General features: G+C 53.9%; 4 protein-coding genes and 1 long non-coding RNA gene across 6 annotated transcripts in view; 1 reads left to right on the forward strand and 4 right to left on the reverse strand.

The window, feature by feature from the left end:
* Positions 1–999: 999 nt before the first annotated feature.
* Positions 1000–2960, forward strand: LOC311197502. The gene is made up of 2 exons (XR_014617640.1): positions 1000–2039; positions 2254–2960. It is a non-coding gene; the product is annotated as an uncharacterized lncRNA (long non-coding RNA).
* Positions 2961–3072: 112 nt separating this feature from the next.
* RAB11FIP3 (RAB11 family interacting protein 3) lies at positions 3073–82305 on the reverse strand (the record flags this gene model as incomplete). Its single annotated transcript, XM_084271264.1, has 15 exons — positions 3073–3634; positions 4392–4532; positions 4889–5044; positions 6368–6505; positions 8682–8763; positions 10502–10642; positions 12372–12475; positions 14024–14117; positions 16801–16836; positions 19821–19955; positions 24625–24798; positions 29195–29382; positions 43053–43144; positions 61527–61620; positions 81988–82305. 15 exons carry the CDS (start codon positions 82303–82305, stop codon positions 3521–3523), a joined length of 2007 nt encoding a protein of 668 aa, XP_084127390.1. The 3' UTR covers positions 3073–3520.
* Positions 82306–85328: 3023 nt separating this feature from the next.
* DECR2 (2,4-dienoyl-CoA reductase 2) lies at positions 85329–91768 on the reverse strand (the record flags this gene model as incomplete). Of its 2 annotated transcripts, none has more annotated exons than XM_084271160.1 (9): positions 85329–86436; positions 87220–87408; positions 87960–88064; positions 88331–88424; positions 88986–89110; positions 89527–89662; positions 91167–91218; positions 91496–91564; positions 91671–91768. In XM_084271160.1, 9 exons carry the CDS (start codon positions 91766–91768, stop codon positions 86402–86404), a joined length of 903 nt encoding a protein of 300 aa, XP_084127286.1. In that variant the 3' UTR covers positions 85329–86401. The 2 variants fall into 2 exon arrangements, with proteins under 2 accessions (XP_084127286.1, XP_084127287.1); XM_084271161.1 differs by having other exon boundaries at positions 87191–87408.
* Positions 91769–92969: 1201 nt separating this feature from the next.
* On the reverse strand, positions 92970–95202 carry NME4 (NME/NM23 nucleoside diphosphate kinase 4). The gene is made up of 5 exons (XM_084271018.1): positions 95045–95202; positions 93597–93727; positions 93388–93489; positions 93203–93315; positions 92970–93127 (listed from the first exon to the last, which is right to left on the reverse strand). The coding sequence occupies exons 1-5, from the start codon at positions 95133–95135 to the stop codon at positions 93007–93009; spliced, it is 558 nt and encodes a 185-aa protein (XP_084127144.1). The 5' UTR covers positions 95136–95202; the 3' UTR covers positions 92970–93006.
* A 1965-nt stretch (positions 95203–97167) lies between these two features.
* Positions 97168–140861, reverse strand: part of XPO6 (exportin 6) — a 43713-nt gene continuing 19 nt past the window's right edge. The window contains exons 1-23 of the mRNA XM_084270988.1: positions 140796–140861; positions 139433–139545; positions 136316–136513; positions 133614–133773; positions 133175–133252; positions 125821–126274; positions 122294–122420; positions 121166–121275; positions 118443–118551; positions 117636–117728; positions 114580–114649; positions 112765–112924; positions 112000–112092; positions 108861–109005; positions 107860–108006; positions 106718–106907; positions 105201–105356; positions 103851–103965; positions 102643–102814; positions 102037–102198; positions 99349–99447; positions 98456–98686; positions 97168–97910 (exon numbers count right to left, since the gene is read on the reverse strand). The exon at positions 140796–140861 is cut by the window's right edge and continues 19 nt beyond it. Of these exons, the coding sequence (XP_084127114.1) occupies positions 97809–97910; positions 98456–98686; positions 99349–99447; positions 102037–102198; positions 102643–102814; positions 103851–103965; positions 105201–105356; positions 106718–106907; positions 107860–108006; positions 108861–109005; positions 112000–112092; positions 112765–112924; positions 114580–114649; positions 117636–117728; positions 118443–118551; positions 121166–121275; positions 122294–122420; positions 125821–126274; positions 133175–133252; positions 133614–133773; positions 136316–136513; positions 139433–139545; positions 140796–140847 (3336 nt within the window). The 5' untranslated portion in view covers positions 140848–140861 and the 3' untranslated portion in view covers positions 97168–97808. The remainder of the gene's footprint in view (positions 97911–98455; positions 98687–99348; positions 99448–102036; positions 102199–102642; positions 102815–103850; positions 103966–105200; positions 105357–106717; positions 106908–107859; positions 108007–108860; positions 109006–111999; positions 112093–112764; positions 112925–114579; positions 114650–117635; positions 117729–118442; positions 118552–121165; positions 121276–122293; positions 122421–125820; positions 126275–133174; positions 133253–133613; positions 133774–136315; positions 136514–139432; positions 139546–140795) is intronic.

A 140861-nucleotide genomic window follows, 5' to 3' on the forward strand; every position in this document is an offset into this window, starting at 1 on the left:
AGGGCTGGTTTGAGAAGCCTGAGAGCTGTTTGTGCAATTCAAGTGCTGCCCAAAGGTCCGTCCTTCCAGAGCTCTGAGCTCTTGGAAGGCGGTTTAGACCTCCTTGAAGCAACACAGTGCCACACCAGCTACCCTGGAGATGGCTACACACCTGATTTCTAGAGCAGCTTTTGCACTGTTGGTGGTCAAGCTTTGGTGAGACATTTTTAGGGGTGCTTTAGAGAAGTTTTGGTGTAGGCTGGAGCAGCTTTGAGGGGTGAAGAGCAGCTTGGAGCCCCCGCAGAGGTGGTTCAGAGCAGCTCAGGGCTGCCCAGAGGAGTGTGGAGCAGTTGGGAATCGGTTGGGGTGTTGTAGGGGGGGAGGTCAGAGCTGTTTTGCAGCAGCCCTGGGTGCTGTGGGGCTGCTCGAGGAGTTCAGAGCTGCAGTCTGGAGTGATCCAGAGGTGCTGCGGGAGCTCAGGGGGTCTTTGGGAGGTTGGGAGCCCTTTGGGGCAGCGTGCAGAGGCTGGGAGGAGGCAGAGGGAAGCTGAGGCGTGCAGAGCAGCTTAGCAGGGTGGTTCAGAGCCTTTAAGGGATTTTTTGGAGTGGCTTCGCATGGTGGAGTTCTCAGAGGGGTTTAGAAGATACCAAAAAGGTACAGGCACCACGTCCTCACTTGGAGCAGCCCCCAGTGCCAAGCCACAGCCCATGCCAGGCTCCCCAAACTCTCCAGAGCAGCAGGACACCCAGGGGAGCACATGCAGGGTCATGTCCCAATGTCCCAATGTCCCAACCAAGGCAGCTCCCCCACCCCACATTCCCAACCACAGGGCTGCCAGGGGGGAGGTTCTGGCTCCCTTTGGCCTCTGGATCTAGCCAGGTCCAGCTTCCCCCATCCTCACCCACCCCAAAATCAGGGCAAGAACCTTTCCCCTCCCACTCAGCCCCACCAGGAGCCAGCGCTTGGATGCCTGGGGATGCTCAGAGACACCCAGGCAGAAAGAAGGGCTCCGGGCAGGAATAGTAACAGCTTTTAATCTGACAAGAATTGATACATCATTTCAGACAATACTGGTTTTGCCTCTTTTTTTTTGGGGAGGGGGGGAACTTCCTTCACATACCGGGGGGGCAAGAGGAACATTTGGAGCAGTACAGTTTGTGGTGTTTCCTTTCTTTTTTCTCCCCTCCAAAGGGACTTTAAAGCATGGTGAATGTGCAAGTCAGTGCTTTGTTTGCTTAAAACTTTTTCCCGGTGCTTATTTACAGTTACAGTACCTCTGTGTGAGCGGCAGGGGAAAAAGAAAAAGAGAGAGACGATTGTTTGAACTGGGGATCCAGGATCCCAAGTCGAGAAAGGCAGATCTCCGATATTTATATATTTATACATATATATATATATGCTTTTGTGTATACACAGATACATTTCTCTCTTCTTTAAAGTATTAAAAAAATGATCAACCTTCATTCTATAAAAATACCTACTCTACAAGATAGAAAAATTTTCCCTCTCCAAGTATACACTGATTTACACCCAAAGCTTCTCTGGAAATGTACATTACGTGGCTTCTTCCCGCGGACTCGGGGCAGGGAGGGGAGTGGGTGCTGGGAGGGCTGGGTGTACGGGAGGGGGTGCAGGAGCGCTGGCTGATCCCCCCTTCCCCACTCATCCTCCTCACTCAAGGTTTTTGAGGCTCGCCCCCAGCACAAGGCCACGGGGAGGGGGGTCGAGCACCCAGAGGCGATGTGGGGGTGGGAGAAGGAAGGGGGTGGCGGCAGCTCAGGGGCTCAGCCCGTTTGCCCCAAGGACACCCACCCTCCCCTCCAAGCAGGGGGACTAAGGCCGTGGCAGCTGCCACCTCTCCGGGGAGGTTGGGCGAGCCGGCCGCTCTGCCGCCGCGCCAGCGTGGGAAGGGATGTGCCGTGTGCGTGGAAGCGTTTTGGGGAGGAGCAGGCACCCCCCCTCACCCCCCCAGCTCCGCCGGCAGCCAAGGGATCGCTGTGGCTTCTGCTTTCGGGCCGCTCTGGTGTTCCTGAAACCTGACGAGCAGGAAGAGGAGCCGTGTTTTGGGGCCCGGCCCAGTAAGGGAAGCTGGATGCTCGGGAGTCCGCTGGCTCTCTCCTCCCGGCTGAAGCGGCTGCTCCCCAGGGTCACGCTACGCCACGGCCGCTTGTACCAGCAAGCCAGAAGCTGTCTGATGTAAACATGGCTTTTGTTTTCCCAAGGAGCTGCTCTTGTATTCTCTGGGCTCCTCTCCCCACGGTATAGAGATTTCAGCCCGGGCTGATGGCCAGGGGGTGGAAAATGAGAGCGGCTGCTCCATCCCCTGCCACAGTGCAGGGAGGCAGCGAGGAAAGGCGGCCGGAGCAGGCTCTCCCTCCAGGACCGCAGCTATCACCAGCAGAGCCCTGCTCCGAGGTGGGAACGGACGAGGCCACTGTCCCCAGGGACCCTGGGAAGCAACATGGAGAGCTCAGCCCTCATGTAGCAGCTCCCTGACTGCCCTCGACCGCTGTGTGCCCCGGTGCTGGGCGAGCCAAGCCGAGCCGGGCTGGGAAGAAGCGGCCAAGCTCCGGGCTCCAGTGCAAGTTAAGAGTCGCAGCCTTTTCCCCGGTGCCTGCAGGCTGGACAGACAGCACCCATGTGTCCGGGAGGGGACCTCTCCTCCCAGAGCCCAGCCGGGCTGCATGGACACCCAGAGACCCCTGCAAGCAGACAAGGAGGGCGGCAGCGCCCTGAACGCCGACGGGAGCCACGGGCAGCAGAAATAAATAAGGAGGCAGGTGACAGAGAAAGTGCGTTACGCCCTGTCCCAACAGCGGCCGCTCCCCTGCCTCTTCCTGCCACCAGCAAGCGGGAGAGGAGCCAGCCAGCTCTCCCTCCGCACGCAACCCCTTCCCAAGCAGGAGCGGCAGGGCCGGGATTAACTGCGCCAGCTGAACGGGGACATTTGCATTAAGTTAATTAAAAAAAAAGAAACAACCCCAAAACCCCAAATGAAACAACCAAAACAACAAACCCCAAAGACACCTCAACGAGTCCGAGACACGTTTTTCCCTCTTTCCCAGATCTGCCCCAGTGAGCGAGTGTGTCGGGGACACTTTGGCAAAGCAGATGCTTGGGCTGGGCAGGGCAGCAAGGGAAAAGGTCAGCTGCGTCCTGCTGTGTCTGTCAGTGCCCGCTCCTCACAGCTCCTGCTCTCACCCCAGAGGCTCTGACGCCGCTGTCGGGACAGTTCCCAGCTTCCCGGGTGGCGGGGCTGATACAGGTCCTTCCTCCAGCTGTCCGCTGCCTCTGTATCTTCTCCAGGTTCCCTTTCACCCCTCAGAACCAGAAGGGTTTCAAACTAACGGAGTCAGAGAACGAAGCCTTGCTGCTGGTTTTTCTTTTTCCCTGGTCCGCTGGCGAATTGCCCCAGCGATGCGACGCGATGCTTCCTTGTGCCTTCATCAAGAGCAAAGACGTTTCCAGTCCCTCTTTATCCTCTCAGAGCACCAAATCCACACCCATCGACAAGTGCACAGCTGGCAGCTCTGGGCCGCCCTTACTTCACTTCCAGGATGGAGGGATTCGTCTCCATGATGGCCACGATGATCCTGTCGATGTAATCCTGCAAGCGGAAGTTGATCTCCTCTTGCTTCTGAATTGCTTCCATGAGCTGCAAGGGAGGGAGAGAGGGAGTGAGCAGCCATTGCCTGCTGCTGCCCAAGGACATCAGTGGGGCTTCCCATGGCTCTGTGCACCCATGAAAGTTCCCCCCCACACACACACACCCCATCCTGGGATGCTCCTGGCTGAGTGTAAGTGGCCAGGGAAAACTCCCTCTGCTGCTGGCTCTGCTCGCTTCTGTCTGCTCTTCCTCGAGTGAGACGGGACCCTGGAGAAAGGGGGGAGCACTGCATCTCCCTTTGGCCCCCAAAGTCCGTGCATTTCTCCCCACTTCTTGGGCCCTGGAAGATTTAACCCAGATTTATGTGGGCCCACACACTGGTATCTGGGGCGCAGCCACAGAGCAGGGAGAAACGTGCCAGAGGAGCCAGGATCTCTGGGGTAGATGCCCTGGCTGCCCTGGCGTTTTCAGACAGCAACAAACAGACAGACAGACTGACCCTGTGCTCACTGCTCTGTCCTGGGAGGAGGAAGGCAGGGACAGGGCAGGCAAAGCAGAGCCGCTTCCCCTGTTCCCAGGAAGGGGGCAGGCAGGCAGGCAGGGGAAGTCCTGCAAGCTCTTCAAATGGTCACATGGGTATTTCTTTGGTCACGACAGCTTTGAAGGGAATTTGGGGAGTGAGTGGTGCTGCAGCCAGGGTGGCATCAGCTCCTCCCACACCCTGGGTGGGCAGAGAGGGGAGGAGATGCACTAACCCCCCTGGCAAGATGCAGTTTAAGGGATGCAGGTACCCTGTGGCACGTACCTCGTCTCTGGAGACCGAGCTGATCTCCGCTGCCAGGGATTCGGAGAAGGAAGCTGAGAAGAGGTTCTTGGCTCCCTGGATGCTCAAGTTAATGATCTGCCCGTTGAGTTCATCGTTCTGCTCCTTCAGGTTCCTGTTATCCTGTTCACAGCAGACACGTGTCAGGCACTACAAAGCGCAGGGTGCCCGCAGCACAGACCTGGCTGGGGGGCAGAGGCTTCCACAGCACCGGGAGCTGCACCCCGACCGGTGCAGCAGAGCCAGGAGAACCCCTGGAAACAGGGTGGGGAGATGCAGGGGGTGCAGCAGAGAGAGGGACGCTTGCATGTCCCAGGAGCCAACCTCTGCTGTCCCTGGGAAGTGGTGGGATCCATGGTGGGTTCCTTGGGCGGGATGGGAGCCCCCTGGCCCCCAGTGACCACTCAGGGAACTGACACCCCCTTTTGCAGAGCGAGCAGCCTAGACACTTCCTCCCCTCCCTGCCCAGCCCCACGTACCTGCTTGAGCTGCTTGATCTCTTGCTCCAGCTCTGTCTCCCGCGTCCTGCTGTTGTACTCCTGGAGCCCCATGCTGCTGCTTCTGCCTCGTCGCTGCTCTGCTTCCAGTTTGAAGAGCTGCAAGTGCTCGAGCTGCTTCCTGAGGTCCTCGATGAGCTGCAGCACAAGGGCAGGGGACAGCTGAGTGACGCATCCCCTGAGAGTCTGACAGCCCATGCTGGTTGGGGGGGGGTGAGGTGGGGGTGATGGATGGGCAGGGAGCAACCCCACCGACTGCAGGACTAACAGAGCCCTTCTGGGGATGCACACAGCTTCCCCTCCCTCCCCCATGCCTCCGATGACCAGGAGAGGGGGAGCTACTTGGAGACATGAGAGCAGCCTGGGAAGGACTTTGCTGGAGCACCACTGCTCTGGGTCTGCAGCAGCAGAGGGACCCCCCCACAATGCAGCCACCACCAGCTCCCTCCTGCCACAGCGCTGGGACTCCTCAGCCTGCCCGAGTGCTTTGAGCATCACTAAAAGGAGAACAATTTCCTCTCTGAGACCCGAAGATCCTTTCCTACCACAGCAGTGAGCCCTGCTGGAGCCTCTGGCTGGAGTTATGAACCATGCAGAGACAGAGAAGGGGTTGAGGGAGGGTGGGGAGGGGCTGCATTTCAACCCCTGAGCACCCAGGAGTGTGCAGCTCTCGCCCAAGCAGCCTTGCAGCCTTCTCCTCCCGCCTGCAAGTGCTTGCTGACTCCACATGCCATCACTGGCATCATTCCAGCACCGCTCCTTCCATGCAGGAGAGCAGAGCCCCACGGGAGAGGGCAGGGGTGGCACAGCCCCACGGGAGCAGGCAGGGGTGGTGCAGCCCCGTGGGAGCGGGCAGGGCTGGCACAGCCCCACGGGAGTGGGCACGGGTGGCACAGCCCCAGGGGAGCAGACAGGGCTGGCACAGCCCCACGGGAGAGGGCAGGGGTTGCACAGCCCCAGGGGAGAGGGCAGGGGTGGCACAGCCCCACAGGAGCAGGCAGGGGTGGCACAGCCCCACAGGAGCGGGCAGGGGTGGCAAAGCCCCACAGGAGCAGACAGGGGTGGCACAGCCCCACGGGAGAGGGCAGGGGTGGCACAGCCCCATGGGAGCAGACAGGGGTGGCACAGCCCCATGGGAGCGGGCAGGGGTGGCACAGCCCCACAGTGGGCAGGGGTGGCACAGCCCCACGGGAGAGGGCAGGGGTGGCACAGCTCCATAGGAGCGGGCAGGGGTGGCAAAGCCCCACGGGAGCAGGCAGGGGTGGCACACAAACCCACAGGGTTTGCAGACACGGACACGCTCGGATGAATGTGAACGCAGGGTGGAGTGACAGAAGTTACCCAGCTACACTGACTGCTGCACTCCCTGTCTCTGCCCAGGCAGGACTAAACTCTCCAGTTCCATCTGGTTTCGGAGCCAAGATGTGGGGGACTGTGGCAGGCAGCCCCGACTCTCCTTACCTCCTGCGTCGACTCCTTCTCCTTCTGAAACTGGTGCCTCTCCTGACTCAGCTTGTCCCCCATCTTCCTCTTTTTCTCCTGTTCCTCCGTGAGCTGCACCGTGAGGTCTTCGATCTCATCCAGCAGCTTCTGCTTCTCCTGTAAGGACACGAAAGGCGATGGTCACAGGGCTCCTCTGGCGCTGCCAGGGCTCTTCCCACCCTCTCAAGGGCACGGTGCACGCTGAGCACCGCGGGGAAGGCTCTTCTCGCTGACGCATGCGGATGCTCTGCCTGCTGGGATTTCATTCGCTGTCTGAGGGCTTCAGAGCTTTGGCAGCAGCAAGAAGAGACAAAATAGCACTGCTAAGAGAGAGGAGGTGGTAAGAGGTGACTGGAGAATAAACCGAGTGTCTGCACTCGTGATGCTTTCTGAGCAGCGTGGTGCTGGTGTGGGACACGGCTCGGGCAGGACCGGGGCCAGCGCAGAGGCTACAGGCCCAGGGGAGACATTCAGTCAGCAGGCTGGGTTTCAGAAAATCCAGGCACCCGCCACCTTAAGCCCCCGTGGGGATGTTCATCCCAGCTTCAGGTATGAGAGTGACCGAGGACTAATTGCAGTGTGAAACAGGATGTAAAGCAGAGCCCAGCTCTCCCGCTCTGTCCCCTTCTTATCCTCAAAGCCCTGACTGAACATTTACAGCAGGTAAAGCTCATCACAGTGATGACAACGTCCCTGCACAGGACACAACCCTGCACAGCTGCACCCTTCTGCCTACGAGCAGCTTGAGTCCTCCCAGGCTCAGAGTTTCCAGCATGAGGAAGGTTTTGGCTTTCAGAAAGCCCAAAATGCCACAAAACCACCAGCCAGTGCTGGGGTGAGGAACAGCTCTGAGAGGGAGCTCCATCTGCTGGGTCACAGAATCCCAGACTGGTCTGGGTTGGAAGGGCCCCAAGGATCACAGAGCTCCAACCCCCTGCCACAGGCAGGGACACCAACCTCCAGACCTGGAGCTACACAAGGTTGCCCAGGGCCCCATCCAACCTGGCCTTGAACACCCCCAGGGATGGGGCACCCACCCCCTCTCTGGGCAGCCTGTTCCAGCGCCTCACCACTCTCTCTGGAAAGAAGTTCCCCCTAATATCCAGTTTAAACCTTCCTTCCTGTAGTTTCACTCCATCCCCCTTGTCCTGCCAGTCTCTGCCCTTTGAACAAGCTGATTCCCTCCTGTTCCTCTGCTCCCTTCAGGGACTGGAAGGCTGCAATGAGGTCCCCCCACAGCCTTCTCTTCTCCAGGCTGAACCAGCCCAGCTCCCTCAGCCTCTCTCTGTAGGGGAGCTGCTCCAGCCCTCTGATCATCTTTTTGGCCTCTGAACCCTCTCCAACAGTTCTACATCTTTCCATGGGATCCATGGGGCAAAAACCACCATGCCAGCAGGACGCACCTGGCTGACAACCCCCTCCCCCCCCCCATCATCATCACCAGGGCTTCTCTCCTCTGCAGGGAGTGGCAGTGATGGCACCTTTTGCTCCTTGTTAATCCCATTAACTGCAGGGAAAAACCCCACCCCAGCGCTGCTCTGCAGAGAGATTAAGGATCAAACCTTTTTGTGGCTGAACAGAGCCAGGCAGGAACCTTATCCTCAGCCCCGCTGTGGGGTGCCTGGGCCCAGCCTCAAGGCACTGTGCTAACCAGGGCTTGGCAAGTGAAGGCCCCGTGGCCACGGGTTAGGGAGGGATGGAGCTGGGAGCAGATGAAATGCTCAAGGGCCTTCAGCTGGGCACAGAGGTCTGATTTCACTGAAATTTAAACCTCACGCCTGCCACAAGCTTGAGCAGAAACAAGCTGCACACTCCCTATCCAAAACCAAGGGTCTAATCCTCCAGCCCCATGGAGATGGTGGTGTCTGGGCACACCTCCCGCCCTGGCCCTGCCAGCAGCTGCACGGCCCCAAATCCTGAGCAGGGCAAGAGGAGAGAGGATCTGGGAGATAACCCTGTGCTTCTGAAGACTCAACAGGCAAATCTGCACAGATGAGACGTGGAGATGAAGCTTGCCCACTCCTCTGACCTGCCACAGGCATGGGGACCAGCTCCCACAAAAGGGCACGTGTCCCATCCCAAGCAGCCAGGACAGGGCAGCCACCCCCGCACGCTGCGGCTCTGCACTGCCATGGAGGGAGACTCCTGAGGGGTTTTGTTAATCCCATCTTCCAAATTGGAAATCTGGAGGAGCTGGGACTGGAAGGAGCTGATCTGGTTGTTAAGTTAAACCCATCTTGTCCCTCGTGAAACGCAGCCCTGGCTTGGGCACTCCAAGCACCACGTTCCTCACCTCCTCGAGTCTCTCAATGTTGGCTTTTAAACAAGGGACACAGGATCTCAGCTCGCTGTTCTCATCATCCAGTTGCTGCAGCCTGCAAGGGCAAGGAGACATGTCAGACACTCACCCAAGCACCCCACATGTGGGGGGTCTCAGTTGAAACGTCACCAGGAATATGAAACCAGGCCCTGCTGCAGGGGAGCCCACAGGGATTTGTAATTTCAAAGCAAATCCTGAGATTCCCACTATTTCTGTGCCCAGAGGGGGGAAAAAGAGGGGGTTGGGGGAGGAATCTACATGACTTCTGGCGTGCCCACAGTCCAGTGCCATGCTCAGGTCTGTTCCTGACACCAGGACCTCTGTCGTGGGTCAGCTCTGGCAGCAGGCACCACGAAAGCAGATCCACTGCAGGGGCAGGCAGAGTGGGGCTTCAGACAGAGCTGCAGCTCTGCCTTCTCCAGGTGGTATCTGCCCTGCTACCAGCCTGGTAAAACACCCCACTGCCTTCACCTCTCATCTACAGCAAGGGCTGAGCCACAGGGAAATACATGCTGGGAAAGCAGCAAGAAATGTCCCATCAAAACCCCACCAAATCAATGAGACCTCTCCCACATCACTTCCACCCTCGGAAGCTAACAAGTGGCATGAAGCATCCTGGACACTGCTGGTCTGACAACACATCCTTCCCAAGGTGGGAAATGTCTCAGCACCCAAAACTTCCTCTAACACACGTGGGAGTGAGTGTGACAAACCCCAGTGTGGTTCCTGTGCTGTGGGGCAGCCTGGGGATGGACAACGAGAGTGCTGGGGAAATTCAGAGTAAAAGGATCAGGTCAAGGAGGGGCTTGAGTTTGGAACCAAGGTGGGAGAAGCAGCTGAATCTCAGGGTTTATGACAACTTTAGTCACACCTTTAACTGGGTTTAACTCGCTGCCTACTGCCCCCTGTGTCCCCAAAGGCTGCAGCTGGAAAGCGCCAGCCTGTACAGAATCGCAGAACCACGGACTGATGGGGTTGGCAGGGACCTCTGGAGATCACCCAGTCCCATCCCTGCCACAGCAGGGTCCCCTCAACCTGGCTGCACAGGGCAGTGTCCAGGATCACAGGGTGTGAATGTCTCCAGAGATGGAGGACCCCCCCCCCCCACCAAACCTCTCTGTGCAGCCTGGCCCAGGGCTCTGCCACCCTCCCAGCAAAGTTGTTCCTCCTCATGGTTAGGTGGAACTTCCTCTGCTCCAGTTTGTGCCCATCACCTCTCATCCTGTTCCTGGGCACCACTGAACACAGACTGACTTGTCTTCCTGACCTCACCCCTCAAGGATTTATCAGCACTGATAAGATCCTCCCCATTCTTCTCCAGGGTAAAGAGTCCCGGGTCCCTCAGCTTCTCTCCCCAAGAGAGATGTTCCAGTCCCTTCAGCACCTCTGTAGCCCTTTGTTGTCCCCTCTCCAGGAGCTCACTCTGTCCTTCCTGACCTGGGGAGCCCAGCATCACACACTATATTCCAGATGAGGCCTCCTCAGGACAGAGCAGAGGGGCAGAGGAACCTCCCCTAACCTGCTGGCCACGCTTTTCTTGTTATACCTCAGGATGCTGTTGGCTCTTCTGGCCATGAGGGCACAATGCTGGTCATGGTCAGCCTGGTATCCACCAACACTCCCAGGCCTTTTTCCACAGTCCTGCTTCCCAGCAGGTCATCCCTGACCTGTACTGGTGCCTGGGGTTATCCCTCCCAAGGGGCAGGACCCCGCACTTGCCCTTGCTGAATGTCCTAAGACCTGTGGGTCCAGGAGACATGGTTCAGCCACCAACCAGCCCTGCTCAGCCCCACCTGGCCTGCAGGTTCTCAATCTCAATGCTCTTCTCCCGTTCCATCTTGCTCAGCAGCTCCCTCTGCTTCTTGATCTCCTCCAGCAGTGTCTGGTCAGCTCTCAGCTCCTGTTCCTTCAGCTGTTCCTCGAGAGCGTTGGCTCTGCGGAGAGGAGAGAGAGAGGATGGCTCAGCCCTGGCACACTGCTGTCCTGAGGGAGGGATGAGTCTCTTTTCCCAGCCTTCCTCCTGCCTCACAGAATAACTGGGGGAAGGAGACTGCTGGGGCAGGTGCAGGTGTATGGGGGCTTCACTCTGCCCCAGCAGATGCAAGCTGGCCCATGAAATCCCTGAGGACACGACTGCTGACCAACATGATGGATAAAATCAGCTGGGTGGTACGTGGTGGGATCATCTCTGTCCAGTTTAAGTCTCTGAGCTGCATCTAAAGCCCTCTGAGACTGAGCCCAGCCAGGGGGTGAGGATGCAAGCTCAGCACTCACTGTATAACCCCCAGCCCGTGGGTCACGGTCCAGCACCACACAAGTCCTTCCATGGGAATCCCACCCCGAGCTGCTTCCTCTTCACCCTCCCACTTCCCCCAGCAGAGATCAGTGGATCTGCAGGTCAGTCTTCCCCACGTGCCAGCCTCAGCAGCAACGTCCACACGGCCCTGAGCCGGTGGTGGCAGCGGCCGTGTTTGCTCAGACAGGGCAGAGCCCAAAACCGTGGGCAGAGGTAGCTCAAACCCCTGCACCATGCTCAATCCCCTAAACCCAGCAGCCAGCCAGGAGCTGATGTTTGCCATGGGACCAATGTGCTGGAGCTCATGCCCCTGCTCTGCATGGGGAGGCAGGGAAGGCTTTAGCCAGGGGAACCCATTCCTGAAGCGGCAGCGCGGGCACTTGGGGTTTTATGTGATTAAAAGCTGACTGACGCTTCTGGGCCAAGCTGCTGAAGTGCAAACCTCTCCCTGCAAAGTTTATCAGGGCTTAGAGAAACCTTTGTTTGAATGTTCTGTGACACGACTGTTACTTAACAGTCTTACAGCCCTATAGATAAACTCCCGCTGGGTTTATCTGCCGAGGGTAAATACGCTGCTGGCAGAGAGAAGCCTGCCAGATCAGTAAAGGCAGTGATTACACCAAGTGAGATCCAAAGGGATACACCCCAGCCAGGATCCAAAAGCAGGAGGATCAGGGCTGGCTGTGTAGAGATGGGTAGTAGGGACCTGCCTGTACCGTCTACCCAGACTGAATGGGTGAAGGGTGGGCCAGAGACAGTCCAAGCCAGGGTGAAGCATGTATCCTTCCTGAATGGGAGGCTTTCTGAGAAGATTGAACCCCTGGGGTCCTCTGAGCTCCTGAATGGCACAGAGAACTTTCAGGATGGGGAGGCACATAAAGGGAAAAAAAAAAAAAGATATTAAATAAATAAAAGGACCTAGAACACCCTCTCCCAGCTCCATGCAGCTGAGCAGAGTATCACAGAGCAGAGAGGTGCAGGCTGACAGCATCGCCAGGACATGGGGCCCTCTTCCCAGCTGAGCTGCAAACTGTGTCCTGAGACCCAGAGAAGCTTGTGCAGGATGCCTGATCCCACACAGGAGAGAGCAGCCTGAACCCTGCTGGGTTTAACCATGGCTGCCCTCTGCCAGGGCGGAATCGGATGGGTGAAGGCAGCGCTGTGAAGCCTTCCTGCTATTTTCTGTCCATCTCCCTCCTCTCCTGCTGCCTTCCTTACCCCACACTCTCTGCCAGCTCCAGCCTGCTTGTGGGAAAGGCACAGGGTGCTGCAGCATGGGGGAGGGCAATGCAGAAGGAGGGGAAGGCAAGGCACCACAGGTGATGCTGAGCCACGTTTTGGCTGCAGTGCAAGGCAGGCTCCCTTACCTGTGCACGAGCTGCAGGTTTTCCTGCTTGAGGCGGCTGTGCTGCTCGCCGTTAGCAGCCGTGTCCTTCTCCAGCTCTGTCACCCGCTTCTCCAGAAAGACCACCTGTGTGATGGGAAAGGGGAGGGTCAGCCGCCTGCACCTAAATCCAACAGCAAAGGGGCACCGAGTGCTGGAGTGACTCCCACCCCACAGGTGCTCTCCGCTCGCTCTGAGGCTCCCTTGGTTTGTTGTACCCACTCAGAGCTGGTCACCACGACCAGCACCATCTGCATCCTGCTCTGCACTGCACTGCACAAGGCAGCCTGAGCTGCAGGAGCCATCACCGGGGCTCGCTACTTAAAGACGGATGCTGGAATCAGGCCCTTTTAAAACATCCCTTTGCACCCTCGTGTCTCAGTTTCATCTGTCTCTGATGTACCAGCACAGGGCCAAACACTTTGCTCTTTGGTTTCTTTGTACCCTTCAGGATATTCAATATAGAGGTTTAGAGAGAAGGTCCCAGATCCCCTCCGCGTACAAGTGCAGCCCTGAAACAGGACCCAAAGCATCAGAGCTACGTGTAAATCAACTCACAGAGGAGGAAATGATGCTAGCTGGCAGGGAAGGGTCAGAGCTGAGTGTTTTCTCATCCCAGATGGGGCTTATTTGAGCTGTTTGCATTTTTGCTCAGTTTACCTAAATTAGTGCACAACTCTGAGGAGCAAAAGGGGCTGGGGGTGGCTCTCTGCTTCCCCCCCAAGCAGGAGTGTGGCTGGGTGGGGGACCACAGAAGGACAGTGCATGTGGTCCCCAAAATCCCACTGATACCCACACAACCACCACCACGTAAGAGAGGCAACAAGAAGCACGTCTGCAAAACCCAAAGCATTGCTCCGGGCAGCAGGGCAAGTGCTGTGCAGGCGTGTTAAAACCAGAAACGTGCAGAGACCAAAGGCCTTTCCCATGGTCTCCCAAGCCAGGCGCCTTCAGGAACCCGGGTGTTTGATTCTACTTTCAGACTTGGGAAAACATTGATTTTCAAAATCTTTTAAAGGGCTTCTACGGGTGGTAATTACACCCGAGCGCAGCCGCGCACTTACGTGGCTCCAGGCAGCTCTCCACCAGCGAGCCCACAATTAAAAAGCCATTTTTTTGAGGAGTTTCAGGACTGCAGCAAACGCTTACACAAGCCTCAACTCACCCATCTTTAATTTCCCTGCCAGGGGGGCTCAAACAAAAGCTTTCTTGTGCTCCTGCCCCGCTCCCCTCTTGCCCTGTAATCTTTTTCTCCCGACACGCCGGTAAAACCCAACAGGACCAGCACAAAATCAGCTTCTCATCCTCACGGCACGAGCAGGGAACAGCAAAAACGTGCCAAAGAAAGGAAGTCCCTGGTTCACGTCAGGCGAGTTCGCTCGTCTCCCAAAAGCAGAACTTGAGAACATCTTATTAGGAGAAGTGAAAATGCAGCAGGCAAACAGCTAGATCCCCCTCCAGCTGAGCTGGGGGAAGCCACCCTCCCTGCAAGCAGTGTCTGGGGGAATCACAGGGCTTCCTCCATCCCACTGCGCTGACCCACCCCGTGCTGGCTGTGTGGGAAGGGAAGCTTCAGCCAACCCCCTGCCTGGGGATCCCGGAGTGTGACCAGCCTGTGGACTGCACCACTCTCACCTTGTCCGTGATGTCCTCCTCCGTGCACTCCAGCGTGTCGCGGTAAGACTCCTCCATCACCCCCACGGACAGCGCGCTCGTCTGATGCAGCTGCCTACAACAGAGACAAACCACCCCGACCCACAGCACCAGGCACATGAGAGCGAGCATGGCAGGACATGGCGAGTTGGGGTGACACCCGCCACCGCAGGACACGGTTCCCCTCCCTCTCCTTTTCCAAAGGGATCTAACAGCACTGCTCCTTCTCAGGCTGCGGGGTTTGCAGCGACGCGGGACGGGGCCCTTCCCTCCATGGCAAGCTCCGCTGGCTACCGAAGCTCACCGCCCCGGTGTGCCGGGCTAGCAGGGCTGAGCCGGGGGCTGGTACCCCTTGAACCGGGGCAGCCAGCCAGGGAAGCGCAGACGTGGACACGTGCTGCTGGGACTTCACACTATGATCGTTTTTGTGCTTGCTCTTTGGAATGGGAAGAGATAAGAGCTCACTCTTCACTTTCTCTCTTTATGAGCATAGGAAGGCCACGTGTCACCCAGCAAAGGACAGAGTACTCCCCTCTGGTTACCGATAAGATTAGGAAGTGGGGGGTAGCGGGTGTAAAGGGAGGGAAAAAGCCCCCAACCAACAACCCCAAACCAACTCTGAGCCTGTTGTGAAACACCCCAGCCCACCTCCCTGCACCACGAGCTAATCATTAGCGAGGGCTCGTGCCACTGGCACCCACAGCTCTGCATTGACCCAAAGCACTTAGCGCCTGCGGATCAGCTCCATCATCTCACAGCACAAGAAGCTGCTATGGCCATGGGGAGGGTTGGTGATGTTCCTCAGCTCCAGGCAGATGCTGCCTGGAGAATGGCCATGGGGAGGGCTAGTGATGTTCCTCAGCTCTGCTCTCCCACCACGACACCAACAAGGAGCAGCCCGATCGGCCTGTGGCACCAGTGCTGCTCAGAGCAGGAGGCGAATGAGAGAACCACAGAGGCATCATCTTTGAACCTCCGTTTTCCTATGAGCTTGTAACATGGGCTCTTGGGTTCACCCTGTAACTCAACATGCAGGCAATACGCCTGTGCAAATACTCAGGGGGCAGAGCTGGCATTTACCAACGAGACGGCGGCTGAGTACCAGCCTAATTTCGCATCCTCACCCTGAGTGAGGGTATATTTAGATTCTAAAGCCATTTAAATCATGCCAGGCACAGCAGGGCCCAAGCAGCTGAGATTTCTTGGCACAACGAGAGCCCAGATAACAAAAATCAGGAAAGAGCCCTTACCAAAATAAAATCCATTTCCTAAAATTAAATGTTTTGGTATTATTCAGTAATTACAGTATATGTAACAACGGGCTTTCTTTGGGTTGATCTTAAGGATCTGGCTGTATGCTGCAGCAAAACCTCATTACCTCTGTCATTACCACAAATTAAACTCGACTGCTCTTGAATTAACCTCAGCCCACATGTCCCAGTCTTGGAAAAGCATCTATCAGACACCCAGGGCCAGGAGGGCTCAATCCCCCATCAGCCAGGGCACCTCCACTCCCAAAAGCTGGACTCAAATCCTGCCCGAAGCTGCTCTGCCAGTGGCAAAACAGGAAACGTGGGGATGGGCTGCTCCCCTCACCCCTCTTTCCTGCCAGTGTTTTGAACAAAGATCTAGAAAGTAAGATGAGCGGAACTAGGAAATGTAATATCAAGGACCCGCTTCCGTGCCAGGAGGGGAAACTTGCTGACCACAGGAAAAATGGCCAAGGGAAAGGTGTGAGAGCACAGCAGGGAGGGAGAGGCGTGCCGAAACTGTGCAGCTCAGCACAGGCGGCAGATTGGGCTCCAGGGGACGAGCATCATCATGGAGCTCCTAGTTCCTTCCCCTGCAGCATCCCTGCCCTGCTCAGAAATGAGTAAAGAGAAAGCAACCACGGAGGACAACCCGCCTCCTTTGTGGGGCAGGGACAGGGGCAGAGACAGGGGCAGGCAGGACGGCTGCAAGAAGCCTCGGTATTTGCTGAAACACACAACAACAGGGGAGCAGGAGGCATGGGGAGGCTGGGAAAGGAAAGGTGAGCACCAGGTTTCATCAGGAAGGGATGGACCCGCTGCCCCAAGTGCTCAGAGAAGACTCTGGAGCTTTTCTGCACAGGCAGGGATAGAAATGGCCCCGAGGGAAGGGACGTTGGTGTTACATGAGACGGTCAGTCCCTGGGACAGAAGCAGCACGGTGTTACAACGCCACGGTGGGGCTACCTGCAGCGGCCCCCTGGGGACTCCCCAAAGCCCCTGAATGATGCTATCTGAATGGGAAAGGTGCTCCAAAGTCAAGCCCCAAGCAGAGTAAAACAGAACCCAGAGTTCACTGAGGCAGCTGGCTGGCTTTTTGGCGGGGCTGGAGGAACCCCTCTGAGGGGACGTGCTGACTGGTCCAGTCTAGTGAAGACCGGTAGCGAGGATTCAGCCTGGCCAAGCAGCCCAGAGGAAAATGCTCTTCCAGAGACTCCTTCCCCACTCCACATTTGGCACTCACAGAATGGAGGGGGGGGAAGCACCCCCTACTTCTGTCCTGGAAAAACGCTGGCTTGACGCCAGCCCCCAGCTACGTGCAGGAGTGAGAAATCCCAGTTTCAGAGAAAAATCTATTGCAAACTCTTATCAGAATCCACCCCCCTTCTCCCCAGCGCTGCAACTCCCTCCGTAACTACGACCCTGCAAACTGATTTTGGGAGCTTTCCCTCCGCGGCAGCTAGTCACAGGCACCCCTCTCATCAAGCAGCAACAGGAACATGAGCTTACCTTGCCACCTTCTTGCTCGAGAGTCTTTTATTTGGGCTGTGAAGTGAAGAACAGAACAGGAAAGAGTTAGGAAAGCTGACAGCAGAGAGCCAGGGAAACAGGAAACTCAAGCACTCCGGGGCACATCCTCCGCTATGGCAGGGGCACGTACCAGCCCGGCCACCCCCGGGGAAAGACCGGCCCAGGAAACTGCTCGTGTATTTAATGACCAAAGGGAATCACGCTGCAGAACACCTCCTCGCTTCCAGCACCCTCTCACCGGTTGATCCCTGTCCTGAAAGCTGATCCTCAAGGAACAGGCTAATAATAGCCGGGTCGGCAGCAGACTGCGTTCTATTTCCTGCACCCCGCAGCACCCCAGCCCTCCCTCCCCTGCCACCCCCCAGCTCCCTGCCTGGCAGTGGGGGGACAGGGGGCATCTCCTGCCTGCAAAGGGGCATTTCCATCCTTCTGCACGTTTCTCACAAAGGTTATGCCCACTGCCTGGCTACAGACCCCACAGAATCGCTGCCCACACGTGGCTCAGAGATGTGAGGAGCTGGTGATCACGTCCCTATCTGGATTTTAAGCACAGGCACCATTACAATCACTGGGGACGGGCATGAGCTCTCCTTTGCACAGTTAACCGATGGAGATCAAGCTCTACGTCTGCCCGAGCCAGCTGCCACCATACCAGAGCGGTCAGGGTTTAGCTAACGCTCAGCGTGACCCACAGTCTGCATTATCCTACCCCTCGGGATGGGGCTGCAAGTCCTCCCTGTTGAGGGGAGGAAATAAAAGCCTTTTTCAGCAATAGCTACTTGCTAATATGCTCCTTCGAGTCCTTCGGGCTCAGATCTCAATCCTCATCTTTCACCCAAACACACACTGTAGATGAGCAGGTGCCACCAGGACACATCACTGATGTGAACAACAGTGGCAAACCCAGCTCCAGCCTGAGGGGAGAAGCAGCAGTTGCATTCCTCAGTACTTGGTTCAGTTTAAGGGAAAAAATAACAAATAAAACCATCTGGGAGTCCGTTCCTGCCTCGAGCTGCAACAAGTGCGTTAGTTCTCAGGAGAAGGAATTAAAAATAGTTCAGGGCAAGTTTCTTTCCTTTTTTTTAAAAAAAAAAAAAAACCCAAGCCAAAACCCAGCAGTGACCAGCCAGGGGTTGTTGTCAGGGCTTCCAGTCCTTGTGTCAAAAGGGCATCCTCAAACCCCGCACGTCCAAGCTGGCTGGGCTTCAAGGACGCTCGGCAGCCGCCCCAGGGAGGAGGTCAGCCCCATGTGCTTGCCAGCACCTCTGAGGAGTCACGTACATCTCCAGCACCAGGGGCAGAGAAAATATTTGCCTCTGAGAATGGCCTGTTGGAAAGCAGTGCCGGCGCCTGGGGGTCTCTCTGGAGGGGATGAGACACACCAATGCTGCTTCAAGGGCACCAAAACAAAACGGACTTTACAAGTCCATTCACCCCAAGCTCCTTGGGGATTTCTTCCCTGCCTTCCCTGTGCCATGGCTCGGGCAGCAGCGCCCCAACGCAGGGACCAGGCTCCCTGCCTTATTCCCTGTGTAAAATGCTGTATATACAGCCAAAGACTGAAGCTCTTCCACAGCAGCTTGGGCATTATCACGCCCCTCTGGAGCAGGCATCTTCAAGGCTTCGCCTGCTGGGCACGGCATGAGGCTGCTCAGCCCAGGTTTTGGTCTGGTTCCTGCTGCTCTTCATCTTCTTGTCCCCAGCACCGAGGTCCTGCCACGTCCCGTGTGCTGCACGGGGACACCTCTGATGTCCTCACTGCAGGAAGGGTGGGTGATGCCTCTGCTGCTGGGTTGGTGTGCAGGAACACTTGGAAGAAGGTTCCAGTAAATGTGCGCCCAGGAAACCCTGAAGGTGATGGAGGAACCCTGAGCCCAATGGGATGACACCACGCTACAGGGAAGCCTCCTCCTGCATACCCATCCATCCCAGGGAGGCTCAGAGGTGTCAGCTCAGCTCTGCAGGTAAATTTGGGGGAAAAAGCCTGGAAGGGAGTGGGGCTACTGGTGCACCCAGGATTCTCCTCAATAGCTGCATACCCCGAGACTCCTCACTGACCCTCAAAGCCTCCAAACATAAAAGCCACTATTTGCCAGAGGAAGACACAGAGGAAGAGAGGTGCTTTTTCCACTAAAAAACCCCAAAAAGGTCCAGCTCCCATAGGTGTCCCAGTTCTCCTCCCACAGCTACGTAGCCCAGGAGAGCACCCACATCCTGCTGTCCCTGCAGAAGGCAGACAGAGACCAAGAGCATGACCAAAAAAACAGGTTCAAAATAGCACACAGGAAATAGTGAGCAGAACGACTTTCAGTAACGCTGGCATCCTATTGCCCAGCATCCTACTGTCCAGTGCAAACAGGTCTGGAAAACACCAGATCAAGCAGAAATCCCTTCCCTCTCACCAAACCAACAAGCCCAGCCACTGGCTGGCAGACCTTGGGCAAAGACCCGGTGTCAAGCACATCCACCTGGGTCGTGGCGGCACGAGGGGTTTATCCTGCTGAAACACAAATGCCTAAAGGAGAGGTCCCCAGCCCCGGAGAACAAGCAGGTGTTTTGGGGTTACTGCTGTAGCAGGAGGACAGGCTGTACCTGCCCTTCCAGGAAGCAGTAAGTCAGGTGTGTTTCCACACTGTGTGTTATCAGTAACTGAAATACTGTTCTCCATCAGCTTACAGCTACCCATCCCGGTGTGAGGAGCGCAGGGAGAAGCACCCTCCACTCAGCAGGACATGCAAAGCAGCTGCCCAGAGCAGAAGGGAAGACTCTCATTGTCCACCAGCCTCTATGGCTCTGATTAAAGCAAACTCCTGCTCACCCTCCTTATCACAGCCTCTGCCACCCGCAGAGGCTCAACCTCCTTCAGTGAAATCCACCCCCCTCCACAACCAGGAATCAACCAGCGCGCTGGGCGAAGGAACGCTGTGCGAGACAAAGAGAGCCTTCCCTTCCAGCCCACCATCCCCAACACTGACACAGCCACACACAAGCCCAATTACCTATTCATTTCAAGATCATTCAGGCGAGCAGAAAGATCCTCGAGGCGGTTGATTTGTTTGTGGCACTGGCTACAGTAAAACTCAAAAGCTTCATCTGCGATAATGCTGTGCAGTTTCGCAGCGAGCGGATTGGTGCTAGAGAAATCACAAGGGTCATTTTAGCAGGACAGAACAGACAGGGCTGATTTTTGTCCATGGCTTCCACAAGCTGAGTTTGGGCAGCAGAGCTTTTGGGGTGAGGTGGCGACAAAGTTTAGTTTCTGACATGATTTTCTAGACAACCTGTCTCAGGAGGCTCCAGCAACGGTCCTGGTTCACCTCAGTAAACAGGACTCGGACAGCACTGTATTGGGTGCCAGGAGCCCTCTGGTCAGCTGCAGCGTTTTCCAATGGGATGCTTTAAGAGCAAAGCGGCTGTGCTGCCATGGACCCCCCATTAGTAACGCACAGAGTCCATTTTTTATTGCAAAGAGCCCCAGAAAGGTGGCTGAGATTCCACTGCGCTCTCCTACGAAATGAAGGTTTGCCTCCTCACAGGGAATGTTGTTTGGATGGGGCACATGGGGACTCGAACAGTCCAAGGAGCTAATGGGTCCAATCAGCGCTTGGCTTTCAGCAGCTGATGTGAAAAACAAGCTGCTGAGGCATTCAGCGACACCAGGAAGCCATTCCCCTGCCTGGCATGACAGGGTAGTTTGGCCAAGGGTTTCTGAGCATTACTTTGGGGCCAAACAGATGCCACGAATCCTTTCTGTAGGAGAATGTGCTTCTGGAAGCCACGGGCTTTAATCAAAGAAAGGTTAATAGTGAAAAACCAAAGCAGTTCAATCAGAAAGACAGGTGAAGGCGTGAGCAAACACAAGCAAGCTTCAACCCAAGAGGTATCTGAAAGGGCTAGTCAAGCCCATGACATGGATCCATGTCAGCAAGTCCTGGCCTAGGAGATGCTGTGTGTCCCAGACACCCCAGGAGCGGTCCCCTGGCTCAGCACCTTTGCAAAACCCCTCACTGGCAGTTCTGGGTGGCAGCGGGGTGCGAGCAGCCCAGCCAGTCCCAGGGTCAGGCCTCCAAGTTTGTGCCATCTGTACAGTATTTCCGAGCCCCCGTAGAACAGGCAACCAGACAACAGTAAACACCAAATCACTCATCTCTTCCCATTCCTGGAAATAAACAACTTAAAAAATGTTCCCAAAAGGTTTGGGCCTTATCCTGGATCATTATCCACCAGCAGTCGGTTCAGTTGCTCGCCTTCGCAGGGCCTAAGAGGAGGCAGCAGCTTTGTGGTACCCCGGGGGAAGGACATGCCCTTCCCCGGGCTCTCCCTGCGCTCGACAGCACGTCAGCCCCATGGGGTGAGTCTCCCTCGCCCCAGCCGGGAGGCAGAAACAGCTCGCTGGGCTGGGCGCATCCCTGAGCGAGGTGTGAACCCAAAGCCAACGAGCATTAATCAAAACGAAGCGTAGAGGAGCAGGCACAGGGAGCCTGGCAGCTCTTCGGGTGCGCGCAGATAGACTTGGCCTCCGGCCACGTTGGGTGCTTGCCCGTGGAGTGGGTGAGAGCTCAACCGCACTGCGCCCTGGGGTGTCCCCGCCTACCCCCTTCGTGGCAAGCTGCCTCCCTCCGCGCCACTGCGGCCTTCCCACCTCCTCCCTCTGTCTCCATCCTCCCTGAGGTTCACCTTCCACAGGTCTTCTGCACTCCCTGACACAACCCCACGGCAGCCGACCCGGGGGAACACAAGAAGCTTTTCCCTTTCAGGTGCCACTCGCTTCCCAACAAGTGTCATGGACAGACTTCCCAAAACAGACAGACTTCCCAAAACGGACAGACTTCCCTTAGGGATGAATGTGCCAAGGAAGAGGTGGCAACCTCAGAAACCACAAATACACCTGTGGGGACTAAGTGGGGCAACATGATGCCCCAGAGCATACCCTGAAGGCTCCTGGCGGTTGCTGGAGTCCTCGGTGAAGGTCTGGAGCTCTGGCAGGGAGGTCTGTAGATGTTATTCCCACTCCGAGACACTTGTGACATGGAAAATGCACGGGGATGTGACCATTTACAAGTGATACTGTTCCTCACATCCAAGCCACAGCAAAAAAACACCAGCCAAACCTCCAACCTGAAGCAGACACATCCTGTAGTTTCATTTAAGGTTTCGCTCCATTTACAGGCACCGGGGAGGCCGGGCTGTGCTCAGAGAGCCAGCACAATCGCAGAGAGCGATCAGCTACAGGCCTTCCCACCTGCAATGATAACCCAAGGTAAGGGCTACACCCAAAAGGCACGAGGAAGTCCTCTGTTACAAACAGCCGTGTTCCTCGCTCCGGAGGTTTCAGGGGGTTTCTCTGCAGCCTGCCTCCCTGGCAAGCCCTGGCAGCGCGTCTCCAGAACAAACCTCCAAGAGCTGTGTGGCTCTGTGCCAAGCCAGCCCCTCCGGACAGAGCAAAGATGCTGCAGAACATGATCTTGTGGATGAGATCCAAAGGGCCAGAGCAGCGATGGGGAGAGGGTGCCCTGGCAGAGCAAGACGGGAACACTGCGGGCACAGGCAACCTGGCAGCTCCACACCAATACTAAAGAAAAACTTTAACCAACTCCAAAGTTCCTTTGGCACTTTTCTTGCCAGAAGCTGTCTGGACTAGGTTGGAGGTCCACCCTCAAGGAGAAACTCAGAGCAAACACCAAGGCTGGGTTTTTCTTTAATCTTTGGGTGCTTCCTGAGCTGCAGCAGCGCTGCCGACAGCCGTGCTCAGCCTCCTGCACAGCGGGATCACAGGACAGCCCGGGTAAGTCCCCTCCACTGCCACAGCAGACCACATCCCATCAAGTGCTGGGAGCACTGGTTTCCCACAGCAATGGGTCAGGCTTCACAGCATCACTCTCCCATGGTGAGCTGAGTCCACATCTTTAAAACTGCTGCTGCACCAGCAAAGAATGTTGGCCCTGAGCTGCAGCAGGAGATTTCACAGTTGTGTTTCCCTGCCAGCGACCAGAATCACACGAACTCTACCAGAAAATAGCCAAGGCAGCAAAAAAAGGTTACAACGGGTATATATTGCTGCAGAAACATCAAATATGTACAGTCCCAAAGGGAGAAAGTACGTCCTTGACTTCACCACCAGCATTTGGCTGGCTGGGACCACTCCTGCCTCATGCAGAGCCGCGCTGCCCGACAGAGGAACACGGCCTCCGTGGTGCTGGTCACAGAATCATAGAATCCCAGACTGGTCTGGGTTGGAAGGGACCCCAAGGATCACAGAGCTCCAACCCCCTCTGCAACAGGCAGGGACACCAACCTCCAGGCCTGGAGCTACACAAGGTTGCCCAGGGCCCCATCCAACCTGGCCTTCAACACCTCCAGGGACAGAGCACCCACCCCCCTCTCTGGGCAGCCTGTTCCAGCCCCTCACCACTCTCTCTATAAAAAACTTCCCCCTAATATCTAATCTAAACCTTCCCTCCTTCAGCTTCACTCCATCCCCCTTGTCCTGCCAGTCTCTGCCCTTTGAACAAGCTGATTCCCTCCTGTTCCTCTGCTCCCTTCAGGGACGGGAAGGCTGCAATGAGGTCCCCCCACAGCCTTCTCTTCTCCAGGCTGAACAAGCCCAGCTCCCTCAGCCTCCCTCCGTAGGGGAGCTGCTCCAGCCCTCTGATCATCTCCGTGGCTCCTCTGACCCCTCTCCAACAGTCCCACATCTTTCTTGTACTGGGGCCCCAGCTCTGGACACAGGACTCCAGCTGGGGCCTCCCGAGGGCAGAGCAGAGAGGGACAATCCCCTCCCTGTCCCTGCTGCCACCCCTCTGCTGATGGAGCCCAGGATCCCATCGCCCTTCCCAGCTGCCAGAGCCACTGCTGGCTCATGGGAAGCTTCTCATCCCCCATCACACCCAGGTCCTGCCCAGCAGGGCTGCTCTCCAGGGGCTCTTCTCCCAGTCTGTTTGTACGTCTGGGATTCCTCATCACTGAGACTTTGTGGGCTGTAGCGGGGATGATCATTCCAGCTTTTACTTCCCCCTCCCCAACTTCCTAAGCATTTCCAGGCTTTGTATCACTATACCAGCACCTCGGTTCACCCTGCCTGGGCTGGAAAACCAACACTTCCCTGGCTTCAGACCTTAAGGCAAGGAAGTGCAGGAAAACAATGCCACTGTCTGCTTCTTGCTCCACACATCCCTTTGGCTGCTAAGAGAAGGAAGGTGGCCGCAGCTTGTGCAAAGGCTGCCCAGGGGGTGTGGAGTCTCCATCTCTGGAAATATTCCAGCCCCATCTGGACGCTGCTCTGTGCAATATGAGCTGGGGAGCTGCTTTGGCAGGGGGTTGGACCCACTGGGCTCTCCAGGTCCCTTCCAACCCCTGGGATTCTGTGAGCCTGTGAAATCCAACCAAGGGTCACATCAAAGCCAAATTCCAAGCAAAGGAGAGAAAGAAGAAAAGAAAAAAAGTCATCCACCAGGAGCAGGTGGTTTTCTCTACAGGAAGGTTCTGTGAGGAGTCACATCCCTGACAGGAGTTGGAATGCGACGCTGTCCTGGGTGCTTGGGAAATGGAGATTGCTCTTCCATCTGCTGCTGGGAATTAGTGCCTCTGGGTGGGAGGGTGGGCACTGGTCAGGAGAAAGAAACACTGAGGGGGGCAACTACTTTTCCACTTCTGAGCCGATTATCCTGTTGTATCCAGAGTTTGCCAGGAAGCATTACTGTGTAAACCCAGAGGAAACAACACTCACACACACACAAAGCCCAGGCAGAGACACTAAGCAACCGAAGCCGGTTAAAACACCGCCAGCACCATGCTGAGCATTACCTGGGAGAGAGGAAGGAGGAGCTGCTGAAGCTGCTTTCCCCATTACACAAGCTGTCCGAGAACAGATCTGCTTCATTCCCTTCTCCATAATCCTCAAAATGCTCCTCTCTGCTAATGACTGTAACGATGGAGTGGCTGAGGTCCGAGCCCAGGGGCAGGTCGTGTGGATGGGATCTGTGGGAACAGAGGGGAAGGTGTTAGAGGGTGGCTGCAGCACCATCCAATGAATCTGCTTCCCAAGTCCTGTCCCCCGTTTTGGCAGCCCTTCCTTACAGCACAATTCACCCCATGCTTCAACATTGAAGGGGCACCCCCAGCACCCCTGGGGGAGTCTGCAGAAGTTTAAGTTTCTCCCACCAAAGCAATGCTTTTCCCCACAAGCTCCCGCTGCAGCTGCAACACAGGATCTGGGGGGATGTTCAGGTGGCCAAGACAGCACCCAGGGTTGGCAGCAAGCCCTCACACAGCACGGGTGCAACCAAAAGCACATCAGAGAAAGGGCTAAACGTGTCCCAAACACACCCTAAGTATGTTCTGAGTTACATCCTCAGCCTAGGGGCTGGGCTCAGGCTCACTGATTGCTGTATAATCCTATCAAGAGCCCAGCACCAGGATTTAACGCTGCAACCCCCCCCTGCTCCATCCTCAACACAAATCCCAGAGGTTTACAGGCAGCTGCCAAACCTGGTGGCAAAAGAGCCCAGCAAGGCAGAGGAGCCCCTTGCTGGGAAAGCACCACACATGCTCAGGACAACCATGGGGAGGGGGAATGCTCTGAACACCAACTGAGTGTTAAACCTCAGCACGTGTCCCGGGACGTCCCTTCCTGCAGAGGGACACATGGCACAGAAGCCATTGTCCCTCCAGGTGTGCAGAGCTCTGTGAAGCCACCACATTCACAGGACTTTCCTGCCCGGGACTAAGGAGGTTTTAACTGAAGGAAAAAGCTGCAGCAGGGAGGTTTGTAAGAGCTCTGTAAGCAGCCCATGTGTCTGTGAGCCACAGGTACGTGTTTGGGGGTGGGGGGTCCAGCACTTCCACCCTCACCAAAATCAATGCTAAGGGATAAAAGATGGCATTAGGATAAAAACTGGTATTTCAGGGCCCCCTCCTCCCTGTTCAACCATGTGCCAGGAGAGTGAAAATGGGATGTGACTAGATTGCTGTGCTAAGTCAGAATGAAAACAGATTACAGCTAAGCCATTTATGACACAAACCCATCCCATCTGAAGGATTTTCCCTGAACCTGCTAATAAAACCACATCAACTCTCCAGCCCAAACAGCAACAGATCTCTCATTAACCACAGACAAGTCCTGTCCAGCTTCTGGACATGTGCACATCTTCCTTGAGAAGCACTGGTATTCCCATGGTGGATCCATCAGGAACTGGTCCTCCTCGGCACTGAGTCAGCCGCTGCACCCAGCAGTCTGTTCCCGAAAGCATCGGAAATCTCTCCAGGAATAGAAGGCAGGGGGTGGAATTTTTTAGCTCTGTGTGTAAAACCCAACCCCAAATCTCTAAATTTGGGGCTGTGGTTTGACAAGCAGCATTACCAAGGCAGATCTGATGGGCACCTGGAAGACCCAGGGATGCTTCGGGCAGTATGTAGTACAAGGGTTTTGTGTACACCTATGGAGGGCTCTCAGCAGCATCCAGAGTCCAACTACACACAGCCTAAATATTCACTCAGGCTCAACCCAGCTAAGGCATGTTGAGCTTTAATAGCCACAGAAAATCAGTGTCGAAGCCCCTTAGCCAGCCCCTGAGCTGTGCTGGATGGACTGTACTCACTGGCTGTCTCCAGAAGACCTCTGGGCACCAAAACCTGGGGTTGGATGACACCAAAACCAGCCCTGAACAACTTGGGAATAGACTTCTGGAGGTTTCTATTTCAATCCTTCCGATTCTTTAAGCCAAATTATTTTTATCCCTTTTTTTTGGTGGGGTGGGGTGAGGGTGTTTTTTGGCTACCTGGAACTTGCATGCATTTAACATGCCTCATGACAGGCACCGCTGTGCTTGGCCAGAGCACCCAAAGGACACCCAACCTTCCCAAACCCACACTGGGACCAGCTGGGAAACCTCAACAACAACCTAATCATCTTAAAATAAAACCCCAATTCCCCAGCCAGGCATTTTGTACCTACAGGCAGGTGAATCCGAGGCACGTCACCTTCACCAGAGGACGAGCGCGCACGCAGGCTGCCATGGCCCCTCCAGGGACCCTCCGCTCCCTGGCCGGAGAGCTCAGCGACTGATTATGTCCCAATTTAACTCTCACTGAGCTGGACGTGCTGGGGTGAGGAGAGCCTAACCAGCTAATCCCATTTCTTCCCTAATCCACTGCACCCTTTCAGCCCTGGTGCCGAGTCCCTGGCAAGCACTGAGCGCTCCCTGCATCTCTGAGGTGATTTTTGGGGTGGGGGCCCCAATACAAGAAAGATGTGGGACTGTTGGAGAGGGGTCAGAGGAGCCTCAAAGATGATCAGAGGGCTGGAGCAGCTCCCCTACGGAGGGAGGCTGAGGAAGCTGGGCTGGTTCAGCCTGGAGAAGAGAAGAGAAGGCTGTGGGGGGACCTCATTGCAGCCTTCCCGTCCCTGAAGGGAGCAGAGGAACAGGAGGGAATCAGCTTGTTCAAAGGGCAGAGACTGGCAGGACAAGGGGGATGGAGTGAAGCTGAAGGAGGGAAGGTTTAAATTAGATATTAGGGGGAAGTTTTTTATAGAGAGAGTGGTGAGGGGCTGGAACAGGCTGCCCAGAGAGGGGGGTGGGTGCTCTGTCCCTGGGGGTGTTGAAGGCCAGGTTGGATGGGGCCCTGGGCAACCTTGTGTAGCTCCAGGCCTGGAGGTTGGTGGCCCTGCCTGTTGCAGAGGGGGTTGGAGCTCTGTGATCCTTGGGGTCCCTTCCAACCCAGACCAGTCTGGGATTCTATGATTAGCAGATCTTAAAAGATGATGGCTCCAAGAATTTCAGCACCAACCGGTGCTGTTGGGTCACCATTAAGGGAGTTTTTCCCTCCCCTCCTGCCTCACAGCATCCCAGTTTCACCCCAAACCCCACTTTTCCTGCAAACCCCAGGAAATGAGGAGGGCCCAGGAGTTTTTCCAGCTGTGGTTCAGTATGGGGAAGAAGATCTCAGCTCACACTTCTGCGCTTCAGGCACAGGTATCAAACTAGTTCTTACACGAGGCGGGTGCACATCAAAGGGCACATGCGTGTTTAGGTGAAACAAGACTACAACGAGTTCCCCTCCTGGCTTGAAAATTGCACGTTGTGTTTCTGGCTCAAGTGATAGATGAAAAACTCCCGAGTGTTTCAGGTGTTTGGATCACCTGAGAACTTATTTGAGAGGTTCAAGATGCTAATAATGAGGGTACAGAAGATCTCCCAAGGCAAGTAGCGATTAACTCAAAGAGATTGCCAGGCCCAGGTCCAAAACAGCCTACACATGGCACAGCCTAATTATCATCATTATTCTTAAAGAAGAGCTATTTTCGGTCTTGCATGAAGTTACAAATACAAAGAACAAACCAACCAGTTTCAGCAAGACAGACTCAGCCCACTTTATCTTAAATCCTCAGGCTGTGTCTCCCCCCTCCCCAAGTCCTCGTCTGCTCCCAGTTGGCCCGTTTCCTGTCCCAGAGGGTGAGCTTTCACAGAATCACAGGGCTGGAAAAGACCTTTAAGATCATCCAGTCCAACCATTCCCATCCTAAGCTAAACCAGATCCCTGAGCACCTCATCTCCCCATCTGTTAAACACACCCAGGGAAGGGGACTCAGCCCCTCCCTGGGCAGCCTGGGCCAGGCCCTGACAACTCTGCCAGGGAAGAACTTTTCCCTCCCAGCTGCTCTGACCCTGCCCTGGCACAGCTTGAGCCTATTGCCCCTTGTCCCAGCTCCTGTCCTCTGGCTGAAGAGACCATCACCCACCTCTCTGCACCCTCCTGGCAGGGCAGGGGAGGTGGGGAGAAGGTCTCCCCTCAGCCTCCTCTTCTCCAGGCTGAACACCCCCAGCTCCCTCAGCTGTTCCTCAGAGGATTTGCCCTCCAGCCCCTTCCCCAGCCTGGTTGCCCTTCTCTGGACTCACTCCAGGACCTCAATGTCCTTCTGATGGTGAGGAGCCCAGAACTGGACCCAGCACTCGAGGTGCAGCCTCACCAGTGCCCAGTCCAGGGGCACAATCCCCTCCCCAGACCTACTGGCCACACTATTTCTGACACAAGCCAGGATGCCATTGGCTTTCCTGGCCACCTGGGCACACTGCTGGCTCATATTCAGCCTGCAGCCACCCAACACCCCCAGGTCCTCCTCTGCCTGACAGCTCTCCAGCCAGTCTCCCCCAGCCTGTAGTGCTGCAGGGGGTTGTTCTGTCCCATGTGCAGCACTCTGCACTTGGCCTTGTTAAACCTCATCCCACTGGTCTCAGCCCATGGGTCCAGCCTGTTCAGATCCCTCTGAAGAGCCTCCCTACCCTCAGGCAGATCAGCACTTCCTCCCAGCTCAGTGTCCTCTGCAGACTGACTGAGGGAGCATCCAATCCCCTTGCCCCTCACCATTGCCACTCACCCGTGCTCGGGCTCCTCGATGGGGTCCGTGAGCTCCGAGTGCACGGTGGAGTCGATGGCACTGTCGGTCTCCACCTCGTCGTGCATCTCGTGATGTACCAGGGTGCTGGTGTCTTCATCCGTGAAGGTCTCGCACTCGCTGTAGGTGCTCTCCGAGCCCATGTAAGCACTGTCAGTCACCTCATTAGCCTGGGACAGAACACAGAGAGGAACAAAGTTGTGGGTATAGGGGGTTTCACGACACTGCAGGACACAACAGCCACGGGGCAGCTCGTTACCTGCTGCACTAAGCACAGAAATCCACCCTCCTAAAGCCGGTGTGAGCCGTACCCCATGTCCAGGTGCTGCTGGGTCTCAGGGTCCAAGGACCAAGTGGTATCCCAGGGTTGCCATGGCCTCTGGGCTGCACATGCTTTGCAGCAGCAGCATTTGGAAATCAGATTTTAGAATTAATTAAGAGTCTGAGGGAGATTTTGTTGTGAGTATGGGTTTGTTGGGTTGGGGGGAGTACCCTCTGCTCACTCACCGCTTCCCATCACAGTTGCTTTTGCCCACTCCATTTTAAGAGGCCACATTTTTAATCTGAATTCTCTGCAAAACCCACCAGTCAAAATCACCAGTTAGAGCCCTTAAAGCACTTCCCCCGCTTCCCATCAGGGATATGTGGACACCTTCCATTCCTGAACAGAAAACAAGCTGGTTTGTTCACCTTCACCTCAGCTGGAACAGCATCTCAGGGGGTGGACTTGATGATCTCTGGAAGTCCCTTCCAACCCTGACAATTCTGAGATTCTGTGATATTTTGCATGACTTCACCACACCCACTACCAGCACCAGGCTCTAGGAAAGAGGCACCACTTGTTCTTTAGGAGACCCTGCTTGAGCATGGAGGAATGGGTTCTTCACCTTCGGTCCTGCCTGTGTGCTCATGCACGTGGGCAGGGATGGTCCTCCCTGGACACACAGGGTACTGAGCACAGAGCCATCCCGACGTTCGGAGGAGAGCTGTGGGAGTGTGAGAAGAAACACCCACCTGAAGGAAAAGCTCTTGCTGCCCATCAACATGCCAGCTCATTTCCCAGCATTTATGGGATCTCCCCCATGCACCTCAGAGCAAATCAAATCACTGCTGGCTGCGGGACCTCAATCGTGGTGGGACCTGTCAGTGCTGGTGCTGAGCTCCAGCTGGTTTCCTATCACTGGAGGTGCTGGGCAGAGGGACAGGAGCCATCCTGCCTGGCTTTGACACAAAAAGATGCTCCTGAAAACCCATTTGCTCAGCTGCTGGCTGCTCCTCCCGCCTGCTCGCTGGTAGGGCAAGCAGCTGCCCCAATGCTGAAGCAAACCCCTCGTGCCAGAGAGCACGCAGAGCTGCTATCAGGGCTTCTCTCAAGAAGGTGAGACTCCTCAAAGCCCTCTGTTACAGCAACTGGAAAGAAAATGCACAGACATGCTGTCCTCACAAGAGAACCATGGAGTGACAGAAGGGACCTCTGGAGATCACCCAGCCCAACCCCTGCCAAAGCAGGGTCCCCTTGAGCTGGCTGCACAGGACACAGGGTTAAATGTCTCCAGAGATAGAGACTCCCCAACCTCTCTGGGCAGCCTGGCCCAGGGCTCTGCCACCCTCCTAGCAAAGTTGTTCCTCCTCATGGTTAGGTGGAACTTCCTCTATTCCAGTTTGTGCCCATCACCTCTCATCCTGTCCCTGGGCACCACTGAACACAGACCGATCCATCCTCCTGACCCCAGCCCTCAAGCATTTATCAGCATTGAGAAGATTCCCCTCAGTCTTTTCCAGGGTAAAGAGCCTCAAGTCCCTCGGCCTCACTTCCCAAGAGAGATGTTCTAGCCATCATCTCCACAGCCCTGTTGTCCCCTCTCCAGGAGCTCCCTGTCCTTCCTGACCTGAGGAGCCCAGCCTGAGTCCCACTCATTGCAGCAGACAGTGCCCTCTGGTAGAGGAGCAGCTTTCAGGGCACGTGCTGGATTTGCACAGCAGGAGAGGACCAGGCCACAAGACACACACATCCCTCTGCCATTGTGTGGGCTTTCACCAGCCTGATCCTGCTCTTTTGGGTACATCCTCCACACCCCAAAGAGCTTCTGCAGCTTCCTCTGGTGTGAAGTGGCTCAAAACCCAGCCCAACCGCAGTGCTTTCGCCCACCCATTCCCAGCCTGGCCCAACACATGCGAGGCCAGAAAGGCACAGCAAGAACTCAGAGGGGTGCTCTGAAAACCTTCAAGGGATGGATGGAGAGCTGCTCAACCACAGCTCTGACTCCTCACAGACACCCTTGCTGGGTGCTCTCCGCACTGCCCGTGCCAATGGAGCACGCTCAGCTGGGTGATGGAGACAGACAGACAGACAGACAGACAGACAGACAGACAGCCCTCTTGCAGCAAGCCTGGCTTGCACAGACCCATGCTGACCCAGAACAGCAGCACCTTGCAGGGGACAGTGCTGTGTTACAACCCTGGTTATGGGTTGCTTTGGGAGGAAAGAAAACCCCACACCCCAAACCCGTGTCCAGCCTGCGCCACACGTCCCCTGCCCTCGCAGCAGCAACGACCCTTCGTGCCAGACAGGGGGCAGGAAGCGATTGGGATGCAGCAGTGAGGGCCTGAGAGACAAGAGCAGCCACACACATCTGCAGACTGACCTGTGTGCTTCACTTCTTCACCTGCTTGAAAAAGATTTAATGGCAAACTGGGAATATTTCTGCTCGCAGAGCCCTCAGCAGGTGTCACTGTGTGCTCCTCTGGTGCTTAAATACAAAGAGAAACCTTCCCACGGGGAAAGGTTCAGCCTGGAGAAGAGGAGGCTGAGGGGAGACCTCCCCACCGCCACTGCCCTGCCAGGAGGGTGCAGAGAGCTGGGCGATGGTCTCTTCAGCCAGGGGACAGGAGCTGGGACAAGGGGCAATGGGCTCAAGCTGTGCCAGGGCAGGGTCAGAGCAGATGGGAGGGAAAAGTTCTTCCCTGGCAGAGTTGTCAGGGCCTGGCCCAGGCTGCCCAGGGAGGGGCTGAGTCCCTTCTTAAAGGTCTTTTCCAACCTGGTGATTCTGTGATTCTGTAAAGCTTAAGTACCCAGAGAAGCGTAACAGCAAGCACAAAGCAAAGACAACTACTAAGAAGACAATTTTTGCAAAGAAACAACTTTCCCCCCTCCGACAAAGCCAACCCCAGCCCCCCAACCCCCCAACCCATGAGTAGGGTGATTAAAACCCACCCAGCAGCAGTTATTGCTCCCGGCCCTCTCAGCATGGAGCAGGAACAGAAGCTGAACAGCTTGGTGCCCTTAGATGATTTCACAGAATCGTAGGGGTTGGAAGGGACCTGGAGAGCCCATGGGGTCCAACCCCCTGCCAAAGCAGCTCCCCAGCTCATATTGCACAGGGCGGCATCCAGACGGGGCTGGAATCTCTCCAGAGATGGAGACTCCACACCCCCTGGGCAGCCTGTCCCAGGGCTCCCTCACCCTCACTGGGGAAAAGTTCTTCCCCATGTTGCTGTGGAACTTCCTCTGCTCCAACTTGCAGCCATTGCCCCTTGTCCTGTCCCCACAGACACTGAAAAGGGGCTGCCCATTTCCCCCTGCATCCCATCCTTCAGATATTGATAAACATTAATAAGGTCCCCCCTTAGTCTTATTTTCTCCAGGCTGAACAGCCCCAGCTCACTCAGCCTTTCCTCACAGGGGAGATGCTCCAGGCCCTTCATCATCTCCACAGCCTCATCTGGACTCTCTCCAGGAGATCCCTGTCTTTTTTATCCCAGGAAGACCAGAACTGGACACAAGACTGTATCAAACAATTTATCTATCAAACTGTTCCAAAGCATTTTATAGAGGGGAAATACCAGTACAGAACAGACAGGCTGAATGAGGTAGCTGCTGTTTAGGGCTGGGGTACCCACCAGGACACCACATTCAGCATCCTCCTTCAGCCGTGTGCACAGTGAGTTATCAATTATTGTTTTTAAAAGCTGACCTGTAAGACAATGTGAGGAATTGCTTTGTATTTAGAAAAGGAGAACTTGTTTCCCCCTCCCATAATCCCAGCCAAGCTGGGATCCTGAACACAAGAGCCCTGTTAAAGTCTAACCCACATGGTCAATGAATTAAGAAGCAGCTGAAACTGTAAACAAAGTCCTTCTCCTGAGCACAAGCGTGGAGAACTTTGCTTTACATTTCATCACAGATTAAATAACTAAACCTTACTAAAGATGCAAGGAGGAGATAGGCAAAACAAGGGGACTTGGATAAAGTCTCACCAAATACCTGACAAGCAAAGCAAAGCCCCTGGGCAAAGGCACAGCTGCACAAAACTTTTTCATGGCCTAGCAAGTAGCTCGTTCATGCATCAACCCCTGTCACATCCCCTGCTTGGCCACATTTGCCTTTCTATGAGGTGGCAGAAAGGAAGTGCTTTTCCAGATTAAAATAAAAAACCCAAATCACAATACCCATAAAGTCATCTGTGGGCTTGGGACAGCCCAGCTACACTGCAAGTGTGCTGGGGCACTTGTCAGGAATGCCCCCATCACGTTGAGAGCGGGGTTGGTGTCACCATTATCAATGTATTTTAAGTTCTGATCAAATAAAACGTACCCTCAGAGACTTGGTATTGGCCTACTGATACTTAAAGGGGTCCTACAGGAATGGGGGAGAGGGGCTGTTCCCCAGGGAGTGCAGGGACGGGACAAGGGGTGATGGCTTCAAGCTGGAGGAGGGCAGGGGTAGGTTAGATGTTGGGAAGAAATTCTTTACTCTGAGGGGGGTGAGGCGCTGGCACAGGGTGCCCAGAGAGGCTGTGGGAGCCCCATCCCTGGCAGGGTTCAAGGCCAGGTTGGATGGGGCTTTGGGCAACCTGGTCTGGTGAGGGTGTCCCTGCCCATGGCAGGGGGTTGGAATGAGATGACCTTTGAGGTCCCTTCCAACCCAAAGCATCCTGTGATTCTATGACTCAGGTGAGCCTCGGACCTTAGAACTGGGACACATGCACACACCACCCTGAATTCAAACGGGATCACAGTTCGACTCCAGTTCCCACCCCCACCTCCAGTTTGCCCAGAAGGCATTTCCTCCTCTGGTGCCAGACCAGTTTGCCCAAAGCCCCAGGCTGAGCAGGACATTGGCCATCCAGGACATCTCTGCCTCCGCAAATGCCTTGGGCAAAATGTGGGGCGGGGTTTGGAAGCCAGGCAGTGAGCCCTCCTGCTTCTACAAGGAAATAAATGGATGAAATCAGCCTTGGGGTGACGTAATGTGGCCTGATCAAACAGGTGAGACAATGAAGCACCTTCAGGAGACTTCTACAACAGCAGTTCACCTGTTCCAGGGATTGGAATAAATACTGTAAAGTGCTATAAAACACTGATCAGGGGAAAACAATGCTGCTTGAGCATGGAAAAGGGAAACAAAACTATTTAGGAGTCACCTGCAAGGTCTAGGCAGGGGCAAGCTAAGTTTTGGTCTATGAGGGTCAAGCCCAAGCTTTGGTAAGGCTGCCTTGAAGAGAAGAGCCAAGTCTGGATCCCAGGGAAGGTCCTCCTAGGCACTTTCTGCAGGGCCTGTCCCCCACTCATGCCTGGCGCCATCCCAGCATCCTGAAGCTTTGCTGTCCTTGGCCACAAACACTTGGAAGGTCGGGAGGGGAAACAGAGGGGGAGGAAAAGGAAAAACAATTCTGTTTTCCCAGCAAGTGTGAGTCTGTTTGTGATGAACACCAGCTCGGACTGCACACAGGACAGACGGGGGGAGATGGATGAAAACCACACTCCAAGAGCACCCCTGCCTGCAGACCAGGACCCCAGTGCCAGTGCCAGGCTGGGAACGTTGCCCTGTCCAGAGCAGAGTCTACGCTGGTGCTGGGAGTGCCCTGAGACCCATACACTGCACCTGTGTCTGAAAGAAGGGGTGAAGAGCATCCAACCTGCTCGGTGCAGCAGCCCCCAACACAGAGGTAGCCTGGCCGGTGATGCCAAGCCCAGCACGGCTGTGGCATCAGCCTGCCAGGACACACAGGCCTGCCCAGTCTTGCAGCAGGCAACCTGCGCTTAAATTGGCTTTAAAGCCAGGGAGAGGGGAGGGTAAGGAGTGTTTATAGTCCCACCTGAGTCTGCATTAACACAACCACCCCAAAGCCCTGAAACACCCCACGGCAGCTCAGCCTCCGAGTGCTGGCAGCCAGGAGCCCACTGTGCCACCGAGTGATGCCAGAGCAGAGGCTGCCACAGCCACCATCTTCCCCTCTTCCCAGGTATCTGGGCAATCTCTGCTTGCCAGAGAAGGCAGGGAGCCTGCGCTCAAGCCCCGGGTGAAGGTAACTCCCCTCAAATCGGGTTTTGAGGTGCCTACACTCGATAGTATCCCTCCAGGCTGGGCAAGAGAACCACCCTGCATCTGTCAGAGCAAGCTGAAGACGCCCTCCCAAACCACCCAACTCCCAAAACACCAGCTCTCACAGCCCATCCCCAGCCCCCCAGCAGCCTGCAGCCACCATCCCTCCCGGCCCAGCTCCCCCCAAGAAGCAGAGAGGACTACAAAGGTACCTTCATGTGCACGCACGCACTACGTGGTGGCAGGACCGCTCCGAGTCGGGCAGACACCCAACCTGCCCCTTCTCAGCACCTCCGGGGGCCAGAGACCTCCCTCCTAGAAACCCAACCCTCCCCCGTTTCGGGCCAGCGCCCCAAACCCACCTGTGGACACATCCCCTCCTCGGCCAAGTCCAACCCGGCTCCCGAAGTGAAGCGTCAGCGGGAGCTGCGTCCGCAGAGCGGGAGGGAAGCAAAGTCCAGGAGCTGCCGGGCACAGGGCTTAGCGGCTCAGCACAGAGCGCCTTTTGTTCCCGGCCCTGTGATAAGGAGCAGGAGCTAATAAACGCTGAGCTTCCCTGCCGGGTGACTGCGGCCCTCCCGGCTCTGCCAATGCCAAAATAAAAGCACGCCTTCGGAGCCCCACGCAAGGGGCAGCCCCGCTCCGGGCACACGTGCTGCCTCTTCCCACGGAACCACCGCCCGCTGGAAAGGTTCATTTGGAGGAGGACCTGTGGGGACTTCCAGGACTTATCTCGTCCTTGCTGATAATCTGTGGTGAATGTTTAAGCACTAAACATCAGATTCCTTCCTTACAGCCACACACAGATGGAGCGAGCAGGCTTGCCTCGCTCGCCAGGGGAAGGAAGATCGAGTATCACTTTGCTGCTGCTGAGCGATGGCAGCCACTGTTTGGGTGACTCAGATGGCAATTTACGCCACGCCATGACAACAGTGCCCTCAAAGGAGGGCTGGCACTTCGGTCATGGGTGATAACTGAATTTACCAACAGCCCAGCCCCACCGCAGCCCCAGCCCTGCGCTCGAGTGGCTGCTTGCTGCAAACACAGGAGCCCCATCAGCGCCGGCACCGCACGGTGAGCAGACCTACCAGAGCCTCCCTTCCCTACCGCAGCCACCGGCGAACGGAGACAACAGTCCTGGAGAGCGCAGAGGATGTGCCACGCTGCTCCAACCCAGGCGTTTTGAGGGGTTTTGTGTGCTTTTCTGTTTCTGTACATCAAACCTCAAGCTCCCTCAGTCACCCCTGCTGAGCACAAACTTATTTCCTTCTGTCACCTCCACAAATCACGTTTGCTTGGGGTTATTCTTGCCTTCCTCTGGGCCACATCCTTCCTGACGCAGATCCCACAACTCAGCAACACCAACTGAAGCTTCTTGAACCCTGATAACCAGTTGACCTTCTGTGCCGAGTCCCAAAAACCCCAAGAACTTTTGCTAGCAAGCGTGGCAGCAGGGGTTATGCTTTAACCCAAGCTCCCCTCCTTGCTCTGCCCAGATCTGCTACTCCACTGAGCAGGTCGCAGCCCTTCTCCACCCCTGGCTCCTCAGTGCGTGCTGCAAGACACCGGGGAAGGTCCAGTGCCGCTGTGAGGAGCCCCAACTCGGACACCCCTATAGCAAAGCTGATTAGGAACCCCCCATCCCCGCCAGCTTTACTTTCCAAACTCTTACTGAGACGCCTTCACTTCCCCTGCTGCCAGGCCCACTGGCAGCCTCCTGCTGCTGCTGTCTCCCAGAGAGCGCTGCTGCCCCGCTCCCACGGTCCCGGGTCCCACGCACTGCAGCTTAAGATAAGGCTTCAAGGTCTTTGTTTGCCAAACTCCTTCCAACCTGTTCTGTGCCAGACAAACACTCTGGCTGGGACCTTTTCTGACCTCACAGCCCTGGTGCCAGCTTCAGACCCTTTCCTCAAAGCAGGACTAACTACAGAACATGCAAATTTAACCACGTGCTCTCAGGCTTTGTGTCACCAAGTTGGTGCCACAGTCTGATTCTGGGGTTCAGGCCGGCACCTTTAATGATTTGATGAAGCGATTTCCTTGTGCCTCATCAAAGATGATAGAGACTTTGCTGCCAAAGGATGCTCTGCACACATGAATGGGGCAGGCAGGGGAGCCGAAAGCCTTTGGGGACAATGGGGATGCACACTGGGGACAGACAAGTATATTCCTGGGAAGTGTGTAACAAGAAAGGAGGGCTCAAGAGTTCCACTGAGCTACCAGGAGCAGGCAGCAGGGGGGTTGGACCCGATGACCTCTTGAGTTGCCTTCCAACCCCTATGATTCTATGATTCTACAGCAGACCCTGCAAACCCACCAGGCAGGCTTGCCACAAAACACAAGCCACAAGAGGAATGACAGCCGATGATGCCTCTGGGGAGCTCCTGCACATCCAAACTGTGGTACCCAGCACGTTCCCAGCAACTGCTCCTGCCTCCCCAGTGTGCAGCTGGAACCCTCCGAGCAGCTGGAAAAGTCTAACAGTGTGGATGGCAACTGCCTCACTCAAATGGTTTTATAATTCTTTTCCATTTTTCTTCTTCCCTTCCAGAAGGGTTTATTTCAATTTCTCCTCCTGAGAAGAAATTCCAGCTTTAACGGAGACATCACGCCTTCCACCAGCGGCATCTCTGAACAGCTGGCGAGAGCCCAGAGTATCCTCTCCTCCCCAGACACCCACAGCTGGTAGTTCCCAAGGAGCACTTTGCTCCCCAGAGCCACTCCTGCTGTGCCGTACAACGCACTGCTGAGCAGCTAGAGCCGGAGGGGACGCGCCTGGGTGGGATGTGGCTCTCGGGAGAGCCCACCTGCCTGCTGGGCTGATGCTGCTCATCCGAGAAAGCAACAGACGCAGTGCGAGGTGCTTCTCTGTCCACTTCCAAGAGGAGACACGGCAGCCGCCCAGCAGATGGCAACAGCCCTGCGCACCATGCACGCACCGCACAGCACTGCACGGCGCCACACTGCACAGCACAGCACCGCATGGCACCACACTGCACGGCACCACACGGCACTGCACGGCGCCACACTGCACAGCACCTCACAGCACTGCACGGTGCCACACTGCACAGCACCTCACAGCACTGCACGGTGCCACACTGCACAGCACCACACAGCACCGCGTGGCACCACACAGCACTGCACGGCACCGCATGGCACCACACTGCACAGCACCGCACGGCACTGCATGGCACCACACTGCACCGCACGGCACTGCATGGCACCACACTGCATGGCACCACACTGCACGGCACCGCATGGCACCGCACAGCACTGCACGGCACCACACTGCACGGCACCGCATGGCACCGCACAGCACGGCACCACACTGCACGGCACCGCATGGCACCGCACAGCACTGCACGGCACCACACTGCACAGCACAGCACCGCACCACACTGCACAGCACCACACTGCATGGCACCACACTTCACAACACTGCACGGCACCACACAGCACTGCACGGCACCGCACGGCATGGCACACCACCACACGGCACCACATGGCACAGCGCCACACGGCACCGTGTGGCACCGCACAGCGCCACACAGCACTGTGTGGCACCGCAAGGCACCACACGGCACTGCACAGCACCACACCACACCACACAGCACAGCACTGCACGGCACCATACCACACCACACAGCACTGCGGCTCTCGCCCACAGGAGTTCTGGCTGCCTGGTTACGCAGGTCTCAGAAAGGAGCTTCCCTACGCCATCGCTGGCTCAAAGCACGAGCTCCTGGCTCACTGGGTGGATGTGGCAGAGCGCAGCCATGCACCAGCTCTGCCTCTCCATCAGCTCACCTGAGGTCTCATGTCTCCATGCCCAATTCCAGCCTAACTCCGGCATCACACTAAATTTTTGTGGCTTGCCTTCATTTTGGGAGAGTCAGCCTTGTGCTCTGCACTGCTCATGTGGGCAGAGGACAGCCAGCCCTTGTCCTAGGGCAAGGCAAAGTGGGCAGCAAGAAAACTAACTCCAAATTCACCTTTTCCCCTGCTGGCCATTGCAAATGAGCCCGTGTACCTCAGAACTGAGTCACGAGCTTCATGGGAGCTTGCAAGGGAGGCGAGGACAACTCCTACCTCCCAGCTAGCTGGCAGCAAAGTCTGGGGGACAATAGGACACTCAGGTGTCTGGACAGACAGACTCCAAGCTCCCTTTCCATAGGCTTTACAGGGCTGGGTAGCCAAAACCACTGCTGTTATGTTTCAGTAGGAAGCAGTAAGCCAGTCACCCAGCTCCCCTGCCAACAACATGTTTCCACCCTGGACGGGGAGAAACGCACCCCAGAGAGGTGATGCTCACCCTGCTCCAGACCAGGCAGCCAGGGGATGAGATTCCTCTTCAACACTGGACAGCAGAGCGCTGGGATTGCAGTGAGCCCCTTGCAGGCAGAGCTGGATGCACAAGAAGCCTGGCAGCTGTGGCAACCCAGGCTCCTGCATTTCCAACCCCCCTGCAAGCTGCTGTCTCAGCAGAGCCATGCAACTAGAAATCCTCTCTGAAAAGAAGAGTTTGACAGTCAGGGCTATCTGCCCAACAGACCCGACAAGGCATGGTGAGAGCTGAAAGCTCCACACCACATCAGGAACCACACCAGTGGCCAAATCATTGTAGGAGCTGATGCTACAAAGGTCCCTGCATGAGGTGTTTAGAACTTGCCTCCCTTCAAGAGACTTTTACACCCTGGCTGGAAGATCCAATTGTTGGTTCTTCTCTCCAGAGGGCAAACACTGGCTGAAAGACATTCATACTGGGTGCTCCAGGTTTTGTGCAGATGTTCAGCTCGTTCTGATGACAGCCACCAGAAGAGGGGATGAGTCACCACGAAGGGCGACCTTATTAACAGAGAGAAGGCATTTTCATTTAGACTGCTCAAAGCACTTGTTTACACTTGTGTGAACAAACATTTAGGAGAAAAGCTCTCCTCAAGGCCCCGACATTGCTAAGAGCCAAGCACTCAAGCCACCGTGATCTTGTGCTGCTGAAGGGGAACCACAGCCGATACCCCAAGGCCGATACCACACAGCCTGGGCTGATACCCACGACTGCGCCCAGCGCTGTGGCTCAGCAGGTGCAGCACCACCACTCCCTCAGCTCCCTTTTCAATCATTCTCTGATGGGACATGAGAGGATCAGAGCCATCTGCGTTCCTCCACCCCAGGGCCCTGCCAAGGCAAGAGGGGCTCACCCCTTGGCTCAAGTCCACCGCTCATGTTTTTGGGGATGAGAAAGAAGCTGTTAAGATGCTGTTTAGCTGCCCAGTGGTCCTGTGCCATGGCAAATTTTATTTGCTGGGCACTGTCTTCCCAGGTCTGAAATGGGGACACTGGAAAATAAAAACTGGTTTCTAGTGGGGTGGGAAGATGACTCAGAGGAAAGGCAACACCTTCGCTTCAGGGATGGTGGTACCCCACTCATCCTCTCTTCCAAGTGAATCCTAGTAAGGTGAATATATATTGTAAAAGGCCAATATATATCTTTATGTTTTGTCTCAGGACTTCCAGAGCAGCCACCTGCTGTCCCTACGGAAGAAGGGGCTGCCAGACCCCCCCTTCCCCAGCTGGCAGCTCTGCCAGGTAAGGCAGCGTGGGGCTCTGGTGAAGAACCCTCATCCACTGCTCCCAGCAGGTTTTGTAGGACGGCTTCTCTCATTCCCCCTCCCCAAAAGAGCTCCAGCTGCCTGGGCTACACTACTACAGCACATGTGGAATAAAACACCCGTCAGGCGCTCGCTGCTCAGCCCAACGAGAACAAAAACCACGCACCCCAAGACACCAGTTTATTTTTACACTCACATCACTGAGCGGTGTTTCTCGATCTCGTTCTCATTTGCTGAACCCTCCACGAAATCCTTGCAGGCTGGGAATGATTTTGAATCATGTATCCAAGACAACGAGGGTAATTCTTCCTCGGCATATTAAACGCAGACACCGACAGGGCTCTGATCTTTAGATGATTACCCTGAATTCGGTACCAGAATCCATTTACATCTTTCTGAAGAGAAGATTTCAGGATTCATCACCTTTTTTCCCATTGGGTCACCTTATCCTTTCAAGGAAATGAGGACCCAGCAGCACAAGTATTTCATCCCAGCGGGGTGCACACACCCGGCGTGTTGGTATCCCTGCCCAGAATAGCCTGCAGCACTGACAGAGCTCATCTGTGTTAAATCAGCCCTTAGAAAAACATCCCTGCTCTGAATCTCAGAAGATTACAGGTCTGAGAAGCAAAAAGCAAAAGCCCTTGCCTGCATGAGCACCGTGACACGGACTGTTGCAGCCTCTACACCACTCATTTGTGACCTTGTACCAGATAAAGAACAGGAAAACCCATCTCCCCCCTATCCCCTTCTTCTCAGCTATCACTGGCTTTTGTAACTCTCTCAAAAAGGAAAACCAACATTCAACACGTCCTTGAAAGCCTTCTGGGGAGGATCATGTGGGTTCAGACCTAAGGCAGTAAGGGACTCGCTGAGGGTCGTTGATTGGACTGAGAACGGGAGCCAGCAACCCAGCAGAAAGCCTGGGCTTGGCTGGGAGAAGGTCGGCAACCTGACGGATTGCCAAGGCCAAGTCAAAGTGAGAGCTTCAGGCCACCCCAAGGACGGCCCTGTGCTTCCCACTAACATGGAGAAGATCAGTTGCCCACCAACTGTGTGATAAAACCATCCAAGGTGGCTTAACATCCCCAAGAGTTAAAATCCTGAGGAGGAAAGTTTGGGAAAGGCAGAGCGGAAGAGAGCGACCCGGTTCCCATGTGGGACCAGGGACCCAGCCAGCCCTTCACTCCTGAGGCACCTGCAGCACCTTGGGCTCCACGCTGGAAGGCGCAGAGCAGGAACAGGGGAAGCCTCCCAGGCAAACCCAAAACCACAGACAACGCTGGAGGAGCAGCCTTCTTTCTAGCTGGGGGGACTCCAACATGCTCTGGGCTAAGGGGCGCAGACACGAAGGGAGGAACAGAGGATACAACTTTAAGAAAAATAAAAATCCACAGCAGATAAACATCCTTGATCAACACCAAGAACAGAAAGAAAGGGAGGAAAACCAATAATCTCCATTTTTGCCTTCTGCTCTGCTGAGTACCAATGTCCAAGCACCCCGCTTGTGCCTCTCGGGTAGGCTCCTGCTTGGCACCTCTCAAAATCAGGCTCAGGTTCTCCAACTGCAGAACTCCAGCCACAAGACAAACAGGACAGCAGCAGGCACCCTTCCCACACTGCCAGCGTTTCACTGCAAGAAGGATCTCCCCCATTCACCCAGGGCAGCACGCTCTGCATTCAAGTACAGCACTAGCTGTGGGGTTTTGCTTGAACGCCAAATTTAACTTAAACAGCACCTAATGCTTGGTGCAAACTCCCTGGGCCAGTTACCCATGGATTAAAGGCTTTGCCTTTTCCCCATTTTAAGCATCTCTTAATGCAGCTACTGCTCTTCTCCCCCAGCCAAACCCTCGGTACTCAAGCACAGAGCCCACATTTGGGAGGGAACAGCACTTGTACTTGCCTCAAACGTGACAAAGTCATCAAACTCATCAGGACAGGCCGGGGCGTCCTCCTCAGGGGTATATCCCATATCATACAGCTGGCTGTCAGGATCTGCAGAAGGGGGAGAGAAAGACAGAAAGAGCATCACCAAAAGGAAACGTGCATCCTCAAACGAAGGATGGCTTCGGGAGCCATGGCAGCAGGAGGACAGGAACTTCCTCTCACACACACCAGTGCCTTCAGCTTTCAGAAAGGACCTCTGCTTCCAAGCATCCCAGCACCGCTTTGGGTGGGAGGCAGCTGGGATGGCTGCTCCCTGGCAGTGCTCCCACGAGGCCCCTTGCTGCTCCGATGGGGCTAGTGCATGGATCCATCCCTACCCCGCCATGGGCTGTGCTCCTTTTCCTGGTTCCTTCCCTATCTCCTTTTCCTGCATCCTCATATTCCTCTCCCAGAAGGCTTTAATCCTGCTGTGGGCAGGGAATACATTAGATCTATGTGTGACAGCCAACTACCATGGGAACCGCGGGGAAAGCAGGCTGCACCGATGCTTTTATCATCTACTGCTCCTCCCGTGGCCAGCCACATCAGGAGCCATCCTCCCAGGGGGACAGGAAAATAGGAGGTTTTCAAGGAGATTTCTTAAAAAAAAACCCAAATATCTGACTCCTCCCGCCCCCAAACACCCACCTGCAGCAGAGCAGAGCAGCGTTTCTCTAAGCCCTGCGACCAAGGAAAGGAGCGTAAATCCCCCGTGCTCCCTCAAGCAACAGCTAATGCCCAATTCCAGCACACGACCTAGATCACAGGCTGGAAACACCAAATCAGGATCAGATGCTGCAGTCCCAAAATAAATAGCAGGCTCAAAACCACACGCCTTGGAGCCGCAAGCGTTGCGGCACTGGGCTTGGCTGATGTGGAGAGACTTGGCTGGGCAGAGGGAGCCGTTGTGTCGGTGCTCCTAGGAGGGCTCGGATTTGGGGGGGACAGACTTTCCTTCTGCAGCTGCTAGGGGCAGAGGGTGAGAGCACGGAGCAGGGGCTGCTCTCCACATCCTTCAGGCAGGAGCCTTCCCAGCAGGCTGGCAGTGCCGCTCCCAGGCTCGAACCCAAACTGAAGGGGCACCCGATGCTTGACTGCAGCCAAGCATGCAGCCACCCAAAGGGGATCATATGGGGCCTTGCTCAGAGGGCTCCCACTTTGGGACCACCTCCAGGTATCAGGAAGGGCTGTTCATCATTGAGGGGTCTGTACATCTAGTGTGCAGCCAAGGGATTAGGGCACAGGACAGAGTAAGGAGTCAAGCTTGCAGCAACAGCCCTCGTGCCCAGACACCCCTCCCGGTGCCTCTGCCAGCTGACCATTCAATGCAAATGCAGCCAAATGCAAAACCCAGGAGATGCTGGAGCAACTGAGGCAATGGGTACTGCCATTGGCTTGGAGATGCTGAACACGTGGCATCAAGAAATAAGCCCTCCCCTTAACCTGGATCTGGGACTCTTGGGGCTTTGACTGTAAACCACAGCCAGGAATGAGCCAAATCACTTTTCCAGAGACCAGCACACGATGCTGTACCCTCCGCAGCAAATGCATGGCAGGGTCATGGCTTCATCAGAGGAAAGGTACTCCTGTTTCTGACTTGAGCATCCCAGCAGCACTGCTATGAGCTGTGCTTCAGACACACATGAAAACACTGCTCAAGGCAAGGAGGCCTCAGGCCACCTTCTCCATCTAATGGTTTAGCACTGACGTATCTCCAGACAGCATCCTTCCTCTCCTGCAGTGCTACCCTGTCAGCTCTGGCCGTGGGTCTGAGCCCCCAGGCAGGAGTTTTGCCATCAGGTACCCCCATTCCCAGATTCCAGAGTCTCCTTGCTGACAGCAGGGAGGATGGAGGGGAGAGGGATAGCAACCTGCTTTCTGCAAAGCAGCGGGAGCACCAGAGAGCAGGTCTCACCATAGCAGACCATTGGCTCACAGCTGTTCCAAAAGGCAACCTGTATCACATCACGACAGAGGAGCCAGCCAGCCACATTGCCTGCTGACTGCAGACCTCTGGAGAGGTGGCCATGGTGTGTGTGGCCCATCCCAGCAGCCAGATTGGCTCACCAGGACACAAGGTGTCACACACCTCGGTCCCATGCCCAGTGAGCCCTGCCCTGGGGCACGTCCCACCAGTGGGAGCCCCAGTGACAGCTGTGCACCCCACAGCCTCACAGCACATCCCAGCACAGCACAAACACTTCACCTCACAGAATCACAGAGTCATAGGGGTCAGAAGGGGCCTGGAGAGCCCATGGGGTCCAACCCCCTGCCAAAGCAGCTCCCCAGTTCATATGGCACAGGGCGGCGTCCAGACGGGGCTGGAATCTCTCCAGAGATGGAGACTCCACACCCCCTGGGCAGCCTGTCCCAGGGCTCCCTCACCCTCACTGGGGAAAAGTTCTTCCCCATGTTGCTGTGGAACTTCCTCTGCTCCAACTTGCAGCCATTGCCCCTTGTCCTGTCCCCACAGACACTGAGAAGAGCCTGGCCATTTCACCCTGTGTCCCACCCTTCAGATATTGATAACCATTGATCAGATCCCCTCTCAGGCTTCTCCTCTCCAGGCTGAACAGCCCCAGCTCACTCAGCCTTTCCTCAGAGGGGAGATGCTCCAGGCCCCTTATCATCTTCAGAGCCCTCGGCTGGAATCTCTCCAGGAGATCCCTGTCTTCTTTGTATCAGAAGCCCAGAACTGGATACATATCCGAATCCCTGAGATGGTGGTGGCAAGACTCCACCCCAAGAGCTGTGTACCAGGCAGTTTCCAGCTCCCCGATCTCACATCTCTGCCCCAGTAACCCAGCCAGCCTTACCAGTGCTCACCCTCTAAGGCCATCCCAGCACCCTGCACAGCCCTGGGAACTGCACATCACCCCAAAGGTGATGGAGCCAGGCACAGACTGCTCCTTCTGATTACTCCTGTGTAATTTCCTCCCCTCCATTCCCCTCCAAACAGACACACAAACCCTTCCAGGTCTCCTACAGCACAGATAAAGATGCATATTCAGCTCATTCCTTGAAAAGGCAGGACTGAGAGTCAAGCAAAGGCTTCCAGGTCCCTTTGGAAGCCAGGGTATATAGTGTGGGCAGGCAGTGCACAAACAGCTCCCTGACATCAGCCGCCTCCAGCACGGGTCTTGGTGAAACCGAGCGCTCCTGGAGCCTTCCCAGCCCTTCGGGTGCTTCTTGGTGTAGAGGTGACTGCCAGCCTGGTTGCTCCAGGTGTCCACAGAGCCTGAGGCCCACAGAGGGGTCTCCACACAGATGAGGCCTGTCGGCCCAGCCAGCTGCTTTTGCTGCAGAGAGCAAGGGAAGGCCAAGAGGTCACTGGCACCTTTGCCGTGCCTAGGAGACAGAACCCTGTGTTTCCACCTCCCCACACTCAGAGAGCAAAGACAAACACCACCACAAACAAAGGTTGACTTCTGTGTCCAATTCATTCCCTCCCCCTCTGAAGAAGCCATATGGTGCTGTGTGTATAGGGAGAGTTGCCATGGAGAGTTTGCCTGCAAGACTTCCAGCACAATAGGCTGCATTAAGCTTTCAAATTCCTGTCCAAAAGAGCCATAACCCACCCCCCCAGGAGAATTTTGCTGCTCAGCTGGCAGTCCCTAGGTGAGGAGCACCCTGCTCAAGGGGCTGGTGGTAAGAGCTAGAAGGCTCTGCTAGCTACTGTCCCCCACTGCTCCGTGGCACAGAAGCATGGCTGTAGGCCACAAGCATTCCATGACCCTGCTCCAGTAGCACACAGCGAGCACAAACACTCAGATTCCCTCTGCTCTTCCCCCCAGCCCTCAAATCCAATCCCAGCAGATGCTCTGCTCTCCCTCACATCCCCTCTCCATCCCTCTTTGCACCAAAAGCATGCTTTCACCTCTCACACCCGCCCCCGATGTCACACCACCTCTTTCCTTCCTCCTCTTTGAGAGCTGATGCCATCAGTACCCTGAGTCACCTCTTCCCAGCCCTGCTCAACATCACAGCTTTTGCCAGAGATGCAGACACCGTTACAGACTGTTGTCTGTCCTCACAGCCTGTCCATGGCTGGCTTCTCCTCTGCTTTCAGCTCTATCCATCACTCCCACTACCAATCCCATTACATCTGCACGCAGCCATTAATTTCAATGTTAAAAATCAATCAGTCAGTCAATCAATCAATCAATCAAGGCTGTAAGAGACCCTGCCAGAGCCTCACTGCCCAGCAATCTTCTTGCAAAGAGGCCATAAGCTGCGTGCTGCATCTTCTTCCCAAAGTAACTGCGCTACTTTCCCTGACCGGGATACATGTGCTGGGTACTGAGCATCCCAGATAAAGTTCCAGTGGAATTATGGTGGCAGTTTTACCAGGGTAAGATGGCTGAGGTAGACTTTATAGGAGTAACTGCACCCACTAAGACCAGGTACATGTTCTATGGGAGATGTAAGAGGCCAATGAAGTCTATGAGGCACCTGCAGCATTCCCCTGATGCCTCTTCCTACCCCTTCCCTGAAGGTTCCTGGTGCCCAGCACGTGCCCCTTCAAATCCCACTGAGATCATCACCTCCCAAAGCTTATCACAGTAACCCCACCTCACCCCAGAGATGGAGAGTTGCCTTCACACCAGCTCATCCACAGCACTTTCCTTTTCCCCACACGTTTGATTTGCTGCTTTCCCTGGTGCTGCCGGGCTTCTTGTTGGATTATCCCTCTGCACTGAATCCTGCAGCTCCCTCTATTCTTAGGATGCCCTCATTCCACCCAGGGCTTGAAAAACCCACTGCTCAAACCCTGCTATGTAAAGTTTCCAACGAGGACCGTCTCTGTCCAAAGACATCTTGTCTTCCACACAGGCTGCAAGCCAAGAGCAACCTCCAGCCAGGCTCTAGAGCCACTGGGCAGCTCCGAAGAGCAGCGCTGCCCACAGACAGAGACACAACACACAGAGATCTCTCCTGGACGTACAGCAAAGAACAAGCAGGATGGGTCCTGGGCTCTTCGCGGGGGTGAGCGTGTGCTGAGCTCTTGCAGCAGCCAGAGATGAGCCCTCTGGCGTCTCGTTGTGATGACAGGAAGAAGAAATAATAAATCCTTGTGCTTCTCAAGGCCTCGGGTGTGCAGCAGTAACCTGGGCTTCTCAAGAAACACAGCAGAGCTGTGGGAACAGAAGTCCTGGGGTACAGAAGGCTCCTGAAATAGATTCTAAAACCTGCTTAGAGAAGACAGGGTTTCAGTAAAAAGGCACCTTGAGCAAAGAGCTGTGGGTACAGCAGTGACACACCGGTCAGACACAGAGCCAGTTTTATCGGCTTCGTATAGGAATGACCTAGAAAAGCAGAGCCTTTCAGAAGTATTTCAGTCGTCTGCCAACACCCGCTGCATGCGCTGCCGCAAGCTCCGAGCCATCCCCACAGCACGGGCTGTGCACAGCTAACAGACCTCAGCTCTTTGGCAAAGGAATGAGAGGAGGAACCTGCTGGAATGGCACAAAGCTCCCCCTCTGCTCTGCCCTGGTCAGGCCCCACCTGGAGTGTTGTGTCCAGTTCTGAGCTCCCTGGGATAAAAAAGACAGGGATCTCCTGGAGAGAGGCCAGAGGAGGCTATGGAGATGATGAAGGGCCTGGAGCATCTCCCCTGGGAGGAAAAGCAGAGTGAGCTGGGGCTGTTCAGCCTGGAGAAAAGAAGACTAAGGGGGGACCTTGTTAATGTTTATCAATATCTGAAGGACGGGATGCAGGGGGAAATGGGCAGCCCCTTTTCAGTGTCTGTGGGGACAGGACAAGGGGCAATGGCTGCAAGTTGGAGCACAGGGAGTTCCACACCAACATGGGGAAGAACTTTTCCCCAGTGAGGGTGAGGGAGCCCTGGGACAGGCTGCCCAGGGGGTGTGGAGTCTCCATCTCTGGAGAGATTCCAGCCCCGTCTGGACGCCGCCCTGTGCAATATGAGCTGGGGAGCTGCTTTGGCAGGGGGTTGGACCCCATGGGCTCTCCAGGTCCCTTCCAAACCCTACGATTCTGTGAAAACAGGACCAACCCAACCCTCCCCCCCAGAAAAAAAGGGGAGACAAAGTTATGCTTGCCTTAAGAAAGGACAACTGATATAAATGGACCTCCCCTACCAGGCTTTCTGTAAGTGATCCAGGAGCACGTTTCTGATCTGATGCTCGCAGGCAAAGCAGCAGCACGGCTCAGAGGAGCTTTCTGCCATCTCCTTTTCCTGTAACTCAACCTACTGACTCAACAGGCCTGGAGCACTTCCTGAAGCCTATCAATATACAACCAAAACCCAGCGGCTCAGGCTGCCAAGGAGGCAGTGTTAGAATTGAGGTTGCTTACACAACCCTCACCCGAGCCCCTAATGCGCTTTAGCACCTTCATTTCTTGGCTATCAGTGCTCAGGGATGGGGACTTAGCACAGACTCCTTTTGATCCCCCTCACACAGCGCAGGCCCCCAAGCTTTGTTTAGACACACTGATTAAAGACATAAGGAAAATAATTAGCTTCATGGTACCCAAGTACCTTGGGAATATAAATCTAGCTGCCATCACTTCATCTCGGAGATGAGGTGAGCGCTGCTGCCTCTGCTGTGGTGATGTGGCTGGGTTGGAGAGAGGGAGCCACTGCTAAGATGTGGGCTTTGGTATCCAGTTTACATTGTTAATACTCTCAGCAATTTGAGATCTCTTCAGTGTGTGCTAGTCATCAAGACCAGCTCAAATTCCTCCCGACTTTTGTCAGCCCAGATCAAAGGCTGACTAGCTGGAGACATGGAAAATGAGGAGTGGGCTTGTGGCCACCAGCAAGTGGTTTAGAGCCACTTTGTGACATACCAGCAGAAAAGGCCACAAGATTGAGCCTCTAAAGTACCAGAAGCTGCCCTGGTGAGGAGACCGACAGCATCCTCTGTCTCTGTCACACTCGCTTCTACATTCAACAACTCCATTTAGCTCAGGAAACACAGCTGGATTTTGCAGCCAACAGCTTTATTCCCTGTTCTGGGAAGAGGCTGAGGCAGAACCTCTCCAAAGAGTGCATGCACCTACACAAACACCAGAACGTCCTAACCTCACTTCCCAGAGCACACTCAATGCAGACACAACCATTGAGACATCCAGCAGCTGGTCTCTCATCAAGCCTTTGTGTACACTGAAGCAGAAACTCTTCTAGATGCTCTGCATCCAGCCTGATTCGTGTAGAAGGATGCTGAGAACAAGTGGCACCTCTTAGATAAGGCTGCCCCACCAGCAAAATAAAAACAGAGGACCCTTGCTCAGGAGCCTGAATGCAGCAGAGCTTTTACCATCCCAGACAAGGGAGGCAGGAACAAAGCTGTTTCTCAGCTCGATCAGAAGCCATTTGCATCAACCACTAGTGCTGGGTGGCACCATCCCACCATGAATCACAGACTCACAGGGGTTGGAAGGGACCTGGAGAGCCCATGGGGTCCAACCCCCTGCCAAAGCAGCTCCCCAGCTCATATTGCACAGGGCGGCGTCCAGATGGGGCTGGAATCTCTCCAGAGATGGAGACTCCACACCCCCTGGGCAGCCTGTCCCAGGGCTCCCTCACCCTCAGCCCATCAGCCTTTTAGCTCAAAGCTCCAAGCGAAAGCTGGATGAACCCTCCCCAGCTCAGAGCTTCCAACCCTGTGCCTGAGAATCGCTCGCGATGTCCGTACCTCCAGGCACCGCGAAATGTCACTGTCAACGCAAGACCTGGGTGAGTCGAGGCACAGCTTGGCTGCAGAATCACAGAATGCATTAGGCTGGAAGGGACCTTTAAAGGTCATCTAGTCCAACCCTCAAGATGTCCTTTCAGCACCTACAGCACTTACAAATCCTAACACGCAGCCATTTGTGTTTGTCAACACCACCTCCTCCAGCCAAGGCTCTGCTTTCGAAAGGGAAGTCACAAAACCGTTATAAATCACTGAGTTTTCACTGGAGTGGGCAAGGCTGGGATCACAGGCTGGGTCCTGACCAGGACTCAGCCTGGAAATTAGGAAAAGTAAAACCACATAAGATTCACAGAATTGTAGGGGTTAGAAGAGACCTCCAGAGCCCATCGGGTCCAACCCCCTGCCCAAGCAGGGTCCCTAGGACAGGTCACACAGGTCAGCATCCAGACGGGGCTGGAATCTCTCCAGAGATGGAGACTCCACACCCCCTGGGCAGCCTGTCCCAGGGCTCCCTCACCCTCGCTGGGAAGAAGTTCTTCTGCATGCTGGTGTGGAACTCCCTGTGCTAAGGATCCAAAGGCTTCAGTAATGTCTTGTTGGCTAGAAGAGACTCCACCACTGTTATCTGGGCCTGACTACCCTCTCCCAGGTGGAAGGAGCATGGATGAGGGATGCACCTGTTGGAAGTGTTAGACCGTTGCAATCCAGAGTACAAGATCTCCAAGGAGAGAACCAAGGGGCTAAGGGGACACAGACACAACGTTGCCCAGTTCCTGCCATCGCAACAGGAGTGTTTTTGTTAGAAGTCCCACTTCATTTTTGCTGACCTCTCTACAGCCATTGAGCCTGTCAATACAACTACACACAGATCAAAACGGGCTTCAGACAAGCAGAGAAGTGATGGGACAAGATGAGTGGCTGACTCAGCACGGGAGCAAAGCTGCACTGCTGTGCGTGCGTTGGGCAGCAGCAGTCATCCCTGTACCTGTTCCCCCCTCCAGCCCCGAGCCTCTAACCAGTGAATCTGGCACCTCGTTAGCCAGAGTCTTTTCCCTCCAAAGGAGAAATAAGCTGCCCAGCAGCTGATTTACAGGAGCAGCTTGGCCATATGTACTTGGGAAAGCAAGGTGGTCATCGAGGAGAAAGACATCTGGGGGACACAGGTGCCGACCCTGGGTGGGACAGATGAAGAAGCCAGATGCAGTTAGCCACAACACCAGGGAGAAGTCTCTCTTGACACAGGTAATGCCCATCAGAGCTGGCCTGCCTGCTGCTCACCCATCACAGCTCAACCCAGTGTCTCTGCAATTGGGACCAGTTTCAGGGCAAAGCCCTACCACACCCATCTGAGAGGGGGACCAGGAAACGCTCAGAAGAAACAAGCTTTTGGCACATCAATCTGTCACCAGGGGACACTCATCACAGAGTCACAAGCCTCCAGGCTGTGACTGAGCCCAGCAAGGTTCTGGGAGGAGCCAAAGTCAATAGGCAAGTAATTATCCCTTCATCAGTAACACCAGACTGACCAGATTCCTGAAGAGGAATGGTCAGACAGCTCTGGCTTGCCTGCTCGTACCTCAGCAGGAGCACAAGGTACCTACTTTCCCTTACCAAAAGGTCAGGAAGCCAACCCATACCTGATGTACTGGATGAAGATTTCTGATGAGGATGGAGGAGATGTTCCTCAGTTTCCAAGCATTAATCATCCCTCACTCTAGAGCTAACAAGCAAGCCAGAGAAACAACAACCAGGCAGGACCGAAACCACCACCACCACCACCACCCATGTGAAGCCACCAGCCCAGCCCTCCTCCCACACACACCCCAAAGCACAGGCTAGCCCCGTCTCCCAAAAGCATTAGCAGCAACAGATGTGCAACTGAACAGCATGCTCCCCACACAGAAAATACACTGCATGGTGGAGAAACACTGCAACAGCAGGTGGATGATGAGAAACGTCTATTTTCCACCAGAAGTTGCCTTTGTTTTCTTTTTAGTCATCATCTCTGTAGAAGTGTCCTATGAATTGCCCTAAGGCTCTAAGAAAACACTGCTCTCTTTTTATCCTGACCCTCTCCCCAAGAAAAGCAGGTAGTCCCTGCAGTGATCTTTCCTCTCTTTTGCCAGAGAAGCCAGTTTTCTTTTGAGCAGCAAGCTTAGGTCTTCCCTTTGCAATTTAAACTTGCCCCAGCTCACCTTTATCAGGCTTGAGGTGTGGGTCTGAGCAGACACCACGAGTTTCCTTGACTTAACCACGAGACATGGAAGCACCCCCCCACTGTCACTTGCTGTGATTAGCAAGAGATCTGGCTGCCTGGTAATGCTTTCCCCACACCAGGAGTTGTGTATCCACAGTGATGCTCTGGACATTTAATGGCAGCTCAGCGGCTCATCAGGGCAGCTCTGCAGTGCTGGGGAACCAGCTTTCCCTCAGACCCCAGGTGTATTTTGGATCTGCTACACTCCTTAATAGTGACCAAGCAGAGCAAGATTTCCCCAATGTACAGAATCCCAGGGGTTGGAAGGGACCTGGAGAGCCCATGGGGTCCAACCCCCTGCCAAAGCAGCTCCCCAGCTCATATTGCACAGGGCAGCGTCCAGACGGGGCTGGAATCTCTCCAGAGATGGAGACTCCACACCCCCTGGGCAGCCTGTCCCAGGGCTCCCTCACCCTCACTGGGGGAAAGTTCTTCCCCATGTTGCTGTGGAACTTCCTATGCTCCAACTTGCAGCCATTGTCCCTTGTCCTGTCCCCACAGACACTGAAAAGGGGCTGCCCATTTCCCCCTGCATCCCATCCTTCAGATATTGATAAACATTAACAAGGTCCCCCCTTAGTCTTCTTTTCTCCAGGCTGAACAGCCCCAGCTCACTCAGCCTTTCCTTACAGGGGAGATGCTCCAGGCCCTTCAGCATCTCCGTAGCCTCCTCTGGACTCTCTCCAGGAGATCCCTGTCTTTTTTATCCCAGGGAGCCCAGAACTGGACACAACACTCCAGGTGGGGCCTGACCAGGGCAGAGCAGAGGGGGAGGATCCCCTCCTGTGACCTGCTGGCCACACTCCTCTTGATGCCCCCAGGATCTCATTGTCTCTCTCAGCCCCCAGGGCACACTGCTGGCTCATGGCCACCCTGTCCCCCTCCAGAACCCCCAGGTCCTTCTCCGCAGAGCTCCTCTCCAGCAGGTCACCCCCAGCCTGTACTGATTTAAGCAGTTACTCCTTCCCAGATGCAAGACTACTACACTTCAAAGTCTTCATAAAGAAAGGCTTCTCAGACCAGGAGGGATGCTCCTGCCCATCTCCCACTTCCCTGTGACCCCTGGTGCTGCGGAGCCTTAACGGCAGATTTCCAGCAGCATGTTTGAGTCACTCCTGCTGTTCTCAGCCCAGGCCTGGGGACATGGTTTCTCCAACACTTCTGTGCTTCTCCTGAAAAGTAGGTCAATGCAGTATGTCATCTGCCAGGCTGTTTTTTGGGAAGGCAAGCTCCCTGCTCAGGCACAGCACACAGCGAGCAGGCCAGCTTCAGCCCTGATGTAACACTTCACCAAGCTGCCAAGTTAAAAAAAAAAAAAAAATGAATAAACCCAATTGTTTATATAATTTAAAAGAGAAACACAAACCACGAGAAGCTACGGTGAGCCAGAACTGTGTCTCTGTGTGTGTGTGTGTCTCCTCCTCTCCCATCAGCATCAGCGTCCTTTCCCCAGCATGTTACAACACAATTAAATAGCAACTTTGAAAGGCCTGAGGGTGCTGTGGGGTCTGCTGGGAGCAGGGTGGCAGGACAGCTGAGGAACATCACCCCACTCCCCAAACCTTCCTGATTATGCTAATACCTGGAATGTTTGCAGATAGAATTAACCTCCCTGAATCCTGGCAGCTGCACGGCTGGAGATAAGTGGTTTTGCAGGTGGTGTTTTTCTTCCTGGTTTTGCTTTTAAAGTAGTAAATATCCTTCTTTCCCAGTTGAGCCAGTTTGGAGTTATCCTTTCCAGGGTGAAAATCCAGAACTTGAGGAGAAGCAAGTGGATCAGGAGCTCTGTGCACTGACCTCCTGTCTCTCTGCTGCTCCCTGCCCCATGTGAGCGAGCCAAGGAGCATCCTCACACCACCCTGGCCACACAGCCCACTCTGTGGGAGCCATGCTGGGGGTAAAGGGGCTGTTAAGAACAAGGATGGAGAAGAAAGCTACATTGGCAAAGGTAGGTGTGCAAGTGGCATGGCCACCCCCTTCTTTTAAGGGGTGTGATAACAAAGGATTTGGCAATGCAGCCAAGGAAGCAGCCCCTGGGAGGCTGGGCTGGCAGCTGCACACACTGTGCAGCATTTTGGGGCTCCTGGGAATAGAAAGTGGACTTTTCTTTCCCAAAGACATAAGGTGATGTGGGCTGGAGGGAGTGCCAGCACCCCAGCACCACCTGTCCCAAGGCTTTCTCCTGTGTTCTCCCCTAGGAAGAGCCTCCAGGGCTGGATGCAGGGCCCTTCAGGTCTTCCTGGGCAGAGGAGGCTCTGTGCCACCCTTATTGCCCCCACACCTAAGCTCTTTTCACAGGAGAGCATCCCTGTGCCCACAGGTACACCCGACCCTCTCATGCCAGAGGTGCCTCAGGCCACTCTGATCACAGGATGGCCCCAGAGCAGCTCACCTCTGGCACAGAGCAGCATGGACCCTCCCCATTGCCCATCTCCTGCCAGCAGGGAGATCTACCCAGGCTCCACTGACACCCCTCACACATTTCCAGGGGCAGGCCCCGGTGCTTTCCAAGAAAAGTGTATAAACACCACTATTTCCAGACCAAAAAACCCACCCCACAGAGTTCATGACTCCCACAAAAAGGCCTGGTTGGCTCCTTCCACCCCTAGCAGCAGAAGTCACAGCCGACAAGCACACAGATGCCAAACAAGCAGCACGGTAAGGATGCTATGAGTATCCCACTGCACCTCAGGGATGAGAGCTCTGATCTGCAACCAACAGCGAGGCAGATCCATTTTTCCCAAGTTATATATATAAAAATACATGTGTGTATAAATTTTCTGGTGCCATTGAAGCCGTTACTCCTTCCAGGGGCAGAATTAACACTCATTGCCATGAACTCCTCAGCCCAACAAGGGGTATGCACAGCACACACACATACACATGCCAGAGCAGAGCACGATGCAACGCAAAAAAAGAATTAATAATAATAAATGCAGACATAATTGGAGCAATTTTCATTTTATTCTTGCTCGTGAATCGAATCTTGATTGATTCATGCCAGCCCCTGTTCCCAGAACAACAGCTGCACACACAGAGGCATCTGTCCTACCTTCAGCCATCTAACAAGCTGCCTCCCTACTCGGTGATGCTTTAGCCAGGGTTAGGAACAGGCAAGATCAGTGAGAGTGTCTTCACTGCAGCATTGCTACACGAGCAGAGAGATAACAGATGCGCTGAGAATGTAGGAAGCGCTCACACCGGTGCCAGATACTCCCTGAGTTCAGCGAAGTGTGTGTGCAGGCTCTGCTCCCATCTGCTGAGCCTCAGCGGAGCCTTTCCTTCCGAAGAGCAGGCGCCTTGGATGTGAGATCGGGCCCGGGTACCCCGTGCTTAGGTGTCAGGGGGAGCCTGTGAGAATGCAGCCGCATCGCCAGCTCTTGTCTGAAGGGAGCCCACTGAAGACACACGCAAACACAGAGCTAATTCCTGGATTGGGAGCGTGTGAGGGAATGTCAGCTTTGGCTTCTGGAATTATCCCGGCACAAGGAAAGCTTTCATTTTGCGTAGCAAAAGCCAACTGCAATGCAGATCCTTTGGGAGGAGGGGGGGGGGGAGGGAAAAAACCCACCCCTACACACAAACCAAACGGTTTACGTTACCAGACGGAGCCAGATATCCCACACAGCCCGCTCCTTCCAGCGCTCTGCGGAGCCAGAGAGGATCCATGTCACCCAGGCAGCAGCCAGACTGGCTCGGCAGAAATTAACTCAGCGCCGCCGCGTGCGATGTAGCGGAGCCACAGCAGCACTGTAAGTGCTTCCCAGGCACCCAGACCCGCACCAGTGACGCCACAGAGGTGTCATTTAAGCCCTATCAGATCCAGAGGCAACTCCGAGATGCTGGAGCGACAAGTAACGGGTGCAGCCGCGGAAGCGGGGAATGCTGCTGCTCCCCTTGCAGCCAGGCTGCAGAGCACAACCTGCACCAGGGGCCAGCAACACGGCAACCATCACTCAGCTCTGACACACAGCTCCTTCTCTCAGCTGGAAGCTTTTTAAGATGCAAGGCTCCTAAGCCTTCACCCACACGGGATACGTGCTGTCCTTCCAGGAAATTCCCCAGTTGGTATTCAGCGACCCGGAGCGCACCAACTATTCTGGGACACAAAACACCCGCTGCAGCCTCTGCTCTGAGGATACTCCTGGAGAAACCCTCCTAGGGCCGCTCCTGGGAAGCAAGGGATGCAGCCCCACACAAGCTCCGACCGAGGCGAGTTTGCACCATCGCCAGTTCCAATTAGCAGTGGCACAGTGCTGCGACACAGGCACTCTGCAGCGGGCTGCCCGTGCCGCCAAAGCCCTGACCGCCAGCCAGCTCTTCATATGCTATTCAGCACCCTGACCTGCATCCGCCCAGCCCTGCCTCGCTCTGTGCTTTTCCCTTCAAGCCTGTCACTTGGAAACCCTTCAAATGCCTTTGGGAAGCTGGATGTGCTGCTCCCGCTGAGGGTATCTCCAGGGGTATCTCCCCTGAGCCGCAGCTCAGTTGCTCCGTACAGCAGCCGACTCCCAGCCTGGCTACCCAGCGGCGCTGGTGCTGCCGGGCTCCCCCCCCAGCCCTGTCCCCCAGCTCACTCCTGCCAGCAGCTTGCCTTCCCTGCAAACAGGAACACGGTTATAGCTTCCAGGTTTGAGTGTTGGCTCCAGAGCTGGATTTTCCATCTTCCCAAATCCAAAGAGCTTTTAGTTGAAGCATTTGAAAAAGGATTTGACTATTTCCATCCTCAGGCCCTCCTCTGAGCTCATGAGCACATCTATTCCTCAGTGGACGCGCTGCCTGCTTGCGACACACAGAGGCCCCTTTGTTCAGGGACCAGAAGCTGAGGCAGAGGGAACGGACAGGGCTGTGAGCTCCAAGCACACACCTTCCCCTGACGCTGTGCTTAGTTGAAGTGACCCCAAGAGCAACCCCCTGGTACACAGAAGAGAACCTGCAGAGGGCCCATCCCCTGAGGACTCTTGTTTGGGACACAGATGTTACAGATCACACATGTGAATTGTGCTACTTGCTCATTGCTGCTTTCAAGTTCGAGGGAGAGCGTTGGGCTGCTGCAAAGAAGAGATGTTAAATATGTTCTATGTGATGCACAGAAGCTGCTAGGAAAGAAAAACCCAAACCAGGTGTCTGAAGCTTAAAGGGTTCTTAAACACTCTGACAAAGGAAGGAAGGAAGGAAGGAAGGAATCCTCTTGGGAGCATGACCCTGGGTGTTTGTTTGTATCCAGCTGTGCCTGATGCTGCCCAAACTCCATGTTTGCCAGCTCACCCCCTCCAGCAGCTCCTGCATCCCACACACAGCAGAACAGAGCTGCTCTTCGGTCCAGGCATCTTGGTTCCACGTTGCAGACTCCACTTCACCATCCCTATCCCACACAGGTAGACAGAGACTTACTCCTGCTCTGCGTCATGCCAGTGGCTTGCACACAATCCCTTGCTCTGGTTCTTAACAGAGATCAGTGCTCACAAGCTGTACCTCCCAAGCACAATGAATGCAGCAGTCACACTGGCTCCCTGTTTCTCCTCCCTGCAGACTAGAGAGATGTCCCGCTGGATCTCACTGATGGCAGCCAGGTCTTCCTCCAGCTGTGGGTTCCCCAGGCATTACACAGCTTACTGAACTTCTTTATGCACGCTCTGTAACATATTCTCCTCCTTCACGTCAGCATCATGCTGTCTCCACCACATTATCAGCTTCTCAAGTTTTACAAGGCCCTAAAACTCTACTTTTTGGAGTTATTTATCGTCCCTGACTCGCTGCCAATGTCTGTTCTGCAGTTTCCCCACTCTGCTTTGCCATTTATACACTGCAGCCCTCCAGGCACCACTCACACACACTTTTAAAGCAGGCAAACAGCACACTTCAGGAGCGGGAAGAGGACAAGGGTATCCCTGCAGCCACTCCAGCCCATCAGCAGGAAAGGCTGGGACACAGCAGGTTAGAAGGAGCTGAATCTGTCCCAGCAGGACTTTCAGGCATCTTTTTCCCCCTCCACATTCAATGTTACCTGGTTAGACTTAAAGCAGCAAAGAGACTGGAATTGTTTCACGGCAGTGGGGAGGCAGCAGCGTGGCTTTCAGTGCTGTCTGAGGGGTGAAGCTGTGCTTTGCTCCACACTGAAGACAGACACAAGTCCAAGGAGTCCGAGACCAGAGTGTTCCTTGGACAGTGGGAACATCCCTCAAAGAGCTGGCACAGGAAGAGGACCAAAGGGTTTAGTATCCTCCTTGGATGTAAAGGCCAACTCATCAGGAGAGTGGCTGTAAGAAAAGCAGCTGACTACACAAGCTCTGCTAGTTTTGTAACAGCACCTTCCCTTTGCCAAGCTAGGCCATGAGAGCTCAAGTACAATCACAGCTCTTCTCCTGCAGGGAGAGGGAAAGATAACCAGAGGGAACATCTTCAGAAAGAAACCCCTTCCCCACACCAAGCCAGACACCACAAGGTACAACCTGACATCAGGTCTCGCTTCAGTGACTGACTGAAGAACTACGGGGTACCAGAAACACAACCCAACCACCTCTGGCTAAAACCCAGGCCCAGCTAATTACCAAAACCTCATTAAAAGGGACACCCAGCAGCAAGCATAACCTCTTCTTTCTTTACAGAGGGGTAACCGATCTCGACTGTCTCAACAGCAAATCCGCAAGACCATTTCAATGTGAGCAACTCCAAGATCTGTTTGGTGAAGGCCACACAACAGCAGAGAGTTCTGCCTCTCTTAACCACTGTAACAAATACACATCAATCTCTTTCCAGTTTAATAAATAGGGATCCTAAAAGCTTTGTCCGGATCTGCTTCGCCCATTCAATTAATATAACACAGTACCAGAGCAATGAATTATTGAAGAGAAACACAAGCCAGAGCTTTCACAAACACACTCTACTCCAACTGCGATTTATTACAAATTAATAGCGTGCAGCATCCCTCCCGTGCCACGGGAGCCGGGAAGCAGCAGCACTGTCAGCTACAGCCATGAAAACCTCCGAGCTGCCATAAAACACAACGGCACTGGTGAGGCTGCAGCTTAGGTGCTGGGTTCAGGTTTGGGCTCCTCACCATAAGAAGGACATTGAGGTCCTGGAGCGAGTCCAGAGAAGGGCAACCAGGCTGGGGAAGGGGCTGGAGGGCAAATCCTCTGAGGAGCAGCTGAGGGAGCTGGGGGTGTTCAGCCTGGAGAAGAGGAGGCTGAGGGGAGACCTTCTCCCCACCTCCCCTGCCCTGCCAGGAGGGTGCAGAGAGGTGGGCGATGGTCTCTTCAGCCAGGGGACAGGAGCTGGGACAAGGGGCAATGGGCTCAAGCTGTGCCAGGGCAGGGTCAGAGCAGATGGGAGGGAAAAGTTCTTCCCTGGCAGGGTTGTCAGGGCCTGGCCCAGGCCGCCCAGGGAGGGGCTGAGTCCCCTTCCCTAGATGTGTTTAAAATAAGGGTAGATGAGGTACTTAGGGATATGGGTTAGTAGAGGACAGGTACGGTTGGACTCAATCTCAACAGTCTTTCCCAACCTAGTGATTCTGTGAATCCTGAGCACAAATAAGCTGGGGGTAGGAGCAGGGGTGGACAAGTGACAGAGCAAAGACGAGCAGCTTCTGCTTTGAGGGTTTTCTACTCCTGAAACAACGTGGTTTGTACAGGAATAATCGGCCTTTTAATGTCTTTGCTTGTATCAGAGTTGAAAAGTACACCCAGCACGCAGGGCTGACAACACAGTGCACGCTCACTGCTACATGAAAGCGATGCTGAGGTTGAAGATAAGCACCACAGAACGCAGTTAGTTAACGTGCAAGCATGATAATTCAGTTTTGCACATCTAAAATCACATCTGCTCAGCAGGAGGCTGCTCAGGCTCGGCCCACCCTGTCCCAGAACAGCCCTTTGATGCACAGTTCCAAGCAAAACCCAGAATTAACAGACATATCTCTTCTTCAGCAAAGAAGTTCAAATGCCAACCGGTCAGAAAGACACTTCATGTCTCGCTGAGCTACTGCTCTGGGAAGCTCACAACAAGCCCATCTAGAGCAGTGTGGGGATTGTCACTGCACTGTTAAACACAGCCTACCAGTCCAGGAGCTCACAGCTCTCGTGTAACGTGCTTCCTACTAGAAGTCATCTGAGCACGTGTGTACTCCAGATAGCAGAAGCAAAGGCAAACACATCGGTGCCCAGCGTTGGGAAGACGTCATGCTCTGCAGCAGGCAGACAGACATCTCCAGCAGCATGCTGGCTAAGAGTTACTCCTCTGTCAGCACAGCAAAACCATTGGTGGGAGCAAACGCCAAAGCAGAAGGGATTTTCCCCTCGATGGCATTGCTGTTCCCAACATACATTTAGAAAGGAGCTTTCCTGATAAACAGGAACACACTCAACAACCACCTCTACAACTGCTCCACCACTTTTTCCAACCTGTCCACTCAACACAGAGTAGCAACTTCCACCAACTTCTTTTCACCGAGCATCTTCTCAGCTAGATTAACCCCGGTGACATAAAACTGGGTGTCACCCTGACCTCCCTCACTGCACAGCAGCACACCCACCTCCATTTTTGATAGCTCTGATCCCCCGATGGAAGTCCTCAAAGCTGATGACTCCAAGTCCGCTCGGATCAAGGTACTTCGTTAGGTCCTTCACCTGTAACCACAAAAGCAGCATTACCCACAGAGGTCACAGCATCTTTCACCAGAGAAACACCCTATAACATGTTTTTCCTCCTTAAAAGTCTTGAGCTAAGGACAGTGAGTTTCTTAAACCAACGCCAAATTGGGGCCCTTCTCCTTGAAGGAAACATGAGCACAGAAGGGTAATTAGTACTCTACTGGTGCTGAAACTGTCACTTTAGTTTTAAAACATAGGTTAGGGCAGTATTTCTTGCACTGTGGTCCTTTTCCACCAGGGATTTGTTTATTTTTATGTTTTTTAAAGAGGTCCTATCTTAATTGGGAAAATTCAGTAATAGGCTGCCCAGTAGGAGAGCCCAATTAAGAGGATTCAGTGATAATGAACTGTTCCATGTTACAAATTTAGGCCATATAATTGAAACATTTTCACAATTAGACAATGCCCAGGGGAAGGAATCACGTCAGCTAGTGAGGATGAGGATGCCGGAGCAGGTGCTCCCATCAAACAAGGAACACTCATGAGACACAGCAAGGATGAGCTGGGCTCTTCACACAGAGCAGGCCACAGTTGGAGGGCAAAGCCACCAGCTTTTCTCATGGTCCAAACAAAGCCTTCCATAAGGTGCATTTGGCTCTTTCCCTGCCACCAGCTTGCCTTTCAGAAAGCCCTTTACATCACTGAGGCCTATCAAGATCAAACTGGGACCAATGTTGTATAATAATCAAAGATGGACTGTGGGATCGAGAGCACCCTCAGCAGGTTTTCAGAGGACACCAAGTTGAGCGGTGGGTTGACACACCACGGGGATGGGTATCATCCAGAGGGACCTGGCCCAGCTAGAGGTGGGCCCATGCAAACCTCATGAAGTTCAACATGGCCAGGTGCAAGGTGCTGTGCTTGAGTTGGGACAATCCTTGTTATCAACACAGGCTGGGGGATGATGTGATGAAAGCAGCCCTGCAGAAAAGGAGTTGGGAGTACTGATGGACACAAAGCTGGACATGAGCCACTACCAGGCACTCACAGCCCAGAAGGCCCACTGCATCCTGGGCTGCATCCCAAGAAGTGTGGTAGGCAGATCGAGAGAGGGGATTCTGCCCATCTGCTCTGGAGAGACACCCCTGCACTGCTGTGTCCAGCTTTGGAGCCCTCAGCATGACGAGGACATGGACCTCTTGGAGTGGGGTCCAGAGGAGGCTGTGAGGATGATCCAAGGGCTGGAGCACCTCTGCTACAAAGACAGGCTCAGTGAGTAGGCCTTATTCAGCCTGGGGAGACCTCTGAGCCCCTTCCAGTCCCTGAATGGACTTACAGGAAAGCTGGAGAGGGGCTGTTTATAAGGGCATGGAGCAACAGGACAACAGGTGATGGTGTTAAACTAGAACAGGGCAGGTTTAGATCAGATGTGAGGAAGAAGTTACTCAGTCGGGTGGTGAGACACTGGCACAGGCTGCCCAGGGAGGTGGTGGATGCCCCATCCCTGAGGACATTCAAGATCAGGCTTGATGGGGCTCTGAGCAACCTGCTCTAGTTAAAGATGTCCCTGCTCATTGCAGGAGTGGGATGAGATGGCCTTTAGAGGCCCCTTCCAACCCAACACAGCCTGTGATTCTACAAAACACAGAGACATTTATATTTTCTGCTTTAAAAAAAACCAACCCAAACAGCTCAACCCCCCATTTTAAGAGATGCTGAGGCACCTCTGTGTGTTTTAGGACATCCTCCAGCTGAGAAACAAGCCCAGGAAGAAGCAGGGCATGGGAGGGAATTGCACAATTGGCTCAATACTCAAAGGCTGCCCTTGCCCTGCCAAACACAGCGACCTCTCCTCCTCCTCGGCTGACGCACAGGGGGAAGTGTCCAGGCAGGCTGCAGAGCTGGATTTGTTCAGCTCTCCTGAGCACAACCGGTTGCCTTTTGACTCATTCAGGCAATCTCTTGCTTTTGGTTTCTTCTTGGGGCAGGGGGTGGGTGGGAGGGGTGGTGGGGGAGGAGGAATAATTAAGTAATAAGAAAAAGATGGTAAACCCCCAAATCTCTCCTTCCAGGGAAGGAAATCTTGTGTCTAAATGGAGATTTAACATCAAAGGGTGAGCACAGTCGTGGTGCTCAGAGCTGCCTGACTCACACACAGAGGCAGGGGGGTTTCTTGGCTTTTGTTCTGTTTTTCTTAAGCCCAGCTTGGTGTTTATACAGGGGGGCAGGGGGATAAGTAAATCCCATCTCACTCAGAGCCGTTTGCCCAATTTCTAACATGATGCAGGGGAAGGCAGGAGGCGTCTCCGCTTTGGACACCCCACCTCAGTGCAGCAGTCGTGAGCACAGTGCCAGCACGGAGGGAACCAGAGGGCTGAGCCCACGGAAAGCCCTTGGCTGCACTGCTGGGGCCGTCATGAGACAAACCCCAAGCCCACCTGCCAGCTTACACCCTCATCAATGGGGAAAGGAGACAACACAAGCATCTTTCCCAGTTTTCTGAGGGAATTTTCTGGTGGACAGACACCAAGAGCACTGAACTCACACGGCACACTGACTCTGATGAGGCTGCTCGGATGCTCAATAAAGGTATTTGGGACTAATAAAAACTCCTCTCAGGAATGTGTTGGTTCCAGTTTGTGCATCTGGCAGCCTCTGAGTTCCAAAGCTGCAGCTTGTTATCTGTGCATGCAGATAACAGAAACACAAGTGACGTTTAACCAGTCTCAGTAAGCCTACATGTGATGACTGTGACACCTCTACAGCAGTTTCTGCAAAGATTCAGCCACAGCAGCACGTGGGACCCACGGGCAGGGCTGCTCGTGGGGCTGAGGAGGGGTTCAAGTCCCCATACCCTGCCAAGGCACCTCTCCCACCCCGGTGCTCACACATGAGAGACAGGGCAGCCAGACAAGTATTTTGTTTACGGAAGAGAGCCACCTATATTTAAATTAAGCAGTGGGCAAGGGGAAACCAGTAGAATTGTTCCTTAAGAACGTCACAACCCTGCTATTATGGCTGCAAACAAGTGAAAGCCACAGAGCTGCTGAAGCTTGAGCATGTCTGTGCTGATCCAAACATGTCTGCATATGCTGACCAGGCTTAAAAGGAGCTCTGATCATTAAATACCCAACCAAGGCAACACTCCCATCACCAGAATGGGTGCAAGCAGCCATGGACATGCAGAAGAGCTCACAGAGATAACCTCTGTGAGAAGCTGCCTGGGGAGAGCAGAGGCTTCTCCCTGCAGCAACAGGGATGGGGATGCCGGGGGGACAGCCCTGCACAGGCTCTTTAGGGCCCACGAGCATCTGAACCCACCTCAGACACCTCTGGGGCTGCAAGCTGCAGCAGCTCACTCCCCAATTGTACAGAAGTGCTTTCTTGTAACGCCTATTTTCTGCCCTTTCATCAACCACCTCCCACTTTACCACCTCAGCATGTAGTTAAAATGCAAACAGGACCCCCTGGACCATAGTCTCATCCCCGGGGGGTCCCAGCCTTCCCACCCTCCCCTTGCAAGGCAGCTACTCAACCCCTCAGCCACCTGAATCACCTTCTCTGGACCCTCTCCAGCCTCCCCATCCTTTCTGAAGATGAAGGCTGGAATGCACACGCTGTTCAAGACCGGATACATCAAGATCTCGAGCAGTGACAAACTGAGGTCCTTGGCATTACCCTGAGGCCGAGATCCCCTCCTTCCCAAGGCCCATCACCATCTTGTTCACAGCAGGGCTGCCACAGGCACTGAGCTTGCCTGCATCAGGATTGGCCAGGGACAGCTCTGGCATCTCACTCTCAGGCTGCCCATTTTCTCCACTGCTTCATTTCAATGATGAGGCAAAAACCCCAACCTTGCTGGGGCAGCTGGAAAAATCCCTGAGTGTTTGGGCTTCAGCTGGTTTAGAGGAACAAACCTCAGCAGTTCTGAATTCACAGGTTTGCTGCTTTTAGCTTAAGACTAATCTGCAAGCTGAGTAGCTAACACCACACTCCTGTTAGTGAAAAAGCAAGAGTCATCACTCCACTGAGCTCCGGCGTAAGGCTAAGCACAGGCAGGTACAAGCCAGTCACAGGAGGGTTCCTCCCTTCTTCTGGCCAGCAAGAAATAGTAAAAACAAAGGTTCTGTTTGCCAGAACATGTGTTTGTAACTGGTTATAAACTCCTCTCAAAGGCAAGCAGCTAGAGCTACCCAGCATTAAGGACCCAAAGAGGATGACGCGGTTTAAGCAGCTGATACAAATCCTGGTGGAAAGTGAGAGGTTTAAACTACTTTAAGTCAATCTACCTTAAGCTGAGCACAGACACGAGCCTGCAGAGGTGGAACCAGGGGCAGAACATGCTGAAAGGGCCCCACTCACCCTGTGCTGGGCATGAGGAAAGAGCCCCTGGCACAAGCCCCTAAGGGATTCCTTGGACAATACACCGACCAAGCACACCGGCACCATGCTGTACTGCCATACCACTGCCTGCCTGTGGCTGCCCCATGACCGGGAGCACAGAGAGAGCTTCCTCACTTTGACATGGTGACAGCAGTTGGGAAAGTGCTTTCAAGCCTCAGCTAAGCCAGTGATGACAACTCCAAACTCTAGATGACACCGAGACTCGGCAGCTGCTCCACTAAGGGCACTTTGCAGGGAGGTGAGGGATTCCCAGCTTTGAGTGGCCCTGTTAAACAGGCTGAAGGAAAAGGAGGGGAAGCTCAAGGCCCTCTCTCTTTACCTTATTGACACTCTGTGTCTCCACCACATAGTAGATGGATTCAGGAGAGCGAGATATTCACTGTGCTTCTTTAAGCCAGGGCTGGGCATCAGACACACCGCCCCCTCCTCCCCGGTAACCCCTGATCCCACCAGAAACTCTCCTTCAAATTCTGGAACAGACTGTGGTTGAGTCAGATTCCAAAGAGAAAATGAGGGTGGGAGTTTTCCATGGCCACAGCAGTCAGGCACCCCACAAGGAAGAGTTGGCAGTGCTCTGTACAGTAACTCATATGGATAACGCCTCTGGCCTCACTACAGCCACATCTTGTCCTCCACACCACATGCACCAGTTCCTTTGTGACAACTTAGTGAGGGTAACATGGCTGCTTTACACAGGCTCAGGAAGCAAATCCAAAGGGGACACAAGAGAAGGGATCAATACTGGGGTGTTCCTGCCACGACATGCCCAAGTACTAGAGGCAGGCCCACAAGCAGGCTGTGGTTCTCTCCAAGAACTTGTGCACCTGCAGCCTCACGCACGCTGCAGTAAACAAAGACAGATGCTTCCACCTCTGACATTGCTCCCTCCTTTCCTTGGAAGGGGATCAATGTGTGCTCTCAGTCTTGGAGCAACAAGTGCCAAGGTAAGTGATGGGAAAGTGAGAGAGGGTGAAGGTCTGGTCTGCTCAACAGATGACCTCTACTCTCAAGCTCCCAAAAGGGACCAACTGCATGGATTACATGCAAAAAACAATCTAGAAGCTGTTAGAAAGACACCAGGAGGCCTGTTCAGAACAGTGTGCCACAGACTTACCAAGGGTCCACTGGAGCAATCAATACGGACAGAGTAGCCCACAAAAAGGGTTCACAAAACCAGTAAGACCAGTCCTGATTCTGACTGGGTGGCGCTGCATGCTTATTGCTGGCTGGGACTCAGTTGTAACCCAAAACACCAGACAACCTGTTAACCACGTTCATCAGGGAACTCACTGCTGTACTCCGGCCTGTGGCAGCTGCCAGCGCTGGCCAGGGGCTATTTTGAAACGCATCAGCTACCTGTGAGCGGCTCAGAACACGTTCCCACTGCTTATTAACAGCCGATTCCAGCGAGAGGCAGAGGCCTACCCTGAAAAGCCAGCCTCGAGGTGCTCACACTGGAGCTTTGAAAGCAACATGCAGAGCGAGGGCGGGCTGGGTACCCCACCTCAGGCAGGCATCCAGCAAGGAGGTTGCGGTGGGTAGAGAAAACACACGTGTAAACCCTGTCTGGCTCCGGTTACCAGCCGCTCTGCCGCCGAGAGCCAGGCTGTGGGGTCACACGAGCCCCCCCAACATGAACATGCAGACGTCAGCAGCTTGTGAGGCAGGGGAAGGCCACCCCACCACAGGGCTCCAGACCCCACCGCCTCTTCCCAAGCTATTCACCAATAGGGAATGTTTTTCTCTTCAATGGACTACTGCAGGAGACCCAGAGGTTTAAGGGCCCCTACCCTCATCTCTTCCCCTCCAGAAGAAGTGGGAAGACCTTTGGGGCCAAATTCAAACATGGGTGCAGACAAGCTTCAGCATCGGCTCCCAAATGGCCAGCATGCACCCTGTGCCACGGTGGAGAGCCTGAGGAAGGGAAGCAGCCAGCCCTTCAGCAGGCAAGGACCCCTGTATGCCTGAGGGCAGGCGAGTAACCCCAGCCTTTCACTGCCTCTGGACACAGCCCCCAAAGATTTCCCAAACATCAATGCAGCTGCTTAATCAGCTTTGCACAATTAAGCACAGCACATGCAGACATCATTCCCCATGCATCTGGACACTTGGCTTGCACACGGACTCTGAAGTATTACAAACAGAAAATAAAACTTCACTTCTAAGCCAATGCTGAGCTTTTGCTATCAGCCTCTATTTCTTTTTTGCTGGACCACACTCCCCTTCACTGCCTGGATCTCTGCCCAGCTTCACACAAGGCTCCATGCTATGTCAAACAAGCCCTAAGCCAGCCTTTATCTTCTGTTTGGCCTTTATAAAGGCAGCTCAAACCACCTCATCCAAAGCCTCTGCATCACCGCAGAGCCTGGTTCACAAGGAGCTGTTTGCAGACATCCCACCACATCCAGCACCAAGGGTTTTGCCTACATCGCACTGCTGGTCAGGAGGGTCTCAAGGAGGGACCACACAGGGGACAGCAGGAGCAGACCCAGGGGGTTTCAACAATACACAGGACCAAAACCATCCTAAAATGCTGTGGGGTCTTCAAGCTTTAAATACAGGAAGCTCATTTACCAGAGCTCACCAGGTCCAGACCAATTCTGGGTGTACAGGGTTCCATGCATTGCACCCAACTGAGACAGCAGACGACAAATCCAGGCACCTCTCACGTAACTCCAGCTACCCTCTCCTGTCTGCAGGAAGCCCAAATCTGCTCTGAACATCTTTTCTTCTGGCAGAGAGGGAAGCAGTATCATCACACAGTCCCCAAACTCAAGCAGAATGAAAGCTGAGTGCCACACCGGCGTAACTGCCCCAACAGCAGGACATTTTGGCTACCAATACCCTCAAGTAGAGGGGAGGGCTCACCAGATGCTCTCTTCTTTATGATTAGGTAGATCTCTGGCCTGAAGTGGTACACAGGAATTTAACTGAGCACGCACACCCAACATAAAAATCTCTGCCTCTGTGAAGGCAGCGCCTCTCCTCAGTTTAACCCCAGGGTATGAGCCAACACATACATTCATTTGTAAAAAACCCACCTTTTACTTGAAAGAACATGCTTAGCCCTGAGACACAGAGAGATTAGTGTTTTAACTGTTAATAACAGGAGTCAGTATTCTTTTAATTTTGGGGAGCTGTGCTGGGACCGCTGCACCCCCAGCAGCTGAAGCCTGCCAGACGTAGCTGCCACACGGTCACTGAGTCAATGGGTTGCAACCCCATCAGCTGAACTGAGCAGATCCCTGGTAATGCAGCATTTGTCTGGGCTGAGACCACATCTATCCCCACCCCGTGCTGGGTGCTGAGAAAGCATTTACATGCTGACAACGTGAGCATAACCTCATGTGAGGGATCTCCCGGAGCCCTGCTGTGATCTGAACATGGTCATGTTGATGCCAAAGCTGAGAAAACCCTTCCTAGCACTTTGGTTCTGCAGCTTCATCAATGCAGAGAAGCAGGCTGAGGGGAAGGCTGATAACTCAGGATTACACCAGCTCCAGCAGTGTTTGTAGGACCCGACCCTGCAACTTGTTAAAGGATCCAGAGCTACAGAAAGCAGGCAGAACCCCAGAGCAGGCTCCCACTCTGCTGCAATTACACCTGATTAACTAACTTTTAAAGTACCCTCCAGGGGCAGATCTCATTACAGGGAGGCAAAATAGTCAATTGTGAGTAAGCAGCACAAGAGCTGCATTGTTTATTTCACAAACAGCAGCACTTCCCCGGGGCTGCTGTGAGCACATTGCTGTCCCAGCCTTTGCAGGAGCTCCAGGAGACAACCAGCAGGCAGATAGCATCTGGTCAAGCCTGTGTTTAAAGGTCCACCATGAGCAAGGCTCAGGAAAGATGCTTCCTGCAACGTCCCTCCCACATCAGTTCATCTGTCCTTGCCACCACTTCAGCCCCAGAAGTTAAGCTGGACCCCTGGCTCTCAGTTTGGTACCTGAAACCAAGAGTTGATGCATCTTTCTGACAAGAAGACAAAGAAAAAGATCCATCCTGGCTTATTGCCATCTCTCCCTGCTATAGAAGAAGCAATCAAGCCTACTGGAGATAAGGCAAATGGGGAATGTGTCTACCTTGGGTCTCCCTCAGCCTGTAAGTATTTGAAGGGACTGGAACAGGAGCAGGACCACCCACACACCAAGCAGGAGAAGCCCCAGCAGCTGGATATGGACTGAAGTCCCTGGCAGGAACAAGCTCCAGTCCCTTCCTACCGGCCTGGGGAGACAAGATCCTCACAGCCCAACTCATTCACCTGCCTGAGTCCCAAAGCCACTCACCAGCCTCTCCCAGGGTGAGCAGGCTCTTCCTGCAGGCACAGGGAATACCAGGAAAGAACGCCAGGAATCCAGACCCAAAAGCAGAGAATTCCCTCCCTGGAAAGCTACTGCTTTTCCTTTTTGGAAGGGGAAAAGGAAGAAGTCCAAGTCAAGCAGGAACCAGGCTGAAACCCAGAGCTGCTGCAGAGGAAGAAGTGTTCTGTGTTTCCCTCCCAAAGCTGCACACAGTGGGAGGACACGGAGGAAAAGACTTTCCTGCCGATGCTCAAACTTCAACAGGAAGAAAGAAAGAGAGGCCAGAATTTCTCTCAAAGAGCTGGCAGCCAGAAAAGCCTGAGGACCCAGCCTGCTCCTGACCAAGAAACCAGCACAGACCAATGCAGCCCAGCCTGGACTCAGTGTGGAGCTGCAGGATGGCTCTGCCAGCCCGCATTGCCCATCACACCAGTTCTGGGGATTCCACCTCCTGCCAGAAGTTCCCCTGCTCTGAGCTACATAACAGGTGAGTACAGGACCTCCTGGGACCAACCCTCTGGGCTCTGTGTCTTACCCACAGGCAGCCTGAACACCCCCACGCTCAGCACAGTGCTGGGAGCCTCCCTTCATCTTAGTTCTAGTGCATTCCCAAACACTGGCCATCAGTGCTTCCCAACTGCCCATAAACTGCTGTCACTAGAGCACAAACACATACCTCAAGTAGTATGTTTTCAACTTCAAGGGTGGTTTGGAAAGGTTAGCAGGAACCTAAGCTACACCAAAATGGCTTTATCCAAATTTTATTGCATTTGTCTCAAGTGTTCCAGATTTCCTGCCACTACCTAAGCGCTCCAAGGCTTCAGCAGAGACACTGGACTATAAACATATCCATTTGTTTAATTAATATGCTCCTTCCTCCACCTTCCACAACATCCTAGGCTTTGTCTCTGGCTTTTGTTCCTCTCCTGACATGGGAAACCTGTTCTCACCCTGCCAAACGCACAGGGCAGAGGTAAGGAACTGCAGCAAAAAGAGGGAGGAAGGAGAAGGCTTAGTGGTAGGTTACTTCCTGTATAAACCATGTGTGTTGCAGCAGGCTGGAGCCATCGTCCAGGGAAGAGCCAAGTGCCACAACCCAAGTGACCCCAGGTTCGAGGCGGGCTGGCTGCATCCCGCCAGAACACAGAACTAGGGCACAGAACCTACATGGGATTTCAGTGTCATCTGAGCAGGCAAGAGCCATCCCAGCGAGCCATGTCAGGAGGCCCTCCCTGAGGGGCGGGCAAGGAGTCCTGGGAGGTACCCAGAGAGTCCTGCGATGGGCTGTTTGGTTAGGGAACAGACCCAGCTGGGTTCAGAAACCCAGGATGGCAGCTTTTATTCCTGCCTCCTAACCAGACGAAGAAAGCAGCTCTAAACCCCCTGTCACATCCCAGTACAAACCCTCTCCTTCAGCTCAGGACACACTTTCACTAGCTCACCCTCTCCAAAACAAAATGCACGTGCTACAATCCCTAAAACAAGATGATAGCAGCGAAAAGACCAGGAGAAGCCTGCCAGTACACCAACAAGCACACCCCAAAAGCAGGGACAGAGCCATATCTCAACTTGCCAAGCCCAGGAATTTGGGGAGTGAGAGAAGCCTCTTGGGCTGCAGGGGTGACGTCCCCAGCCAGGCAGCTAAACATTAAGAGAGCCAAGAGCAATACAACTCACTCGATACAGGCAGGTGGGGTTGGGAGGCCAGCAAAGCAGAAAGATTTGCTTCTTTTTAAGAAGGGGTTCAAGGGATCGCCCTCCTTCCAGCAGCCCTTCACACAGCCTTTGGAAAGGGATCCTTGTGCAAAGGCACAAAGCCAAAGTGCCAGAGGGGTGGACAAAAATAAATAATAGTAATAATTAAAAAACAACCCCACAAAAAACCCTGTTTCCAGGCTCAAAGGACGATGCTCAGATACAGGGATGCCATGCATAGCTTGGGAAGTGCAGGACTTTGGGGTGCTGCTCCTCATCATACACCAAGGTCTCCAACATCTCCCTGGGATGCTTCAGGGCACGCAGCCTCCCACCAGCCCTGCTTCTGCATCCTGCATCTTCCCGCTGCGCTCCTGCCAGCACAGTAGTCCCAGAGCTCTGAGTAGCCAGGAGAGGATTAGCTGCTGCTGCAACCATTTAGCAGGCACAGGGAAAATAAACTCCATAGGAGAACATCCAGATTTATTCCTCAGCATACAGAGCGAGCAGGGAGAACAACTGGAGAAACTGAGGAATGTGGCCATGGAAAGAAAGGGAGAGAGCAGATGCCAAAGGCATCAGCAAAAGCCACGAGGTCTTCATTTAGGAACCAAAGCAGGACCAAACATTGAAGTTCCAGTAGAAATCTTCCACTTGCAACACAGCTACGCTTCCCCCAGGCAGGAGAAGCAGCAACCCCCCTGCATTTCAAGCTCGGGACCACAGAATCACAGGGTGGCTGCAGGGATCCCATCCCAGCGCTGTGCCCCACCACGGCAAACGCTCCCCATTTATTTCCTGCCCTTGACAGCTCCTGTTCTCCAAAAACCATGGGTTTGGGCTCCTTTTATGCGTTTCTCTCCAGCCCAGTTTCCTACTGGACTCCAGCAAATGGATTTTCCACTGGGCTGTTGGCTCCCTCTGAGCCTTGCCAGCGCACACAGCTCCAGCAGCACATCCTCTCCCTTTGGTTTCACTCCTGGGACACAGCCTAGGAGCTGAAAAAACCCTTTCAGAAGCAGCAGTGACTCGAACTCAACGTAACACCCACATCATTTCACCGAGGGATGCTGTGACAGGGAGAACAGTGGCTCTTTTTTCCTGAAGAGCTACAATGCATCATTAAAAAAATTAAAGCAAATCCACAGACCGCCAGGCTGTGTGCAGCATTGCCTGACAGAGGGACACAGCTCACAAACCCCTGTACTGCCAGCCCTTGCTGTACAGCTCTGCAGCCCCATGGGACATCCCCAGAGCAGGGGATGGTGGCCTTGGCAGGGCCAGGATCCATGTAGGGGACACGGGAATTGGTGCCGGTTGAATCACAGAATTGAATCACAGGCAGGGACATCAACCTCCAGGCCTGGAGCTACACAAGGTTGCCCAGGGCCCCATCCAACCTGGCCTTGAACACCCCCAGGGATGGGGCATCCACCCACCCCCCCTCTGGGCAACCTGTTCCAGCCCCTCACCACTCTCTGAAGAACTTCCCTCTAATACCTAATTTAAACCTTCCCTCCTTCAGCTTCACTCCATCCCCCTTGTCCTGCCAGTCTCTGCCATTTGAAAAAGTTGATTCCCCTCAAGCAAGCACCCAAGTTTGCATCAAGGACTGCTGCCAGCTGACCACCCATTTAGCTAAATTAGTCACCTCGAGTGAGGTGAGATGCAGGGAGCAAGTTCCACGGTTCAGCGTTGCCGGTGGTTCTGTCACCAGGGATTTCGGGTTCTACAGCACAAGGAGCTGGATGGAGAAGAGCAGCATTCAGAGCATGCCAAGGAGCCTCCACACAACTCTGCTTTATGTGCAGTTTGCTTCCCCAAGAAGGGAGAAGACCCTCAAAGCCAGGACCAAAGTCAACATCAACCCCAGGACACCTGCAGCCCTGAGACTCCTTTCCCTCTGCGGAGCAATTGCCATCTACTTGAGCTCGGCAGCAGCAGTCTGGGAGGAATCTGTCCCCATGGCTGCTCTTGGTCATCTTCCCTCCTCTTCCCTCCTTCTCCACATGAGTAACCTATCTTTGCCCCATACCAAATCCAGCAGAGACTCTGGGGCAAAGGGAAAACCCCATCACAAGCTGATATCTGGAAAGAGCAGACAGTGTGTGTCTAACCCAGCGTGGTGCCAAGAGCCCATGCAGGCATTTCCACTGCCCCATCACACTGTCAGGCTACTCCTTGGATGATTTGGGCTCCTGAAACAGGGGACACCACTGGTAAGAGCTGTGCCTCCCACCATGTGTACCGAGGATGAGCCCATAGGTACCCCTGTACTTTCCTGCATCAAACACGCAAAGGTATTGAAGAAAGTAATTTTTATTTTATTACTTAACCCATGATCTCTCTCTCCTACTGTGTTAAAGTCATGTCTCCACTGGGAAGCCTCAGACCTGGACCTACAGCCCAGAAGTCCACACACACTGCGCTGTCATCATGCAACCTGGCCATGCATAGATCACCCGGCTGCCATCACCCACATCAGTGACACACATGCCATCACAGCCCTGCTGTCAGCAGCACAGACCTCCTCTGGGCAAGGAGTACCCTGTTAAAGATCAGTTTGAAGGGAGGATGAAAGATGTGATGCTTGTAAAGTGGAAAAAACAGAGAAGAGCTTGGTGGGTGGGATGGGAGGGTGTCTGCTGGATGGGAACGAGTGGGGAAGCGTGCCTGTCTCACAGGCTCGGGCACCACAAGTACAAAAGGCACAGTCCCCCCAGGACAAGCTCAGGACCTGTGTCAGCAGGCATGTTTCACAACGTGGGTGCAGCAGCAGGATCTCAAACTGCTACCTAACCCCCTCATCCTAGCCTAGGTGCCCTCCCACCCAGCCATCGCCTCGGACCGGATGATTCAGATGATATTTTGAAGCATCAAGTTCTAAGATCACAGCATCCCAGGGGTTGGAAGGGACCTGGAGAGCCCATGGGGTCCAACCCCCTGCCAAAGCAGCTCCCCAGCTCATACTGCACAGGTCAGCGTCCAGATGGGGCTGGAATCTCTCCAGAGAAGGAGACTCCACACCCCTGGGCAGCCTGTCCCAGGGCTCCCTCACCCTCACTGGGTAAGAGTTCTTCTAAAAGCTCTTGCTTCCTGCAGTGTCCCTGACCAGCACCGCATTCCACTGACTGCAACACGGCAGAGAACATCCCACCAGAGAAAAACATGCCTCTAAGCAGCTCACTGGACACAGCCCAGCAGTGCTGCACCCGCCTTTTCCACAGGCACTTCACACTTGAAGCACACAAGCAGAAGGATATTCCAGCATCGCTCACTCCAAGCTCACGTGCAGGAACAAGAAACCCAAGCAGGATGTTGGAAAGATGGGATCAGGCAGGAGAAAGAGGGAAAGCAAGCTGTGATCCATCCCCATGCCACTGCTTGCTCTCACAAGGACCCTCCCAGTAGCTTTGTAGCACTGGTTAACTGACAGTCCCAGGAGAAGCAGAAGCATCTCCCTGCCCAAGCAGCACCGAGGTTGATCACGATGTCGTTTATTCTGCAACAAATAATTGAAAGCCAGGGGAAAGAGAAAAAGAAAGAGCCACTGGGTTCAATGTGAATCTCATCTGACAATAAGCAGCAAAGGGAAGCTGAAGCAAGAATAAAATTGAGAGAAATTATGTAGGCAATTGTTGTAATGACTATCAATTACTGGCTGTGTGGAGCTACATGATGACACAAGCAAATCCTGAGTGCTTTGAGTGTGCTGGGTTATAAGCCATAGCTGGTCAAAACCACTCTGAAAGAGCCAAAGCACTGTGGTGTGGTATCAGGTTCCAGTTAATGACTGATGACCCCAATCCCATTTTTATTAGTCATTGCCTTAGAAAACATCCTGCTCTGGAGAAGGGAGAGAGGCTCTGATGAGCCCACCTCCAGCACAGGGAGCTACCCCGTGCTGCCCAGCAAACACCAAGCAAAGCTCTGGACTACTTCTGACTGCACAAAAAACCCTACTGACCTCAGGGAAAAGCCCCTGCATGCATTTTTAATAAATAATTAAAAAAACCCAACACTAAAAAGCTTCAGATGGGGTCCTATTCCCCAGATAGGTCTCCTGACCCAAACTTCGGCAGCATCACCCAGTACAGACTGGCCTGGCAGCTGGGGATTACTGGGTGCCACATCACAGACTGGGTTGGAAGGGACCCCAAGGATCACAGAGCTCCAACCACCTGCCATAGGCAGTGCCACCAACCTCCAGGCCTGGAGCTATACATGGTTGCCCAAGGCCCCATCCAACCTGGCCTTGAACACCCCCAGGGATGGGGCATCTCTGGACAGCCACACTTCCCTGGAAACCCCAGGTTTGCTTCCCTGCTCACAGCATTTGCAAACAGCAAAGCTTTTTTTCTTTCTTCCAGGAAACGTGTGTGTTGGGGGGGGGAACGTTTTTTTATTTACAGAAACCTTTTCAAATTCCAGAGGGACCCATCTAACTTCTCTCAAAACCAATTAAAATAAATCCACGCCCTGCTCAGCTGTAGCTTCAACCCAAGGGGGAAAAAAATAAGAGTTAAAAAAAAAGGTTTCTTAAATAAACCAGTAGCTGGGATAAAGTTTCCATCACCACCACCCTCCCAGACAAGCCCTGCCTTTGAGTATTCGTATTCACCACCCCGCCGGCTGGATCCAGCCCGGATAAGCCATCAATCTGATTACAGCCACAAACGTTAAGTATGAAATGTATCATGAAAAAAGATCTGTCTTGTGGTAGGATACAGCTCCCAACCCTTCCCAGCCACCCCGAGCCGGGAACGCCTTGGAGAAGCTGAAAGCCAACACTCCGCAGAAGCAAAAGACCCGGGAGCAGAGAAATCATCTCTTTATTGGAGGCTCTGGGACATTTGCACATGAATAAACTGCTTTGTAAATCCCTTTCCAGCTAAACCAGCAACCACCTGGCCCCAAACACATGAAATATATTGGCTTGGAAGCGTTTGCCTCTTGGAGGGAGATGGAAAACCGCCCCGTCTTTGCGGTCCTGCAGATAACAGATGTGTTAAAGAGGCTAAAACACCCTCTGAAGAGGGAGGTGGATGGAGAGCCCCACGGCCCACACCAGCCAGGCAAACAGGAGGGTTTTACCCTGAATTTCTAGGGGGAGAAGACGTGGCCTTGGTCAAAGCCAGAGAAATATTTCATGTTTGCTGCTCCTCCCAAACGAACGCGCGCGTGCCCACGCTCGGGCCTGTGATACACCCCCAGCACCAGCCACGCTGCCACCCCGGCTCTGGTTAAAGGGCAATTAATCACAGAATCACCAGGCTGGGAAAGGCCTTTAAGATCATCCAGTCCAACTGTTCCCATCCTGAGCTAAACCAGATCCCTGAGCACCTCATCTCCCCGTCTGTTAAACACACCCAGGGAAGGGGACTCAGCCCCTCCCTGGGCAGCCTGGGCCAGGCCCTGACAACTCTGCCAGGGAAGAACTTTTCCCTCCCATCTGCTCTGACCCTGCCCTGGCACAGCTTGAGCCCATTGCCCCTTGTCCCAGCTCCTGTCCCCTGGCTGAAGAGACCATCGCCCACCTCTCTGCACCCTCCTGGCAGGGCAGGGGAGGTGAGGAGAAGGTCTCCCCTCAGCCTCCTCTTCTCCAGGCTGAACACCCCCAGCTCCCTCAGCTGCTCCTCAGAGGATTTGCCCTCCAGCCCCTTCCCCAGCCTGGCTGCCCTTCTCTGGACTCGCTCCAGGGACCCAGCACCCGAGGTGCAGCCTCACCAGTGCCCAGTACAACACGACGGGGGAAACAGCATCACCAACACTCGGTGGCAGCAGGAGCTTCACTTACATCTACATGGCCTGTGGATCCACACAATATACTTTCAGAAGCCTTTGAAGAGGCAAAGCCAGGATTTCCTCTGCTCAAAGGGTGTGAGCACCCTCAAAAAAATAAAAATAATAAAAACCCTGAGGTTTCTGCATGGCAGAGATCCAAACCATCAGGTTTCACAGGGAAAGGGGAGGATGTCCAAGATCAGATGCAGTGTCAGCAGCTCTAAGAGAGGACTATGCTGGAGGTACAAAGGATTCGATCCAGGGTGTGTGCACGCTTCCCAAGGGATCCATCAGATCAAGACTGGATTCACCAGCAGCAGGGAGCCACTGAAAACCTGCAGCTTGACCTTACCCAGACTTCATTCCAGACAGCAATTCCCAAACTGTGTCAATTTTCCTATTTAAAAATAAAAAGAAGCCCCAGGATTCTCTGCAGCCAATGTCTGGAGCAATACCTACTACCTCCAAAACATGATTTCACCTGCAGCACCCAGCCCGGAGTGGCCACCCCACTGCAAGAAGAGGAAGCAGGAGGTTGGAAAAGTGCAGCAGACCCAATAAAAAGCTTCAAGAGTCATCATGTAAGGAAGTGTTAAGAGCTGGATAGGGAGATCTCAGCTGAGGATTAGCTGATGCAGGGGCAGAAGGCGGCTGGTGGCCAAGGACAGAGACTCGAAGGATGTCAGTGTTAAAGCAAACAACACAAAGCCCTTTGGTATGAAGCTTCAACTCAGCATCAAGATTAAAAGAAAGGCTGAAGATGTCTGAACACAAGGGCACAGATGCTGCATTTGAAAATAGGTTAGAGAAACTCTGGGATGTCTCTCACTTCTGCAGCTGCAGGGAAATCAGGTGGCACAAGAGAATTTTCTACCTCCGGCTGGCTTTGTAACGAGAAAGGGAAGAACCCCCCCACCCCAGCATGCCGGCAAGATAGCTACATCTCTCCTACATCTTGTTTACAAGCCTGCAGAGCATCCTGTGGACCCTTGCAAGCTTTTCAAGCTGCTCAACAGCCCATGTGCCAACGAGCCACCCAGTACAGCCCACCAGAGAGCCCTCAGACAGCTCCATCATCCCAGGTCTCCACCCCAGCACAGTCCTTCCCACCTCTTACAATGTGGGCAGTGGCCTCCATCCCCAGTTGCTTTATCGCTCCAGAGAACAGCCTTTACTTTGTCCATCTCTTCTAGTCCATCCCAGCACTCCATTGCCAATACCACACCATGAAGACCTTCCAGACAGTCTTTCAGCTACACAAGCTGCTTAACGCAGAGCAAACCAACCCAACCCCCCCCCTTATCCCTCCCAGTTCTTCCACCCGTGGCTTCCAGCCTGCAGAGAAGAGAAATGGGAATGGACACTCACAACACATCGCTCTCACAGCACAAACTCCAGCTGCTGTCCTTCCTGGGACATTTAGCTAATAATCCTTTCAGCCAGATAACCTGACAGCACAGAGCTCAGCAGCCCATAAACACCTCTGGTGTTTAAAAAGCCGATGCTTGCTACCCTCCAGCTTCTAGGAACGTGGGGCTGCACACACACACACCCCTTGCACCCGTTCCCTCGGCTAATTTAATGCTGAAAAGGGGCTTGTGTAACACGTGCCAGTTTTGAGACACCAGGCATCTTCTTAAGAGCTGGCAGATGGATTGTGATGAAAACGAGCGTAGCTACGCGTGACCTTAAAACTTGGCCACGGAGATGCCTGCAGCTCAACACGGGACTATCTTGCTCTCCTCCCCTCCCACAGCCAACTTGCACATCCAAAAATAAGGATTATTTCTTGACAGGTTCCTTATGAAAGTCATCCCTTCCTGCCTTAATATCTCAGTCCTCTAAACACTCACTCCATCTCACTTCCCGTGGGCCCTAGCCTGGCTCAGTCACTGCTGTTGCCCAACTCAGGGGAGATACACCTGCTCTCCTTCCCCTTCAACCCCTCCAAAGCCCAAGATAATCGGCTGCCTGTGATACCTTGCCATGCTTACATCTACTTTGGTCCACCACCACACTGCGCATCCCTTCCACTCCCATGGGGAGAGGCTGGGGGAGAGGGAAAGGAAGCAGGTACCTCCTCCTCTTGCAGGGCAGGGGACTGGAAGCTGCTTCCCTGCAGACTGCTCTCTGTACCTCCACCAGCCACTAAACCCTGTCCCCTCCTGGTAACAAGTTTCCCAGTTCCAGCTGTCCACATCTCCTTTCAGTCACCTTAACACCATTTCCCCTGGTCATGCTCCTACCCTTTAACTTCCACCCTAGCTGGATTCCCATTTTTCATAAGACCCTCAAGTGACATCTACTTAACACAGGTCAAGAAGCTTCCCCTGCTCTCCTCCCTTTGTCCCTTGGCACATCCGTTGGGAGCTCAGACCCGCCCACCATCCCCATCCCCTCCATGCTTACCACTCCTCCTTGCTTTTTCTCATCTGCAGGCTCACAATGAGTCCTCTTGGCACAGAAGCATTGAAAGTGAGACATGTTCCCTGGGGCCCCGTTACCTGGTGGCTTAGCCATTGTCACACCAACCTCACCAGTGTGTTCAGCACTCATCACACAGGGATGGCTGCACCAAGGGACAGCTATTCTGCACACCAAGAGCTTGCTACACCAGGCTCTCGCTGGAGATAAATGTATCTAAAAAGCACAGTGTAGCACAACATCACCGGTGAGCGTGCTCAGCGAGGAGAGCAAGCAAGTTGAAGGGCAGGAAGCCTCAGACAGCCACTCCTAAGCCAAGTCCAAATGAACAGATGGCTTTTGGTGGTCTCCCAGGACACCCCACTTCACTTTGGAGAGACTCCACCAGCTCAAAACTGCCCCTTGGGACCAGGTCTCCAAGCACTTCACAGCCTCACCAATGCATCTTCAAAGCTCTCGCATGACTCCCGTGTCAGAGCCAAGGCTGGGGTAGCAGGTCTGGGCCGAGCTGCACATGTTGCCAGCACTAACAAACACCAGAACCCCTGCCCAGCACACACTTTGCCTGCCCTTCGTTCCCACCGACTCATCTGCTCCACAGCACGCCCCTCCCTGAGCCTTCAGGAAAGCACAGAGTCCCCCAGTAAGGTCCCACCGAGCCCCAAGGCGATGAGCATCATGTACAGGGGCTGTGACCAACATGAACGGATGGGCCACCTGCTCCTGCTTTCTCCACCGGCAGCGGGGAGGGGACAGGCCGCGGCAGGAAGATGCAAGTCAGAGGCTTTACACTGAATAAAGCTTCTCATGCCCAGGGGATGCAGGAGCGCCTTCCCAAGATGAGCTGGTGACTCCCCCCCCACCCCGGTGCCATTCTTACAGAAACACCCCTGCTTTAGCGTCAGGAGACGTTTTTACCGTGAGGACAGAGATTAAACCCCTTCCTCTGCCAAAGCACTCCTTCCCGCTCGCCGATTTGCTTTGTCATGCCACTTTAACACAGGCACGGCGGCTCCAGCCTGCGAATTACAGCAGCGGCGGGTGAGCACATACAAACTTCATGACCATACCCACACGCCTTAAAAAGACAAACCGATTCACTGCGGCACCGCTTGCACTGGCCGGATTCACTCCCAGCCCCGGTACGCGGCTGGAGCTCTCTCCATTTTGGGTTGTACCAGGCAGCTTTGAATCACACCGCATCCGATCCGCTGCAAGGGAACACGAGCTCGCCACGGCACGGAGCAGCGGAGAGGAGGAGGAAAGGAAGAGGGATAAGAAAGGCGCCCTGAGGATCGCCAAGCCCGGGGTACCGGAGCTGCCGCGATGCCACCCGGGGAGGGCGAGAGAGATGAGGAGGAGCCCGAGATCGGGGGTCTGGCTGCCAGCCCCTTCGCTGGCAGGAGCTGCTCAGGCAAACCCAGCGGCGACAGGGATGGAGAACAAAGAGCTGCGGGCTCCCGGCAGCGCTCCGCTCCCACCGGATCGGGACCTGGAAGACACAAGCGCCAGCATCGCCGGGCTCCATCCGCACCCCCGCTGCCATCAAAGCCCACGGGTGCCCTTCACCCGGATGACCCCCGCGCCGGTAGCGCGGCCACCGCCGCCTTCGCTCCCGGTCAAGCTCTGCCCGGGGCTGCCCGCACCGGCCCGCCATCGCGCTAAGGGCCCCGCCGGAGGCCCAGCACGGAGTCGGCCCCGCGGGGCGACGAGCGCTGACCCGGCTGCGCCCAGCGCCCGCGGCTCCCCGCGGGGCCGAGCGGGCCTGGCAGGGCCCGGGGACCGCCGGCCTCACCTGCTCGGCGCCGTAGGCCGTGGCGAACTGGACGAACTCCTCCACGCGCACGAAGCCGTCGCCGTCGCGGTCCAGGGCGTCGAAGACGGGACGGAGGCGCGGCTCCTCCTCCGGCCGGGCCGGGGGCTCGGCGGGGCCCTCCAGGGCCGGGCAGCCCCTCGGCTCCAGCGGCGACCACGGCGGCGGCCCCGGGGGGAGCTCGGCAGCCTCAAGTGCCCAGAGTCCCGGCTCCGGGCCCGGGCCCAGCTCCGGCCCGTCCCGCCGCGGCCCCCGGGGAAGCGGGGGCTCGGGCACGGCCGCCGGCGGATGCGGCTCCATTTTCACCGGCGGCGCTCAGCGCCCGGCGCCGCCGTCCGCCCCGCCGCTTCCCGGCGGCCATGCCCCGCGGCCATCGCCCCCCTCACATCGCGGCCGCCCGGCGGGGCGGGGCCGGTACCGGTGCGGTGATGCCGGCGAGATCCCAGCTGTAGCTCCGCCCGGACACACGGCTTTGTGCGAGGCGGCGCCAGCCCCGCCCGCCGCGCCGCCACCGGGGGCGGCCCCGCCGCCCCGCCCCGCCCCGCCCCGCCCGGGAGCGGCGGCTCCGAGCGCCGGGAGGACGCGGTTCCTCCCCGCGGCCGAGGGAGCGCGGAGGGGGGGCGGAAGAGGCGGCGGCGGCGCCTAGAAACAACGCTCCCGCCCGCGCCGCGGCTGCCCGCAGCGAACGGCCGGACACACGCCGGTGGCCGCCGCAGTAGCCGCGGCGGTGACGTCACTCCGGTGCCACGGCGCCCCGCCCACTCGCCCGCCCCGCCCCGACGCGGCGCCCGGCCCCGCCCCTTGCCCGGCTCGCGCGTTGCCCGGGCGCCCGCACCGGCGGGGCAGCGGACACCGGGCCCCGCGCACCCCGCCGGGGCGGAGGTGTCACCGCACCCTGCCGGCACCACCCGCCCTGCCGGGACACCCCTCGGCCCCCGGGGTTCTGCCCCGCCGCTGCCCCGGCGCAGAGCCGCAGGTGCCGTTTGCAGCCCGGCACGGGGCTGCACCTCGAGTGCTGGGTCCAGTTCTGGGCTCCTCACCATCAGAAGGACACTGAGGTCCTGGAGCGAGTCCAGAGAAGGGCAACCAGGCTGGGGAAGGGGCTGGAGGGCAAATCCTCTGAGGAGCAGCTGAGGGAGCTGGGGGTGTTCAGCCTGGAGAAGAGGAGGCTGAGGGGAGACCTTCTCCCCACCTCCCCTGCCCTGCCAGGAGGGTGCAGAGAGGTGGGCGATGGTCTCTTCAGCCAGGGGACAGGAGCTGGGACAAGGGGCAATGGGCTCAAGCTGTGCCAGGGCAGGGTCAGAGCAGATGGGAGGGAAAAGTTCTTCCCTGGCAGAGTTGTCAGGGCCTGGCCCAGGCTGCCCAGGGAGGGGCTGAGTCCCCTTCCCTGGGTGTGTTTAACAGATGGGGAGATGAGGTGCTCAGGGATCTGGTTTAGCTTAGGATGGGAATGGTTGGACCTGATGATCTTAAAGGTCTTTTCCAACCTGGTGATTCTGTGATTCTGTGTCCCCCATGCAGCTGCTCCCCCAACCTAGGGAGTCCCAGCACATTTGGCCCCCCAAACTGGGGTTCAACAGAAACCCTGGACAGAGGGAGGGACAGGCTAGCAGCAGGTTCTGCAGGAGAAGCTCACGGCTGCCCTGGCTGCCCTCTCTGGGAAAAGGTCCAGGCTGGGCAGGGGTGACGTGTCCCCCGTGCTGGGGAAGGGGGTGATGTTTTCCCCGTGCTGGGGTTCGCAGTGGCAGCAGCACAGGGCTTGTTTCAAGCGAGGCAGAGGCTGAGACAGGGCCTTGGGCTCTTCCAAGACACACTACGGCCCCAGGCCTGGGGACAAGCTCCCGGGAAAGCTCCAGCAGCAGAAAGCCAGGCAGAGCTGAAGGGGAGAAAGCAGCACCCTGAGGTGCTGGGGATGGGGAAGGGTGGTGGGGACACTGGGGATGACAGTGCCACTGGTGTGCAGAGAGCTGGGGATAAGCACAAGGGGGCAATAGCGCAACAACAGCAGACAGATGGCATAGGAGATCCTCCTGGGCCCCAGGAGATGCTCGAGGATGAGGGCTCACCCCTGTCACAGCACAAGAGCTGCCTTGGGGACACGGGCTCATCATGGAGCGAGGATTTGGGAAGCAGCCCTGCAGGGGATGGAGGAGGGGATTTACCTCCTGGTCACTTCAGGTCCCCCAGCGCAAAGCGCCTGCCGGAGCAGGGCTGGAGAGGGGAGAGCCTGACACAGGGAGCTGCAGCTCAGCACCCCTTGATGGGTTTCTGCAGCTTCAGGCCAAGACAGAGGCTGGGCTCAGAGCTCCTGCCTTCCCCTGGCACTGGAGGTGCACGGCCAGGCTGCTGCCCTGCAGCACTCCCCCCTCCCTCTGCAGCCACCAAACCAGGACAGCCCCGAGCCCCTGCACAGGGGCTCTCCCTGCTTCTGCTGGCTCCAGGCAGCTCTGCCTGGCTCCATCCTCACCGTACAGGAGGGTACCTGTGCCAGCCAGGCCAGGAGCCCAGCTCAGCACCAAGTCCAGAGCAGCGTGGCCCAGCCTGGGCTCTGCCTGGGGCTCTGGGCTGTCTCCTCTACACCACCTTTTCCTTGCACATAATTTCTTGCTGCAGGGAGGGCAGGAACGTCAGCGTGCTCCCCATGGGTGCAGGACTCTCCCTCCACCTCTGCCCTGCGTCACCTCAGTGTGACATCAGCACATCACAGCACAGACAGCAGAAGCTGGGCAGCGAGGACTGACAGACATCACACCCATACCTTCGCCAGGAGAAAACACCCATCCTGCTTTCTGGGAAGAACATCGTGGCTGGAGGCAAATCCTAGGAGACAGCTGGGCCAAGGACAACGTCCACACACATGGCCACCCCTCTGAAGGGGGCGGTGGGTCTCTCCCTCAGCCCCTCCAGCGGGTCTCTCTGGCACCTTCCCACCACCGCTGCCGAGGGACCCAATGCCTGCTGGAGCCATCCCCTCAGAGCTGACTGGAGCTCAGGAGGTGGCAGGTCCTCAAACCACATGGGTCTGGGGCCCAAAAGCCACCGAAGTCCTGGGGCTGCAGAGGGCTCTACTACTGGGAACAGTGGTTTTCCATCCTCCCTTGGGGCCGGAGCACCAGGATCAATCAGCACCACAAGGTACCGGTGCTGACTCGTGCAGCAGTAAGTTACCACCACCATGCTCTGACCAAAGCCATGGCTCAGTCTCCCAAAGCTCTTGCTCTTGTCAGTGCCTGCTCACAAAAGGCAAAGGAGCAGAAGCAAACCAGAGGCTGCAGATCAACCCTCTGCTCAGGTGAACAGAGGAGAAGCGTGGCAGCTCAGGGTGGAAGTGTGGAAGTACTTTATTCGTGGCCTGGAGGAAGGAGCAAAACCTGGCAAGTCTACAATCAGGTAGGAAATGCAATCAAGTAGGAAAACAAGCTTTGTGGAATTTAAGATAAGGTTAGAAATTGCCCTCAGCAGGAGGAGGCAGCTGCGCACCAGTGGTGCATGCCCCCGAGGCACCCAGACAGCACTTGGCTGCAGCAGCCCCAGAGCAGACCTGGTGCAGCCCCAAGAGCAGCTCAGCTCAGCACCCTGCTTGGACAGGACTGAATTTCAACAAGCCCCTGATTCACCCTCAGCTGTAGTGTTTGTGCAAAGAAAGGGGACAGCGTGAGACTGGCCAAACAGACAGATTCAGGGGGTGGACGGACAGCTGGACACCTCTGGTTCCCAGCAGGCACAGTGCTATGGTCCATGGCTGCACAGAGCCAGCTCTGGTGGGCTTTGACCCCACACTGCCTCTGCTCCTGGGAGGGGGACACCCTCTTCACACCTGGGGGACTGCTGTCCTACCCGGGAGCTCCCACAGGGGACGGGGCTGTCTCTCCCTGCCAGGGGCCAGAGGAATCCTGTCTCCCCTCTGAGAGCTGCCAGCGCCAGGTGCAAAGTCCATGACAAAAGCTGATCTCAAGCCCAGACGGGCTGAACCTACTCCCCCCACCTCCTCCACCCTAAAAGGAGCTGCTGCTGCTGAGGGTCTTGGGCTGAGACAGTGGAGAGGGGAGGAAGAGGATGGATACTCACAGGCTGCACTGCCTGGGACCCGGGAAAAGCCAGGAGAGCAACAGAGGAGACAGAAAGGGACAGTGAACACCACAGCCCAGGCTGCCCCTGCACCCTCAGCCCTGTCAGTTCAGGAGGAAGTAACAGCACAGAACGGGGTGGGCTTGCTCCCCACACAGCCCCCCGAGCTCCCTCCCCCAGGCGGAGGCAGGACGGGCAGTGTCACCACCGCGTCACTGGTCAGAGGTGGCAGCTACCGGCTCCATCTCTGGGCATCATCACCCTGAGACGTCCCAGAGCAGCAGCGTTGGGCCACGTTTCTGTCCATCGGTCAGTCTCAGGCTGTCCATCATTGATTTTTGTTTGCTCCTGCCGCCCAGAGATCTGCAAGACAGGGGGGAGGTGGGTACACAGTCCTGCCTGGGCCTGCCCTGCTCACGGGGGGTGGGCTGCCAGGCGGGACGCAGGCAAGGGGATGGAGGAGAAGAAAAGAAACCCCCCTCCCAAAAAGCACCAGGCCCCGGCTCCCTTCCCACCTCTCCAGGCAGATGCAGCCACAGCAAGTCCTGCTTGCAGTCCAGCTGCAACATCAGACCCACTAAGGTAACTCAGGAAAGGGAGGCAGAGGTCGTGAGGACTCCCTGGAACTCCCTGTGCCCAGTGCCCCCTGGAGAGGGATATCCCCTTCCTTCTGGGGACACTCGGAGGTGTCCGGCTAAGGAAGGACAAGAAATAATCTTGTCAACCGGAGGCTCATAGGAAGAAACCAGCAAGTTCTCCTGCTCTTCCCAGTATCCCTAGGACTGCCCACCAGGACTCAGAGCTGTTCCCCATGGTGTTCTGCTCCCGCTCTGCCAGCAGCACGGTGAGTACCCCTGCTCCACCTTCCCAAAAGTGGAGGAAGGCTTGAGAAAAGCACTGCCAAGCCGAGACCTGGGCTGGCTGCCTTTGCCCAGGGACCGCGACACACAGTGCCTGCCCCCTCCTCCCCTGCACAGTGCCTTGGGCTCACAGAGCCAGGTACTAGTATGGGATACCCAAGGTCTGTAAGAAGGCAATGCTGTGCCCCTCTACCCCAGGTAAGAGGGTTCCTGACACAAGCTCTGCTCTAACCCCATGGAGGGGAAATGCAAGTCACCTAGAGTTTAGCAGAGGATGAAGCAATACCCAGCAAGGCGGGGAAGTCGTTGGCAGAAGTCAGCCAGCTCCCACCATCCACAACCAGGGTGGTGCCCGTCACGTAGGAGGAGAGAGGGCTCGCCAGGTACAGCGTGCTGTGGGCAATCTCCGTCTTGTTTCCTGCACGGTGCAGCGGGATAGTGTCAAAGTGTCTTGCTTCCTCAGCAAATTTCCCACCTAAGAGCAGTAGAAGAGTCAGCTAGGACCGTGGGACCACCTGCTCACTGCATGCCAGATGTTGCAGCACCGCTTGCATGAGGCTCAACGAGAGCCCCAGGAAAGAGAGGATATCCTGGCACAGCCCTGGGGACAAAGGCTTGAGGAGAGAGTTAAACGAGGGGAGCACAAGCCCAGCAGTGAGAGAGCTGAAGACCAGACCCCAGAGATCTCCCCCAGCCTCTGGGGCTGAACAGGCACTCGGCTGATGGAGCGCAAGAGCTGAGCATCGGGCAAACACCCGGCTGGGCCGAGCTCTGGGGAGCACAGTACATCCTGGCATCAGAGAGCACAAAAAGCTCACAGAAAAACCAGTCCCTGCGAGGTATCAAGGATGCAGCAAGGGCTGCTCCCCCCCAGAGACCTGCCAGCCGAGTCCCCGGGCAGCTGTGCCCAGCAGCAACGGCCCCGGACACATCACAACACCCCATGGGAGTGGGGGTCCCTCACGGTCCCCTGCCAGAGGGACACCAACAAGGCACCGCAGAGATGGGAGCCCCGGGTTGCCTTACCCAGGCGCCGGTAGCCCTCGGTGCCTGTGATGGGACCCGGAGCCAAGCTGTTCACTCGGATGTTGTTGGGTCCCCACTCCACAGCAAGGTGACGGGTCATGGCATCTGGGAAGGGATTACAAAAGGAATGAGAAACGGAGAGCAGAGGCATTCCAGTAACTTTTTGTGAGGCAAAAAGCCACAGGAGAACCCAACCAAGACCAAAAGCCCTGGGGGAGAAGAACCTCATCCCAAACTCAGGCACATAGTAACCACCCCGATTCGTATTTGCCTCTCATATGGACACGTTCCCATTCCAGTATTTGGGAAGAACCAGCTTCCTTACTGGCCCCACAGAGCCCTCAGAGCCCCAGCAAGGCGTGTTTAGGTACCTATGGCAGCCTTGGCAGTACCAGCATGCACCTGGAGGGCCTGCCCCCGGTAGCTCAGGGTTGCTGTGATGTTAACGATGACCCCACCGTGGTCCTGGGGAAGGAAAGGAGACGTGGCATTAGGTGGGGAGCAGCACAAGGGGTCACATCGGAGAGCGGTGGGACAAAAGAGCTGGTCTAGGAGGGATGGTGATCCACAGGCAAAGCCACTTCTGTGCTGGTAACTCATCGCAGGGGCAGTGTTGCACACCTGGCCTCACCGAGCCAGGGCACCCAGTGGGGCCCTTCCAGCAAGGCAGGAGATGCAGGGGCTGTGCAAAGGCCAAGGGAAAGCAGAGGAGCTGGGAAAGCAGCAGCAGATCATGGCTCCTTCCCAGGCAGGGGGCAGAGCACAGGAAGGCACCACAACCATCCAAGCACCAGGGTGAGGGATGGGCAGGATTCCCGGTTCCAGCACAGGGACTGGGTGGGAACAAACTGGATCTGAGCAGGGTGGGTGGCAGAGGCATGGCAGCACGGCCCTGGGCACACAGGTGCTGCGTTCCCCTCTGCCCCTCACACTTCCCTCAATATCTCAAAGCATGATTTGTCTGACACCAAGACCCTGCCTACCGACAGCCTTTCCAGCGGCCGCCCTGGCTCTGGTTCCACTTACCCGGAAATACTTCTCAAAGAGGACTTTGGAGGTGTTGAAGGTGCCGATGGTGTCGATATCTATCACTGTCTTGAAGGCGTTGAAGGACAGGGCGCTGGCTGGGCACAAGAAGTTTCCTGCAGCACCTGCAGAACAAGCAGCGGGGGAGCAGACACAGTCAGGACAGGGCCAGGAGAGACTGGGCAGGCTCAGGGCGCTTCTGCGAGTGGGATGGCGAGTGGTGCAGCTTGGGTAGACTGGAGAGCATGGGGAAACAGCCCTCATAAGGGGATAAACAGCTTGTGGCTTTGGGTGTCCAGCAGCACAGCCTGAGGGCAGGAGGGCGCTGTGCAGCAGAGCAGGGATGATAAGATGGCCACTGTTTGAGAAGAGGGCTTTGCTTCCTCTGGCATCCTACCTTTGCGCTCTCAGGGGCTGCCTGGAGGCTCCCAGGCCAAAGCAGCATAAGCCAGGCACTAGGCAAACGTGACCCCCATGCAGGAAAAAGCCCTTCCTAGAAGGAGCCCATCCCAAACCACCCCCTGGCCCAGGGGCAGCTCACCGTTAACCAGGATGTCGATCCACTTGAACTCCTTCAGCGCCTCATCCACCGCTGACGCAATGGTTTGGGGCTGCCTGACGTCTATGGAGAGAGGCAGGCACTGCTGGCCTGTGGCCGCCACCAGCTTTTGAGAGGCCTACACACAAAAACCACAAGAAGCAAACCCAACGGAGAGGTGAGCTTCATGCTGAGACCCTCTCCTTCCACAGGGGTCGAATCCCGGCCTCGTAACAGGCAAGCAGGGACTCAGGCAGCAGCCACATCCCTGGGAGCACCCAGCAAGCACCATGGGCAGGGGAAAGGCCTGCCTGAACACGGCTGGCTTTGGGCTGGCAGCACCCAGAAGCCCTGGAGCAGCCAGGAAAAGCTCCTGCACATCGTGTTCCAGCTGAGTGCCAGGCTGAAACCGCGGCCACAACTCGCTAAGCCCAGTTACCTCTGAGGCCTGTCATCCCGAACAGCATCTCTGCAGGGCGAGTACAAAGGTTGGACCCCAACAAGGAAGTTCTGGGCATGAGCCCAGGCAGGATTAACCTTTAGATCCCAAAAAAAAACGTTCAGCAGGCAAAGAAGCCCAGGCAGAGCAGCGGTTGCTGGAGAGGCAGCACAGCCCAGCACTGCAGCTCAGCATCTGCCACACACCGCCCCACAGGCGCTCGTTAAGCACAGGACTCTCCCCGACAAATTAAGGCACAGGGGACGTGCAAACTCAGCAGCAGCCCTGCACAACACCCAGCAACACTCTGTGATCCTGCTCAGGCTCATTGAGCGCTTCTTTAGCACGCACACCCTGAGCACCACGGGCCTGGAAAAGCAATGCCTGTGTACTCAGAAGAGCCCCCAGCCCCTGAGGACTAAAAAGCTACTGAGCTTTGCAGCTTGTTTTCTGGCCCATGAGCACAGGGGAATGTGAAATGACAGCACTAACTCCTCCAGGAGCAGCTGAGCCACGCCAGCCTGCTCTCAAGAGCCAATATTATTCTTTTATTGTATTTCAGTGGACTCCACACACAGCTACTGCTTTCAGCCTGGGCACAAGCCACGGCGAGGAGTGGAATCAGCCAAACTCCAGACTGGGGTCAGATACACAGGGGTGGCTGTCTGTTCTGCCCAGCCACCCACGGGGCAGCTACAGTCAGTACAGCTTGTTCAGTCACTGCTTTCCAGCCCCGCGCCCTCCCTGCCATATCAAGGTGGAAGATAAGGGAGATTTTGGGGCTCAGCCTAGCACCTCAACCCACATAACTCTTTGACAAGGGAGGGGATCTTGCTCTCCTTGAGGCTTAGCTCTAGATTTGACCTTGGACACTGCTACTTCACTGCAGGTTGCTTCTTTCCATCTCAGGAACAAAAAGGCGATGCGATGCCTGGAACAGACACTCCCAGGGGAAGGTTGCAGGGTGCAGGATTAACTGAGCTCTACCGTGAAGCACGGTGGGTGCAGCCCACCCTAAACCCGCACCCATCCTGCGCACCACCGCTGCCTGCCTGGGCTGAAGCGCTTCAAGCCAGGAGAAGACAGGGCAGCGCTGAGAAGGCATCCCTGCTGCCGCTGCTCCCAGCAGAGAGGACGGAAGGATTTCCTGGCGCTCACAGCTCTGCCTTCCGCCTGCCTGGCTCGCTGGAGCCCACGGACTCACCTCTGCCGTTCGCTGCAGGTTCCGGCTCGCAATGACGGTCCGGCAGCCGTGCCTGCGGAGAAGGGGCTGGTGAGAGGGACAGCGCAGCGCCCGCTCCTCCTCGGCCACCCCGGAGGCTCCGGGCACTACTGGTCGGGCCGGTGAGCGGTGCGAGGTAGCGCAACGTCCCTGCAGAGACTCCCGCCGGGGCCCTGCAGCCCTGCCCCGGGCTGCGAGGGGGCCAGCCCCGGGCCTGCGGCAGGGGGCTGCCCGCGCCCCCCCTCTCACGAGGCCTCCCCCCGCCCCTTCCAGGCCCCGCTCCCGCCTCCCGCCCCGCCGGGCTCCCGCACCTCATGAAGATCTCGGCGATGCGGAAGCCGATGCCGGAGCCGCCGCCGGTGATAAACGCCACCTGTCCCCTGAGGGAGCAACGGGCCGGTCAGAGCCAGGGTCAGCCACAGCCCCCGCCCGGGGCGGCCCCGGCGCCCCAGAGCGGGGGGACACCCCCCTCGCCCCAGCACTCACGCCAGGATGTCGGGGCTGAAGAGGTGGCGGTACTCGCGGAGACAGTCGTCCGTCTCCACGTCCGCCGGCGGCCGGGACGCTGCCGGGGGCTCGGCCATGGCGGCACGATCGGCCCCCCCGCGCAGGGGCCGCCGGGAGACGGGGGGGTCGCGCCGCCGCGCATGCGCGGGCGTCGGCAGGCGTTGCCCGGCAACGTGTGCGGCGCCGGAGCCGCGTCCCACAGCGCCGCCCAGCGTCCGCAGTGACGCACTGAGCCCCGTGACGTCACCGAGTCACCCCAGCGGCACCCAGTGGCATCCCAGCGGCAGCGCAGCCAGATCCCGGCTCCGAGAGCCGCCCCAGCGCGCCCCAGCACCGCCCCAAGGGCATCCCAGTGCCTCCCAGCGCCTCCCAGTACCGCCCCAGTGCTCCCCAGGGACATCCCAGTACCTCCAAGAGCTGCCCAGTACCTCCCCAGTGATGCCCAGGGACATCCCAGTGCCTCCCAGAGATGCCCAGCACGGTCCAGGGCTCCTCAGGCACAACCCAGTGCTGCCCAGTACCACTCCAGTGCCTCCTAGAGATGCCCAGTAAGCCACATGGACATCCCAGTGCATCCCAGTACCACTCCAGTGACCCCTGATGCCTCCCAGTGCCTCCCAGAGCTGCCCAGTACTGTCCAGTGCCCCTTAGGGATAGCCCAGTGACTCCCAGAGCTGACCAGTTCTGCCCTAGTGACTCTGATGGACATCCCAGTGCATCCCTGAGCTGACCAGTACCATCCTAGTTACTGCAATAGGCATCCCAGTGCCTCTCAGAGTTGACCAGCACTGTCCAGTAAGTGCCAAGGATATCCCAGTGCCCCACAGAGTTGTCCAGTGTATCCCATGGACATCCCAGTGTCTCCCAGTGCTGCCCAGTACTGCCCATGGAGCCACATGGACATCCCAGTGCCTCCCAGTACCACCTAGTGAGCTCAATGGGCATCCCACTGACACCGGGAGCTGACCAGTACCATCCAGTGTGTCCCCCAGGACATTCTGGTGCTTCCTATTGCCTCCCAGAACTGATGAGTACTGCCCCAGCATCCCCCAGGGACAGCCCAGTGCCTCCCAGTACCCATCCAGTGACACTCAGGGACAGCCCAGGGCCTCCCAGAGCTGCCCAGTACCACACCACTGTCCCCTGGGCACAGCTCACTGCTTCCCAAGCTGCCCACTATCAACCCAGTGACCCCAACGGCGACTGTCAGAGCCTCCCAGTACCATCCTGGTGCCCCCCCCATTCCCGGCGCTGTCCCAGGAGCAGACTGGACCCACGGCCGGTGGCACTGGGGTTTATTGGGCACCCGTCCCGCCTAGGGCCCGTAGGTGTAATCCTGGTCTCCGCTCTCCCAGGCCACCAGCTCGTCCCGCTGGAACCAGTAGCCGATCTCCTTCTGCGCCGTCTCCACCGAGTCACTGGCATGAACCACGTTCCTGCGCGGGGACAGGGACGGCGCTGTGGTCGTGGGGCCCCCGCGGCGGCCCCGCAGCCCCCTGCCCCCTCCTTACCTGCTGACGTGCATGCTGAAGTCACCACGGATGGTGCCCGCCGCCGCGGCCGCTGAGTTCGTGTCCCCCACCATGGCCCGCGTGGACCTGACCACATTGTAACCCTCCCACACCTGCAGGATAGGGGACACCTGAGCCCCTCCCCAGCCCCCCGGATGCCCCGACCCCCTGTCCCGGCCCCTCACCATGGCCACCAGCGGCCCCGAGGTCATGTAGGCGAGGAGCGCAGGGTAGAAGGGCTTCTGCCGCAGCTGCTGGTAGTGCTTATCCAGGAGACCTTGGTCTGCCTGACACAGTGTGGGGGACGGTGGGGACACCCAGATGGTGCACCCCCACTGACACCCCCCTCCCGGCACCCCCTGGGCCCGGGTGCTGGCTCGGTGGGGGTGCGTACCTGGAGCAGCTTCATGGCCACCAACTTGAAGCCGCGCTGCTCGAAGCGCTGGATGACATTCCCCACCAGCCGCCGCTGCACCGCGTCCGGCTTCACCAGCACCAGCGTCTTCTCCTGCAGCTCTGGGGGGGCTGGGAGGGGGCGGAGGGGCCGGTAGCACCCAGGTCACTGCCAGCTGTCAGACACGGGCTGTGGCAGCAAGACCCCAGGCTGCTCCCGGAGCACCCCAGGTCGCTTCTCGTCCCGGTGGGCAGCAGCAGCTGCAGGGTGACCCCATCCCCACCCCAGTGTCCCTCCCAGGGCCGGGTTTCCCTGGCCAAGCTGTGCCTCACAGACTGGGAGGGTCCCAGCGGAGGACACACAGCAAAGCCCGGAGAGGCACCAGGGGAAACCTCCACGGCTGAGAAGCCCCATAACCCAAGTGTAGGACGGGCTGGTTCTGGTTTCAGCTGAGCCCACCATCCTGCCAGGTACCAGTGCCACCAGTGTGCCATCAGCTTCTGCCCGCAGGCATCTGGACACCAGCGCTGGCACAAGGCGGGTCCCCAATCACAGCTCTCCACTGGCAGAGAGCAAAACCAAGCGCCATGGGACGCGGGGTCTGGCGTCACCGTCACCCATGGCCCAGCATGGTGGCCACCCATGGCAAGCTGGGTCAGGCAGCTCGCCGCGCCCTCAGCCCTGTCACTGGCCCTGCCAGGGCCGCGCTGGCGGGAGGGGACAGAAGCCCCCAAGGGACGGTGCATCCTGTGTGCTGGAGGGACAGGACAGGAAGGACACAGAGGGAGGGAGGGACAGAGGACACCCAGACGGACGCTTCGTTGCCAGCCCCAGGTTTTGGGGTCCTGCCCGGAGCTGCAAGGCCAGCCCCGGTGCCATGGGGACAGACCCCACCATTTCACCCACTTTTCTGGGTGTTGCTGGGCATGGTCCAGCTTCATGAGGGTCCCACCCTGGGGATGGCGCAGGGGTTGCCCCATCCTGGCCCTGGGGACACCAAACCCCTCAGGACCCATGGGACAGTGCTGGGGAAGCCGCCAGCTCCAGCCTCTGCCCCACCCCAACATGTGGGATGAGACCCCGGCACTACCCCACACCACGAAGAAGCAGAGGACCCCGTGAGCCGGGCACCCTGGCTGGGGTGCTGTCCCCAGGGAGCAGGGCTGGGGTGCCGGGGAAAGGGGGCACTGGGAGGGGATGGGGCAGTAGGCAGCGCAGGGACAGGAGCCCCAGGAGCAGGACAGGCAGGGGACTGAGGGCAGGACGGGGACAGGACACAGGGGCAGGATGAGGATGGGGACAGGGTGCCCAGGAGCAGGATAAGCGAGGGGCTGAGGGCAGCATGGGGATGGGGACAACGGGATAGGGCGGGGATGGGGACAGGGTCCCCGGGACGGGGTCCCTAAGGACGGGACGGGGATGGGGACAGGGTCGGGGCTGTGTCTCACCGGAGCCGTAGCAGCGGGGCCCGGGGGGGAGGCTCAGACCCGGCTGCCCCCGCAGCAGGCTCCGGGCCAGGCAGCGCCCCAGGGAGCCCATTCCAGGGCCGGCGGGTCGGACCTGGCCGCGGCGGGGCTCGGCCGTCCCGCGGAGGCTTTAAGGGCCCGGCCGAACCCAGGGACGGGTCAGGTTTCCGGCCCTCCCCTTAAAGCACCCGCCGGGACAGGGCGGCCTCCGCGCCTACCCGGAGCATCCCGCTGCGGGACATCCCTGTCCGGAGCATCCCGCTGCGGGACAGGCCCCGCTCGGGTGCATCCCGCTGCGGGACATCCCTGCCCGGAGCACCCCGGTGCGGGACAGGCCCCGCTCGGGAGCATCCCCCCAGCACGGAGTGGCGCCCGCCCTGAGCAGGGCTGAGCCCACACCCCCTGCCCGGGCGGGAGCAGCGCCCGCACCCTGTCCCGCAGCAGCGCTGGGAAATGAAGGGGGATGAAGGCTGCCCCCCCGCTCTGCTCACCCGCAGCGCTGCCGGCGGCGGGGGGAGCCCCTCTATCATCCAAAGCTGGGGGACCAGAGGCCCCAGGGCTCCGTCACCTCACCTGGGCCAAAGGAGGCAGAAGACAGGGACAGGCGCAACACGGACGGGCGCTGGAGGGAGGGGTCATTCTGCTTCACAGCTCCGAGGGGGGTACAGCCCCCACCCCGGGAAGTCACGCTTGATGAACCTTCCCCTACCTGAGCGCTGCCCCGGCAGCAGCAGGAGGGATGAGGATGAGCTCTTCCCACATGAACTGTTTTCTGGCTAGAAGCTGGTGCCACCCACCCAAGTGGGGGCTCAAAGGTGGGGGAAAAGGCCCCTCACCCCCATGTGCTGCACGGGGGTAGGAAAGGGTTTCTTTGGGGTAGATTGATGCAGCCGGCCCCACACCAAACCAGTGCCCTTTGGCAGTGATGGAGGAGGCGGCTGGGGTGCGGGAACCAGCCTCATGCCAGCGAAGAAGCAGATCTGAGGAGGGCAGGGGGGGCACAGGGGCTTTGGCCACTTTCCAGCTGCTGCCCTTGACCAGGAAAAACATGCACAGAAAACATGCACTTTCACCCTCTGTCAACCAAGTGTTTTGCAAGCAGCAGAAACAGCAGCACCACGTGGGGAGGGGAGAGGAGCTGTGCCAGGCACAGGTGAAATCCCCTTTGCCCACCACTGAAGGGGACCCCAGCCAGGGTCCCAGAGCAGTGAGTGCCCAGGTGGGAGCTCAGGAGGAGGGGGAGGCTCCACACACAAGACCTGCACGTGGAGAGGCAGAGCCTGGGCAGGCTGGGCTCTGGTTCATATGCAACTTTCAACTGGAGGTGCTTGTGGCAGGGTATGAAGACCCAACATCAAATGGTCCCAACAGGGACAGCATGGATGTGAGGCGCTGTCTGTACACAGGGTCTCTCAGAGAGGGAGGGGGTGCAGTGCAGGTCCCTACATCAGAATTAAAGGAACTCCCCTCACTCCACCCACCCCCAACCTCCCAGCTGCCCACACACACTTGTTCCCTTCAAACCCAACTCCACAAGTGTCTGGGGCTGAACCCACGCTACCCTCAACACCTTCTCCCCTGCAACAGCTCCTGTAACCAGAGTCCTGGCAGCGATGGTGACTTCAGACTGGTTTAATAGGATTCCCAAGCCCCAGGCACTCTCCTCCTGGCTGAAGGGTGACTGGGATTTCAGCCTTGTGCTCAGCCCCACGAGCAGGTCTTGCTGGCAGTGTCTGGCCTTCAGCTCAGGTCGGCTCTGATGCAACACCACAAACAGGGGCCGCTCTTGATAAACACAGGAGAAAGTCATTGGGAGGGAATAAACAGACCACAACAGGGAGTAGGAAACCTCAGGGAACACTGGCAGTCAGCACAGTGAGGGGAGAGCAGAGGAAGCCGCCAGAGCTGATGTGCAGTTGGGTACAGCACCTTTTGGGAGCACTCCCAGGAGCCTGGAAGAGACATTTCTGCAGGTGGGATGGGGGAGGCAGACACCTGCTGCTGGTCCTCTTGCCCCATCACAGGGAAAGGCAGCACCTGCACCATGAAGCACATTTTGCTCTGGCCTGTGCCAGGCCTATGAGGAGAGCAGCTGAAGGAACCAGTTCTTCAAAACAACAAAGTAAGCACTTTATTTCCATTAAGCATGTTGTTTTAGTATCACAATGGAATGATGAGAAAAACGTTTAAAAAAAACCCCAAGAAGTCTGTAACCCCCACAAACAGCAGGGATCTGTTCAAGGCAATTTAAAATCAAAGGGAGTGACAGAAGTGCCAACACAGTCCCAACATCACGAGTCTCCTCCTCAGAGCTGGGCGGGCAGGTGGAATGACACGAAGGTACGAATGTCTGAAGTAGCTCTGGCGCTTCTGCCTCCGGGTTGGTAGGTACATGATCGCTCAGGAAACTCCACAGAAATTCTCTGGACGCAACAAAGTGCCACGTTAGTGGGACAAACCCCCAGCAAGGAGACTTCCCCTACGGCCCAGGTGCCCAGTGTGGGGCGTTAAGACACATCCTGCAGACGGTGCTGGCTCCAGCTGGAGGCCTTTGGGTTGGGAGATGGGGCAGAGGGGGAACCAAAACCAAAAGGAAGCGTGGTGCGTGAATCCAAGAAGATGATGTGCCCATGTGCAAGACACCATGTCCTGCAGTACTGACAAACCCAAGGAGGAGAGAAGGTGGTGGCAAAACGAACCATGGATCCGTTCCTACAGTGATCAGAACACGAGTCCAGTGCAGTAACTATAGTTTCACAGTTCCAGGGGGCAAACTGTCATTGCAGAGTCTGTAGTAACGCAGGTCATTCACCAGCCTGTGCACGTTCTGGGTAAACGATGGCAGATCCTGGGAAAGAACAAACACCACGTTGTACTGCAAACAGAGCTGATACCCACACACACCATGTCACAGCAGGGAACAGGATGGTTCTAGTCCCCTCTGTCTCCCATGGGAGGGGAAGCACTCAGCAAGCTTCAGCAGAGAGAAACCACGACCTGCTGTGCTACCACGATGATCCAGACTCCCCCCACTACCACCTCCAATCCACAGATCCCTCCCAATTTGCTCCACGCTCATATGAGGAGGTTGAAAGAATTACAAGCCTTGCCACCTACTGTGCTGCCATCTTCAATGTGACCCTCAAGCATCTGGCCAGCAGCTGGAGCGAGATTCTGGCAAGGATCTGAGTGTCCCACTCTAGAAAATGTCCATGTACCCCCAGGAAAGCACATTCCCCAGTTCCCACAGCCTGGGAAATGAGATGGCAGTTCTGCTACCCAGAGTGAAACTCCCTGGCTGCCTCAGACACCATCCTGGGTGGCTCAGGGCTGCCTGCCAGCATGCCAAGGAGAAGACCTGCCCTGGGAACACCCATCATTCCCCCCTCTTACCCTGTCCATTTTGAAATTCCTTCCCAGCACGTTTTTCTGGTTGGAGTCCACACCGTCACAACTGGCCAGGAACTCAGGGAGAAAAGCTGAGTAGAAGCCATCAAAGTCCACAGAGGCCATATTGTAAGTGGCAATGCCAATCTCCTCCTGCAACAGGTCATGCGACTTGTGGACAAGCACCTGGAGCAGCACGTTCACAAACTGGAACAGCATAGTTGTCCTGAAGATCTTCTGCACAGTGAGAGAACACCAGGGGCATGTAAACCAAACATCACTGACCCTCATCCCAAGCCCAGGAGGTTCTAGCCCCACACAGTGCTCCCAGAATCTGGGTAAGTGCCAAACGCCTGCAAGAGGAGGCTGTTAGCATGATGGGCCATCCCCATCCTTCAGCCAGGAGCGTGGAAGCTCTGCTCTCCTGAGCCAACCAGAAGGGCAAGACCTGGGATTCCAACTCTAATCCCTCCTGACAGCACCTAACAGGTCTCAGAGGGTCTGTGGGTTGGTTCTACATGACATTGATGGTGACAGCCACCTGGCAGAGACTGACTGCACACCAGATGAGAAGACAGAGGGACTCTGCCACGCTCCCACTGATACTGGTCCCAGTTTCTCCTCCCTCAGACAAGTTACTGTGTGCACCCTTTGCCCTCCCTGTCACAGGAACACAGAGAGGCTTTGCTCTGACGGCCCAAAGGTGAGATCCCTCCTGTGCCCACTGTGGCAGGATGTGGGAGGTGGCCATGCCCCTCTGACATACCCACCACAAGGGCAGCAGCCAACTAAGGCTGGGGTATAAAAGCTCCTAAATCCTGACCTTCAGTTTCTGAGCAGTTTGAAACAAGTTGTGGACTGGCACCCACCCATGACGATGCCAGTCAGCTGGCACTCACCTTGTGGTACAGCTTCTGCTTGGTGTTCAGCGTCTCCAGGTAGAAGAGATTCTGCTTGAACAGGTGAATGTCAGGCTGCAGGAAGGACTGGCCAAACGCCTACAAACAAAGAGTTGAAGGAAGGGTGCTGAGCACAGAATCCCTGACTGGTGGGGTCGGCAGGGACCTCTGGAGATCCCCCAGTCCAGCCCCCACTAAAGCAGGATCCCCTCAAGCAGGCTGCACAGGACAGTGTCCAGGCAGGTTTGGGATCTCACTGGAGAAGGAGACTCCCCAGCCTCTCTGGGCAGCCTGCCCCAGGGCTTGGGCACCCACAGAGAGAAGAAGCTTTTCCTCATGTTGGGATGGACCTTCCTGTGTTCCAGTTTGTGCCCAGTGCCCCTTGTCCTGTCACTGGGCACCACTGGGAAGAGCCTGGCCCCATCCTCTGGACAACCCCCTTTAGATCCTGATCAGTGCTGATGGGATCCCCTCTCAGCCTTCTCTTCTCCAGGCCAGACAGCCCCAGCTCCCTCAGCCTTCCCTCACGCCAGAGGTGCTCCAGGCCTCCATCATCCTGGACTCTCTCCAGTAGCTCCCTGTCTGTCTAAACTGGGGACCCCAGCACTGGACCCCCAACTCCAGCTGTGGCCTCAGCAGGGCAGAGCCAGGGGGAGAAGAACCTCCCTTTCTCTTCTCAATGTCCCCTTGGCCCCGAGAACACGCTGCTGGGCTTGGAGAGCTGCTGGTCCTCCAGCACTGCCAGGTCCTTCTCCACAGCACCACTTCCCAGTGGGACATCCCTCCCTGTACTGGTGCTGGGGGCTGCTCCTCCCTGGGGGCAGGACCCCACACTGGCCCTTGCTGAACCTCACTCGGTTCCTCTTCCCCCAACTCCCCAGCCTGTCCTGACCTCCTGCTGCCTCGACCTCTCCCCCAGTTTGGTACCACCAGCAAACATGCCAAGGGCTGACCCTGTCCCTGTCCAAGCATTGATGAAGATGAGACAACACCCACTGCTCTCCCCTCATCCCCCCCAACAGCCAGAGAAGGCTATCACACCAGTTAGGCGACTTCCCCTTGCTGAATCCATGCCCACCGCTCCCATTATCCTCCTGTTCCTGCTCCTGGTTACTGATGACCCCCAAAAGGAGCTGCTCATATGACCATGAGTGTCAGACCCATGATGCAGAAGAGCATCACTTTCACCCTGACACCAGAACAAGCTTCTCCTGCTTCTCATAGCAGCAAGCTAATCAGCAAAGCAGGTAAGTCAACCACGCTGCTGCCAGACCAAGGGAAATGTAGAAGTTTGAGTGGAAACATGGTCATATCCTTGCAGAACAGTAACTGAGCTGGGTCTGTTGTGAACAGGTGGGCCAAGCTTGACTTGAAGAGGAACATAGAAGCCAAGCACAGCTCCCTGAGCAGGCAGTTTGCTTGTGAAGGATCTGGCTGTTTCTACTTGAGAAAACCTCTTCCCCCACACCAGCCACTTCTTGTTAAATGGACAGACAAAACTGGCCCAAGCCCTTCAAGGCTGAGCCAAGTTCTGGACTCCAGTCTCCAGTGGAAACCAGCATTCAGACTATTAATATCCTCAACACAAAATACTGGCTGCCCAAGAAGTTACAGAACATTTAACAGGAGTTCTGCATCGAGTAGTGTGGTATTGTCCGCCAGCCTGACGCTAACACTGAGAGCACTGTGTGAGTATCTTCCAGAACAAGGCCCCTGTGTGAGTTTGGAAGAGGTGTGCTGCTCCAGGTGAAGAGGAAGCTTGGACAGCCCTGCATGAGGCCCAGCCCAGGCCTCACTCCCACAGGTGGTAAGAGGAAAGGCCAGAGAACCACCAACATGGGTTATGTCAGTGCTAGAGCTCGCTCTGCACTCACTTCTCATAAGGGACACGGTCTCCAGAAACACTCCATGATGGGGCAGCTCTGCAGAAAGTTCTCCCACCTGAAGTCTGAGCACATGGTCCCCTGCTCCATGTACCACCCTTGGGGGAACAAGCTCTACTCTGAGGCTGCAGAGCACAACACAAGCACGCTTCTGTTCACAGCCACGTGGGCTGGAGGTGAAGGCACCTGTGCCAGGTAATCCAAGAGCAAATTAGGAGGCTGATGGGTTTTATCTGATTTTAGTTTAACTTGCACTGTTTTGGGTTCAGTTCTTACACCTAGGGATTGCAAAGGAACTCCTGTGGCCAGCTCTGACCTAAGACAGAACAGAGTCTGTTGGGATTAATAACTACCACTCCTCAACCTGCAAAGGTCAGTGCTGGCTCTGCCTATGTGGTGGCCTAAAGCCTGTAGGATAAAACCCCATGGACCCGACAGCAGGGCACAGAACAAGCTCACACAAACCCAAAGACATCTTGGTCTCAGGAGAACCTTCCCACACTGACCATTTGCCCTAGTGCTAGCGGAAGGACTTGTAATGGAAGCGTTTGGCTCAGAGTCAGTGATGTATTTTTAGGTCCAGATGCAGGATGAGGCATGGAAAGGCATTACCATTCCTTCCTCCCCTGTGCAGTGTGGCATCAGCAGGACCACTCTGCACGTGCTTTGATTTCTCAGTGGTGGCTGAAGGCAAGGCCTCACTCAAGGCACGGTGGGAACACCCACGTGTTCAGTGCACTGCCACAGGCAGCCTAGGCTCCCTGGTGGGGAAGGTTCTGGGCAGCCATGGGGATAGCTGGTTTACCTGCATGATGGCACTGAACTGCGCTTCGTTCTCCATCTGCTCCTCCACCACCCCTCTCTGGACACTGGCCAGCACGTTGGATTTGAAGAAGTACCGCCAGTTGTGGTGCAGGACCCGGAACAGCAGCTCGAACAGCTCGGCCTTCACATCAGGGGATGAGCGCTGGGAGGAGAGGAGAGCAGGGAACTGGAGGGTGGCTCCTGTGCCAGGATCCCACCCATCCGTCCCCTGGACCCCGCTCTGGCAGCACCCTGCCAGGTGGGCACCCAGCGCAGCGCCAAGGTACCCGAGCACGGAAGGGTTTCCTTCCAAGGCCAGCACTGAGCTCAGCAGCTGCTGGATCACGCTAAGAACACACCATGGAGGGTTGAATTCTGCCTCCTGCTTTGAGCACATCTAATTTTAGCCTCTCTTGACAATCCCTGACAAAACCCCCCACCCACGCTGCTTCCAATTCCCACTGCCCAGTGTCACCCAGTGTTCCCCACACAGGGACTCACATCTACAGCTCCTGGAGAGCAAGCAAAGCTGCATCACTCCCACACCCCCAGCAACTCCCTCCCTCTCTGTCTCCCCTTCCTTCACCTGGAGCAAAACCACTCCTACCTCTGCAATGATGGGGTAGACCTGCTCCATGCACAGTGAGATGACGCTGGGTAGAAAAGGCTTGAATACTTGGCCTGGCTCTTGTACCACCACTTGCAGGATTTTCAGAAACTTCTCCACCACCCTGCAGCCAGTGCTGCCCTCGTGAAGGATGCTCTCTGCCAACTGCTCTCTGCCACAAAAAAAGAGTCATTTTGCAGAGGAATATCCCCAGAGATCTGCAGAGATCAGGGCAGGTAGTGCCTCTGAACCTGCTCAACCCACACAGACCACAGACTGAGGCTTGACTGACTCTTCTCCCTGAAAAAAGCTCAAGTGACAGTTGGGGCACCCTCAGATCTTGGGTAGGAGCTGACAGGCAGTGTGAGAGCCTGGTTCAGTATCACACACTTCCCCAGAATCTGTGGGAGAGCTGGCCATCCTGGCTTCCAGTGGCATCCGGGCTTGTGTCAGAAATAGTGTGGCCAGTAGATCAGGGGAGGGGATTGTGCCCCTGTACTGGGCACTGGTGAGGCTGCACCTCGAGGGCTGGGTCCAGTTCTGGGCTCCTCACCATCAGAAGGACACTGAGGTCCTGGAGCGAGTCCAGAGAAGGGCAACCAGGCTGGGGAAGGGGCTGGAGGGCAAATCCTCTGAGAAGCAGCTGAGGGAGCTGGGGGTGTTCAGCCTGGAGAAGAGGAGGCTGAGGGGAGACCTTCTCCCCATCTCCCCTGCCCTGCCAGGAGGGTGCAGAGAGGTGGGCGATGGTCTCTTCAGCCAGGGGACAGGAGCTGGGACAAGGGGCAATGGGCTCAAGCTGTGCCAGGGCAGGGTCAGAGCAGATGGGAGGGAAAAGTTCTTCCCTGGCAGAGTTGTCAGGGCCTGGCCCAGGCTGCCCAGGGAGGGGCTGAGTCCCCTTCCCTGGGTGTGTTTAACAGATGGGGAGATGAGGTGCTCAGGGATCTGGTTTAGCTTAGGATGGGAATGGTTGGACTGGATGATCTTAAAGGTCTTTTCCAACCTGGTGATTCTGTGATTCTGAGTTGTGCCTGGGTTGGGTCACTTCTGAACTTGGAAGCATTTTCCTAAGATTTAGTCCTGCTACATGACAATCCACACAAAATGGGGGGAAACACTACAGTCTTTAGGGACAGGGACCTGTTGTGTGAGCAGCTTAGTAGGATAAATCACCCTGAGGGATCAGAAAAGTGACCAACGTGGAGCAATACCTGGTAAACATGTTTAGGAAGGTCTGTATGATCTGCTCTGTGAAAGGCACTCCCATCTGCACCCTCAGGCCTTGAAACAGGGTGAGGAAGAAGCTGAGCATCTCATCTGTCACATCTAAGAAAGAACAGGGAAGCAAGAACATATTAAGGTAAAATTCAAGTGCATCAGTAAGTCTTTTATGTCAGATTTGCCCACCCCACCTCCTCCCACCCCAGGGAACCCCATTTACTCTTGGAAAATCAGCAGTGGGGTTGCCACCAGCAGCTGAAGCCAAGAGCCAGTACTACAGGGCCTGAAGACTGTTCATCCATTTCTGAATCCCACCAGGGATGACAAGTAACATCAGCACTAAGGAGCTCAGAGCAGATAGGGGATTATCAGTATGGTCCTTGGGCTGTTCTGAGTGCCTCTGGGTGCTCATACAGGGTTAACAGGAAACACAGGGAAATCCAAACCAGCCACACAGAGAGGCCAGCACACAGAACACAGCTGCTTTTTTTTTTTTGGCAGGAACTGAAGGGACCCTTCTGACTTCAGAAGTTGTTTCCAGCACGTGGCTGTGCAGCCAGCCCATCAGCAGTGCAGCTAGTTCCTCAGCAGTGCTTTACCACACAGTGACTGTAAGCTGAGGCTGCCCAGCTCCCCCTTCCCACAGCCTTCTGGAGCCAGTCAGTGGTAACTGCATGAGGCTGCTGGCCTGTTCTGAAGGCAACAGGTCAATGGAACCACAGCACCAGCTTGCTGTCCTGGATCTTTTCTGCATCTCAACTTTGCTTTGCCTTCCCTACACTTGCTCCACTGAGGAAATCCCACCTAATTGCAAAGCTTTCCTGGAATGACTTGCTCTTCACAAGAGCTGCTGCTGTAGTCCTGGGACTGGAGCCACCCTGATGGGATACAGAAGGTAAGTCACTGTCCAAAAGCTTGCCAAGCAGCAGCCCTGGTTCCATCCCAGGAGCCTCTCCTTTACTGGGGAACGAAACCCACATCATTTGACTGAATCTAATGAGATCTCTTCTTTGTCTTCAAGATTCCGGAAAGAAGTGGCAAATGTAGCCAGAGAGGGTATTTAAAAGCTTTTTAGTGTGCTCAGGACCAGCTCCATTCCCTTTCACTGCTCAAAACAACACATGGTATCTCCATCTTCTGGAAGTGTGACAAACCTTCACGCCCACACCCCAGGCAGCAGCCCTGATTCAGCCCAGCCCACCCAGACAGACAGACTCACATCGCGTTTCCCAAGCCCACACACTTCACATGAACACCAGGATTCGATGCTGAGGGACTCTGGTTGTTATCAGTAGGTCATAAGGTTACTCACAGCATTACAGCCTGTCCTATGGTTATACCTGACTGATGAATGAAAGCTGGGAAGAGGGCTAGCGAGACCTGCACGGATTCTTGCAGCGACTGGTAACAGATCTGTCGAGACTTGGTGGATTCTCCAGAGATACTTTCTACAATGTCTTCTAAAACTCCCAGTGTCTGATGGATGATCACTTTGGCTGCAAAATGAGGTAAGAGAGGTGATTCTTCCTGCATGTGTCCAAACTACTCAGAGGTAAGACATCAAAAGAAGTCAAGTTCACACACAGAGTTAACTAAAACTCTGCAAGGCAGCACATCCACCAAACATCTGGAGTCAAAAAACACTCCCAAGTGTGTGTTCATGTTGTAAACCAGGTTCAGTGAGGTCACTGTGGCTTGCTTAAATTATACAGGTCTGCTGCCCTGCAGATGCAGCCGCTGCTCCCCTACCATGCTGCAGAGACTGAGGGAGCTGTGAACCTTACCTGCTAAAGGAACACCAGCCAAGGGAAGGAGGAGCACATCATGGCAGCAAAATGGACTGCAGGTTTCTATTTCTGACAGTAAGCCAGAGAGACACACAGCCACTGCACAAGCCAGCCCAAACACAGGGAGAATATAAATGGCTCACAGTTCCACCTGTGTGAGCAGCCTGCTGATACTCTTCCCATGAGGGCCAAACCACCTCTCCCATGCCCCCTCCCTGCACACAGCTGCTGTCATGCCAGGTTTGTCAGAAGCTGGGATGCTGCACGCTTTTAACAAGTTCTTAAAGTGGTTCTATAAAACCCCCAAACCCAAAGCAATCCCAAACTGTATACAGAAACTTCCAGAGGTCCCCCAACCCCATCAGTTCAGGGATCTCCTGCATACACACACCCTCTGCTGTACTCCAAGTCTGGAAGAAAGTCTTGTTTATTCCTGAAGTTTTTGTGACAATAATCTTCATTAACACTGCCTCCTGTCAGTGCTTTCAACACTCCAGTGTGGTAATCCCAGCATTAAGCTGTTTGGTATTCCTGATGCAGTCAGTCTTCTATAGATTCACAGGCTGGTCTGGGTGGGAAGGGCCCCCAGTCCCACCCCTTGCCATGGGCAGGGACACCCGCACCAGCCCAGGATGCTCAAAGCCCCATCCAATCTGGCCTTGAACCCTGCCAGGGATCCAGGGGCAGCCCCAGCTTCTCTGGGTACCCTGTGCCAGGGCCTCCCTCCTCCCCAGGAAGGGTTTCTGCCCTCAGCCCCTCTCCAGCTGTCCTCCTGCAGCTGAAGGCCGTTCCCCTGGGCCTGTCCCTCCCTGCCCTGGGCACCATCCCCTCTCCTTTATCACAAACTTGACCCCACCTCCCCTGCATGACTGAGGAAGTAGGTTCTTTGATAGAAGAGTTCACAGGCAACCTAGGGTGAGAGTGCCCTTTACACACAGGCAGAAGAACAGTCCTCCCCATCCAGTAACTGTTCAGCCAAAGGGTTACTAGAAAGCCAGCCTAATGGTGTCATTCAGGGCTTGCACCACAGCTGTCAGAGGACAGCACACACCAAGAAACCTGGTACTTACTGTCCTCCAGCTGTACTTTCCTCTGTGGCACGATGGCGTTGGACTTCAGTTGGCGGTATTCTCTGGTGAGGGCGGAGATGAGGCTGGCGTGGTTGGTGGAGCGAACCGCCCACTGCTGCTCGCCCTCTGGCAGATTGGGCCAGGGCAGCAGCAATACGTTGGACAGCGCTCTGCACACCAACACCTGCGCCTAGAAGCAAGGAGACATTAAGCAGACCAAGTTTTACCCTGTTTGCTATTCCAGAGGGTCATTTTACAGCTCTGGGACAGCCAGCAGTGCTTGCTGGTTAAGGAGGCAGTGCAATAGCAGAAGTTGAGCCCAAGTGAAAACAAGCAGCTCTGAAAGGGGTGAGAGAAAGGAAGCTTCTTCATTTAAGGGCTGGAACCAGCTCCCAGCTCTGTCAGCCCTTCCCTGCAAGGTAAGTCTCTGTTCTTATTCGTAAGACGATGATACCAGACTCATTAGACACTGGTTTACACACTAAGCTTTATACTTGTTCAGCACTTGATGCTTCTGTGTGGGGACACAATACAGCCATGTCCCAACAGCCACTGTGATTTTTCAGCACTTCCACAGTATAAATGGCAATGCAGAGCAAGGCATGTGGAGGACTCATGTCAAGCCTCATGAAGAACACTTTCTGTGTGTCAGAATCAACACACCAGTGCTGTGAAGCCTGTGACAGAGCTGTGGACTGTGTCAGTGAGTGAGAAAGGAGTAAGATCATAGAATCATAAAATGGTCTGGGTTGGAAGGGACCCCAAGGATCACAGAGCTCCACCCCCCTGCCACAGGCAGGGCCACCAACCTCCAGGCCTGGAGCTACACAAGGTTGCCCAGGGCCCCATCCAACCTGACCTTGAACACCCCCAGGGATGGGGCACCCACCCCCTCTCTGGGCAGCCTGTTCCAGCCCTTCACCAAGATCTAAGAGTTGCAATTGTAGGGTATTTTTAAACTCATGCTGTTGCTTCAAATAGGGATTCCTGGCTATCTCCAGTCCAGAGATAACTGCTTCCCCCATTCTCTTCCCCATTCCCCTGGCTCTCCCTTTTTTTTGAGGTTACACCTCACTCCTGTACCACCCAGGCACAGCCTCTCAAGCACCTAATCCACATTCCTTGTGTTTCAGGCAAACCACCTTATCAGGAAGGCGCTGAGCCGACGTGTCCGTGATCCTGTTGAACACCTTCTGCACTGCCGGGATGCTGATCAAGAACACCGGTCGCACCGTGGTGGCCAGAGACACGAGCAGGTGGCACGCAGACAGCAGCAGCTTCTCCTGCACCTGCAAGAGACAGCACATGGTCAGGCTGCCCAGTGACACTCCCACACCAATCCACATAGAATCCCAGGGGTTGGAAGGAACCTGGAGAGCCCATCGGTTCCAACCCCCTGCCAAAGCAGCTCCCCAGCTCATATTGCACAGGGCGGCATCCAGACGGGGCTGGAATCTCTCCAGAGATGGAGACTCCACACCCCCCGGGCAGCCTGTCCCAGGGCTCCCTCACCCTCACTGGGGAGAAGTTCTTCCCCATGTTGGTGTGGAACTTCCTCTGCTCCAACTTGCAGCCATTGCCCCTCTGTCCCTGCAGAGGGCTGAAAAGGGGCTGCCCATTTCCCCCTGCATCCCATACTTGAGATATTGATAAACATTAACAAGGTCCCCCCCCTTAGTCTTCTTTTCTCCAGGCTGAACAGCCCCAGCTCACTCAGCCTTTCCTCAGAGGGGAGATGCTCCAGGCCCTTCATCACCTTCATAGCCCTCCTCTGTAAACTGCTGCTGCCAGGTTTTTGCAAGCAAGACAGTTTAAGGTACTTATTTGCCAGTCAGAGCACAGGTCAGTTCCCTTAATGCTGTGGAAGACAGAAACTTCCCCACTTCCAAGCCACTACATTGAGTTTCTGTGCCTCTAAGTTGCTCACTCTTGTATTAGCCTGCCCTGCAAGCGATAGTATTTAGAACTGCTCTTGGTCCCAACCTTAGGTGAGACATCTGCTGTGCACGACAGACACCCAGCTCCCACAGACCAGTGCGCATCAGGAGCCGCAGCGTGGTCCGGAGCTGACCAACACCCACCCCAGCAGCAGCCTCGTGCTGTGGGTGTAAGCCTGGCCTCAGCCCAGCACTACCGAAGGTACCTTGGAGCTGATGAGGGGTGTGATTGCCTCCAGAGCCGTGGAGACCAGCGAGATGAACTGCTCCGGGTTCTGGCGGTGAACCTCGCTGTAGAACTGCGCCAGCCAGTGCGCGTAGGCCTGCAGAGCTGCCAGGGACTGAGCGTGGCTGCGGAGGAGCACAGCAAGGGTGAGAGGTGTACACGGGGCAAGAGGCACATGAGCAGGACAGCTGCTGAATGACACAAGTCCTGAGCATGGCCAGTAGTTTCAGCAGCACACTGTGAGAGACCTTAGAGAAGGTGGTTTTAAAGTGGAACTACACTGGCTTGAGAGGACTGGAGTGCCAGTGAACATTGAAGACGGCAAAATGGCATCCTTAGTTCTTTCCAGAACATTTTGGCATCATATTTAAGCACCTGAAGAGGTCTGGGATCTGTGTAGACTTAAAAGCTGTGCTGTTCTTAAAGCTCAAACCAATGCAGGGCAGCACTCTGACTCTGCAGACTTCCCAGCTCTGCAGACCCAGGTGGAAACCAGAGAGCAATCCTGAATCACACAGCTGGAAAGGCTGCAGAACACCACATGCCATGAGGGTCACATCCAGCATTCCCTGGTCTGGCAGCACAAGATCCATTTCAGATGCCCACTAGATTACAGGCAAGGAGGGAACAGAAGGTAATTGCTTTACAGAAATCTGCCCAGTTACAAGGATGTTACCCAACCAATCCCTGCTCTGCTGATTGTGCTGAGAAGTCATCTGTAAACACTGATACTCCCTCCAAAAACAAAGGCTCCCCCACGTGCACGTCCCCACCGCAGTGGCTGCATTTAAATCCTGTTGTCTACAGCAGGAAACTCCCACTGAGCATAAACCACCCCCTGAACATCCCTGTCTGTCAGCACCCCCTGCTTTTATGCAGTGGAGAAAAATTAAGAAGTCCATTAAAAAACAAAATAAAAATCTTAATTTTAATAGCAAGTTAAAGGGTTGTTTGGGTTTGTTGTTTGTTTGTTTTTTTAATCTATATTTTGCCTTATCTTGTGTTCCCCCCTTTATTGCCTAAACTCCAGCCCACACTGCCATTAACTGAGAACTGGTACCCTGCTTACCATTATGCTAACTGCACAGCCTAAAATGTTCTCCATTGTCCCCAACCCTGTACATCTGTGACATACATAAGGTGTGTGCTGTGACTGGACTCATGGTATTAATTCAAAAGGTATAAACTGCTAAGGTCAATTTTTTAGTCTACCTACCGGCTGATTACAATGCAATTATCACAATACTTTTGGCACAGCACCTACCAAGATTTAAATCAGGACATTTCTTTGGGATTGCCCAGACAGGTGTCCCCCAGCACCTCTGCTAGGAGCAACTGACAGTTCCTTCGGGGACACAGGGCAGAGAAAGGATAAACCCCTCAGTAACAGGGGATGGAAAAGGCCTCTGTTAAGAAAAGAAGGTCTCTGAAAAGATTTTACACAACCTGTGAATGAAGTTTAGTTCAGAATCATAGAATCCCAGACTGGTCAGGGTTGGAAGGGACCCAAGGATCACAGAGCTCCAACTCTCCTGTTCCTCTGCTCCCTTCAGGGACTGGAAGGCTGCAATGAGGTCCCCTCACAACCTTCTCTTCTCCAGGCTGAACCAGCCCAGCTCCCTCAGCCTCTCTCCGTAGGGGAGCTGCTCCAGCCCTCTGAGCATCTCCATGGCTCCTCTGACCCCTCTCCAACAGCCCCACATCTTCCTTGTGCTGGGGCCCCAGCTCTGGACACAGGACTCCAGCTGGGGCCTCCCGAGGGCAGAGCAGAGAGGGACAATCCCCTCCCTGTCCCTGCTGCCACCCCTCTGCTGATGGAGCCCAGGATCCCATCACCCTTCTGAGCTGCAAGAGCCACTGCTGCTCATGTGAAGTTTCTCATTCACCAGAAATGGCAGGTTGGTTCAGAAATGGCCTGCCTAGCTGTAAGGCAAAGCTTCATCTTTGAAGCCAAGGACTCCAAACCCCGAACAGGGAAAAGCATCTTTTATCTGAGCCACAGGTCTGACTTCAGTAGCAAAAAAAAAATCCATCAACTGCAACTACCTACTGAGAGCACATCCACTGCTTAACACAGCACTCATAACACTTATTTTACCTCTTAATTAGACCACAAAAACATAAAGCTTTTACAGCCATTAGCACAGGGCAGGATAACAGTTTGCTTTTACAGCTGGTATAACCAGTGTTTTCACTTCTCATCACGACTTTATTTTTCTTTAAATACCATTGATTTAAAGGCACAGTGCTCTGAAATGCTGGCAGCAGCCTCAACCTTCAGTAGTTAAAAGAAAAGCATGCTGCTGGTTAGCCAGCAGCCACCAGAGAGACCTGCTGGTCAGAGCATTCGCCAGGCACATGGTGAGAGCACCAGAGCACAGAATCACAGGGTTGGAAAAGACCTTTAAGATCATCAAGTCCAACCGTTCCCATCCTGAGCTAAACCAGATCCCTGAGCACCTCATCTCCCCGTCTCTTAAACACACCCAGGGAAGGGGACTCAGCCCCTCCCTGGGCAGCCTGGGCCAGGCCCTGACAACTCTGCCAGGGAAGAACTTTTCCCTCCCATCTGCTCTCACCCTGCCCTGGCACAGCTTGAGCCCATTGCCCCTTGTCCCAGCTCCTGTCCCCTGGCTGAAGAGACCATCCCCCACCTCTCTGCACCCTCCTGGCAGGGCAGGGGAGGTGGGGAGAAGGTCTCCCCTCAGCCTCCTGTTCTCCAGGCTGAACACCCCCAGCTCCCTCAGCTGCTCCTCAGAGGATTTGCCCTCCAGCCCCTTCCCCAGCCTGGTTGCCCTTCTCTGGACTCGCTCCGGGACCTTAATGTCCTTCTTATGGTGAGGAGCCCAGAACTGGACCCAGCCCTCGAGGTGCAGCCTCACCAGTGCCCAGTCCAGGGGCACAATCCCCTCCCCAGACCTACTGGCCACACTATTGCTGATACAAGCCAGGATGCCATTGGCTTTCCTGGCCACCTGGGCACACTGCTGGCTCATATTCAGCCTGCAGCCACCCAACACCCCCAATGCAGGAGATGCAGGAGATGTAATACTTCCACCTCCCCACGCGGGCACCGAGCCCCATGGGGTACAGTCCCTTGCAGCACGTGGTGTACTCACACGTCGATGAGGTCAGGTTTCAGAACAGAGGGCACTGCAGTTTCTATGTTGTACAGTTTGATCTGGGATCCATAGAGCGTCACTTTGACCAACCTGGGAAGTGAATACATGGAGGGTAACACAAAGGGACTGTGTGGTGGGTATCCACACATACAAACACATTTACCATCCCCAAAGAGCTCTTAGCAAGCCTGTGCCAAGCGTTAGCTAATGCACAGACAAGATCTAGAGCATTCAGTTGAAAATAATGTCAAGGTTATTTCAGTGTTTGTGAAAAGATGGAGCAAATACCAAAGTTCCTGCATGGAAACGAAAAACTGAAGCAGGGCAGCTGCACAAAGCCCTGAAATTCTGTGATTTGCAACTATGTGCTAATTAAGTTTCTTGGAGGTGAAGAATCAAAGGATGTCTGCCTTGCAATTTGCACTGAGCTTTTCATTGAAGAAAGGAGTTTTTAGTGATTTAGCTTTGGGAGCTACAACTCTGAAGTAATCAGACACTATAGCCTATTTCATTGCAACACAAACTGCACCTCAATCCTTTGAAGTGACAGATTTTATTTAATCCCTCCAGCAGTTATTGCTTTGGTTAAGGATTTAGAAAGCCAGCTGTGAAACTTAGCACTGATGAATGGAACAATTAAGGTTCTGGCCACCAAGTTCTCTGTATCTCAATTTAATCCTAACAAGGGGAGGCAGAGAGAAACCTTGCTTTTCATGCTCATTGTACCAGTGGAGGGACAGCAACTCCCCCTCCCACACCTACCTCTCCACCACCGTAAGAGCATCATTGAACCTGGCAGCAAACACATCCCCAGTGAAGTATTCTGCTAAGCGACCAACGGCCTGCAGCAAGGAGCTCAGGTCCCTCAAGGAGCAGTGCAACCGCCGGCAATCGTTCTCTGCAGTGATGTTCAGCCTGTGACCTGAAATGACACCCCAGTTCATTAGCAGTGAAGCCAGGAGACCTCAGTGTAAGCAGCCACTTGTGCTGACAGCCGCTGCCTGCGAGCCCAGCAGTCTGGAAGCTCGGACTGTAAAGCCTCGTGCAAGAAGAACACCCCCATGTAACCTTGCAACTAATAAATCCAGCTCTTTGGGATGGGAAAGCTAATTACAAAGCTCCAGGAAATGCAGAGTTTATTCTAATTACATGACAAGCATTCTTCTTAAGTGAGCTCGCAGTGGGTCACAGTTCAAACCAGAGCACTGTCCAAGTGACTGACAAACCCAAACAGAGCAAGACAAGTTCAGCTGTTCGACTGGTACATCCCAAATTCCAGTTTGAAGGCACAAACTGGTGTTACCAACCATTTCAGCCCTTTCTGCATCAATTTCCTTCTACTCAATACAAACACCCATCCTAGCAGGGTTTTGGTTGACACCAGGAAGCCACCCCAGCTCTGCAGGGAGGGTCACCACACACTCCCTCTGCTGGCTGCAGAACAAGAAAGGGTCCAGCGTATCTGGGAGGAGAGCGTGTTTGCTGCCAATGTGAAATGTGCTTATTTACTCTTGTGTTTCTCAGGTACAAGCAGCAGACTGATACCCAGATCTGCCAGCTTATCACCCACATGACTGTCCTACCGCTTGGTCTCCAACCACTCCAGACCTTCAGCTAAAAAACCAAACATGTTCTGCAACACCATCTTGTTCTTTCTGCTTTCCACTGTAATGAAGTTTTCAGCAACAAGCCTGCCACTTTGTGCCCTCAGCACCAGCATACCACCCCCAGCTGCATCTGAGCTGCTTCTGATCCATCAGCTCAACAGCCAGCCCACAGGACAGCTAATGCAGACTGTTGTTTCAGCACTGAGAGCCTACGTGGTGCTATCCCAGGTCTGAAATGATCCCAAGGCTGGAATTATTTTCTCTTGAGCTGTCTATACAACAATCACCCTTCTGCTGCATACAGCAGTAGTGAAGATGTAGTAGAACCTTTACTGGTCTTAGAGGAGAACTTCCTATGCAACCTTAGCTACAATCACCTCTCACACAGGTCTCGCTACTGCTACTATCCTTATTTCTCAGGAAGGAGCAAAGCTACACTCATGCTGCTTCTTTAGTTGAGAGATGGGTATCTTTGTAAACTGCTTTGTATGTCAAAGCTGCCCAAGTGCCAGCTAGGTAAATCTTCAGAAACCCTAAGCACTTCATTTTCTCATCGACTCCCAATGCTTTTAATTCAAGCCTAAATCAAATGCTCCTATAGTAGACACCTTCACACCAGATATGAGCCCAAACCAAACAGGAACACAACCTTTAAATAAAGCTTTAGTGGGAGGAAAAAAACCCCAACCCATTATCCCTCCAGGTTATTGCAGCATTTGTCACTGCATACTAGTTCTTCACACACATGGTATCTTCAGGTCCCAGGACCAGGGAAGAACCATATCAATAAAAGCCTAAATCATATTGTGTTTTTGTCTGCTATGGGAGTTTGGCTCCTGAGCCATCAGGCACCACACGTGTGTAGAACCCCAACACAGTATGGAAGAAGCACCACCAAAGCAGGTCTGACATGTTTCTGCAATCAGCTATTCAAAGAGCAAGGAGCAAGGTACTGGAGTGTGGTTATTACCTGTCCCTGAAGTGACTACAAACTGCTGGAGCCCAAGGTAAACTTCCAGGTTATCCTGCAGAACCGGGAACTAGGAGAGACAAAGAACAAGTGTGATTTGGGGGCTTGGCAGACAGTTAATACCCACCTACTGATGACTCCAGCACAGCACAGTTTTCTTACTTCTCTTCTGTGCCTTCAAAAAGCCCTTTGGAGACAAAGCAGTTACTGGGTCCTGTGACACCACAGCTTCTCATGACTAGACAGCTGACACCAAAACAGAGATCACCACCCTGGAGACATTTCACCACGGAAAGCTCTCCCTCCCACACAGACACCAGCGACTACCCTAGTACAACAGCAGTCTGTTAAGTACAGGTGATGGCCCAGCACACCACCAGTGTGAACACAAAGATGGATACACAACCCAGATCAGACAGAGGGAGGGAAAGGCTCAGCCTGGAGAACAGGAAGCTCATACTGCATTCTCCTCACTCCTAAGCATCAGTGTCTGCAAGTGCAGCTATCAAAATATTACTCAACCGAAGATGTCGCGCTCGGGGTGTCTGCAGCAGAGTGGAGAAGCTGCTGCCTGCACTGGGAGCAGCCAAAGCCCCACTGAGAACCACAGAATCATAGGGGTTGGAAGGGACCTGGAGAGCCCATGGGGTCCAACCCCCTGCCAAAGCAGCTCCCCAGCTCATATTGCACAGGGCGGCATCCAGACGGGGCTGGAATCTCTCCAGAGATGGAGACTCCACACCCCCTGGGCAGCCTGTCCCAGGGCTCCCTCACCCTCACTGGGGAAAAGTTCTTCCCCATGTTGCTGTGGAACTCCCTGTGCTCCAACTTGCAGCCATTGCCCCTTGTCCTGTCCCCACAGACACTGAAAAGGGGCTGCCCATTTCCCCCTGCATCCCATCCTTCAGATCTTGATAAACATTAACAAGGTCCCCCCTTAGTCTTCTTTTCTCCAGGCTGAACAGCCCCAGCTCACTCAGCCTTTCCTCACAGGGGAGATGCTCCAGGCCCTTCAGCATCTCCGTAGCCTCCTCTGGACTCTCTCCAGGAGGTCAGTACCAGGACCTGTGCTGTTTAGCATCTTTCGAGGCTTCAACTGGAGACATGGATGGTGGAATCAAGCACACCCTCAGCACGTTTGCCAACAACACTGAGCTGTTCAGTCAACACACTGGAGGGATGGGACGGCATCCAGAGGGACCTGGACAGGCTGGAGAGGTGGGACTGTGTGAACCTGGTGAGGTTCAGAAGACCAAAGGCAAGGTCCTGCAGATAGGTTGGGGCAATCCCAAACACAACTACAGTCTGGGTGGGGAATGGATGGAGAGCAGCCCTGGGGAGAAGGACTTGAGGGTGTTGAGGGGCAAGAAGCACAACCTGACCCACCAACGTGTGATGGCAGCCTAGTCCAATGTCCTGGGCTGCATCCCCAGCAGCGGGACCAGCAGGACAAGGAGGGGGATTCTGCCCCCCTGCTCCACTCTGGGGAGACCCCCCTGGGTCCTGGAGAGGTGCTGGTGTCAAGGGCAAGGAGGGCCAGGCCCAGGGGAATGGCCTTCAGCTGCAGGGGAGGAGCTGGGAGGCAGAAATCCTTCCTGGGGAGAGGGGAGTCCCTGGCACAGGGTACCCAGAGAAGCTGGGGCTGCCCCTGGATCCCTAGCAAGGTTCAAGGCCGGGTTGGATGGGGCTTGGGGAAACCTGGGCTGGGGGAGGGGGGATGTCCCAGCCCATGCAGTGGTGAAAATGATGGGGCTGAGGGCCCTCCAACCCGAACCATTCTATACTGATTCTATGATCAGCTAAAAGAAACAGTTCAGGTCAGGCATCTTCTGCCTCTGCCACAGCTCAACTTTCTTTGTTTCTTGGGAATATGTTTCAGAGGTTCAGGTATGCAGTATCTCCAGGAGAATTAATGGGCTTGCTTTGACACAAAAACATTGGAGAGTGACACAAACTATTGGACAGTGTACAAAGGAGGGCAGTGAGTATGGGGAAGGGTCTGGAGGGAAAGGCTTATGAGGAGAGGCTGAAGTCCCTTGGTTTGTCCAGCCTGGAGAAGGGGAGGCTGAGGGGAGACCTCATGGGGGTCTGTGGCTTCCTGATGAGGGAATCAGAAGGGGCAGGACCAATCTCTCTCCTCTCTTTGGGGACCAGGGACAGAACCCAAGGGAACAGCATGAAGCTGAGGTTTAGGCTGGGTGTCAGGAAGAGGTTCTGTACTGAGAGGGAGGTTGGGCACTGGCACAGGCTCCCCAGGGAAGGGGTCACAGCACCAAGCTGGGCTGAGGGCAAGAAGCATCTGGATGATGCCCTCAGTCCTGTGCTCTGGCTGGGCTGGGCCTGTGTGGAGCCAGGAGCTGGGGGTGATGATCCTTATGGGTCCCTGCCAGCTCAGGAGATTGTGTGTCTAGGATGTGAGATCCCAGTACTCTATTTGCCATTCCCACCTTGCAGAAAGTCACTGACCACTCTGAATTTTGGAGTCCTGTCTCACAGCCTTGAAATCTCCTCCCCAGAAACCATTCTAATGCTACAAACCCAGACAATTGTCACACCACCGATCCTAGCAACAGCAGTGGCACTAGCTGAGAGCAGCACTTTTCTCTGCTTATCAGCTCTAATTCCCAACTGAGACACTCTTCTCAGCATTTGGATCTAGCCTTGCATTTAAACAAACACTGCACTCTCCTTCAAGCTGTAATGATGACACTTATCTGCCCAATTCACAACACTGCCTCCTAACATAGAGGCCAAGATAAACAGCAGTGAAGGACTGCTGCCAAATGGTTACGCCTTGAGACACAGGCTGTTCTGAAGAGCTTAGTGTCCAGCAAGTGGGACTCAGATGCTCGCTGAAGTACCAAGAAATTTGAGAAGCCAAAACCCCCAAGCTGCTTCCTTCAATTTCTGGTGTCCCCCTTGCCAAGGTTTGCATCCAAAACCCACATCTCCCTGCTTGCTTTGCACAGCAGCCTCTCTCAAACAGCTTGTAACAAACTCTGTCAGTCAGCCAGCACCCATTTCACATCACACTTTTGGTCTGGAGAACTACTTACTAGTGTGGAGAAGGCATGAGTTGGCAAGAGCTCCATGACTTTTGCAACCACTTCCAGGCTCTGGCGCAAGTACCGCTGCCACTCGGTCTGCTGCTATGGGAAGAGACACCAAGGTAAGCACAGCACCCCGAGGGAATCATGGGCTTTTGGAAACGAGTGAGTCTCAAGTGATGCTTGGGACCATCTAACTCCTTTCAGCGCTCAGCTTATGCAGACACACAGATACTTATGACTCTCATATGCTCAGATACCTGACAGAGGATGATTGTGTGATCCTGTGCCCTGGGTGTACACGCCTGTTCAGCCTTAAAGCAGGGGTAACAAGCACCCAATACGTGGAACAACCTGCCCCTCCAGTGCTCTAGTCTCATCCCTTCTGGCCACCTACTCCACTTTTACATTTATCAGCACTGTGAAGATGTTTACCAATACCAACTTCAGAGAAATAAGCTTAAACAGAAGCATCAACAATATATAAAGCTTAAAAAGCTTTTGCCTCAGATATTTCAGCCAGGCACAGGCACTTAATGCCTCTGATAATCAGAGCATAAGTATCTGCACTTTATTCCTCCCCCCGTAAGAACCAAGTTATAGACAAAGGTCACGTCCTTTCAGTGCAACTTCAGGTATATTATTTTGTCAAAAGCATTTCACGATGCTTTAAACATCAAATCCCACACAGAAAGGAGTGAAGAAACAGCTGTCTAGCTTGCACTCCCCCTTACAAGCTCTGGGATAGGCATTTGAGGTGTTACCAGTGCAAGGGTTAGTATCTGGACCTGGTCCTTGTTCAACTCTGCTCCTTACATCATCATCCAGCGTCTCGTCATCCAGCTCCTCCAGTTGTGCCTGGTTATACCTGAACTGGATCCTATTCAACACCTCTGTCAGCAACAGAACCAAGGCATCTTCGTACCTATGACCATGGAGAAGACAGAGGAAGAGTTTGATAACACAGTTCTGCAGAGATCGCTGTGCCCATGGTCCTTCTAGGAAGGGAGACATGTAAAGCAGACTAGTTTAGAGCAGGGTGCTGCACAGAGCCCGCAGCACAGCTTTATGAGCTTGTTGAGGAAACACCAAACAGATTCTGGGATTAAGAATATCACATCATTTCAGGTCAGAAGCTACCTGCAAGGAGTGAGCCTTGGTAATATCTGATAGCCTGCTATCTCTGAAAGGGAAAGGCAGAACTGTTAGCAACAGAAGCAGCCCAAGAATTCAAAACAGGAAAGGTAGGAGTGGCTTGCCAGGACTAACAGCAGATGTATGTGAACAGGAGGCACCAAGAGCCTCTTGCTGTTTAAGCTGCTCCTCAGCACCTGGTCTGGTGCTCAGCGATTTGGGCAGTGAACAAGGAAGAGATTAAAGAGGGCAGAGTTACTGCTGCCTGCCTCAAAAGGGTCTTCCCGGAGGCTATTTGTCCTGCCACCCTCTGTCCTTACAACATTGGCCAAAGAATTCAAAGTCAGCACTTTATCTTTTCACCTCTGGGAGCTACAGAGCCAGAAGACCCTCCTTCTCACTGATCACCTAAGAATAATGCCAAGCTGCAAAACCAGCAGAGAGCCACCTAAGCACACAGCCATCCTGGTGACACACACCAGAATTTGGTTTGGTTTTTAAAGGCACCCTCCTTTCTCCAAAGGCTTAGTCCGACACAAAGACCAGCCATGCCCTTTCCCAAGGAGAGATCAGGTTGGAAAACCAGACATTAACAGCCACTAACAGCTATTCAGAGCACGATGCAACCCAAGTGTCAGCCCAGTCAGCTGTGTCACCAGCTAAACAGATGAAACCTCTCCAGTCAAGGTGGCTTAATTACCATCTTTTCCGTAATCAGATGACATAACTGTGGATTTAGCAATTTATCCAGTAGTAAAAGTTGTCATGTGTACAAAATGCAAAGTTAAAAACCACAGAACAGGAAGTTTCATCTGTGCTCCTGTGGTGAAACCACTCCCAGGCCATCAAACTGCAGCGGCGCACGCCCGAAAGCGTGCCGCAAGCTCCAGCTGCTGTCGCTGAGGACAGGTACTTCTGCAGCACAAGCTTCAACCACTCCTGTGCCTTGTTTGTTCTGGAGTGTGACATACCTCCTAGAGACAGCTACTGCTTGTTTCAATTACAAACTATCTGACACGAAGTTAACACGTGTTACATGCCTGGCAGCCAGATGAAGAGGAGCAGAATGTCAAGGCAGACTTCAACAGCATTAGGTAGAGCGCAGCAGATTAGGAATCCCAGAATCCCAGACTGGTCTGGGTTGGAAGGGACCCCAAGGATCAGAGTTCCAAACCCCCTGCCACGGGCACAGCCACTAACCTCCAGGCCTGGAGCTACACAAGGTTGCCCAGGGCCCCATCCAACCTGGCCTTGAACACCCCCAGGGATGGGGCACCCAACCCCTCTCTGGGCAGCCTGTTCCAGCCTCTCACCACTCTCTCTGGAAAGAACTTCCCCCTAATATCTAATCTAAACCTTCCCTCCTCCAACTTCACTCCATCCCCCTTGTCCTGCCAGTCTCTGCCCTTTGAACAAGCTGATTCCCTCCTGTTCCTCTGCTCCCTTCAGGGACTGGCAGGCTGCAATGAGGTCCCCCCACAGCCTGCTCTTCTCCAGGCTGAACAAGCCCAGCTTCCTCAAAACAAAGCATAAGAAAGTTCAGATGCAAACGCCTACAACTTGAGAAATGACCCACCCCCCAGTTCCCATGCTGAAAGGAAGAGAGATGTCTGGTGTAAGCTACTTCCACGTGTCCTCTCTGTGGTTATGATGTCAGGCTGCCTTTCAAAAACCAACCCTTGTATTTAGTGTGCTCGAGGAAAAGCAGCTCCCTTCTGCACCTGGTGGAGCGAATCATGGCACAAGCCATAGATGGCACTTTTCAGCCTCCAAAACATGAGCAAGGCAGCAGTACAGCTGGCAAATTTCTAAGGGAGTTTTACCAGGAGAGCCAGGAGCTACCTGTGGCAGCAGGCAGCATCTCCAAACCAAGAGCTGCCAGCCCAGTTGCCATTAATACAAACCACTAGCATCAGGCCCAAGCAGGTGTAAGTTTTCATTTCCAAACACACCCTCATGAATACTACTCAGAAACACACCCTCCTCCAAATCAACAGGAATTTGAAGATCCTAGTTAAATAAAAACAATTTCCTAATTCATTAGTTGGTTGAGAGCTGTGTGAACACTCACAAGGCCACTTACTGGGTCATCATCTCCTCTAACATGTGCTAAAACGTGCTCTAGAATTTCCTAAAGGGTGTTACAGTTCTGCTTTAGACCACAGAGCTTTCTTCCACTGGCTGCCAGGTTCATACACAAGTGACACCGTTCCCCACACTTGCTCAGCTTGAGTTCTTCTGAATGTGCGTGAAACTCGTGTTTATACCCTTCCATGCTCTTATTCCAGACACTGAAAAGACCCAACCACACAGAGTTAACTGTAGCTTATTTCTCACACTCCTTCCACATCAATGAAGTCTCTTTGCAGCAGCTGCTGCATCCCAACAGCTTCCCCACTGCTTACCTGTTGAGCACTGCTTCTTTGTCTGCCAGGCGACTTTTAATTTTGCTAGTCAGATAGTCCAAGAAGAGTGTCCAGATATCCAAGCAAGAGAAGTAACCTTCGTGGGTAGGCTGAAACACACCAAACTCACAATGAGTATCATGAGCTATGGCCAGATGGATTCCACACAATGACACAGGGGAAATGGGCAGCCCCTTTTCAGTGCTCTGTGGGGACAGGACAAGGGGCAATGGCTGCAAGTTGGAGCATAGGAAGTTCCACACCAACATGGGGAAGAACTTTTCCCCAGTGAGGGTGAGGGAGCCCTGGGACAGGTTGCCTAGGGGTGTGTGGAGTCTCCACCTCTGCAGGTATTCAAGACCCATCTGGATGCTGACCTGTGCAACATGTCCTAGAGAACCTGCTTTGGCTTGGGGTTGGACCCAATGGGCTCTCGAGGTCCCTTCCAACCCCTGTGATTCTGTGATTCAGCCCATAGGAAGAACTTATTTATTGAAAAACTTCTAGGAGTCACCAGAGATTTAGAGCTGTCAAAAGGTAAGCAAGAACTTTTACACTTGGCTGGGAAAGCCAGGAATTCCAAGGGTGGTCTCAGTATTAACTCAGCTCATGGCTTGCTGCATCAGCTACCAGCATTTCTAAAATCTGCCTGTGGCTGTTCACACAGGGTGGGTAGGGCCAAGATGCACGTGACAAAGTCACGTGTCCCAGAAGCCACAGGGTTGGCTTGGTTTTTAATACTAAACCTAAAAGTAACAAGGAAAGCCTCAGCTACAGTACAAGCATCCCCAGATACAACATGAGCCAGCTCGAGGAATTTTTCTAACCAATGTTCTCCATTCCAAGCATGAACAAAACAACAGAAGCAGAAGCAAAGTTAAACACCAGAGAAGTTGTTCTTGTGAAGTAACTGTATGTGCCTGCTGTCTCAAACTAAATCCAAGAGCACATTAAACCATTTCCAAGTCCCCAGCATTACTGGGGAAGTGCCAGTAAGACAAGTTAATTGGCTTTTTTGCTGGGCTTAACTTTAGGTATCAACTTCACTGGGGAAAACAAGCCAGTCCAGCTGTCTGAGACAACAGAACACAGAGGACAGAGGGAGATACGGTGTTGTAGGGGCTGTACCTGATGAAAAGTGTATTTGAACAACAGTGCCAGAAATTCAACCACAGGGAACTGGGAGTAGGATTCAATTCTTCGTAGGTGAACGCTCACGAAGAGCCGGAGAAAGTCCGTAAACTTCTCAATGTAGCTGCAAGGGAAAGAAGAAAACATGACTGAGAAAACAGGAAGGACGCCACATGGCAAAGCAATTTCATTGAAATAAGTGATAAATACACTCAAAATCCTTTGGTTAAAAAGAAAGTTACAATTAATAGCCAGTAAAACAATTAAAATATAAAGCCCTGCATCAATTACCTACAGGATGGGCAACCCTTCATTCCATTAATACCTGAAACAGCAGAAAAGACAGTCTAGTCAAAAGCAACTTTAATAGTCAGATAAATAAAACTGAGTTCAATCAGGCCTGCAAATAAGCACAATCCCCCCCCCGCACCCCACCCTAGAGAAATAAGTATTTAATAGCAAGGGTCATTTTACTAATGTAAATAGGATTAGTGTAATAAACTGTACCACTGAGGAATTCAGCTGGAAGCAAGAGGTTAAGGCAGGAGTTAGCAGTACACGTGTTAAATTTACACGAGGTAGTAGGAGAGCTGTGGAGCTGAGGGCTGGAAGGGATGGTTTCTTCTGCAGTGCACATCAACTAACCAAAAGCGTCTGAACTGAGCCCAGGTTTTGGTGTCTGAGCTAGACTACAAAGATGGATTTTCCTCCAAAGTATGGAACTACTCAAGACTTGGGGCTGTGCAAAGTCCCTGACACTTTGATAGCAGACTTCTTTTGGGAGCAGAGCGAGAGCGTGACCTCGGTGCAAACTCGGGGTTCTTGTGGATGCTGCTGGAGAGAGGCACAGAAACCTCAGAGGTATAAGCTGTTCTGGTGGAACAGAAACACGTCTGGCACAAGAGCTTCATCAAGGTTAGAAAAAGGTCTTCATGATTCATTTCTGCACAGAGACACCAGTACTTGGTCAGTGTGCAGGCCCAACGCTCTGCAATGCACACACAGCAAGAGCTCTGCCCATGCAGCAGCAAGGCTGTGCGTGGGGAAGCCCACCCTTTCCCCACAGCAAGAGCTCTGAAGCGCAGGAGCACCTCCAGTTTCTCTTTTCAATAAAAAGCTACCCTCAGCAAAGTTTCAGACACGCTTGAACAGGCTGGTTCTACTGTGCTGCCTCCTTCTCCCCTTCCGCAACCTCTGGTGTGCTTTTTGTTTTCAGGGGGTGGGGGGAAACCCGCTCTTTCTAATGAGAACCCAACTCAAGCCCAGCGGCGCTGCCAGCTAACGAGCTGCAGCACTGCTGGCTACTAGCAGCCTACAAAACCACACAGCATTTTGAATATGCAAATTACACTTTGTTTGACACTGCCTGCTCGACATCACAAAATGTAGATGATCACACACGTCAAAAGTGAAGCCAGCAAGAAAAATAGAGTCCAGACCTAAACACCTCCATTATTGTTATTTTTCCCCTCTAAAGAGGCTCTGATCCAACAGCAGCAAAATCCTTCCTCGGCCCTTAAGCTCAGCCAGCCCCAAAACCCCTTCTGCAACCACCGAGCCATTGCTTGCATCCTTACTGGCCATTGCCCATATTTTGGGATCTTCAAGTTGAAGTCAACACAAATAAAGCAAAATAGTTTAACCAGAACTTTTTCTTCACTAGTTTGGCCGCTCCAACCCTCACAAACCAGGCTTGATTCAGTAACAGGAGAAATAACCAGCACCAGTGGAAGGGAAAAGGACAGACCCAGGGCAGGTGGGCTCTGAAGACAGGAATCTACTGAAGGTACCTTCTTCACCAGTGATGATTTTGTTTAGGACTTTGTTAGCTCAAGTCAAGAAGACACTTTCATAAGTTCTTTAGTTTTGGACATTAAATTATAGCTGTATGTCCCTAAGCGACAAATGGAAACTCTTCCATATTTAAGGCAAAGCCCCTTCCATGGAGAGGGCAGAGTCAGCTCACAAAGCTCTCCCCACAGAAACCAGCTCAATTTTTTCCAGTCTCCAGAATATTTTAAGTCACATCTCCACTTCAGGCTTCAGCAACAAATAAAAAGGGCTCTCAGTTACAAATGCCAACCTTCTCTGTAGATAACACAGCTAAGAGCAGAACATAATGATATGGCAATGCCATCTCTGTGAAGGCCAACACGGCTCCCCACAGACCTTCCACAGCCTTTCCAGCCAAGGCTGCTTGCTGATGTCTGCCTCACAGAAGGCAAAAGAGTTACACGGGGGGTTGTGGGCTTCCAGGAGAGCTCTGTGTGAAAGCCAGAGCCTGTATGCAAAGGTGGCAGATTCCTACCGTACCAGAGCACACCCTGGGAACAAGCAATACCCAAGTCAGAGTTAGTCAAAAAATGAGGAAACAGAATTCACTGTTAGACAGGAGTCACAGTCTGCACTATCCCAAAGTTATGAGTGTCTGTGAAGGTTCAGAAAAGGGGCCTTTTACAGACAAAACACACAAGTCATCTCTAGGGACACATGGGGGCTTGTTTTTTTCCCTACATTTGTTTCTTCTCAAAACCCAAGCAAAAAATCTTCAACAGCCTTGCTGCTGCCTATGGGAACAGCAGTATCTTATAGAACAGCACCAGGAATCTCTTTCCACCATCAAACATCCATAGCAAGATACTATTTGCCACCACCAGCCTGCCACGGCACACGCTCACACGGTGAGCCTGCGCCAACAGGCAGCATCAAGCCATCACCGCTGCCACCGCCCTGCCAACACATGGCTTCAACCTCTCAACACACCAGCAAGATGGGTCTCACTTTGTCTCCTACAAATAGGAAAGCAGGATATGAAAGAGTCGAGCTGTTCTAGGCAACCAGGTCGGTAGTAACTTGCTGGCAAATGCCAGTCAGCAGCCTCCCAAGGCACTGCCACTTCCCCTGCTGCCTCCTGTCAAGCATGCCAGACGGCCTCTGCGGTGGAGCCATTCACAGCTGCTGGGAATGGAGCTCCCTGAGCTGTCTTTGGGTGGTGTTTTAAAGTAAAAATAGGGAAAAGTAAAAAAAGCAATCAGAAATAATCACATCTCAATACAGGATAGGAAACTACTTCTGTTTTCTTTCAAGTCATGACTCGCAGAGTATCTACCCACTCTTTGTAGGTTTGAGCTTAGGCAGAGAAGGCAGATACTGACCAGGAAATGGAATACTGCAGTGCCTTTACCTCACTGAGCCTCTTCTGTTTCCTGTTACAACTGAATGAAGGGCAGGTTCAGCTCTTGTGCCACCTCAGACCTGCAGTCAAACAGTAACGAACGGGGGAAACGGGGAGGAAAAGGACAGGAAAGAATACAAACCTGTGCCACCACGGTCCCTTAGCAAACTCAGCCCCTTACCAGAACCTTACCTGTGGGCACCTACCTTTCTGCCAGTCTCCCTCAGCACAGTACTCTGAAAAAAAGGCCATTAGACACACCATGCATGACCACAAAATAATAACAACAACAGTCCTTTAGAAAGCAAGAAGCCCTAGCACAGCTACTTGGCCATTTGATGGCTCTTACCTTTCATCCAGTTCCTCTAGCCGGCTCTTCACTGTGTGGGCATTGTTCTCCTTGGTAATCTTCTGCAGGAGGTAGAAAGTCTGCTGGAACATCCGTAGCAAATATTCCTCAAACTCCATAGGCACACAGTTCTTGGACATTAGTTCATTGATGCAAGACATAGCCAAGACGCCAAGCCGGCCACGCTCCTGTCCCAGCACCGAGTTCTGGCTGCTGCCATTGACAGAAGACATCTTCCGGGCGCGGGTGTCGCAGCCAAAGCGAGCAAAGTGGAAAATGGTGGTGAGGAGTGATGGGGTGATACTGGTAGACAAAGGGATCCAGCTGAAGAGGTGTGCCAGGCACTCCAGTGCCAGGGAACATACATATTCACTTTCTGTATCAAGGATGGGGATTGGCTGGTTCAATAATTTGGCCGCACTGGGACTCTGCAACAGGCTACTTAAGAGGTCACCTAGGGAACAAAGCACATGCCTGCATTATAAACCAAGGCAGCCACCTCCAAATCCTGCCACTGCCAGCCCGAGCTATAAAGCAAAGGCCATCAGAGCCTCCAGTGCTCAGCAAGTCAGCATACAAAGATCTAACCAAGACAGACTAACAATTGTGCACTCCACCATTTCCCAAACTGTTGTTCAGATGATAACAGCGATGCCAGGGGATGCATTTTTGGAAATTATTATAAAATTGGTCCCCCTCACAAGGTCAAGCATCCTTCATGTGAACTTGCACAAGTTCTCTGGGACATCCACATTCCACCAAGCCTTGGCAGAGCTCCTTCTGGTTGTGTATGACGCACGAGCAGACATACCAACTCCAGCCAATAAGTCTACCTAGTACAGTAGCTGTCCTCAGTGACCCAAAGCCCACCACAGGCACCAAAAGCTCACCTCAACCTCCAAAAGCTTACTGAGCCAGGACAGGCTTCAAAAACTCTGTAAAGCCTCAGGATTTCTCCCTCACAAATTTATCCAGCCTCCAACTAAAGCCACAAAATCTTCCAGGACCGATTCACAACCTCCTGTGACAAGAGCTCTGCAGCGTAACCACACACTGTGTAAAGATGGTTGCTGTCTGGGGCTGCCAGCTGCTAGTTTCATTTCCTACCCCCCACACCCCAAACAGGGAAAAGAAGCAATCTCTTCCCATTCAGCTTCTACATGTCACAGAATCACCAGGTTGGAAAAGACCTTTAAGATCATCCAGTCCAACCATTCCCATCCTAAGCTAAACCAGATCCCTGAGCACCTCATCTCCCCGTCTGTTAAACACACCCAGGGAAGGGGACTCAGCCCCTCCCTGGGCAGCCTGGGCCAGGCCCTGACAACTCTGCCAGGGAAGAACTTTTCCCTCCCAGCTGCTCTGACCCTGCCCTGGCACAGCTTGAGCCCATTGCCCCTTGTCCCAGCTCCTGCCCCCTGGCTGAAGAGACCATCACCCACCTCTCTGCACCCTCCTGGCAGGGCAGGGGAGGTGAGGAGAAGGTCTCCCCTCAGCCTCCTCTTCTCCAGGCTGAGCACCCCCAGCTCCCTCAGCTGCTCCTTCAGAAGATTTGCCCTCCAGCCCCTTCCCCAGCCTGGTTGCCCTTCTCTGGACTCGCTCCAGGACCTCAGTGTCTTTCTTATGGTGAGGAACACCAGAACTGGACACAGTACTTCGAGGTGTGTCACTCAACAGCTTTCTACTGCAGCTCTTCGTTCCTTTGAGAATGAAGAGGATGACTGTTCTTACTCCTCACATGGAAGCCACTCACCACCCTCGGTCACCTTTGCTGCCTTTTTACAAGGCTTTTGCCCCCACTCAACACCCACTGATATGGGAAGACAGCCCTGCAGCAAAGCTCAGGTGCAATCCTGACAGCACCATGACAGTTACCTGGCTCTGAACACTACCCAGTGAAGGCTTTGCAGAAGGCTCTGGCCTGACACTCAGAGGAGATCCTGCATATTGAGAGTGAGCTTGGAGTCCATGATTTAGTACGAGATGAGAATCGCTCTCCCTGCCCAAATGCACGTTCTACTCATGTGCTTTGCATTTCACCTCCCATTTGCCCAGACACATCTTCCTGCAATGCTTTGGTCATGCCTCCTTTTCACTACCCTTGACTTTTTACTGAGCCCTTTTCCCAGGGCTCTAGCAAGTACAGCCATGAGCACAGCACTCCAGAAGTGACCTTCATGGATTATTTCCATTTCCCTTTTACCTCCTACCTTCTAACCCATTTTTCAGCAGTGCAGAGGCTCCTTTTATCACTGATGGCCTTCAAAAGCTTTTAGTGAGAAGCCTTGAAAGCTTTATGGAAGCCCAAGCAGAGACAGGCAGCCAGGCTGCCCTTCCCCACAGGAGCTGCCCGCTGACTCACAGGCTGCCACAGACCACACGCTGAAAAACCTCTTCAGCTTCCCAGGTCATTTAATACATTCGCCTCCCTGAGTACAAATAACCTCTTCACCTTCAGAAACCCACAGGCACTTGCTAAGTTACAGAATTTTAAGTTCTCCCCAGAAAAACAGGGTAATTTTATGTTTTTTTTCTCAAGTGAAATGACCCAACACTAAGAATATGACAACAACAGGTATGATTTACTGAGCTATTCCCAGAGCCTGCAGAAGCAAGTGTGAGCAGATTCCTCTCAAGTCTCCACTTTTCATTAAGATCGATGCCTTACACCACTAAATTCATAACTCCCTGTCACACCCTATCACTCTGCTCTGGGAATTTAAGGCACTGTGCTACTTCAGCTGAATTAGATGGTAACACTCCTAACTATAGACATATAGTTATATGTTGAGGTTCAACAAATCAAGTGTAGAGTCTTTCACCGGGGAAAAAGTAACTGCTGGAATCAGTACAGGCTGGGGGTGACCTACTGGAAAGGAGCTCTGCAGTGAAGGACCTGGGTGTCCTGGTGGGTGACAGGGTGGCCATGAGCCAGCAGTGTGCCCTGGGGGCTGAGAGAGACAATGGGATCCTGGGGGCATCAAGAGGAGTGTGGCCAGCAGGTCACAGGAGGGGATCCTCCCCCTCTGCTCTGCCCTGCTCAGGCCCCACCTGGAGTCTTGTGTCCAGTTCTGGGCTCCCTGGGATAAAAAAGACAGGGATCTCCTGGAGAGAGTCCAGAGGAGGCTACGGAGATGAAGGGCCTGGAGCATCTCCCCTGTGAGGAAAGGCTGAGTGAGCTGGGGCTGTTCAGCCTGGAGAAAAGAAGACTAAGGGGGGACCTTATTAATGTTTATCAGTATCTGAAGGATGGGATGCAGGGGGAAATGGGCAGCCCCTTTTCAGTGTCTGTGGGCACAGGACAAGGGGCAATGGCTGCAAGTTGGAGCAGAGGAAGTTCCACAGCAACATGGGGAAGAACTTTTCCCCAGTGAGGGTGAGGGAGCCCTGGGACAGGCTGCCCAGGGGGTGTGGAGTCTCCATCTCTGGAGAGATTCCAGCCCCGTCTGGACACCACCCTGTGCAATATGAGCTGGGGAGCTGCTTTGGCAGGGGGTTGGACCCCATGGGCTCTCCAGGTCCCTTCCAACCCCTGGGATTCTATTCTATTATATTAAAAAACACACTACAGTGCAAGAGCCACTTGCATTGTGCTTTCACAGCAGCACACATGCTCCTTTCAAATGCTTGGTCTGACAAACTCCACCAAGTAATAATTAAAAAAGAATCTAAGATTCTCATCTTTTAACCCATCAACACCAGAAACTAAGTTACATCCCTGTAACTCATGGCAGTTGGCCTGAGTACTTTGCACCCAGTTGTATTAACAAAGCTCGCAGTTTAGAGCATTTTAAATTATACTTGGTGTCTGCAAACAGGTGACAGGCTTACAGGATGGACTGTGTTTGCGAAAAAGGAGAAGAAAACTCCTCAGGAGGAGCAGGGATCAGGTTGTTCTGCAGCAGTAAGCATCAGCAAACATTTCTGTTACTCATTTGTTTACCATACCTGAGTAAGTATGTCTAAATGAAGGGATTCATAAATAAAGAGCCATCAATCATGCAGAGACAACATTTGGAGGATGAGACATTATTGCTGAGTAAATTCTGTATTGATGCAATAACTCCAATGTTTCCCAGCACAAGACATGATGAGAGCTCCTTTGCTTAAGCAGTATGAGAAATGAGTTTAACATTGTCTTCAAGTGCTATTTAAAAACTATGCAAGACTTGCAAGTAACCATTTCACTCTGCTTCCCTTAGCAAAAAAAGGAAGCATAGGTTTTCCAAGTTCCTAAAGAGAGTTTGGCTCTGGCAGAAGATATAATACATTTATAGGGACTCTGAAATTTTGCCTTTTCAAACATCTTTACTGTCACCTGAACGTAGAGAGGAAAAATAAAGGTGATGGCCTCTTCTAAGCAATGGAAGAGTTTAAGTGTCACCAGTGAACAGAAATACTTTGCTGCATGAATGAGACTCAAGCGTAACAAGGTGTGGATAGAGATTTGGTCAGCCTGCAGATTGCACAAATTTTAAGGGCAGAGAAAATCTCCCATGCAGATTTTAAACAGCAGTTTCACTAAACCCATGTTTGTCCTCTATCACAGAATAATAGACTGGTCTGGGTTGGAAGGGACCCCAAGGATCACAGAGCTCCAACCCCCCTGCCACAGGCAGGGACACCAACCTCCAGGCCTGGAGCTACACAAGGTTGCCCAAGGCCCCATCCAACCTGGCCTTGAACACCCCCAGGGACGGGGCACCCACCCCCTCTCTGGGCAGCCTGTTCCAGTCCCTCAGCACTCTCTCTGGAAAGAACTTCCCCCTAATATGGCATTTAACCCTTCCCTCCTTCAGCTTTAATCCGTTCCCCCAAGTTCACCTTGCAGCGATGTGCTCATCTCTGCCTGGAGATAAAGGCCAGATGTGCAATGCCCAGACTGCCACCTCACAGCTACCAACGTGTATCCAGCTGTAATCCCCAGTGGTTCTCCAGGTCAGTAACCCCAGCAGTGCTCTTCCTGCACCCTGCAGATCTTTCAACCCATCACACCCCCACATCGTGACCCAGGGGATGTTTGGTTAATGAGTCCTTCATGAAACACCAAAAGTGAGCAGGCACTGGACAAGAGGGAAGCCCTCAGTGCTCTTCACTTGGGACTTCAAGAAGCTGAAGCAGAAGCAATTTTAACATGGAGAAAACAGTGAAAGAAGAGCTCAGGAAATAAAATAAATAATTTTCAAAAGACTGAGAAAGTTTCAAATAAACAAGTTTGCACAGGCAGAGCCCAATGACATTAAGCCTTAAGTTCTAAAGGAAGGGTCAGTGTAGCTGTAATTACCAGCAATTACCTTGAAAAACATGCTGTGTAAGAAGGTTGATTGTCTTGCTGGAAAAGGGAGAAAGGGAAGACCCAGAACGGACATGCTTTGTACTTTCACTTTGAGATATATGCTCTTGAGTCACAAGGTGAATGCAGAGGGGAATGAAAAGCTGCCTTGGCAATAGCACCATCCAGCAATTCACTGAGGATCTGAGGTCACCTCCAACAGGCTTCCTCCAAAAATTGACCCAGAATTTCTTTCACTGTTTGGTCTCTTTTTTTATCACAACTCCAGACAACAAAACCTGATTTTCTGGGTGGTATCAGTTTAAGTTCCTAGCACCTCTGGAACCTGCTGTCCATGGGGTGGTACCTGTCCTGCAGGCGTGCCCTTGGACATTAACAAGAACCTCCCAGCCTGTGCTGGGGCTCAGGGAACAATTCAAGATGGTTTGTACACACCCAGTATGGTTATTAGCAGCTGAGGCACTTGCTACAAACAAGGAACCATAGAATCATAGAATGATCTGGGTTGGAAGGGACCCCAAGGATCACAGAGCTCCAACCCCCCTGCCACAGGCAGGGCCACCAACCTCCAGGCCTGGAGCTACACAAGGCTGCCCAGGGATCCATCCAACCTGGCCTTGAACACCCCCAGGCTTGGGGCACCCACGCCCTCTCTGGGCAGCCTGTTCCAGCCCCTCACCACCCTCTCTGTAAAAAAACTTCCCCCTAATATCCAATTTAAATCTTCCCTCCTTTAGTTCACTCCATCCCCCTTGTCCTGCCACTATCTACCCTTTAAAAACGTTGATTCCCCTAAGGAATACCAATATAAACCAGGTTTTTACTGTGGAAAACCCCAACCATACTCAACACCACAAAGGACTGAGGCTCTTGCTGCCAGGCTGGGTGAAGCTGGCACTCCTGCCCTCTTCCAGCAGTAAGTTCACTCTTGCCAAATCATACTACAAGTTTTGTTCTTTTGTGTTAGTATTAATTTCTTCAAATTTTTGCTAACTGTAGCAAATTTTTCCCCCAAGGAAGTATTTCTTGTTTTGTATGTAAATAGAAAAGCATCTTAAGTTCTTCTGTGGAGAAGAAGCACTTGAAATTCTGCTCCATCTCAAACCCAAACATGAAAGTTTTAACACTAAGAAAAACATTAAGAAAAGCTTAACACAGACAGCTTAACACATTAACAAAAGCTTAGCACAATCCATAAGGAGGTGATCTGCAATGCTCAATTAACTCTTTAAGGTCCCACAAAGGTACATGATGTAATTGTGCCAGTGGGCACAAAAAGCAGAGCAGCACTTTCAGACAAAGCTCAGATTGCACTGCATCACAGTAGCTCTTCTTGCTTTGCTTTCCAAGAAGCAGGAACAAAAAAAGACACTGCATGCTGCTGGACAACCCCTGGGTAAGCTGAACATAACCTACATTTTATCAAAGCACAAGGAACACTGGTGGTCATCAAGGTCAGCTTTCTGCCTCAGGGGGCAGGGGACCATCTACACCCATCCCCTATTTAGCTGTAGCAGTGAAATGTGCTCCAAGCACAAGGACACAGAAATACAACCTCCATTTTGCAAGAGAGAGGTGTGTAAATGAGTTTAGATGAGATAAACACCCACACAAGAGACTAACAGGAATAGGTAGAAAAAAAGCTTTCACTGCTCAGGGTGAAAGCTTTCAAAGCTCAGAGTCCCAGACTTTATGGGTTTTTTTTTAGTTAGGGCTTCAGTTTTGCTCCACTCTGGTTTCTGATGCACTTACAGCTCAGGTTCAGAGATGATAATGCCAACTCACTGAAGTTACAGCGTTCTGTGCTGACACTTCAGAAAGCTTCTTACAAGCCAAGCACAACACCAGGCTAAGTGTGCACTCGTCAACAAGGTGGCATTTCCAGCAAGGCATCATCCCCTTGCAAGGGAAACCATCATTGCTTACAGTCTGTCTTTCCAACTAGAAATTTGCTGGCCTGTGAAAAGCTCTAGGAAAGGGTATTACAAGAGGTTAGACAGCAAAGGATATTGCAAGTTTAAGTACATGGAGATATCATCTCATAGCTTTAGGTGTCCTTACCACTTTCTCCTGAAGTTGGGGATGGTGGTGGAGTGGCAGCAGTAACGCTGTGTTTGTCCCAGATGCTCTCCAAAATACCTGCCCAAAGAGATAGTGTTCAGAACAGCCTGACAGCTAACAGACCGACTGATCTAACAAACAGCCTGGAGACCTCAAGAGAACTTGGGTGGAAATCATCTCCAGTGCTCTGACAAGGAACACACTGTCTTCTCTTAGTAAACCCGACGTAATTACCAACTGCTTACCACACGATCTCAATTCCCCCTTCCTAAGTCACGGGACACACGTAGCTGTACAGACACCAGCTCACTTCACCACGAGCCGAGCGTTCAAACTGCAGGAGCAGCCACTACATGGCCCACACGTCGCTCCACCCAACCCAGCACGTGCAGGCTCACTAGGACATTTGTTACAAGGCTGCCAGTGCCATAACTCATACCTGTGAGGAGCCCAAGCACTGTTTGCACCTGGTCTAGGAGCAGCTTCCGTAGCTCTTCTTTCCGGGCTACGCTAAGATCTTCCCGTGGACATGCCAGTTCTTCTGAAGTAGTTTTCAACATGATCAGTCCCAGAGGAGTGGTCACAGGAGACTGAATTAACTGAGAGGAAAACACATGAATGCAACACATGACAATATCATCCTGCAAAGCTATCGGCTGACAAAGGGGTTAGTAACACTGCTAGCAGTTTACAAGTGCTTCAAGACTGGGGGAGGACCAGTTCCCAGAGTTTACAGTGTTGTATGTCAAGGGGAGAGAACTGCAATTATTTGATTTCCTGAGACATTAATCTATGGTGTTGCAACAGGTCAAGTACCATGGGAATCCCTGAGGTTTCAAGAGAGCTTTCATAATGTCATTGCACATGTTCTCTGTTCCAGCATGTTTACCAGTAAGAGTTTGTTCCTTCTGTTTACTGCCTTCTGCTGACATCATCACTTCTCAGAATTGCCTCAGCACCAGCGGTTTCACCACGTAACAGAGCTCAGGTCAGGAGCCAGCCCCATCAGCCAAGCAGCTTGCCATTAAAAAGCCCATCCTTTCCACTACAACAGCAGATCAAAGGAACACGAGCTCTCCTTGCACCCGTGCTGCATCACAAACCAGGATCACATCTTCCCAACAAGAGCAACTTCCACCATGGACAGAAGGCACAGGGACAGCACAGGAGAAAGGAATGGGGTTTGCCTCTGTTAGCCACTGGGACATAAAATATATATTCATAGAGGCCCAAAGTTTTATTTTCAGCTGAAATCCAATGCTGCTCTTTGCTGCTGACCTGCAACACCCAACACAATCCATGTGCTACTCCCTAAAGTGCCTATAGCCACTAGTAGTTACTACAAGCAACCCCTCAAGTCAGAAATTTTTTTAACAGGCTGACCTCTGCCCTAATCTCCTCACCCATCAAATCAGAGACTGAGTTAGCACTGCCAAGGCTACACAGTTGGATGAAAGACATGGGGGAAGAGCCCATCTAAATTCTCTTAGCCTGGATACATGTTGGCTTTCAGAAAGGAACTACAATGGCACAGGAGCAGGCAGCTGAAAACGAAGATTAAATGGCACAACTTGTCAGTAAGTTGCAAAGAGACTTAATGTGTCCTCTCAGAATATCTTCTGACAGTACCAGAAGTGTAGCAATGCCATGAACCGGCACTCTGGAAACATTGAGCAAATCTTACACCTCTGAAGTTACTGGCTTTGCATAAGGACACCACCAGTCCAGGTTACTTCTCTGCCTGTCCAGTGGTGCAGTACAAGTTTTACAGGCTACTTAAGAGCACTGGAATACAAGTTACTGGTGAAGAACCAAAGAGCTGCTTCAAACTGGGTTAGAAGAAAGTCTGGAGAAGACTCATCTGCAACTCTAAAGCAAGTTCCTCTGCTGCTACTCTTTATTTTGGTATCCTGGAGTTCAGTATGAAGTGTTTTTTTCCCCACTTTCTCTGAACATTTCTGGAGGGTGTCTGCTATAGAAATTAATTTATGGGAATGTTTCCCTCTGAAGCTGAGTTGACAAGGAGAGGCTTAAGGAAAAACAGATACCCAAAGTGGGCTCTGGAACCCTTCAAGACAAGCTCCAAAGTGCTAGAAAAGTGCGTAGAGGCTCAGAAACTCAGCTGCAGACTCAGGTGAAATAAAAGCCAAAATTGCAAACATAGACAGCTGTCTCAAGAGTATTTATTGTCAAATTGACAATCCAGGAAGAATCTGCAGCATGTTGCACTACACAACTATAGAAAACTACCTGAGAAGAGATGACACCAGCCAGTAACAAGGTTTGTATGCCAAGTTTGCATTTATTTTTTTGATTTTGCAGTTAATGCTAGATCCATTTGTCTTAAATAAACTCCTTATATGCAGGGACTTTGATTTATAGTATTTTAATTAAATGAACTGCCTTGTGGCTTGCCTGTGGGCATAGCTGCATTCAAATCATGTAATTATGTCAGCAGAAGACAACTGTGCAGCACTTCAGTCACACACCCAGCTTCCTGAAGCCGATTACGAATAATTTTAACACAACTGGAAACAAAGTACTCAAACTAAAGGAGGAGGTTTGCACTAACCCAGTTTGGCTCCAGCCTGGCTAAGGCTTCACTGTGGAGATACTGAATTACAACCAACATTCAAACTGACTGACACTGTCTCACCCAGGATCCTCACATACATACTCTAGTCTTTCCAAAAGAGCCCTCTAAAGCACCCCAGCAGCACTCCATTAGTGACTTTACATACCACCTTAGGGCATCTTTGGCTTTTAGGTGAAAAATCCTTAACAGCTGCACTTAAAGACCAGATGCATCCATAGTTACATTGACCTTCTTTTCCTTCAAAGAACAACCTCCAACCCCTACAGCTTCAATAACTGCTGCTAAGTATTTAAAATTCAAAGAACAGTTGATACTTCTGGAACAGTTTTGTTCCTTTGTCAAAAAACCTTATACAACACCAGAAAGAAATGCAGTATGTCAGAAGCTAAGGGTTATTTGGAAAATTTGCAAGGAAAAGGAATTTAAGAAGTAACTTTGCTTTTCATGTAACCATTTAATCTTTATCATGGGATGTCACTGCTCAAGGAAATAAAATAATGTCTCACTGTGAACAAAACCAAGTGTTGCCCTGAGAAACTTCTTACCTGCAAGATGTTAGTGAAGAAGTCATGGTAGAACATCGGCCAGTCTTGCCGGCCAATATCCACAATGACTTTGCAGAGCTTGTTCCTGATGAAGTAAGGCAGAGTTTTGTGTTGAGCTAAAAGGAGCTTGGGCAGGCAGCTGCGGATCTCCATTTTGTCTTGAGATGGGACCCCGAGCCACATCTTATTGATTAGGTTCTGGAAAAGAAACAGACCTCCCAAATGAGCTCATCTTAGACACAAAATGCAGGGACAGAGCTGCTGCATCTTACGCCCCGGGCACAATGCACATGCAGGGAAAAGCCTTTCAAGCTTTACAAGCTTTGCTCTGCTGAGCAAGCCTGGCCACTTAAAAAACTTAAACACTCCTATGTGATGTAGTTGAACCTTCCCCACTGCTGTGGGCAGACCTGTAGATAAGGAACCATGCAGGTGTTAACAGGTTGAGCAGATGATGTTTCTCTTTCAGAAGAGCTCTGGCAGGCTTGCCAGCAAACAGCTGGGGTTGAGGTGCTTCAGCTGCTCAGCAGCCCCGTACCAACCCAAATGTCTTTCCCAACACGTAGAGGGGAGTGTGCATACACTGGGCTAGGCAGAGCAAGAGCTGCTTAACTGAGGGCAAACCCTGCACTGCTAACTGGGAAGAAGCCTGGCTACCTAACGGGGTACTCATTGTACTGGTGATGTCCCAAGGAGCCTGCAGTGTGTAGGGATGAGCTCTGACAAAACCACAGGCACATCAGATTTGTAGAAGCCTTCCAACATGGAAGTTACACAAAAGGACAATGGCTTTCAACACTCCAGAAGTTACTCCCAATAGCCCTCTGAAGGCACCAGCATTTCTATTGACCAAGAGACATGAGCAACCAGCACCCTACCATTTTAACCAATTTTGGGTCAAACAGAACTAATTGGCATGCATATAAAATACTTCCACTACCATTTTGCCCTGGAGACCTAGATTTTCCCCTTTAAAGGGCAGGGAGCATAAACCTGGACAAAGCAGAAAAAAAGAGAGAAAGTGAGTTTGGCTTTAGCTCACTCTGATGCCAATCCCTGGAAGCAAACCATCAGAGCAACTGCCTTGCAGTGACAGGGCACCACTTCAACAGAAAGCTTTTAGTCCACTTAAAACTGGACAAAATCCCTAAGAAGGCAGAGTTGCAGATTACTTCCCTGTCATGCTATGATCCCATTTAGGAGTTGAGCCTCTTGGGATAGCTTGGTGAGGAGACCTGCTACTGAGGCAACATCAGCACCCATCTGCAGGCACAGAGCTTGGAGTAAGAGATACCACAAAGGGGTTTGTTGCAGAACATGGAAAGATTATTTGTGGTCAAGGCAGATCCAATTCTCAGTACAGATGTACTGTACAGAGGTACCAGTTCACAGTGTAGAGGTACAGTCATACATTAAGTTCCTTAAAGAGGCTGTTCTGGGGTTTTATTAGAGAGAAGATCCAGAAGCATTGCTTAAAAACAATGAAGACCCAACCAAATGAGAGTTCCTCGATGCAAACCCAGAATGAGAGTTTGAGAAGCCCCAGTAAAACTGGAAGATGCTTTAACTATAATATTAATGTCTTGATGCCCACTGAGTTTTGTCCTATAATTTGACCAGGAAGTGGTGGCTTTCTCCACCTGTGAAGTGTTTTCAGGTAGATGTTCTCTTTTCCAAAAGCAAGAAGTACAGGTGGTTCATCTGGAAGGGGAGCATGGGGATTTTTATTCCAGATTCACTGTTATTTTTGGGAATGAACCTTGTGTTTCTACACACACTTGTACTGACATTCAGGTTGGACAGACAGTTGAGGACTGAAGACTTGATGATCTCAGAGGTCTTTTCCAATCTAGTGATTCTGTGAAGAAGCTGCAGACTACACAGACTCCTACAGAGGACTAGCTGAATATGCAGCACTACAGCAGTTAACTTTGGGAATTCAAGCTCCTCAATGGAGAGATCCTAATCTCTCAGCTGAACTGTGGACTCTTGTCCCTCACTTTACACTTGGACAGTGATTTCTTTGTTCTGGTCACAGTTACCTTTGCAGTACCACCTCCCCCCACCCCTCCAGAGTCTCAGGAATCAAACATGTTTTCCTCTTCATGAAAACCGGTTTCATGAATTGGGGCTCCTTTTGTGTGACATCCATCCCTGGAGCAGGGAACAGCTCCCATACCATATGTCAGGACTGCTCACTTTGAGAGGAAAGCAAAGCAGATTCAGTTTGCAGATTTGAGTCCAGACACACCAGATAACCAGAGTGAACATCTGAAGTGAAGAAGTCAACGGCAACAACCCAGACAATTTGTCAAAGCTATAAAATTTCTAAGAATAGAGTTGTTTGCTCTATCTAAAAAGTGGCCCACTGCAAAGGACAGAAAACCTCTCTGATTTAGGAGCACAGACTGCCAACCCAGCCAAGGACACAATGGAGAAGCCAGAAATGGACTAGGGTGAGGTGTGACATCAACCAAACCCCCAAGTACCATTAGGGAAAGACACTGCACCAGTCACTGAGAAATCAGTTGATAGAACTGCTCACAGAGTTCTTTCATTTCTTCCAGTAGATACACAAATCAATATTTAGGCTTTTAACTATAACTTTGCTCTTTTATAAATAGGTGAAGAGTGGGATGTGGTCTTCTAAAAGGAGACCTTACTCCTTCAGCTAGCACAAGCTTGCAGGATGTAGTTCAAGAGCATCAACCACAACTGAGAGATGTCAGAGAAACAAAAGCGACTTTGTCTTCCCTCTTCACATTAGAGTTTGCAATAGCCAGTATCAGATAATTGTGCATGTATTTCTATCCATAAGAAGAGTATAAAAGCAATAACACTCTTAAAAGCATTGTGCAGAAAACTCCAGCAGCCTCTGAAACCGTAGGTAATTTGTACTTGGAGATGCCAGGAAATTAATTCTTCAATTTGTGTACAAAGATTCATATTCTCCTCCTCTCAGTCTGCCATTAAGCAGCCTCTCCAGGAGAGCACAATAAAAGCATCCTTTAGCACTGTACTTTACTAGGACTGCCTTTTATAGACAAACATTTTCAAATAAAATCGATCACCATCTCAAACTGCAGCAGGCAGAACTGAGCAGGGAACACATCTTACCTCAAAGACAGTCAAACTGTACATCATGACATAGTCATTTCTTGTACTTGAGAGGAAATAGAGGCAGAATCTCCAGGCTCCTATCTGCTGGGCAAAGTTATTTAAAAGCTCCTCTGAAAAAAAAAACCAAAGTTTTTAAAATAATTACATTAACATTCATAAGCTGTAAACAAATCAGTAACAACCTAGACTGACAGCACAGTAACACACTGAGCAGGGAAGAAACCCCCTGCCCAGGGAATGGCTCAAACAACCTGGAGGAGGAATAAAAATAGTCACACTCCCAAGTATTAAAAGCAATCTAACAAAAAGGCTATAATGAACACAAACCAGGTATGTCATTTCAGAACAGTTTTGACCTAAATACCAGCCCAAGAGCTGAACATTAAAACGAGTCACACAGAAACGGTATTTGGAGCTTTACCATTTTATCTCTGGAAGCCAAATTTTGGGATGCCAGGTCACTGTGAGAGAGCTAAGGGCAGTACAGATCACAGAGTTATACAACCCCCCTGTTTTAATGCAATCACTCCAAAAGGCTCTGACTTTGATGTAGATCAGAGTATTAAAAATCTCTCAAATGCTCCGGCACAGGACTTGGTCATCTCACATCAAGTGGCTCCAAACCAAACATGGCAAAGGGCTCTTTTACAGCCTAATCAAATGTGAGTCTTAATTGATAGGTTTCTTTTCTGCAACTTAAGCAGGAAAATGAGAGATGCTGAAGCTGTTTACCTCTTCCACAGCAGGAGATCTCCAGAATAGGAAAAGAAACCCCAAACCAGCCTTCCTAGTTGCTTATTCTGTATTTTGCCACATTTCTGGGAGAAGTCTTTCATGCCAATCAGACTTTTGACACTGAAGTCAGAGATGGCAGAAGTTTGAGAACAAAAGCAAAGTGCTCATTTACAGCCATTAACCAAGAAGGTAACCTACAGCACCTGTAACATCTCCGCTGGTTTTCAGGAGGACATATTCCTTAACACCAGCCCAAAAAAACCCCAACCAAACCCAGAAAATCCCATTAAGCTTCACTATTCCTACTTGTCCTTCCACATTAACTATGACAGCCTTTCTTCTGCTTTCCCTTCTTAAGGCTAAACACATCCAAAGTCCAAGCTCCATCTCTGGGGAGAAGGTAGAGGTTTTGCATGGACATGCAATTCAACACCATACAGGCAGAGAAAACGTAACATCCTTCTACTCTAACCAACTTACTAGATACTCCTTATCTATGGTTCCTGCCATGGAGATCTCTGAAGCCCAAGCTACATAAGCCTCTACTTCAAGTCCATACGCAAGCAGGAGAGGCTGAGGTGCCAGCTGTGTGTCAGACAGAGCACAAGCAGTGGTGTGAACTCACCTATCTCACGTTTCCGCTCATTCGTTGTGCAATTGTGGAAAAACTCTGTCATGAGACTCTCCAAAG

This window comes from Gallinula chloropus (genome assembly GCF_964237585.1).
Source record: "Gallinula chloropus genome assembly, chromosome: 15".
NCBI classification, from domain to species: domain Eukaryota; kingdom Metazoa; phylum Chordata; class Aves; order Gruiformes; family Rallidae; genus Gallinula; species Gallinula chloropus.

Bases quoted from the DNA above. Each gene is read 5' to 3' on its own strand.
- NME4 (XM_084271018.1), bottom strand. From the start codon at position 95,135: ATGGGCTCCCTGGGGCGCTGCCTGGCCCGGAGCCTGCTGCGGGGGCAG. The intron at 93,728-95,044 runs GTGAGACACAGC...GCCCCCTCCCAG, and splicing joins GCCCCGCTGCTACGGCTCCG to CCCCCCCAGAGCTGCAGGAG. The intron at 93,316-93,387 runs GTGAGGGGCCGG...CCTATCCTGCAG, and splicing joins CGGGGCCGCTGGTGGCCATG to GTGTGGGAGGGTTACAATGT.